Source organism: Denticeps clupeoides, chromosome 2 (genome assembly GCF_900700375.1).
Source record: "Denticeps clupeoides chromosome 2, fDenClu1.1, whole genome shotgun sequence".
Lineage (NCBI taxonomy): Eukaryota > Metazoa > Chordata > Actinopteri > Clupeiformes > Denticipitidae > Denticeps > Denticeps clupeoides.
In genome coordinates, this window is record NC_041708.1 from 7,098,598 (window position 1) to 7,219,155 (window position 120,558).

The 120,558-nt window shown below is 41.9% G+C and overlaps 5 protein-coding genes and 5 non-coding genes across 14 annotated transcripts; 4 read left to right on the forward strand and 6 right to left on the reverse strand.

The window, feature by feature from the left end:
- Nucleotides 1-9,266: 9,266 nt before the first annotated feature.
- On the forward strand, nt 9,267-35,488 carry myo15b (myosin XVB). Of its 3 annotated transcripts, XM_028967802.1 has the most exons (52): nt 9,267-9,393; nt 9,557-9,682; nt 10,394-10,471; nt 10,581-10,729; nt 11,179-11,224; nt 11,318-11,442; nt 11,580-11,694; nt 11,793-11,968; nt 12,265-12,355; nt 14,047-14,058; nt 15,474-15,545; nt 15,652-15,709; nt 15,831-15,955; nt 16,871-16,966; nt 17,198-17,433; nt 17,929-18,098; nt 18,940-19,012; nt 19,184-19,351; nt 19,475-19,554; nt 19,684-19,754; nt 19,851-19,938; nt 20,359-20,400; nt 20,662-20,766; nt 20,873-20,970; nt 21,078-21,314; nt 21,488-21,569; nt 21,654-21,758; nt 22,517-22,685; nt 22,960-23,050; nt 23,133-23,322; nt 24,211-24,326; nt 25,754-25,813; nt 26,409-26,484; nt 26,585-26,703; nt 26,879-26,997; nt 27,118-27,259; nt 28,529-28,640; nt 29,012-29,411; nt 29,546-29,609; nt 29,847-29,919; nt 29,998-30,074; nt 30,192-30,268; nt 30,420-30,550; nt 30,800-30,894; nt 31,283-31,360; nt 31,455-31,551; nt 31,744-31,886; nt 32,130-32,254; nt 33,673-33,806; nt 34,054-34,187; nt 34,519-34,656; nt 35,152-35,488. In XM_028967802.1, the coding sequence occupies exons 4-52, from the start codon at nt 10,581-10,583 to the stop codon at nt 35,236-35,238; spliced, it is 5,667 nt and encodes a 1,888-aa protein (XP_028823635.1). In that variant the 5' UTR covers nt 9,267-9,393; nt 9,557-9,682; nt 10,394-10,471; the 3' UTR covers nt 35,239-35,488. The 3 variants fall into 3 exon arrangements, with proteins under 3 accessions (XP_028823635.1, XP_028823638.1, XP_028823636.1); XM_028967805.1 differs by lacking the exons at nt 9,267-9,393; nt 9,557-9,682; nt 10,394-10,471; ... (3 more) ...; nt 11,580-11,694; nt 11,793-11,968 and having other exon boundaries at nt 12,335-12,355; nt 13,985-14,058; XM_028967803.1 differs by lacking the exons at nt 9,267-9,393; nt 9,557-9,682; nt 10,394-10,471; ... (5 more) ...; nt 12,265-12,355; nt 14,047-14,058 and adding an exon at nt 14,969-14,991.
- Nucleotides 35,489-36,416: 928 nt separating this feature from the next.
- On the forward strand, nt 36,417-59,861 carry tmem94 (transmembrane protein 94). 3 transcript variants are annotated; one of them, XM_028969806.1, is made up of 32 exons: nt 36,429-36,536; nt 38,020-38,232; nt 44,028-44,144; nt 44,556-44,683; nt 45,208-45,344; nt 45,799-46,007; nt 46,378-46,529; nt 46,608-46,710; nt 46,803-46,889; nt 46,988-47,104; nt 47,759-47,815; nt 48,859-48,963; nt 49,258-49,431; nt 49,987-50,181; nt 50,274-50,589; nt 50,761-50,934; nt 51,018-51,120; nt 51,323-51,531; nt 51,972-52,153; nt 53,880-54,012; nt 54,138-54,253; nt 54,641-54,740; nt 54,833-54,941; nt 55,122-55,311; nt 55,389-55,466; nt 55,570-55,655; nt 56,111-56,192; nt 56,460-56,623; nt 56,723-56,826; nt 56,912-57,005; nt 57,084-57,254; nt 57,961-58,033. In XM_028969806.1, the coding sequence occupies exons 2-32, from the start codon at nt 38,209-38,211 to the stop codon at nt 58,031-58,033; spliced, it is 4,089 nt and encodes a 1,362-aa protein (XP_028825639.1). In that variant the 5' UTR covers nt 36,429-36,536; nt 38,020-38,208. The 3 variants fall into 3 exon arrangements, with proteins under 3 accessions (XP_028825640.1, XP_028825639.1, XP_028825638.1); XM_028969807.1 differs by lacking the exon at nt 47,759-47,815 and having other exon boundaries at nt 36,417-36,538; XM_028969805.1 differs by lacking the exon at nt 36,429-36,536 and having other exon boundaries at nt 38,209-38,232; nt 57,961-59,861.
- Nucleotides 59,862-61,274: 1,413 nt separating this feature from the next.
- On the reverse strand, nt 61,275-79,684 carry LOC114784671 (integrin alpha-M-like). Its single transcript, XM_028970233.1, has 30 exons — nt 79,543-79,684; nt 78,286-78,391; nt 77,748-77,851; nt 77,576-77,643; nt 77,374-77,488; nt 77,117-77,241; nt 71,694-71,836; nt 71,449-71,599; nt 71,215-71,359; nt 71,043-71,122; nt 70,546-70,669; nt 68,407-68,546; nt 68,180-68,320; nt 67,732-67,944; nt 67,504-67,637; nt 66,888-67,030; nt 66,355-66,503; nt 66,134-66,265; nt 65,876-65,949; nt 65,643-65,784; nt 64,961-65,059; nt 64,666-64,745; nt 64,464-64,550; nt 64,284-64,362; nt 63,902-64,000; nt 63,727-63,807; nt 63,060-63,170; nt 61,865-61,966; nt 61,664-61,774; nt 61,275-61,531 (listed from the first exon to the last, which is right to left on the reverse strand). Exons 1-30 carry the CDS (start codon nt 79,580-79,582, stop codon nt 61,445-61,447), a joined length of 3,405 nt encoding a protein of 1,134 aa, XP_028826066.1. The 5' UTR covers nt 79,583-79,684; the 3' UTR covers nt 61,275-61,444.
- Nucleotides 79,685-80,869: 1,185 nt separating this feature from the next.
- Nucleotides 80,870-84,537, forward strand: LOC114784484 (fructose-bisphosphate aldolase A). Its single transcript, XM_028969923.1, has 7 exons — nt 80,870-81,021; nt 82,050-82,168; nt 82,515-82,781; nt 82,873-83,033; nt 83,167-83,425; nt 83,522-83,721; nt 84,122-84,537. The coding sequence occupies exons 2-7, from the start codon at nt 82,057-82,059 to the stop codon at nt 84,215-84,217; spliced, it is 1,095 nt and encodes a 364-aa protein (XP_028825756.1). The 5' UTR covers nt 80,870-81,021; nt 82,050-82,056; the 3' UTR covers nt 84,218-84,537.
- Nucleotides 84,538-89,995: 5,458 nt separating this feature from the next.
- LOC114784998 (U5 spliceosomal RNA) lies at nt 89,996-90,111 on the reverse strand. The gene has a single exon (XR_003748984.1). It is a non-coding gene; the product is annotated as a U5 spliceosomal RNA (small nuclear RNA).
- A 1,981-nt stretch (nt 90,112-92,092) lies between these two features.
- On the reverse strand, nt 92,093-92,208 carry LOC114784999 (U5 spliceosomal RNA). The gene has a single exon (XR_003748985.1). It is a non-coding gene; the product is annotated as a U5 spliceosomal RNA (small nuclear RNA).
- Nucleotides 92,209-94,466: 2,258 nt separating this feature from the next.
- Nucleotides 94,467-94,582, forward strand: LOC114785001 (U5 spliceosomal RNA). Its single transcript, XR_003748986.1, has one exon. It is a non-coding gene; the product is annotated as a U5 spliceosomal RNA (small nuclear RNA).
- Nucleotides 94,583-95,850: 1,268 nt separating this feature from the next.
- Nucleotides 95,851-102,637, reverse strand: mfsd13a (major facilitator superfamily domain containing 13A). Its single transcript, XM_028970524.1, has 9 exons — nt 102,470-102,637; nt 100,610-100,863; nt 99,703-99,782; nt 99,162-99,611; nt 98,339-98,459; nt 97,903-97,999; nt 97,615-97,786; nt 97,135-97,328; nt 95,851-97,055 (listed from the first exon to the last, which is right to left on the reverse strand). The coding sequence occupies exons 2-9, from the start codon at nt 100,772-100,774 to the stop codon at nt 96,808-96,810; spliced, it is 1,527 nt and encodes a 508-aa protein (XP_028826357.1). The 5' UTR covers nt 100,775-100,863; nt 102,470-102,637; the 3' UTR covers nt 95,851-96,807.
- An 8,610-nt stretch (nt 102,638-111,247) lies between these two features.
- trnak-uuu (transfer RNA lysine (anticodon UUU)) lies at nt 111,248-111,320 on the reverse strand. Its single transcript has one exon. It is a non-coding gene; the product is annotated as a tRNA-Lys (tRNA).
- A 2,144-nt stretch (nt 111,321-113,464) lies between these two features.
- On the reverse strand, nt 113,465-113,537 carry trnak-uuu (transfer RNA lysine (anticodon UUU)). The gene has a single exon. It is a non-coding gene; the product is annotated as a tRNA-Lys (tRNA).
- Between the last annotated feature and the right edge of the window lie 7,021 nt (nt 113,538-120,558).

Below are 120,558 nucleotides of genomic sequence, written 5' to 3' on the forward strand. Positions count from 1 at the left end.
TGTGATTATCCGTGTGTACAAAGCCTTTCATGCAGCAGTGGTATGACAAAAGACTTGACTTGCAAGGTCAAGGTCTTCGCCATTGATGATTAGACTCAACATCATGTAATCTTAAAATTTAAATCATCTTGAAATATATAGTGCAGTTAAGGAAGTGCAGTGTCAGCCCACTGTTTTTTTTTTTGTATATAGTGCAGAAAAAAGTATTCAACACCAAGAATTTAACCAGCAAGAATTCTGACCCTCACAGACCTGTTACTTCTTCGAGAAGTTCTTCACTCATTACCTTTTTGAACTGGTTATCTGTATAAAAAAACTGCCCACACCTTCAAACTGTCAGACTCCACCATGGCCAAAACCAGAGAGCTGTCTTAAGGACACCAGGGACAAGATTGTACACCTGCACAAGACTGGGATGAGCCAATCTACAATAGGCAAGCAGCTGGATGAGAAGAGATCAACTTCTTGAGCAATTATTAGAAAATAGAATAAAGGACAATATCCCTCAGTCTGTGGGACGCAAATGGTCTCGAGAGCGAACTGGGACCACATTAACAAAGGTTACACAACTGTTGTCATGGATTAAAATCCTGAAGCCAGCACCTGTCCCACGTTTTTGCCCCACCGTGTATATACACATACACCAGTCAAACATTTTGGACACACCTACTTCATTTATGGGTCTTACATTTTTTACATTACATAACAAAACTGAAGACACAGGACTATGAAATAGAACACAAAAAAGCTTTTACTGTGATTGCAGCGTTTCACACAACAGGGACAGTTTTCCAACAGCCCTGAAGGTTTATGATGAACGCTTTCTTCTTATTCACTCATGTTAATCAGCATCTCATGAACTCTCTCCTTCAGGAGAGTTTTTCAGTAAATCCCAAATTGTCCAACAGTTTTGTAATCTTGCATTTTCATTATTATTACTGTGTACATTACTAAATTATTAAGGTAGATGCTTATGTGTCCTTTGTTTGAGCACAATTTGGACTAAGGTGGCATTGCATGCCATGAACACTCAGCCAAGAATCCGATCATAGATTATTAAAACCTTCTATGTTCCCTAATTACCTGACTACACCCTCATTAGTGTTGTGCACTTTCAAAAATCAAATGGCAAGTTCAGTTTGGCTTTTCAAAATTTTGTTTAAAATAACGTTCATTCACCGACCTGATGTGGTCTATCAGCAGTTACAAAATGCAAACCCAGCCTGTCTGGTGTTGCCGAATCATGATGAGTATAAAAATTGTGGACACTGATTGAATTTCTTCCAGTGAGTATCTGTCTTTTTCTCAAGTGTCAGCAGCCATTGTGCAACTCTCAGCACCGGCTCTCGCCTTTTGTAGCTCCTGCTCAGCAGCTGCTGCTATGAATGGCTGCATAATGGTATGGGCTGCCGAACAAAGATGAATTATTTAAAAGCAGCCCTGAGCGGTTGTGTCCAGTGCTGTGGTGTGTGTTCGGGTGACTGCAAGGACGCTTGTGTCCACTTGTGAGCTCAATCATTAGAGTTTCCACAGACAGGTCACACAGAAGCTTCAACTGGACTCCCAGGATGACTGAGACACACCTGAGACGATAGGTAAGCAATACGGCACTGATACGATCTCAATTTAACAACCTTTTGGTTGTGTACAATGAGGAAAGCATGTGTGGATATTTTGAGAAAATGTTGCATACCAAATCTCATTTGTAGAAAAGCTTTCTCTTTTGTTTCAGTTTGTGGAACGATTTTATTTTAATTATCAGGTCACCAGCTTCGGCTGATATCTGACCCAACTACTATTATCCACAGGGTCATGAACTAAATACCTGAAACTTTGTCCAGATGGTGAGTGATTGAGTGCATCAAGTGCTCCTTTTCCTCCATCAGAAAGGACTGCACAAAAGCTCCTGCTGTAATGCTGTGTACCGCAATCCTGCATCATGAACCCCAGAAATGGCATGAGAACACAATTTATCTCATACAGAAATCTTGAAAAGTACACTGACGTTAAATAAATGAGCATGACGGTAAATCATACATTTACAAGTACAGTTACATTAATATAAACGTTTTAATGTCACCCCCCCAGGTCTTACTTACACATTCTGTTTAAATTCACGAGCCATGTCACCGGCAAAATCTGCAAGCAAAACCAAATCCAGCAGTGCACAACAGAAGACAGAGAGACACAAGTCCAAAGAAACACAGCAGGAGAAGAAAGCAACCAAGGCAGACTCCAAACCGTCCAAGAACGCACAAGAAATTAACAACGCAAAGGGACCGGCGAAGAGTGCTAAAACTGAAACCGTATCTGCGGTTAAGAATGCTAAAGAGTTACAAGAGACCAAAGAGAACAATGATAAAGGGAATGGCAAAAAAGGGAAAAAAGAGCCGCAAAATGTGAAAGCAGAACCCCCAAAACAAGCAAAGAAACAGCACAATGGGAAAGCACTTAATGTTAAAGATGGAAGGAATGGAAAGGGAGACATAGCTAAGGCTGCTAAATCCAAGTCTGACATAAAAACGCACCAAGGCAAGGCAGGACGGGCCACCAATTCTCCTTCAAAGACTGCTAATAAGAAAGGTGTCAGGGTGGAGGAGACTGAAGATGAGGTGTCTGAGAGTGAGGGAAAGAGCTCGGAGGGTGATGAAGAGACCTCTGAAGATGATGAAGGGGAGGAGTCAGAACATGTGGAAGAGACAGATGATACTGAGGATGGTAAAGTGAGCAGTGAAGAGGAGGACACACACACAGACAGTGAAGCAGAGGAGAAGAATGAAGAAAAGGTAACGGAAGGGGCAGACAACACAAATGAGTCCTTGAAGGATCTTAAAACTAAAGAGGAACCCATTGAGGAAACTGTTACCAGTGATGAGGAACTAGACGAAGACCATGGGATAAAAACAGAGCCTAAAACATGTGAAGAACCTATGGATGTTTCTGAGAAAAAAAAGCTCAACATGATGACACACCTGCCTGGGCAGAATGTTGGATTCAAATCCAAAATCCTGCAGAAGAAAGAGCCTGTTTCAGATGAGAAACCAAAAGAAAGCTCCTCAGGTTCCAAGCCATTCCACATGAAGGGAACTTCATCGAAGACCCAGATTCTGCAATTAGCTAACAAAACAAAAATGGTGACCAAGAAAGGAGCAGAGGAACAGAAGGCTGATGTGAATGTCTCTACACCCAAAGGACCCAGAAGCCTGTTCAAGAGGCAGTCCCGTATGAAAGACAAAAATAAGGACAGTAGGGTCAATCCGGATGTTAATAAGGAGTCACCCAAGGAACAGGAAAAGGGAGAGGCCTCTAAGGCCAAAGATGTTACTCTCCAGTCAGGAAATCTTAAAATGACACTTGGGAAGATGAAAGTAGCTTCTCTGCAAGCAAAAAACAATCAATCTTCTGAGGAGCAGACAACAGCCATAGAAGAAACTGAACCAGATGAAGGTGTTTCCGCAACATCCACTGACAGACTGATTACACAACGCAGGAGAATGAATACCTTACGTCGTATGTCTGGCTGGATCCAAAAGAAGATGCCAAGGGGTAGTAATATCAGAGTTAAGCTTAAAGCAGTTACCCAAGCCATTGGGATTACAAGGTGGCTTCCAGTGCGTATTTCGAAGCACAAGACATCCTCAAGTTCAGCCAGAAGCCTCCTTAGACACAAAATGGCCATACGTGCAGCCAGTAAAAAATCTCGGCCATCTATATCAGTGGAGAAGCTCTCCAAGAAGAACAGTCTGAACCTGGAGCACCAAATCGACACCCATGGAGATATCTGCCAGTCAAATCAAGTTGATGAAAGCCAGAATGAACAAGAAGAAAAAGCCAATGCTGGAGATGCCAAATATGCAATAGTCTTCCCAAGGATGAATAAAATTGGCAAGGCCAAAGGGTCTTCTCCCACCTCAACCAATACAGAAGCCAGTTCAGCCTCCACAGAGCCTAAACCACCTAAACCAGGTGCCCGTCTAGTGCTTCCAGTCAAACCTGACTTGAGCCTCCTGAAGTCCATTAAAAGTAATACCCCTGAGCCCAAGCCTGTCTTAAATGGCAGCAAAGATTGTCCTAAAGGGGAGCAGGTCAAAGATTCCAAAGTGGAAGAGAGGAAAATGGACAAAGAGGAAGCTAGTGTTTTACAAGCAGCAAGGGACAAGCTAGGCTCATCGCCAATGCAACTGATGAAATCAAATATGTCCAAAAGTTTGCTAGATGGAATAAACACCGGGTCAAGTAAGCAAAGGGATCCAAGAGAAAGAGCCATTGTTTCCTCTGGACAAGAGGTGACCAGAGATACGTCATCTGTTAATGAAGAGGAGGCCGACCAAGAGGTTGCTCAGCTCATGGGAGATGGTCTGATTCCCTTGCCTTTGGAGGTCCACTGGGCTCAGAATGATGCTATGTCTGGTGATCCCCAAGACTGGCTAAGAACAGAGAACCTGCTGCCACACCAGACTATTGAGAAGCTGACCAAATGGACTGTGTATCAGGATGGCAATCAGGCTCACAAAATCCCTGCCCACAATGACAGAGGACCATGGGAGTCAGAGGATCCTACTCAACACATGCTAGAGAGTAGACTCAACAGAACTCAGGTATGAATGCTCTGGCTTATTTACAACATCTCTTAAGTATGAAAATAAGTTGGTATTTCAAATTATATGTCTTTATCTATAGTTTCTTGACATTTATCTCAAGCAAGTATGACATCCAATTGGTCTTAAATTATTTGTACGTCGTCCATAGATCAGAGTCCATATCTCCATATGAACACTGACTTGCTGCGTTTTCGGTGGTGTGGAGAGGAAAAATGGTATGAGCCACCACAGCTCTCAAGCTGACAGCTCTCAAGCTCTTCGAACTCTGCTCTTACTGTCCCAGGTGCTCATGCCAGGCAGCAATCAGACTGTGGAGGTGGATGAAGTGGAGGACTTGTCCAATTTGGAGTGAGTGCTCATCCTGTGCCTTAGCCTGTGTCTACTGTGGAGTTGTGCATCTAACAGGACCTCTCTCTTTATAGGGAGGTGTGTGAAAGTTCTGTGTTGCTGAATCTTAAAAAGAGGTTTCATCGAGACTCCATCTACGTAATTTGTGCATCGTATCACCCTTTTTTAATTTCAGTTCTTAAAATAATTTCTTTTGAGTGTAAGCTACATTTGTCCTGTGTGTGTAGACTTATATTGGAAACATGCTTCTATTGGTCAACCCATTTAAACCCATCAACGTCTACACAGAGGAACTAAGGCAGCAGTACCAGGCCAAAGAACAGCATCGTAACCCACCGTGAGTCACTGAATGAGTGCGTTCAAAGAAATAAGGTACCTGTTGCCACGTTAGGTATCTGTTGCAATTTCACACAACTTGTCTCTGTTGTCTGTAGCCACATCTATGCCATTGCAGATGCTGCCTTTAGCCAGTCTCAAAACTCAGCCCAGGAACAATGCATAGTCATAAGGTATTTTATTTAGACAATATTATGGAAGAAGTGGAATCAGAGCTTGGATGTACTGAATGTGGATATGCTGTAATTGTCTTATTCTCCCTCTACAGCGGCCAGAGTGGATCTGGGAAGACAGAAGCTGCCAAGGTTATTGTTCACTATCTCAGCACAATGTACCAGGGCAGAAATGATAACCTTCGACAGGTAAGCAGGAATCTGCACTTCCAAATGTGTCAAAGTGAATTAGCACCTCTGCTTTTGTTACTTTATATTTATACTAGTGAGCTATATATTCCATGAGTGAAGAGCAGGAAAAACATCACATTTACAGTTAAAAAGTGGTTTTAGTGGGTCCTTCAGCATTATATCCCACGATTCAGCTAGCTGACTGAGCTGGCCATTGCATTGCAAATACGGAACTCACAATAAGTTAGGGATATTGTGAGAGACTTAGTGGACTAAGTCATTAAGTCATTCCAAGTTCATCATTCAAACAGCCATAAACACACAATGCCACTTAACAGACGAGCAGCGTCACCTTGCCATGGCTCGCTTTCGGGTTGGTGGCAGGCAGTCAGATGTTGCTTGTGAACTTGGTGTGTCTCAAAGTGTCATCAGCAGACTACTGGCAGAGTTCATGACAGATCCAGGAGTGGAGCCCCATGAGTGACAGACCACTCGTCAGCATTGCTGGAGAAGAATAGGTGTGCGATACGCTGAGGTCAACATGGTCCCCAGGATTTGCTTTGGTGGAGGAGGTGCAACAGTCTGGGCAGGCAGCACCAGTCAATGAAAAACAGATTTGGCTATTGTACATGGCTCAATCATGTACAATTCTTACCTCAGAGACATCATAGAATCCATCATCATCCCCCAATTCCGCCAGCACACCCCCAACTTTCTGTTCATAGATGATAATGCTCCACCACATCGTGGCAGAATTGTCACAACTCAACTTCAGGAAGTTGGAGTGCCTCATATGGTACGGCCATCAATGTCCTCTGACCTGAACCCCATGGAGCACATTTGGGACCAGTTGAAGCAGAGAATGAATGTTCGTACCCCAACCCCACGTGACGGGGCACAACTCTGTGTAGCACTTGAGGAAGAGTGGAACGCATTGCCTCAGAACAACATCATGAGGCCTAGACGTCGCTGTCAAGCTGTCATTGAAGCAAATGGTGGAAAAACCCTGCTACTGACATTGTCAAATTATCCCTGTTTTTCTCTTGGGGTAATCAATATTAAACTAATGAAAATGGTGTTTCTTCTCATACATTATTAGTAATATCAAAGGGAACTTTTAATTATTTCATTAAAATTCAGAGCAAATAGGAAAAGTGCTCATGTAAATAACAATAACCCTAACTTTACATCTAGTGTAAAATGTTAAATGGAGACTCTTTTTTTCTTGATCCTTTTTAATTTGTAAGCCAATGGATGTCTTGCCCATTTTGGAAAGCTTTGGCAACGCTAAGACTATCCTCAACAATAATTCCAGTCGCTTTGGCAAGTACCTGCACATCCACATTTGCCAGTGAGTTTGTTCTCTTATCATTGTGTAGTACAAGTGACAATGGATTTTTCCTCAGAACCTACTGCAATACCCTCAAAATATTCTTTGATGTCGTGGTCTTTCACTCTTTTTTCAGTGGTGTTGTGGTCGGGACTTCACTGTCAAAGTATCTTCTTGAAAAATCACGCATCGTTTTCCAGGTAAGCTGCTTTCTGAGTTTTTTTTTAAAGATTCAAAAATAACATGCTGATTAAACTTTTTATTTTTGCTGTTCCCTCAGGCCCCTCAAGAGAGGAACTACCATGTTTTCTACGAGTTGTTAGCAGGGTTGAATGAGTGGGACAAGCAAGAACTTTACCTACAGGGAGCAGAGACCTATTATTACTTAAACCAGGTCACTTTTGCTTCAACTAGAAGACTTTTTAAATCATTAAATTATAATGAAGTATTCCAAAATTGTGACTTTAGATTTTTGGTTACCAGGGTGAAATTAGACCCCATATATCTCTGTGCACTTGGTTAGGGCGGTTCTTGTGAGCTCAAGGGGAAACAAGACCAGCAGGACTTCCTGCTTCTGGTTTATTGCTTGGAGACCATTGGCCTTCATCCAGAGGAGCTGGTGATTGTATGGGCCATCCTGTCATCCATCCTGCAGCTGGGAAACATTTGTTTCAGTTCATTTGAGGTGTTTCAATATCATAATTTGCATTGTCACCGGAATCATTAGAGGCTTCGCACAAGCTCTTTGATGTCTTGGTCCTTCATTACTCTTTATTTGTTCAGTAAGCAGCGGATTAATGTGGGTGCATCTGGGTGTGTGTGTCTTTGTGTGTGACCGGGTGTAGAGTGAGTCTTTTGAGGTCGCTCAGATCTACAGCGAGGCGGAGGCCAGACGAGTGGGAACGCTGCTGCAGATTTCGTCAGAGGCCCTGCAGACGGTCATCACACACCGAGTTACAGTGAGCAACACCCAGGAATAAATATAGTACACGCATCAAGGCGCAGTCAACAGAAAACCTATTAAAAGGGCGCTATCCCGTCCTTGTTGCTTTACACCTACATTTTCTTTGGTTTCGCCAGGAGACCATCTATGACAGAATCTACAGCCCGCTGTCTGTAGAGAGTGCCATTGAATCCAGGTATTATTGTCTGTGTGCAGAATCATGCCTGTGTTTAGCATCTTCATGTCAGTTTGGACCTCTTGATCCACAGAGATGCGATTGCCAAGGCTCTCTACTCAGTGCTCTTTGATTGGCTGCTGGAGCGCATTAACGAATGGCTCATCCCCACGGAGGTAGACAGCAGTGTGGGCATTGTGGACATCTATGGGTTTGAGGTGAATTTGCACCGTGTAGTCAGACGTGTCTGTTCTTTTTTTTTTTTAAGCATCGCATTCAAGGGTACTGTCTGTTCAGTGTAATAACGCAGTAATAAAGTACTGGACTAATCTACTACTGTTTCTTGCATCGATAATGCACACATTATTCACCAGGACATGCTTCATACAGTACAAGCCTGCGTTATTTTGTAGAAACCGTGCGCAGTGCACAGTGCACAGTGTTTCATTTTAAACCCAAGCTCCCAGGCCCTGAAGCAGTGGCTCGCCGCGCTCGCGAATTAAACGGGCTCCCGTGTTGCAGGACCTGGGGGTGAACAGCTTCGAGCAGTTGTGCATTAACTTCGCCAACGAGCAGCTGCAGCACTTTGTCAACAAGGCCGTGGTCTCCCAGGAGCAGGTCAGTGCGGAACCCTTCCCGTCTGAGCCGAACCAAATATCCTCCCAGTATCCAGCGCCCCTCAGTGGGAACGGGGATTCGGTTCCGTTGCTGGGTAACTGTTGCGTTCAACAGTTTTATGAAGTGCTTTTTGGTGGACTGAAACTAAAATAAAATTATGGCTTAAATTATTTACAGTTTGCTATTTATGCACTGTCAGGAACGTGTGGGAACAAAAGGACGCAAGTGCTTGACTCACAGTTGCTGTGTTTGACCAAAAATATCCAGAAATATGACATTTGACCTTTGGCTGGATAACTTATCCACTAGTTAAATATCAAGCTGTAAATAGTTTCTTTACCTGAACATTTCTTAGCTAGCCAAACTCTAAAACGATTTAGTAGTAGAATCTTTCAATTGTTGGAAACTAATTCGGGAGAATTTAAATTCATTGTTCGGCAATTCTCAACATTCCATTCAGTACGTGTTACCCTGTTTCCTGTCCTGTAGACCTTCATCCCTGTTTCCTTCCTAAGACTGTTTCCTGTGCAATGTTGTCCCCCCGTGTGGTTGATTGTTCCTCCCAGGAGGAGTATAGCGCTGAGCAGATTCAGTGGTATCCGGTTCCACTGCAGGACTTCCACTCCTGCCTGGAGCTCATCACAGGTCGTCCCCACGGCATCCTCCGCATCCTGGATGACCAGACCAGCCTTCCCCAGGTAGCCGTCACTCCCCATTACACTCCCCATTACCCATTTTAATGATCAGATTAAGAATTGTTTTCCATCTGTAATTGAACAAGAAATTAAAGTGACTTTCTCTAAAATATTAAAATTATGACATTCATCCGTACTTGACCTGAGTTTTATTCCCATGCTTCAGGCTACAGATCACACTTTTCTACAGAAATGTCATTATCACCATGGCAACAGTCCTTACTACGCCAAACCCAAAATTCCACTGCCGGTTTTCACAATATACCACTATGCCGGGCCTGTAACCTACCAGGTCTGTATGCACCTGTGCATTTCTGGTCTTTTAAAAGTACTTCATTATTAATGTTTTCAGATGCTGGTTTTTTATCTCAATTTCACCTTTCAGCACAGGGGTACAAGATTGTCTGAAGAGAGACAGATTTGATTTTTGTGACACTCATCTACGGAAATCATTAAATAGCTGGTTATATGCTAGTTAAAGAAATATAGTATAAAAAAAGGATAACATAAAATGACATTCCCTTACACCACCGATTGTGCAAGTTGTCCGTCTTAGGTCTGTAATTTTCATCATAGGTACACTTCAACTGTGAGAAACAAAACGTAATAAAATCCAGGAAATCACATTGTATGATTTTATTTGTAGAATTTATTTGTATAATGGTGCAGAGAATAAGTATTTGGTCAACAGCAAAAGTTCTCCTCAATACTTCTCACCATACATCTCCCCGTTCATCCTTTCCTTAATACGGTCTCCTGTCCCCTTAAACATAATGTTTCCACCCCCATGCTTCACATTGAGTATGGTGATCTTGGGAACTCAGAATTCCTCCCCCCTCCAAACACGAGGAGAAAAACAGTCAAAACTGGCACATCATCAAAAGCTTATAATATAGCTCATCACATAGCTATTACTTACTGTCTTAAATTGAGTTAAAAATGCCATGTGTCCAAGCTCTGAATGTAATTCATTTTGTAAATAAGGCTTATTTTTAATGAATAGGTCCATAATTTCCTGAATAAGAACCATGACCAGTTTCGCCCAGAAGTGCTGGAGCTGTTTGTTAGAAGTCGACAGCAGGTAACCCATTGGTCTTCACCTTCAATAAATACTTACATTTACTTGATGGTGTGAGTTCTAGTCAGGTTTAAGTCTGGTGAAATCTGACCTTTTATTCCATGGTGTTGAGATGGTGTCCAGCCTCTTCCGGAAGGTTCAGGACCGCTGCCTGCAGCAGAAGGAGCTGGGCTGGCGCGGTAAGGGCTTCAGGCACCAGGTGTCGACCGCGGCCTCGCACTTCCAGCAGTCTCTGAACGAGCTTGTCACACGGTTAGAGAGGTGAGGCAGAGTTCACCTAAGCACCTAAATCCCTATTCCATGCAAAATTATGACATTAATAATAACATAAAATAATATGTGATAATAACATAATATGTGAATAATAATAATAACATAAAATTGTGTTAATAATTATATATTATCGTATATATATTTTGTAGAAGCCGGTGTGTCTAAATGCCCGAAAGCTTTGTAAAACTCGTAATAAGAGCAATACAATCAAAAAAATTCTGTAGTATATAGAAAAACACACAGAATGATTCTGTCTACAGACAGAACCATTTGTAATGGAATAAAAATTAAACTTTAATTAAATTTTTTTTTTTAATTATCTGTAATACAGTACATGTGACTTCTAAACCACATGTACAGTATTTATCAGATGTCAATATGTCATCTTATAAATCAAAAAATATATATGTCACATTTAATTTGAATTTTTTTTACAGGTGTAAAACCACATTTGTTCGATGTTTTAAACCAAACTATTTGAAGGTGAGCCAATTTAATTTAGGCCAGTGTCTAAAGGTTTTGACAATTCTCTCAATATCATGAATTAATATAATATTTATATTTACTGTGTCTCAGCTGCCAGGATTATTTGACATAGACTACATGTCAACACAGCTACGGCATGCTGGGATACTGGAGACCATTCACATCAGGAAGGAAGGCTTTCCGATACGAATGACCTTCAAGTACTTCATGGAGAGGTCTGAGCACATCAATCGCTTTTCAGCTCAATTAACGAGGCAAATCTACACTGTCATGTAATCTAATAATGACAGATTTCTGCAATTTTTTAAATAAATGAGTGTACAAATGTCACAGAAATAAACATCTCTGTCAGGTATGGAGTCTTGATGGCGCAGAGGCCGGCCCACATCCCAGATAAAGAGCAGGTTGTTGCCCTTTTAAGCAGCATCGGCGCAGAGGAGGGCCAGTACCAATTAGGAATCACCAAGGTAACATCAGACACATGAATACTTCACTGCACAAATGTGCATATGTGTGTGTGCATGCGTTACCGGATATTACCTGACCAACCTGAACATTTATGTAGGTGTTCATGAAGGAGTTTTTGTACCAGCTGGTGGAGGACAAATGGAGCAGCACACAGACGTGGGCCGCCATCACCATACAGAGGAACATCCGCGGCTTCATCTGTAGACGCAACTTCCGCTTCTTCAAGCAGAAGGCCATCGTCATCCAGTCCCACATCCGAGGGCACCAGGCCAGGTAACATGCGGCTAACTTGCAGACTCCACATGACTGTAAGGAACCACGTGGGAGAATTTAACATCCCCATTAAATAATCAATAAATTTGAGATATTTAGGCGTCATATGTTTACATGTTTAGCTTTACAAAACACTGAAACCCATGTCTGAAACGTTTGTTGTTTCTATAATGTCTATAATTATTCAAATTCTTATGAAACTAAATGCATTTCATATTAATTCCAATCAGAGTCTCAACAATTATAGGAAGGATACATTCCTTCCCTGGTTTGTGTATTCCCTCTTGTGGTGACAGGAAGTACTTCAAAAGACTGAAGCAGTCCTTCACTCAGTTCTGGGCCGTCATGATGATCACCAGGGACACCATCAAGAGACGACAGTGGAGGGTACGAGTCCGACAACTGAACACACAATGAATTCACACATGCTTACATTACAATTAATCACAACTAACATTTGAATCTATGAAATTTGTTTTTTCATATATTAGTTCCAGCAATTAACCCTTTAATTTTGACAGATAGATAGCATTTTTATATATATATATATATATAATATATATAACATTATATATATAACATTTTTACCAAAATGAACTTCCTGGTGTAATGTGTGTGTTGCGGCCTCATTCTTCACACACCATTGTATGTGATGGTATGTAGCCAGGACATTTGTTCTTTTTTTTTTTCAATCGTACACACAGAACCACAAAAACAAACAGCTCCTTTCCCACCCCATGCCAACATGGAGTTCATTCAGAACAGCTTTTACCCCTCAGGGTTTTGTATTCAGCCTATCGCCTGGCAACCACTGTGGTTTTATAGCCAGACTAAAGATAAAGGTGGAAAATATTCTTTTTACAATCCACCACTTGTTACTCAATGCATTCTTACAGCGTTGCTGTCGACGAGTAAAACTACATCACTAACATATAGTATCTGCTCACTCAGATTTACAACAGGTACACGCCTCTTTAAAAATAGAACCAATGAATCAGTTTATTGCAGTTTTACTGTATTTTTGTACAACAGAACATACTAAAAGACTTAAACATTCAATTCAGAATTACTGAATGCACACATACAAAACTACTTATATATATGTGGCAACATCTAACGTAGACCGACTATTTCAATCTATACCATTTTACATTTACATTTATGACTCTTATCCAGAGTGACTTACAGTCCCCCTGGAGACACTCAGGTTAAAGTGTCTTGCTCAGGACACAATGGTAGTTTTCGGGTTTGAACCTGTGACTTTGTTATCCTCTGGTTCATAGGCAGGAGCGTCATCCACTGGGCCACCACCCTATCAAATAATTCTCTGAGCAATACAGTGTGATTTCCTTTTTCCTCCACCTTGTATGCTTAACAATAATTTGACTGAAGAAATAAAAATTGTATACAGTATTATGTTTACCCTATGTATTACCATATAGAAACTACAGTATGTTAAAATATATTATCTTATATATACTTGAAATTAACTGTAACAAATATCTAGTGATCATAGTGGGAAACATAATCGAGACTACATAACTATTTAAATGAACCTAACAGTTCAAACCCCACATGTTCAAACCCCAATGTTTCCCTGAACAAGACACTTTAACCCTGCGCTTGGGGACTGTCCCAGTCCCAGACTGTGTATCATACATTATTAGTATATATTATATAAGAGTACAAAAATCTAAGACATATGAACATATGTTAAATTATTTTCATTTCAAGTGTAAAGGTTAATGCACTGTTTATCCCCTTTGCCACATAGCTTTACACATATAATTTTACAAAACATTTAATGCAAATGAAATCTGTAGGTAAGTGGCCAGTGTACAAATGAGTCAGTTGGCCTTCAGGTGTGTGTGTGTGTGTGTGTGTGTGTGTGTGAGCCTCACCTTTCGTTATTACCTGTTCTTTCACACTCCCTCGCCCCCACCCCTCTCTCTCTCGCTCTCTCTCTCTCTCTCTCTGTGTCACTGTCTTGGACTTTAACCTCACACCTTGAATCAGGCTCAACATCATCATCTCTCTTTTCTTTGCAACACATATGGATTCATGCTGGACTGTCACAGCGTCTACAGCAGGTAAGTCCCCGAGTACTCCAGGCCTCACTGCTTTCATATACCATAGGTACCGTGTAATAATACTCTGTTCTTTATCTGAATATTCAACTGCAAATATGACGTCTGAAAGGCTGAATGATGATTTTAGCCATCATTTTCATTCTGTTCGCTGTGAAATTAATTTGTGGATTGGCAGATGAAGTGCTCGGCTGAATTGTGTGAATAATATGGATTAAAGTCCCAATTTAAAACAATTTAAAACATTTGTTTGATTAAATTAAATAGAATTCTAAGAGTGGCTGTAGATAACGTTATGCTTTGTCATCATTAATTTCATAAGGCTCAATTTTTGTTTTAGTAAACACTTGTATTATTCAGTAGGATCAGGTTTACGATAAAAAAGAAACGTTTGATGAAGCTGTATTTACTGCTGCAACTTATTGCATGCAAGTGGCCAGTTTAGATACGTTTCTGGTTTGAGCTCTCCTTTTCCCAGTACAGTTTTATGGAGCGTGTACTTTGCCCCAGGCTGTCATCACTGACAAGCAAATGGACTGAATCATGCAATAAATAATGCAATCAAAGCAAATTATAGTAAAAAAAAAATTTTTTGGTGGCAATACTTTTTGGATTTTGATTGATACTTTTTGTTAATAACAATTTTGATTCAGCAGCATCTTGCTAGGGTCATTTGTCACACACACATTATCATTATATGTCACCTCATGCTCACATTAACAGCACACCCATCAAATAGCAGGGGGGAAAATGTCACATATTGCAGTGGTCAAGTCAGATGACAAGATCTGGGATTGGTTTGTGGATTCTCTGGTCACGTGACCACACAGTGCAGGGCGGGGCCATGTGATGCCAGGTGTTCCTCAGGTATAAATTCCGTGCCAGGACTAAGAATAGGACTGTTTACCATACGTTCCTGGAGAGGTAGCCGATCAGGTAGGAGAATTTTCCCAGGCTTTCCCAGCACTTTATTTTTGAGTCTTTTGTGGTATTATGGGTTGGGTCCAAATTTATGAGCATTGTTCACTACATTCTTCTGTTCTATTTTGTCTGGATGCTTTTAAAGAGAATTTCAATGACAATATTCCAGTCATAGCTGCCTTATTGTTAATCTTGAATGCAGTATAAGGTTTATTATCCTTTGAATTTCCTTGTTTGATTTACCGCAATTTATAGCAAGGAGAATATATTTAATGTAAAATGTGATCTAAAATTTGTCAAAATAACTATTCAAAATATATGAAAAGTAATTTTTTGTTTGTTTTTTTGTTTTTGTTTTGATTGTGGCATAAACTGAAGTATCAGTCAAAAAAACTACATTTATACAGTCAGAACTTGGTTGGTTGAGGAAGTAATTTCTTAAATTATTTTATATTTATATTAAAATATTGAAATATGGATTTGTGTGTGTGTTCCAGCACGAACAACGTGAGAAATCCAGGTCAAAGAGCATTAAGCACAAAACACAGCAGGAATCTACAGGCGGGATGGTAAGCGGTGTTCTGTTCTCACATGACCTCGGTTCAGGCACAAGATTTCACACAGACCCCGTTAATAAGAATCTCGTTTTCTAACGTGCATAATTCTCGCCGTCAGGATGTGGGCCTGCTGGAGATCCCGGCGGAGCTGTCTGCCCGGCTGCGCAGCTCGGTCGGTGAGTGGGAGCCTCCAAGAAACACACGTCCTCGAGACGAGCCGTGTGGACATGTTGCACTTGGGAAAATACTGAAGTCAAATCGAAATTAGACATTTGTGTTTCTCCCGGCTTCTGTCAGGCCGGACGCAGGGTACAAGGGTGACAGAGGTGGCGCCGCCGCAGGTCAAGGCAGAGCACAGACTCGCACTCCCTGCTGATATCAACAGTTTCCCCTTTTCACAATACGCCAACACCACGTTAAAGGTATGAAACCTAAAGAATGACTGAGAGAAGGATAAGAACAAATGCTTAAGTCAAGTTTCCAGTATCTTTATTTGACTTTTTATATGCCAACCTTTCACTTTCACTTCATAACTTTTTTAACAAAAACACCTGTAATCATTACTGCAGTTTCAATTGGTGCTCTATTATTAGGTTATTTTTCAAAGTCCATTGTTACACATCATTCAGACATCATGACCAATTTCAGACATACAGTACAGGCCAAAAGTTTGGACACACCTTCTCATTCAACGTGTTTTCTTTATTTTCATGACCATTTACGTTGGTAGATTCTCACTGATGGCATCAAAACTATGAATGAACACATATTTTATATTCTAGTTTCTTCAAAATAGCCGCAATTTGCTCTGATTACTGCTTTGCACACTCTTGGCATTCTCTCGATGAGCTTCAAGAGGTCGTCATATGAAATGGTTTTCCAACAGTCTTGAAGGAGTTCCCAGAGGTATTTAGCACTTGTTGGCCCCTTTGCCTTCACTCTGCAGTCCAGCTCACCCCAAACCATCTCGATTGGGTTCAAGTCCGGTCACTGTGGAGGTCAGGTCATTCATTCATAGTTTTGATGCCTTCAGTGAGAATCTACCAACGTAAATGATCATGAAAATAAAGAAAACACAGTGAATGAGAAGGTGTGTCCAATTTTTTGGCCTGTACTGTATAACACAATACCATTCATTTACCCATCTTTGCATATTAAGTATGACAAGACGATAGATAGTAAAACAAAAAAGAAAACAGGCCGCAGGCGGCAACATTTGTTCATGCTGCGTGCCGTCATCAATTGGATTAACATGAGATCCAGTTAGTTTTCAGAGCTCGAACTTCTAAAGGTCTACTAGAGATGAATGTACTTTTTTGTCTCTGATGCATGTTTAGGATGGTTGGGGGCAGGACCAGTCACGTTCTCTGCAGAGGCCTCTCACCCCACTGGACTCTGAAGATGCACGTGCAGCTCTGGACATTTACAAGCTGGTCTGTGTCTTACCTGATTCCCTCATCCTTTTTGCTTGGACGGTCTTGAAGTAAACTGTCGAGTAAACACATGCAAATTCAAAGAAATCTTTACTGATGTGATTCATCAGGCTCCTCCTATTTTAAACTGTTGATAAAAACAGAGTATATTGCCATGTTCAGCCAGTTTGAAAAAGTATTTTGTCCATCGTAAAATATTCAGAAAACCTCTTGGTTCAACTTAATCATCAGATTTTGCGGTTTGCTGGTGACCCAAAGCCTGTGGGCTGGCAGGAGCAACTTCTGGGGAACTACATCATGGAGAAGGGTCAGACGCGGGTCCTCCTGAGAGATGAGATCCTCTCCCAGTTGGTCTTCCTCACGTGGGGCCGGACAGGGGAGGACGCAGCGCTCAGGGCCTGGCTGCTCTTGGCCAGTTGCCTCAGCCTATTCACCCCGTCCCCAGCGCTGGAGAAACCACTGCTGAAGTAGGGTCAGGTCCTCATGGTCTCAGAATGACTTATTGCCAAATATCAAGACTAATTTTAATTGAATGCTGCACAGTTTTGTCTCAATAAAAACACTGAAAAAATTAATAGAAAAAAATTGTCTTTGATGTCACAAATCTCACTAAAGATGGAAAGGTTTGAGAACCAATAATGGAAGTCTCTAAATGAGAACTTTATTGTTTGTGAAATTGCCCTTTATTAACTTAACATGTGACCTTTAATAATAAATGATTGAAGAACACACACACACACTTTTAGTCACATGGTCTGTTAATTGACCTTCCACACAAGTAAAACATTAATCAATCTTAGAATAAAGTGGGGAAGTTAATTAACGGCAAGGAAATATTTAGATACTACCGCAGAGCAGAACCAAAATAGTGATATAACACACACACTCATGCACAAAGCCCAGGGGTAACAGCTGATTTAAGTTGCAGTGTATGATGAATGAAGCGCTGCCTCCCTGTCCAGGTATGTGTCGGACCAGGGCCCGGGTGAGTACCGCTCGCTCTGTCAGCACAAGCTCCTCACCGCCCTCCAGCAGCCCTCCCCCGCCTGTCGACAGCACCCTCCCACCCAGCTGGAATGGACCGCCAACCAGCGCAGAGGCAAGATGGTGGTGGACGTCAACACCTTCAATGGTAACATGCAAGGATGCAACAATTGGACCTTAGCACTGTAAATTAAATAGACTATAGTGTATATTAAATATATACTTACCATCACATCAATATATACAGTACAGGCCAAAAGTTTGGACACACCTTCTCATTCAGTGTGTTTTCTTTATTTTCATGACCATTTACGTTGGTAGATTCTCACTGAAGGCATCAAAACTATGAATGAACACATGTGAAGTTACGTACTTAACAAAAAAAGGTGAAATAACTGAAAACATGTTTTATATTCTAGTTTCTTTGCTCTGATTACTGCTTTGCACACTCTTGGCATTCTCTCGATGAGCTTCAAGAGGTCGTCACCTGAAATGGTTTTCCAACAGTCTTGAAGGAGTTCCCAGAGGTGTTCAGCACTTGTTGGTCCCTTTGCCTTCACTCTGCGGTCCAGCTCACCCCAAACCATCTCGATTGGGTTCTGGTCCGGTGACTGTGGAGGCCAGGTCTCCACTTTTTGTTAAGTACATAACTCCACATGTGTTCATTCATAGTTTTGATGCCTTCAATGAGAATCTACCAATGTAAATGGTCATGAAAATAAAGAAAACACATTGAATGAGGAGGTGTGTCCAAACTTTTGGCCTGTACTGTATACGCATAGCCAGTAAATAAGTTGAAGTTCTGACTCCACAAGAAGAAAATACAAATGGTGAGGGGTGCAATTTATATGCCCAGTGAAGATAAAAATATGGACAGGACAGGAGTTATGATCTTATATTAAGGTAGAAAGAAATGAACGAATGTAGGATTGATTGATGTTGTGGTGGATTAGGAATGGACCTTAACCTTTCCCACCCTCTTCCTATAGAAGAAACGTTGACAGCTGAAGTAGAGTCGTGGACCACAGGAGAGCAGCTGGCCACCTGGCTACTCCAGTTCAGGTAGACTTCATTGGATGTTCCCATTAAGGAACCCAAATTCAGGTTCTGGTTCTGAAAAAGGTGTTAATGCAGGCTATTTCGTCCATTTTCTCCCCATAGTGTAACTGTGCCTTGTTTGCCGAACCTCATTTTTGAGAGTTTTAAAGAAACATCCATGACTGTTGTTATCAGGGGTGTGCCAGAGATTGCCAGGGGCTGGTCTGTGTCCCTCTTGTCTGGAGACGGCTGGACGGACCTCACCGGCTGTGACTACGTGATGGACCTGCTCGCTGGGGTGGAGGCAGACTATCTCTTGAGCCAAAACCCTCCTCATCCTAACTACCTTTTCAAGGATGATGGGTAGGGTCCAAAACATCCAACACGATCCAGCTGTGGTGGCTTCAAATCACAACCAAACGCAAGCTGAGCTAATATAAATGTCTTTTTGAACATCTGTTTGTTTGTTTTTCTGCCGTTTCTCAGAATGATCACAACAGACCTGGATGATGAGATTCCTCCTGCTCCTGCCATGCAAGCACCGGGTCTGCCCACGAGGCGACAAGGTACCTGGGAGATAGCATTTACACAATATCGTATTATGGATGGAATTTATAACAAATAGGCACATTTTTGCCTATTCGTGGGTGATTTTGTGGAAGCTATAGATTTAACATGCTGTTATCTTCTAAAAGGCTCCAGGAATCAGCACATAGATGCATTTGTAGATGATCTGTTTGACCCCGTCCTGGACAACGGTGTGTCGGTCAGTATTCACGTCAGCTGCCAGCAGTGTTATAGTCACCGCCTTTTAGTACATCAGTGAACTCGAAGCGTTACAGTGATATGTCGCCTGTTGCAGGATGTGGAGAGAATGGCCGCGCTGAACCGCAGAATGAGAGGTGCAGGGGGCATCGGCCCCATGCAGCCCGGAATGTTCCCTGGAGCAGGTAAACAACAAATCCATCCAAAACAACGTGGCTTGCAACTGTAGTGGCAAAATAAAGCCAACAAATCTCAATTGCTTTAAGAATACAAATTTTGGGATTCTAGACTTCTGCAAAAGTGTATTTAGAGGGATGAGAACCCATTATAGCACATTTAATGTACAGTTCTAGTTCAAAGTGTTTTACAAATAAGAAAAAATCTTACTTTGAAGAAGTTCATCAATAAATGTGTATAAAAGTGCATATTTAAATGTATTTTAATTTCATTTCAAAGGTATCATCAAAGTAGTGAGGAATAAAATTATATAAACAAAGTATAAATAATGAATTGGCTATTTAGGTGGCAGAGATAGTAGAAAATAATATTTATTTTGTCTTATTTAAACTTGCATCAGATCTTATCTGTGTGTCGCTGTTATTCAGGTGTTCCAAATGTTCCCATGTCAATGCCAGGGTATTCAATGGGTGAGTGGGATTAAATATGTATGTAAATATTTGTATTAATTCATTGATATAATTTAATTTACACTCAAACTATATCTCTGTAGATTCATTGTGAATGAGATTAGAATACAATGTTATAATTATAATCTATAATAATCTATATAATCTATGTTCTTACTAAATAGAATATTGCTGATGTTCTATGAGGAACCATTAAGAGTTTGTTTTTTATTAGAATTCATATATGCAGGTCACTGTTGCCACTCTCTTTGTGTTTCTCAGGAATGCCCATGACTCCAGCTATGCCATCCTATGCTGCCAGTCCAAACATGATGCCAAACATGATGCAAGCTGCCGCCCCTATGCCTATGATGCCAACCATGCCATGTAAGTTGCTTTTACTAGGTTCAGGTTCAAGAGTTTGATTTCAAATATCAATATGTACCTGTTTTACAATCTCCTGATCTGCCAATGATCTTTTCCTGATTGGTAGCCATGATGATGCCCACTGCTATGCCTCAGATGACCTCTGACCCCCAGCAGATGGCAGCAACACAGCAAGCACTGATCAATCAGCAAGCATTGCTGATGGTGAGGAATCTATCGGACTCTTGCCCTCCCATTTGGATCCTTTTGTTCGAACCCTGGCTGACACTGATATCTACAAATGCTCTACAAATTTTGCCGCATGTGTTCAGGCCCAGCAGATGACGCTGCAGGCGATGACTCTGTCACAGCAGCAGACGCAGCAACAGCAGCAGCAGCAGCTGCAGCAACGGAGACGATCAGAAAGACAGCAGAGCCCTGAGCGCTCAGTGCCTGTCAGCCGACCCAAATCCAGCACTCCTCCCAACATCGCGCCTCAGACACTGCCTCAACCTAAACCTCAGCCTAAACCTCAACCCGAACCTCCAGCACCACACAGCCTTCCGGAGGTAGCTGCTATGGATTGATTGGTTTGACAGTTGGGCAAATTGGAAAGACGAGTGGCCAAAATACAAATGCCATTTATACTTAATATCCAGCAAATGTTTCAGGGGGTCACACAGACCTGTACTTAGAACATTCATTAAATTGTGTGAACTGTGTGTGTCTTTATGCATGACAGCCACACAAGAGTGAGAATGTTTCCAGCCCAGACCATGAACCTGACTCCTTCAGAGAGAAGAGAGACTTCTTCCAGAAGATTGGTGAGCGGAGATCCCTCGGACGCTTGTGCACTCTTGAGTGGTTTTAAAAGCTTTCATGTCTGTTGCGTCCTTGTGTTTTGTCAGTGTGTCAGCCAAAGCAGCCAAGCACTCCACGTTATGCGAAACCAGTGAGCTTCATCCCACCAACATCGCCCAAACCTAGAACTCCGTCACCTGAGAGAAAAGAAGGTGATCTGCAGCTTTATTTTCTCTTTTCTCTTTTCTAGTCCCTCTTCTTAATCTTCTAAACTGATACCCTCCCAACATTCCGCATCCATGTTTTACTGCTTTGTTGAGAATGATACCCACATTCATACCCATGTTCATTAATAACCGACTTGATTGCAGAGTATGGATATGGAGTAGTATCCGGCCACAAAAGTTACTTTGTCTGTGAAAGACATTTTGTCAACACAGAGAGTCATTTTGTCAACAGAATGCATGTGGCCAATGGCAAAAAGTCATTTTATTAGCAGAAAGCATTTTGTCAAGGACAGAAAGTGATTTTGTGCACTCAATACATTTCTAGCAATGACCAAAGTGTGCATTGGGAGTTTTTCATGCATTGCATAAACAAAACCACCTTTCGACCATTTTTTTTTAGAAGATGTTGTTCACATAACGCACTTTTTGTTGTTGATTTAAATGCATTTCGTGGAAATGTGAAGGGGTTCATCTTTCTGTGGACAAAAACCATGAAAATTGTAAGCTGATTTGTTTTTTCATGCACAGAAATAAGAACTTGACACAGAAATAAAAACTTGTACCCTATAGGCTTCAGGCTGTAATTGGACACAGTTGTCCTGTATGGTAGATGTTTCTAATAATGTGTTCTAGTGGTTTCATTAAGATGACTGGTGAATGTATGAACTGCAACATTTTGGTCAACTTTGTTTTGCAAGCTTGTTCCAAAAGAAACACAGTTCTGGAGCCCTCTTCTCTTATAGAACCAGCTAAACCAGTGGAACCAGTAAAACCAGTGAAACCAACCCCAGATCCTCCAAAAGAGCCTCGTCCAGCCTCCCCAAAGCGGGAGCCCAGCAGCAACATCCGCGAGATCATCAAGCAATACCAGAGCCGAACTCTACCTGAACCACAGGCCTTTGAACCAATCAGGTGGGTTCATGAAAGCACCAGTAAGTGAAAGCACTTACCATTTCACACTGTGACAATAAAACAAGGTATCAGTATTAGTTGGATCAAAACAAACTAGGTTCGATATGCAATGTCAGTAAACACACACAAAGCCATGGACAACCAATCTTAAAACAGTGTCTTGCCCAGGAACACAATGGTAGTAAGTGGGGATTGAAATCTGGTTCATAGATGATTGTGTTACCAACTATGCTGCTGCTACCCATAACATATCATGGTTTATCTTGCATATCAGAGTTCCTGCTAAGTCCTTTGTTAAAAAGAATGACCCCAAAGAGGAGGCACTTGCCATTCTCCGAGTCAAGGTACCAGCTCCACCCCAAAAAGTAAGTATATGCATATGAGATAAATGTGTATTAATTAGATTTTTAATGGGTATCATAAATGCATTTGTTGGTGTTGCCATAGAAACAGTGGGAGTCTCCGCCAGCCAATCCACCACCACCCCCCAAATCCTCAGGGCCTCGGTCCATCTCCAACAACATGAAGCAGAAACAGCGCTCACTGGCCGACTTGTTTGGCTCCCAGCACTCCTTGGCCCCTCCACCCCAACCTGCCAGCATTCCCGACCCACCCCCTGTATCAGCACCAACTTTCTGTGAGTCAACTGGATTTTTAAGACTGACCATTTGGAGCTGGATTTTTTAAGTCTTGTAGCCAGTTTGGTCTGGATCTTTGGTCTGTGGCAGGAAACATGTGCCATTAAAAAAAAGTGAAACACTGAGTAATTCCTAAATAAAAGTACAATTTTAGTACTTTTATTTAGCTTATAATGCTGTGAACAAGTGGTATTACGAGCAAAAAATAAATAAGGTCAGGAGAAGACAGACCTTGCAGTCAGTGTTGCCAGATTGGATGATTCTGAATTTGAAGTGAAAGAGATTGTGTTTGTCATTGTGATACATTGCACAGCCCTCTGTGACACAATGAAATGTGTCCTCTGTATTTAACCCATCACCCTTAATGAGCAGTGGGCAGCCATGAAAGGCGCCCATGAAAGCAGTATGTGGGGATGATGCCTTGATCAAGGGGACCTCAGTGGCACCTTGGCGGTTCAGGATTTGAATCCCTTTGGTTACGAGTCCACCTCCTTAGTCGCTAGGCCACAACTGACCAGTGTGTGATGTTTAACAAACAATTTCTTGTTCAGAACAGATACTGAGGAAAACAATGCTTATGTAAAGCAGGTTTGTCTGTGTGTTTTGTGTGATGATTGGATGATCTGAAGCTGAAATCAAATATCTGGCAACACTGTTTGTGCTACACTTGCCCATTTGACATATTGACAAGAATATCATTAAAGTTCATATTTTGGCTGACAGAAATAATAACATAGGAACAGAAAGGGTAGTTTGTTATTTCTGAAAAACCTGAAGACCCTCTGGTGTTGGATAAAAATAATGTGAATGTGAACAAAATGAATCATCTGCCACTAAAAAGCCAGTTGGAAAGTGGGTAGTGAATCCTAGCTGACCTCTGCCCTCAGATCAGCCCCGCAGGTTGCAGAACGAAAACAACACTCGCTCTGACCTGCACCGCTTCTCTGCCAGCGTCTATTTCACCTACACCAACATGTCGGCCAAGATCTACTTGAGGAAGGAGGTGAGCAAAACATTTACCAGGGTAATGGCAATATTATAGGATATGATAATATACCTTCTGCATGCCAATTTATTTTTTATTGATTTTTTGTTGAAATTTTTATTTAATTACTTTTTACTGTGTTATATAGTCAACATTATAGTGTACCGTATAAGCATTGTATATTTTTCATTTATTTGTCTATCTTCGAATTGATGTTTTCAATTAAAAGATTACAGATAGAACTTCTGTAAGCAGATTGATTGATTGATTGATTGATTGATTGATTGATTGATTGATTGATGAAACTCTTTACTGCTGTTGCAACAAACCATGTCAAAAGTACAAGTACTACTTAACTTGGCCATTGACCTGACCATACATACACACAAAACAGTACGTGGGGGGGTTGACAGTTCATGAAGAAAAATATATACTCCAATGGGGAGCTCAACAGCATCAGCACATGGACGCTACACAACATTTAAAGTAAAAGTCAATAGCCACACGGGGAGGGGAAAGAGGGCGGTGGATGTAATCCCATGTAAACAAGGATCAGTCCTGGTGCGCACCCAGACCCACCAGTTCACACCGGGGGGTACGAGACGTGGGGTGGGGGCTGAGTGCATATCGGTGCGTGTGTGTAAATGTGTGTGATTAAGTGTCCTTGGGTTGGAGAAGGAAGAGAGTCAGTGAGAGAGTCAAGCTGCTCCGGCCCTGACGGGAGATGTGGATTCCACAGCACGTGCTGATTAGGGGAGCCGAATGCAGATGGGAAGAGTTGTTTGGGTTTTTTTCTGTTTTTTTCTTAAACGTTCGCAGCTGTTCAATAGTCTCTAGTCTGCTCCGTCCAAATTTCTGTGCAAAGCCGCTAGCTTCTCTACGATGTTGTCCAGTTTCCGATCAATAAGCCCAGTGATGGTATCCAATTTGCGATCAATCTGTGCGCTCACGGCTCTGGCCATACCATCAATCAGTACGGAAAGCCTGGTGGGGTTTTTGACGGCTGTCGCCATTGCCTTCAACTTCCGATACACCAGGGCGATGCCTAATCCAATCAGCAAAAGTCCTGTGATCACGGTTCCGAATATGTAGATGTCTTCAATGTCCTCCAGGGAAAGAGCAGACAGGCACACGATCCTCCAACTCATGTACCTGGCAGCAAACGTCCCAGCAGGACACTCAGGATCTCCCGCTCCTGGATTACTCCTCGAGAAGATTGTGTCACTAGCATTGAGAGACCAGCTGAGCTTCCATGAGCCCCTCAAAGACAGTAGACAGGACAGGAGAAGCGAGCAGGGAAGATAAGGTAGGGAGAGCAAGAGCGAGAGCGACGCGTTCGCCTCCGTTGAGAGTCAGAGCAGTAAAGATTAGATTAAATAAAGTTGATTAGCAATTATTTGTGCAAGCATTTGTTGTTGAAATGTGTCTTCATGTTGTCTGCTCAGGTCTTCTATCCCAGAGAGAAGTTCAACCACCCATACATTCTGAACCTTTTGTGTGAGCAGGTACGTAACTGACTGCTAACTGGTGCCATGTTTGTTATTGTCATCAGACGACTTATTGCATGGTTAATAACTAAGTTAATAACTGACCATGAGATTGTGTGGTTAAGATCAGCCATTAGAATAAGAATTGTACACAAAGGATTTCTGAGAATTTATGATTTTATGGTTTCAATGCTATTTGTAAGCAGAGGCGCATGAAAATTTGTCTGTAATGATATTCACATCTATAGTAGTATTTGCTTTATTAAATGCACAAAAACAAGTCCAGCAAAAATAGAAGTAAGTGTTACAAACTTGCTTAAAGGAGAAGACATCAATGGCTCCACAGATCAGAGTGCAACCTGTCCGAGCTCAGTGTGAGGTTCATGCTGGTTTTTCATGAGTCCCTTAGCTGACACATACAGCTGTACATGAGATTCGGAAATTCAGGGTAACTAGTTGGCACTAGCGAAAAACTACAACAGAGTCTGAGTCCTAGTGAAACAGAAATGTTGCAAGTCGCTCTGGATAAAGGTGTCTGCCAAATGCCATAAATAAAAATGGAAATGGAAAATTGATTAAAACAAATGCTAACTGTCCATAACCCTGATCTAAGATCATGAGGGACACATTTTCTGATGCCTGTGTAAGGATCACACGCGAGGAACGGCGCAAGATGAAGGACTTGCTCGGTGAGGGAACTATATCAAAATGACCCTTTAACCTCATAACCCGGCACCTCACAGGCCAGCCGTCAGATGACTTGTTTGTTTTCTGCACTGAATTTTGCAGCCAGCTTCCATGTGGGCACCAGCATCAGCTCCATACAGGACAACAGCATGAAGAAGAGGGTAGTCATGGCTGCTAGAGACAACTGGGAGAACTACTTTATGCGCCTTTTTCCGGTTAAGGTGATACACTCCCTCCCTGAATACAAAATGTAGATTTTTTTTTTCTGTAAGTAAAAGCTTCTTTTGATTTGTAGTCATCCCGTGTCTGCAGTACCTTCCCAAGCATCCTGTATCTCCTGTGCAGAAGTCTTATATACGCGTTCTTCGTGTTTTGTGTTTGTGTGTGTGTGTTCAGAGTGGCAGTCTAGGGGACACACAGGTTCTGGGCGTGTCCCATCGAGGCATCAAACTGCTACGCATTGCACAGGCCTCTGGCATCAACCCCAAACACCTCAAACAGCTCTGCAGCTACAGGTGGGAGTCCTAATTTCTGTGTGTGTGTTGCGTTTAGTATTTAAACTTACATAGGATGTCTGAACATAAATGCGCATGCATAGTAATAGAAATAGCTGCTGATATTCTGTTTGTGTGAAGTTTTGCTGAGGTACTGTCAGTGGAGCAGAAAGGGGCGGGCTCGGTGGTCTTCACCCTCAAGAACGAGACCCTGGAGTTACGCTCCTCTCACGCCCCCCAGATCACGGCGATGGTCCAGCTCTTCCTTCGGGAGCTTGTCCAGGTACTGCTGCACATGACGTGCAGGATATTGAAGAAAAAAACACACACATAAGTCAATTATAATAGTCAAAAGTTTTAATGCGCAGCCCACGAAACAGCACAGAAATGGTACTGGGCTTTATTCTTATATATTTCTCATATTTAGTGATATCTTATGTCATCAACTTATGTCATTCAAGCAAAGTAATGAGATCTGACACCTGGACCGTAAATGTAGTGGCAAATCAATGTGTTTGTGTGCTTAAATTTAACACTTCCTGACCCATGCTGCTTGTGTAGCCAAATCGTATCTGTGTGCTCAGTCTTAATGTATGTATATATTAAATATTTAAAAAATTTTATTCACACTTGCTTTAAAAGGCTTACATTTACTCTTAAGATACGTGCAAGCCAATTGCAAGGATAGAAAATAAAAGTAATTTTGTGTTCTCACTCTTGTCTCAACTGTGTTTGCTCATATGTTCTAATGTATAAGTAAAGTGGTGCTCAAAAAAAAAATATATAAGCCTGCATTCAGTATTTATTCCAACAAACAAATATCTTATCTATATATTACTGTGTGTATTTGTGTGTGTGTGTGTGTGCATATATATATATATATATATTTATGTATGTATGTGTATGTGTGTGTGTGTGTGTGTACATTCAGTATTTATACAAACACACAAATATCTTATCCATACATTTGTGCTCCTGCACGCAAAAATGAATTCTGACCCCACATGTGGACTCATTGGAGCAGTGGTGGCCTAAAGGAAGTGGCCCCATAATCAGAATGTTGCTGGTTCGAATCCCGATACGCCAAGGTGCCACTGAGATGCCACTGAGCAAAGCACCGTCCACACACACTGCTCCCCGGGCACCTGTCATGGCTGCCCACTGCTCACTAAGGGTGATGGGTTAAAAGCAGAGAAGCAATTTCTTTCGGGATTAATAAAGTCTTAAAAAAAGGGCGGTTACTTATAAATTCTTTTTAATTGCAACTGCTCATTGATTGTTTTGAACTTGTTCAGTTGTTATTTTCTTTTAACAGTATCCACGGTGCAGAAGGTAACAAACCCATACAATACGCTGCACAGGCTGCAACCATAATGGCCATTGCTGCAAAAGCACAAGCATATGTGTTCATACGCTCAATAACGACTCTATGCATGCTTATCTGTGACGTGATTCATAGTGCTGCTTGAGCTACAGTGCGCCACGCCCCACATTTCCATTCAAATTTAAACCCAAAAAAACTCCAGTCACAACCCCTCTCACCACCCCTTAGGGCTCCGAATACGTGGTGGCGCTGAAGAGCTACGCCACAGACGACAAGAGCCTGCTGAGTTTCCGTAAGGGAGATGTCATCAAGCTGCTCAACATGGATGGGATCAAAGAAGGTCAGAGTCTGAGTTTTTTCCTCTCAGATATAATAGATAACTAGATAAAGGTTTAAAAAATTGGAGTTACACCCTCTTTGGAATCTTTTAGCATGCACTTTATTGATGGAATATTTTCTTGTCATTGTCCTTGATTTAGACACTTAAGCTATTTAAGTAAGTGAATGTACAGCATCTTGGACAGAATTTTTGGTAAAACTGCAAACTAAATTTCAAATGACATTGACATGAAACTGAACATCTTTGAGCTATAATAACCCAGTCTGAAATGTAAAAAAGCAACGTTGGTTCATGATGTTTATGTGTATGTTTAATGCATTTGGGTGCATTTTAGGTTCCTCATTGACTGAATGACCTGCTGTCTCTTTCAGGCTGGCTTTTTGGCTCCGTTGGTGGCAGGTCTGGTTTATTCCCATCTGACGCCACCCAGCCTTCAGCACCGCCCGACTACCACTTCACTCATATTAACCGTGACAATAGCAGGAAGAGCATGAGGTCCCTCAGACCCCCACCTCTTCTGATCCATGCTCCGGTCCAGAGGTCCCCAGTTCTCAGTGGGATCCCACCTGTCCAGAGGCAAGTTCCACCACCCGCTGTGCCCAATGGAAGCCCAGCGGGGATGAACAATGTTCAGATGCTACAATTTGGAAAATTTGAGGCCCCAGCAAAAGCAGCATCAAAACAGGGGTCCGTTCATGGGTCTGACTCAGACGTCCAGCAGTACCTGATGATCGACTTTGCCAGGAAGTACTTTAGAGATGGAGGTGCAAGGTAAGAACCACAGTGCTGTTTCTCCAATTCATGAATAATAAATAAATGTCCAGATAATTATATTAAACATTGCGTGTAGTGTTAAAGTATTAATATTCCTTCTTTTTTCTTTCTCTCCATGCTATTTATCGCAGTTTGAATGGCAGAGTGACATCTGGAGACAGCCGAAGGTTTGCCGAGATGGTGCAGCACACCACGGTACTTTGCACAGCATTATGCGTATATGCTGTGTGTGTGTTTTTTCATTGTAATTGGTCAGTTATAGTTCAAGAACACTAGGTTAATTCACTGGATTTCAGTGGAACCAAATTTATTTTATATCAATGACTATCCAGAGGCAAGCCAAAGTTTTATCCACTTTTGTCAAGTGTTCGACATAATAAACCATATTTGATTATTCACCTGAGCTGCAGTCTGATTCTTTTTGGTCCTCAGCAACCCATCCGTGAGTCCCTTATCCTGTACAGCGACAGTGAGCTGAATGAGCTGTCTGTATCGTGCTTCATGAGTGAGTCCACTGACACAGACACACACACATTGGCAAAAATGACTAAAAACATGTATTAAATGCATTTTTTCTTTGAAGATATAATGCAGTTTATGGGTGATCAACCCTTAAAGAAGCACCAGTCAGAAGGAGACTGCGCCAGTTTTATTCTGCAGGTGAGACCGGTTACCTATGAGCGATAATATGTTGATAATATGTTATTTCGCAATGAATGTTTTTGTATATGATATTGTGGGTTTTGCTGCTAACTTCTCGGCGCGTCTGCGTTGCAGCTCGGAAAGGAAAAGGAATTCCTGAGAGATGAGATCTACGTTCAGGTCATCAAACAAATAACCCAAAACCCACAGCAGTAAGTGCTTTTGTTCCAGACTCCATGCCACTGTAATGCCCAGTGGACAACTATCACTCGGCTGGTTTTACAAAGATGGAATGTTATTTGGAATTGGACAGAGGCGTCAAACATATGACTGTTCTGTTTTTTCTTTTGCTCGACTGCCCAGAAAGGGCTGCATGCTCGGCTGGCGTCTGCTGGCTCTGTTGACCGGATTCTTCTCGTGCTCCAACACCCTCAGACCCTACGTCATCCACTATCTGCAGGACTGCATTCAGGACCCTCAGCATGCATTCCAAGGTCCAATACTCTCTAAAAAAGCTCTTTTTAGAGATTAATTAAAGTTTAAAGCAAAAATAGCTCAAAAGTTATGATTAAAAATAAAGATGTGTCCGATTTTGTCATTTGTTATTCACCAAATAATGCCTTCAACTTGTCGTAAAGCATCTTCATACTAGAACATGGACATTAAAATGCTTCATAGCATAGCAACATGAATCTGTTTTCCAAGCTGGAAGTTTGACAGTAACCCAGAATGTGTGTGTGCAGAGGTGTCATACATCTGTGAGAAGAACCTGAGGTGTTCCCTCACCTTCGGCGGCCGCAGACACATCCCCTCTCATGCAGAGATGGAAGCCATACTGGTGGGTTTGATGCGATGCTCTTCCGTGAACTTTGGATGGAATTAGCTCATTTTGAGGGTAAAATCATTTTGAGTAATTTTAAGTATGATTTAATGGCCATAAATTCTTTGGATGTGACCTGTACTGAACACAGTAATTGACAACCACCATGCAGGCAACCATTGTCCCTGCATTTATTGCAAATGTCCTGAAGGATCATGATGTCACACAAGAGTGCAGAACACATGTGTTGTCATATTTTATCACAAATTGAGAAACTGTAGATAAACTTTTGGTATCACGTGGAAACCCTTTCTGAACTTACTGTAAATCAGCCACATTTATGCCAGCTATCTTGAAGATCTTCTTTCAAATTGTAGAATTCAAGTGTGCAGTTGTTTTTATGCAGGCTGGGAAGGGTTCCAGGCTTCTGCCCATCGTGTTGCCAGGAGGGGAGGAGTTTTCCTGCAAGATTCGCAGCTTCAGTGTGAGTGTGCATGGCAGACAGCAGATGTCCGACGTGTGTTTTTTTTTCCCCCACGTAGTTCAGAATAACAGGATTCTTCTCAATGTGTGTTCAGCTCGCCGTAGAGCTGGTGACAGACCTGTGTGCAGAGATGGGAATTGTCGACCCTGCTGAAACCAAGGAGTTTTCCATCAAAGCCACAAGAGCCCAAAGTAAAGAAGTGTATTAAGTGTATTACAGATTATTGTGCAGGAGCATGCTGGCTTATTGGAACAGACTATTGTCTCACATTTCACTAAAAAAAAAAAAACACCTTAAAGTGCACTTTCTACACATATGTATGAAATTGAGATTTTTTTAATGCAATCAAATATAATGACTTTGTGTATGTGTTTCAACTGCAGTTGTACGACCCATCCATCCTTACGAGTACATATTTGACTTCCTGCTGGACGACGGCTCCATCGTCCTCACCGTCCAAAGAGTGGTGTGGAATTATCCGCTGCACTTCGACAACAAACTGTACATCGAGGTCCACTTTCATCAGGTGCTGCAGTCACAGCAGTCAAAAGTCAATATTGAGTTCTAGAAAAAAACGTGTGATATCTGCTCACCACTGATATTTGGTCAAATTCTTTTCATGTATTTATTTACCTTATAATTTTTTTTTCATGAACACCACCATGCAGGATTTATCTGTATTTGAGCAAATGCAGACATTGTTGAATTTGTGAAACCAGGCTATCTAAAATAAATGTTTGATAGAGACGCCCCCGTCTCTCTGACTCAGGTTCTGGCTGACTACCTGGATGGGAAGCTCATCCTGCCAGGAAAGACTTCCAGCGTTGTCCAGGAGATGGCAGAGCTGGCTGCGCTTCAGCACCTCGCTCAGGGCCACACCCATAAGCTGTCAATGTGAGACACTCCTTCCTCCTCTATATGGCCCAGTGTAGATGCAGAATGCACATGAACTTCAGGTCAAAAGAGTCACTAAGTAACGCATGGGAGGTTATGTAGTAACCAAAAAACGTATAACATTTACACTCAGGGGTGGTCAGAGCCCATTTGGTGCCCTGGGCGAACACCCCCTCTTTTACACCCTATTTAACTGTTGTAAATTAAATTAAAAAATTTAATTTAACCAAATAAACATATATGTTTATCTATAGATATATCTTCCATCAGTGTTAATTTTGCACTCCAATATCAAAGCCCATCGTCCAACCAGAGGATCACCCCGATGTAAATTAATATACGCTTATAGTGCACATATTCGGTTTGTATTTTAATTTCTGTGATTTCGCAGAACCCAGGAAAAGTTAATTGTGACATAATGAGCTTGGATTGACAATATTATGGATGAAATGTGTTTTATTTGGAAGCAGCACGCCCCCTCCCCTTTAGACAGGTGTGCAGCCCAGCAGCAGCGGCAGTAAGCAGTTACACGGGGCACACGTCCCACATACATGGGTGTGATATATAATTTAGAGTACACAAAGATGCTGAAGTTAGCTCATTATTCACAGCTCCTTATTCGAATTGTCTGTTCCACCTTAAATACTGCAGACTGCAATAATGTTTATTTTTACATTGAAATGTCCATATTCCTCATAAATCTATATGCGCATGAAAAATGTTTTGGACCATTAACAAGTGAGTTTTCAGTAGCCCAGAGCTTATAAACTGTATTTTTTTTTTTCGGAAAAGAATGCCCTTCATCAATCCAATGCAGAGTTCCCATGTGAAATTTTCAGTGAAAACAGTGCTGGGCCAGACAGGTAACACTTGATACCATTTCTAATAGTTCAGGGTGTTGAGTGGGCACAGAGATCGTCACCATATACAGATTTAGAACGTTCTTTATTTCTGAAACAGATTTCCTGGTTACAAGCCTTGCTGAACTAAACCCCCTACAGGCACAATACGAGTACTAAAGCCTACTGAGCAGCATTTAAGGTCGATTAAGGAGCTACTTCAACGTCGTGTTTTACTTGAGCTGGTTATCAGATGCCACTCCAGTCACTCAGACATTCTCCTGCCGCTCCCCAAAGCAGCAGGGCCACCTCCGAAAATGAGGGTGCCCTAACTTCCTGCAAACGGGGAATAGAAAAACGATCGGTGGCCATGTAATCATGATGACACTCAGGGTTAAGGGTTGAGCTTGTTTTCTTCTGGTACATAGGAGAGTGTCTTATCCACTACCACCCCTTTCCGGGTCATAGGGTGAAAAAAGAATTGTAATATCCTCCAGTAACACTCTAGGTTGACTCTTTTTCATTTTCCAAATATATAATCCTGTAAAGGGTTAAGGGCTGTGGTGTGGATATGTGTAGGTCTGAGCTGAAAGAGTACCTGCCCAGCATGGATGGGGGCAGTGCCCACCATCAACAGCTGCTCTCTGCTTGCCACAGCCAACTGTCGTCCTTGGGCTCCCTGACCGCCGTTGATGCCAAGGCCCGCTTCCTAAGTGAGTGGCGCTTTCGCTGCACATCTGCTGTCCAATTTTATTCGTATTGTATCGCGAAAGATATCATTTAATACAGTGTTGCAATATCGACTGTGCCGTCAGTAGATTGTGTTTTGTGACCCATCGTTTAGTTTGTCTAACTTCATGCATGTATTCAGTACATTTTTCATTTGGCAGATTCTGTTATCATACAGGCGCTGTCAGAATGATTTACAGTATATACATTGTATTTCCATTTATTCAACAGAATACCTGAGTTCCCTGCCTCTTTTCGGCTCCAGTATCTTCCTGGCCCAGAAGGTCATTCATAGCAGCTGTCCCTCTCCCTGTATGGTTGCTGTGAGGGTGGAGTGCATCACATTCCATCATCCCAAAACTCAGGTAATGCTCTGTGGTTCATGACCATGGTTAGTGTTTGTTAGATGACTTTTTTTTACATACAAAACCATCACCCTGTGTAACCTTGTACATCATGCAAATACTAAAATAGGGCCCCCTAGCCTCCTTCTCTGACATCAAAGCTGCTTTGGGACCAGTTGTGAGAATGTGAGGCAGGTGGTGTAATGAATAGGATATTTGTTCAATTGGGGTAAAAAGAAATTGGCTCAAACTAATAAGTTGATAAAAGAAGGGTTGAAAATGTCATTCACCATGAGATTGCTTCAGATGTTTGTCTTTCCCCTTGATCATATTGCCTGAATGATCTGTTCAGGAGCCAGTGATGACGATCCCCCTGATAGACATTCAGTCTCTCCGCTCGTCCCAGCAGAAAAAGGACAAGACGCCCACAGTGGACATTACCTACACAAGAGGCTCCCAAACAAAAAACGTTTCTGTTCACCTTAAGCAGGTATGAAGAGTGGTTCTCCACACAATGGGGAATATACATTTAACCTCCTGTTACCCAAGCTTTTGTGTGGAGTGTATTTTTTATTTTCCTCAGCTGTTTGGGATTAGTGGGACTTCATAAACTGTATTTTGTAGTTTTCTCAAAACAGTATGTCCTTATATAAGGACAATGAGACTTTACAGTTTACAGTAAAACACAATAAAATCATAGTTGTGTAACAATACTCTGACCACTAGAGGGCAAAGCATACCTGACCCTGAATGAGGACAATGGGTTTAAACCCTAACCCAGAATTAAATATTATGGAAAAGGGAAGCCATAATGTAATATTCCCATTTGAGGATAATTTTAAATTTTTTATTTGCATACTCATACCTGAGCATGAGTATGCAAATATTGCTATTGCATTTAGGTCATGCCTATTCCTTTGTGAGTCTTGCTGTCTTGCATTTTGCTCCTAAACAAACGTGTGCTTCTTTGTGTGATGTGTCCCAGGCAAAGGAGCTGTGCCACATCATTGCCGTAATTATGGAGGAGCACGTGCGTCCGCCAGTAAACAGCTCAGTGTCCAGACACCCATGAACAGCCAACGGAGGCACTTCTGCAGATGGATGATGACACTGACATACACAGTTTAACAGTGCAATGTGTATGCTGTGTGTGCGATGTTTGAGACAATTTTCTGCAATGAATTAAGGAAATGCACAGGTCCCACGCTGTCAACAGACTCCTGATAATCTGCTCAGACCATGATGGATTTGTCAGCCGTGAACAGATGCTACAGTAGCTGCTAATTGTCTCTTTATGTGACAGAGCAGGCTAGTTTGTTGCCATGCACATTTAAGTAAATGTCCTTGTAAAAGTTGTAGTTTTTTGAAAATTATTAATTATTACAGATCAGATGTGTTTGAAATCTGCATATTTAACGGTTACTGAAGCTGCAAAATTGTTATGTGAACAAGATATAGGATTCAAAATGTGTGAAATGTGTATTGAGGATACTGTCGATAAAAAAAATATTTTTTATGAATAAATTAAAAACAATAATATTGGATTTTGTTAAAAAGTGTGATGAACAGTACAGTGACAGCAAGCAGTATACTATGATCAATTATGCATTATATAAAACATTGTCTTAATGTTGTATTAAATGTAATGAGTGACAATTTCCAGTGTTGATTACTGATTTTTTTGTGTGAAAGTCTAGTGTGAAATTTTAAATCTCAAAAAAATAAGTAGTTTATAAAAATGAACAGTCACAGCATTATAGCAAATTCAATTACAGCATTATAAAACACCTTGTGGCATTCACAAACACCATATATTGCTTTGTGTGTGTGTGTGTGTGTGTGTGTATGTGTGTATATATATACAGTACAGGCCAAATTTTTGGACACAAAAATTTATTTTCATGACAATTTACATTGGTAGATTCTCACTGAAGCTATCAAAACTATAAATGAACACATGCTACGTACTTAACAAAAAGTGGAGACTTTTTTTGCAGAAGCAAAAAATATATATCTTTACTTGAAACTGTAATTAATTTATGAATTAATTTATTGAAATAAATGCGTTCGTTTTTTAGCCGTAGCAAATTCTGCTTGTTTTGCCTTGAGGCGTTCCATAAGAACCGTAGAAATAAGTTACAAGAATAGGCTTCCTTGTTTAGTCCTCGCCATCTTGGACTGACCAGGTTGCGCGTTCCCTGCCCACCACGGCGCCAGTTCATTTTGTCCCATTCCAGTACTCTGTTTCTACGCGCTTCCTCAGCATTTCTAACATGGCCGCCGGTCGCGCCTAAACTGTGACAGCGGCAGGTTTCGTAGCGCTGCGCTGAGCACGCCGTTTACAGAAGAAGACGACAGCCTGCGCGAACTGTGTGAGTAAGCGTGGTTTCGGGCGACCCCCGTACGGAGGCGTCCCTCGAACTGAACTCGCTCCGTGTCTCGGAGAACAGGGTTAAACGCCAGCTAGCGTGTTTGCTAGCTGGTGGCCGTGTACCTCGGCTCAAGAGCAGCTGGGGTCCCGGTGTTTTTGACAGGTCTTTTCGCCTTTACATACATCACTTATTTCGCAAGATATTACAATTCTGGAGTGTTTTGGGCATTTGTGTGGAGTATTTTGCCGACCGTATAGCTGTCATGTTGTTTTTTTATGTGTACGTTTACGATTTTGTACAGTACGTTCAGTAGGGACGCTTTACATTTTATTACCGAACAATTAATGCACATACGATGTTAAATTTAATCTCTGGCGTAAGCAGTTTAAATCTACTTTCAAGTCGATTTAAAAAATCATTCCAAGTTTTACAAAAGTAAAGACTACGTTGTCTGGATTTTATTTCAATAATTCAATCTTTTCCAATTAGATTTAGCGAAAATACATTTTCTCAAAATAAATGCTATGATTTGTAGATTTCTTTTTGAATGAATAATGATACTGAAACCTATTTAAAATGAGGGACAGCTGAAACAGTGTCATTAGGGAAAAAAATTATAATTGATTAGAGATGAAGGTCTTCCCTTTTAAAGTTACTGATTTGATTGAAAAGTGAAGTGTTAGTTGCTAAAGGAAAAGGCTTTATCTGCGATGCTGGCCGGATGCTGACAGCAGAGCTCTGTCTCTGCCAGACCCGTGCCACGGGTGACCTCTGGCTGCTGCCATCGGGGCTTTGGTGACACTACGCTGGCACCGCGTCCACAGAGCAAGTCACCAATAGAGTGATCTGTGTTTCAAGTTCAGTTATGCCGAGACAGAAGACCACTGTCACAGGTTCCATCCCCACTTACAACTATTGTGTCCCTGAGCAAGACAGTTAACCCTGAGTGTCTCCAGGGGGACTGTCACTGCTGATTGTACGTCGCTCTGGAAAAGGGCGTCTGACAAATGGCAGGAATGTTTTCTTCTTTTTGTTCGCGGGCAGTGGTGGACTAGTGCCTAAGGAAGCGGACTCATAATCAAAGGGTTGCGGGTTCAAATCCTGAGCCGTCAAGTGTGCCACTGAGGCTCCCTTGATGAAGGTACCATCCCCACACACTGCTCCCCGGTCGCCTGTCATGGCTACCCACTGCTCACCAAGGGTGATGAGTTAAAAGCAGAGGACTCATTTCGTCGTGTCACCGTGTGCTGTGCTGCGCTGCAGTGGTTCACAATGACGACCACTTTTCTTTAAAATGTAACAAAATCCGCTTAATGAACGTCAAATTGATCAACTAGTTATGTATATTTCATAGTGGCAGACTTGTGTTAAAATCAGCAGCCACAGATCAGCCACTCCTGCGTGTTTTACACAGTTCTGTTTGATGCGAGATTTAACATCTAAATGCCTGCACCTTCTGTTTTCCTGTGACATCCAATCAGGTGAATGCCTCTGGGACGACTGCATTCCTCTGGGCTCGGAGACTGTTTTCCGTCTTCCTCTCAGACTGGCAGAGGATACGGTAGTAGCGCCACGGGGCTCGGCGCTGGTGGATCACGACAAGACGGGCGTCACCCCTCTCAACCGCTGCCGTGGCACCCAGCAGAGCATGCTGGGAGACAGCGGCTGCCATGGATCCTCAGGATAAGAAACAGGTGAGGGGAGGTGGTGATTTGCTTTGCAAATTTATTTCGCCAGGCTTATTTATTTGTTTATTGTTTGCTTTACACCGATTAACCTGTACATCCCAAAAATAGTTATTATTAATAATTGTTTTTTTTTTTTTTTTATAATTTTATTCAGGACTATCTAATGTGTATATAATTCATTAAACACAGTCAGGTCCATAAATATTGGGGCACATTCTGGCTCAAAGGCACATGTCTTAGAACACCGGAATTTCAAAGATAGGATGCGCTGAGGGCAGTGGTGGCCTAGCGGTTAAGGAAGCGGCCCTGTAATCAGAAGGTTGCCGGTTCGAATCGCGATCCACCAAGGTGCCACTGAGGTGCACTGTCCCCACACACTGCTCCCCAGGTGCCTGTCATGGCTGCCCACTGCTCACTGAAGGTGATGGGTTAAATGCAGAGGACAAATTTCACTGTGTGCACCATGTGCTGTGCTGCTGTGTATCACATGTGACAATCACTTCACTTTAAAGTGGTGAAGGCAGTGACAGTTTGGTTTGTGTATACTGCCGTAGTGCATTCCTGTCCTGCGCTACGTATGCGCATGTTGCTGCACGCCTTCCCTTCTAACACTATTTTTTTTTCTCTCTTTGGGTCTGTGCACCGCCTGTTATAAATATGCAGTTGGAAAATATTAAGCCCCTGGCTATCTTTTTTTGGACTTTGAACAGCACTTCCTCAACAATCTGACTTATCACTCCTGTAATATGTGCATGGTTTGTCCTTGCACTTTGACCTCTGCTCTAGTTTACTATGGAGACACCCTCTCCACTCAAACCAAGGCCGCAGAGCTAAATAAAAAAATATTTTAATAAAGAGGATATGGTCTTTGGGGCTTTTAAGCATGTGAAGCATGTGCTGTCAGATGACAGTATTAAGTATTATAACTGCTAATGGGAGAGGCTGTCCATCAGTAAATCATTGTTGTAAGACTTTGTGTTTACCGGGAAGGTTGCATCATCTTTCTTGACTCTTTCTTGCTATATGTGGCCATCATGGATGTGCAGGAACTGCTGGGTTTTACTGCTGGGTACTCTGTGTTTTTTGAGGCCTTCCACTGTGGGTTTTTTTTTTTTTTTTTTTAAACTTCCTCCCATTGTCCAAAGATGAAGTGAACGGCATTCCCACTTTGTGTCTGTAGACCTGGATTTCTGGTTTAAGAGAAACTTACGAGAGAAACTTTTACGTGTTATTGGTATTATCATTATATCAATACATACACCACCCTGCCTGGCTGAGTTGCTGGTTTCATACATACCTTCACACTCACTGCGTTCTTCTGAACGGAAATTGCAGGTAGTGGCAAAAATCAGACAGGAAAACTAGGGGCGTAGAAACCTTTAGCACCAACAATTCAAACTTTTAAAATCTAGACTTAAAGCTTTTTCCATTGATTTTAACTGTTTGTGAGAAACTTTTGCATTTTCATGTATTTTAATTGCACTGTCACAAGGTTTAATTACATTGGTATGACATTGCGTTGTCTTTTAATTGTGCTTTATGAATAAATTTTGATTTGATTCAATATCAGCAATATTCCAAAATTTTAATTGATTTTCTGAAGAGACCCAAGTAATGATGGATTGACATCCATTATTGGCATGTCGTATATCTAATGACCAGTTTATGATGTAATAAAGTGGATTTGTGCGAATGAGCCTGTAACCAAATAGTCTATGTATTGTTGGGTGGGAAGAGCAGGGGGCAGATGTGTGGGGGTTAGTGAGGTGAACTCTCGCCCTCCCCCTCCTACTATCCCAAAGAGAAAGTGCTGCGCTGGGAAAACGATTGAATGATTCTGTCGCAGTTGGCGACGCCTCTCTGGCGTTCACTGCACTATCAGTTAACTCTCTCTTCATCACTCTATTCCTTCTGTCGTTCTCTCTGTGGGGGGGTGCGTTACCAGTCCAGGTACAACTTGTCCCGCCCCAGACCACACACAACCGGCCGCCGTGTGTTCTGTTACAGCTGAGGGAACGGCCGTCTGGCACAGCGGCGGCAGCGGGTAGAGACAGACGGGGGGCTGAGTAAGCAGTGTGGGGCGTGGGGACAGGCGGGCCGACCGTCTGCTGAAACAGCAGTGGCATCAGTCACACAGATTCACCCCTTTCTCTGACCCTCATCTGTGGCGGCAGCACCTGCACTCTGACAGCGCTTCTCTGAGGGACGGTCATGATCCTGAAAGGGGACGGGGCATTTTGTAAGAAGTTTGTAAGTCAGATGGGCTGACGGAGGTGGGATGGTGATGAGAGAGGGGGATTTTGTTGATGCGCGGAACGAAAATATGTGTGTGAGCATGGAATCAGTTTTCAGAATTGCTCCATTCCTGCATCAGCACATCATTCTTGCCACTTTAGTTGCTGCTGTCTTCTCAGGCCTAATGGCGTATTAGGTTAAGATTTGGCTGGTATTGTTCTATTGATCTTCTTGCACAGAGCTGTAGTGCATTGAGGGTATTCATTTACAGCATTTGATGTTGGTATTCCTGCTACTTCCATTAGAGGGAGACCCAGTACCACAGTTCGAGGACCAAGGTCAACAGCGTAGATGACAAAAATAATCAGCAATATAACAGACTAAGAAACAAGCTCTTAAGATGCCGTGAAAGTGTCAGTTATAATGGGTCTAAAAAAAATTTATTCCACCTTAACTGTGCAAAATAATTCTGGATTAACCTTATCAGCCCTGGGCCCCTTTTTGAATGGACATACCCAAAATTGTAAAAAAAATTGAGTGTAGGAATCAGCATATGTCAACTGGGTCAGAAAAAATTAAGATGGAAACCTGAAGAAGTGCACAGAAGTTCTACAGTGATATGTAGAGGTGTGAACCTTCACTGGTCTCCCGATTCAACTCGATTCTCGGTATTGATGCATCACGATGCATGCCATAATTTTTCTACGTGGTTACATGATGTTTTCAAATGGTCTCTTACACCTGTGTGGATGCTTTGATGTGCTACAATGAGTAGAAAAATGTTTGTGGTGTTCTCTTTCAAGATGGTAAGGTAAAGAATTGACATTATTGTTCTTTTCTGACTTTATTGTTCTACTGTAATACAAATCAACAGTGAATAAGTAAATGGCAGTTTTTCCATCAACTCAGTCACATAGAAATTGGACGTTTTCTTTTGATAAAGGTTACAGGCAATCACTTTGAAAGATAAAAATACAAAGATTCTGTTGAGTTGCCTCTATTGTCAAGATTAAATAACATTTGTAATTGTAAACAGTTTGATGAAACTATAGACCTTTATTTATAGAACAATCATTTATTTTAATGTGAAATACCTTTCTTTTAACATAACTTTATAATTAATTCAGGTATTGGTAAACAGTTGCATGTCAACTTTTATTCAAATATAAACAGTGAACAGCAATACTGAGAGTAATAAAAATTCAATTCTGACATCTCAAGAATACTGTTCAAAACAGTATTCTTTACAGAATACAATTCTTTTTTTTTTTATTCAACTGAATTAAACTAAACGTCCCATTTCACACAACCTTGATGGGACTATTTACACTGTGTACAGATTGAGAACTGCACACGGGTGAAAACTGTACACTGTGGACGCTTTGATTTGCTACCATAAGCAGCAAAACGCACTGTGTTCAGTCCGCACTCCCCTGATGCCACAAACGCCAGAAGACCACCTGGTTCAGACGTCCGTGGCGTCAGGTGTGCGCAAACTGAATTTTTGTTCTGCTCGTTGTAGAAAGTGGGGGTCAGCGGGGCTCAGCGCGGAAAAAAGGTATGTATGTTTTTCTCCTGGTAAGACTATAATATGGTGTTGTAGATCTCTGGTCACTCAAAGAAAGATCAGCTTTTCCTCCATACCCGCTTTGTGTGTGTGTTTCTAAGTGATAGAAAGAAAACTCGGACGCTTGGATTCTATTTGTCGCACAAAAATCCGTCGTGGCCGCTGAGTGCCGCGCCGTGCAGCGTACCTCAGGCCACCACAGTCACTACTGGCACTACTTTTTTTTATTACACCACCAGAGAATCACCAAGCAACGTCATTATGAAGTAGTCAATTATGTTCTGCACTGTATCGATGCAATATTGTCCACATCTGTATCGCGTTGCATCGATTATATGATTTAATTTGGCCATATCAGAAGCAGTATTCTTCAATTAACCCAAAGTACTAAATCTAAATAATAAACTTGCACCAAACACATTGCTGTAAAAGAGAACAGAGAAACAGCGACGTCTAACGCGTGTTCTGAACTGTTGTGCGTTTTGCCTGTGATTCTGTACAATACGCTCAGGCATGTCTCACGACCGCATTGATCGATTCAAATGCTTAGTTGCTCGCCTAAATCGCCGAAGCCTATAGCATTGACGGGACATTCGCGGAAATCCCATCAACACCATTCACCAGCCACAAGGCCAGTAAAGTTTTTACCCTATTCGGGGGGGCTCTTGGCGTACCATATGCGGTTTCGGACCTGGTTTTTGCTGTTTTTTTTTTTGTTGTTGATGTTGGTTTATGTGCATGCCGTTGGAATTGGTAGGTTTGATTTCTGTGTGCCTTTAGTCGCGATTCTCCACGTTAAGACGATATGCGATGTGTAGTTTAGTTAATATTGTGTGCACTGTGCTGCCCTGAGGCTGGAGGCCTTAGCTTTGAAGAGGTTAACAAAAACACTTAGGATAAAGCTCTTGTAGTGTGGATACTATGATATTCAGTATATGCAACAAAGGCTTGTTAACTCTGACAGCATTGCTAACTCTTTATTGCTTGGTTTTTAACACGTTAAGTTATGATTCAGACAAAACACTTCAGACAAAAGTAGTGTTTCATTATGAAAATGCCACAGAGAAGGCTAGATTTATAAAAAAAAAAAAAAAAGTAATTACACATTTACAGTATATTCCTGCAGGAGTGTGATGATGATTATGATGATAGAGGAGAATTTAGTATGAGTTTTGTGGTCCACTACAGGGGTTGTTTTATATCTGCGAGGTAGAATAGTCTTTATTTATAGCCTGTGGGATGAGAGCCCTGTCTCTAGAGAGGGGGAAATGGAGCCTGAGGCAGTCAAACCTTCCACACAAACACACACACACACAAACACACACACACGCTAGAACTATTGGTTCCTCAGGTTCCTTTTCCACCTCGTAGCAGGAGTCGCTGTAATGATGGCCAATTATGTGTTCTTATGGGATTATGCTGCATTTCCACTGGAGGGAAGTGAATCTGACAAGGGGAAAAAAAATCAATCCCCTTTCACTGTAGCAGAGTTCCAAATCCGAAAGAACCTTCATTTTCTTAAATCAAGTTGTAGAACCACGTAAAAGCTACGTGGTTAACGTTTTATATATATATATATTTTATATATATATATTTGCAGTGCTTGCTCTAGTTATTGTTCAATTCATTGGTGAGTCTTCTACTTTAAGATAAATAGCTGAGAGACATGTCATTTGTTACAGTTTGAGCCCAGGGACCAGCTTGTCTACTGTACATTTACATTTACATTTATGGCATTTATCAGACGCCCTTATCCAGAGCGACTTACAATCAGTAGTTACAGGGGACAAGTCCCCCTGGGGCAATTTAGGGTTACGTGTCTTGCTCAGGGACACAATGGTAGTAAGCGGGATTTGAACCTGGGTCTTCTGGTTCACAGACGAGTGTGTTACTACCACCCTCATACTACCATCCATACATGGATCAGAAGACTGGGGAAGATCCTCTCGTTGCAAACATCTTATTTGTACATTTTCTCTATTTGTTTGTTTTCCTGTAGGAGGATGTGGCTCCGCTGGGTTTGTCTACAACCCAGGCCCTGGGGACACTGAGGGACCAGCTGTCCAGCCTGCTGGAGCAGCACCAGAAGAGCAGCCGGAGGAGGACCGCACTTCAGGTGCCCAAAAATACCTGTGGACCTTTCTATTGGACCTTTCAGTCATGGTGACTGTGTCCTTATAGACAGTACTGACAGTACTTGAACAAAATATTGAATTGCCATCATGTGCTTGGCAACAGGTGACCAATGAAAATGCAGGACATTATCTCAGCATGTGGAATGCCTGGTCACCCTACATAAATATAACATTAGCTATGAATTATCATGTCTGAGCTTGAAAAACTGTATAATAACTATGATTTTTTTTTTAAAAGATAAAGATGCAATTGAGTTTGAGTGGGATGCTGTTTAGCTTCAGAAGACTTTTGGTTGAACCCTTTCTCACGGCTGAAGTCTTTTTTTATAGTGACCCTTTTAGCGTGTCACTGTTTGCTTAAACTTTCTCTGCATACTTTATCATCTTGACAGGAACTGTGGACCCATCGCTTCCTTCACCATGACAACCGCCACTCCTGTTTTCATTGGCCCGGCGCTGCCCTCACGCTGGTCGTGGTTTTGGGGTTGCTGTGTTGTCATGGCAGCCAGCCACAGGGAAGGTGAGAGGGTGCTGCTGACCCGATTCGCTCCTTGTTTCCCACTCAATGTGGACAAATCCTAATTTGATTAGCTCTCATCAGTCATCCAGGTAAAATCTTGTCGGGGTTGCATAGCAACTCAGTGTAGTATGTCCTCGTATGTATGCCCCTCCCACTTTTTCCCCCTGTGCATGTGACATTTCATCAGTTTGGTTCTCATATCTGCTTTGCATGGAGGCTCGTGCCGATATCTGCTGTCTATTTGCTTTATCACATGTTCTGTGAGAATTGTTCTTCCGAGAACACTTTTATTACTATGGTAAAGTAGTACAACACCACAAAATACTAATTTTAATACCAAGCCTTATTTGTTTGGGTTTATTCCTAAAGTTGTAATTGATCACTAGGAATAAATCAACATGTATTGGTACATTATTTCCCTTTTTTAAAGAAATATTGTGTAAATAATGCTTATATAAAGTTATGTGCAGCAATCCATTTACAGGAAGTATTCCCTTCTGTCCATTTCCTTGGCCTTTTCTCAGTAATGGGATAGAACTGGTGAATGCCGGGGCGCTCTTCATCCTCCTGCTGTTCAACTTGCTCCTCATCAGCCGGCAGCAGTGTCTGAAGAGGAGCGAGATGGTGCGGAGGCTCAAGAGTATCGTTGGACAGTTGAACGGTAAGAGAAAGGGAGGAGGGAAGAACATTTAGAATTACCAAGATGGAGATCTCTGCTGCGTTTAGGCACTAAGCTTAAAGTCAAGGGCAAGCTTCAGGCTTGACAACAGATTATCTGTTAAGTAAAAGTGGGCAAAACTACATAAAATGACCTAACAGCTACACTTTGACATACAGTACAGGCCAAAAGATTGGGCACACCTTCTTATCCAATGTGTTTTCTTTATTTTCATGACCATTTACATTGGTAGATTCTCACTGAAGGCATCAGAACTGACACTCAGGGTGATGGGATAAATGCAGAGGACAAATTTCACTGTGTGCACCGCATGCTGTGCTGCTGTGTATCACGTGTGACAATCACATGACAGTCACAAAAAGACATACCCCCATGGTTGGGCTGTGGATGTAGGCCGGTAGGATCAATATTTCTTTCTTTGTTCTCGTTCCTGCAGGTTATTTAGACAGATGTGCTGGACAACCAGTCAGGTGGGCCTCAGCGCTCTACCCAGACCTTCACACGCCCGCCTCGCCCTCCTGGTCTCTTCATTGGACGTACAGAGATGAGCAGTTAGTCAACCTGCCCGTCAGTCTGCTGGTGGAAGGTGACATCATTGCTTTGAGGCCGGGTCAGGAGGCATTCGCGTCTCTGAGAGGCATCAAGGTGATTTACACCATACCCTACCTCCCTAATCCTAACAATAGGATGATTATTATCTAAATACATTCTAATTAATCCAAATGTCCTCCAGTTACATAATTTCAGCATCAATTTATTAATGATAGTGTTCAGGATGAGGTTACAGACATTTTCATTTAAATTCACCCTGATTATTAGTGTGTTAAAATGTGATAGATGTGTTTTTCAGATAGATATAGAGAAATAGATGGACATATGACTAAAATAATAATTTTTCTCAATTGTTAAATTAGAACAAAATAAAATTGTGCTTTAAACTCAGTTCTTCCTGATTAATTGAGTTTTTATTTTTCTGTTAATTGAATAGTATTGCCTCTTTCACTCTATTCTTCAGGATGATGAACACATTGTTCTAGAGCCAGGAGACCTCTTCCCCCCTTTCTCCCCACCTCCGTCCCCGAGAGGAAATGAGAAGAGAGGCGCCCACAGCCCCCAGCAGCACAGACTCTTTAGGGTCGTCCGGACCCCGGTTCTCGACAGCGTCCGGTAAAATATATTCACCAGCAACCACCTCCTTATGCATTTTGAAAGTACATCATATAAAACTGTACCTTTGTCTAAAAGGCTCAGTTTGGACCAGGCCCACTCTCGGCCAATCACAGCGCTGGACAACGAGCGCTTCACGGTGCAGTGTATCATGGCCAAATTTGTGTGTCCTGCTGTGTTGGTATGGAACCACTCCTGTTTTTCACCAAACTGGTAGCGCTGATAGCACCCCTGGCAGAGTAACGGGAATCATCATCACCTCTTGCTCTTTAGGTGGCTTTCTTCACTGTAAACACAATACGCTACTTCTGCAACACCCCCAACCTGACGCCTGGGCGCTTCCACTTCTTCCAGCTGCAGGTACCAGTGATGTTCCTGTAAAGGAATAATTGAGTCGGAAAACATGGTCTTTATTCTTCATGTTTCTGGTATTTGGTTACTTGTGTGTGTGTTTGTAGGTGATGGGGGTTCTGCCCATCCTGCCACTTCTTTTCCCTGTCATGTGGGTGCTGGTGAATGCTTATGGGGAGGCCAGAGTGCTGGCAGAGTCCAGCCGAACTTCACCAACTGGCCTGGTGAGAGAAGTTCTTTCACACACTCCCTCACATGCGTTCACATTTACACATAGAAATGCTCTCGAAATCATTCACTCACATGATTTCATAAATGTTAATCATATGCTCTTTTAAAAATTCCACACTAACAGTAGTTACAGGGACAGTCCCCCTGGAGACACTTACGGTAAAGTGTCAGGGCTCAGGAACACAATCATAGTAGGTGGGGTTTCAACCTGGGCCAATTGTTTTACCCACTACCTCACTCACCGTCATAAAAGCGCTACTGAGAAGCTACTAACACGGGGATTGCATTCTCATTTTTTTCCCCCAGTTATTGCAACTAATGGAAAATAATTGACTCTCGGTTTACAGGAGGATGTTTGGAGCAGGAAATAAGATTCATTTGCATCAAAAACAGAAGAGCATGTTAAGTTTCCATGTTAATCACAAACGTAAATGTTTGACAGCATTTATTTAATTTAATGTATTTCAATTATTATTTCTTATGCTGTGTGCAATTTTAACCTTGTGAACCCCTGGCCCCTTTTTGTCAAATTTACAACCTTGACTTCTGGCAAGAAAACGATGATGAATCCCGGTAGAAAAGCAGGGTGAGAGTAAGGGCTAGATCTGTATTTTCCCCCCTTTAACTAGCCTCTTCTCTTGCTCTAGCTTGCTAAGTTCTCTGAGGACACGTTAAGCAGCTACACGGAAGTGCTGTCCTCGCAGGTATAATCTCTGACTTCCTTCTCTCCCCCACTCACCGTCTCCCACTTCCACGTGTGCCGCCATTTCCCACACTGTCCTGGACCCCACGCTCCTGGTTCACAAGCACGTTCCTGTCGCATTCTGGTTTTGGGCCATAGATATGCTCTTGTTTTTTTAATTGTATATTAGTGTTGAACAGCATCTCCGCGCTTTTGTTGTCCGTTATGAAGTCCTGTTCTTCGCACCCTTGTCTTAGAGCCCTTGCCTGAACCAGCACGACTTGCCTTGTTCTGCATGGTAGAGATGGAGTAGTGGCTCTCTCTACAGGCAACTTGTGTCATTACTTACCGTTATGGGACCCTGGAGCAGCATTATTCTGTGAAGTTTTTTTTTTTTATTTTTTATACAAAATGCATGGATCACTTTTAGACCCCTTGTGTTTGGGGAACCTGATAATTCCACTAGAGGGTGCTGCCATGACTGTACATTTTTTGGGCTATTTTTCCAGGCTCTTGAGCTGCAGAGAGGAAGTCCAAAAATTCTTAATTAATATCATTTGTATAAAAAATATTTATGTGGCTATGTGACATTTAAAGATGTCAATTTCTTTCTGTCTGCAGCTGAAAGGAAATTGGGGTTCAAATGTGAGTCTTTAACTCCTTAACATCTCGTGAATCCAGATGCCAGAGGGAATCAAAGAATGGGTGTCCTGGAGTTGTTAAGGGGTTAAACTACAGCAGACTCCACCTGCCTGTGCATTTACATTCTCGAGTGCATTCAACTCAACTCTATTGCACGCCTGGCGCCATAGCGAGAAACGCCTGCTGTGCTCGTGTCTTAACTTTCCTCGCTTTGCTTTCCAGATGTGGCACCTGCCTGTCCCTCTGTTTAACTGAATGTCCGTTTGTCTGCTTGTCTGCTTTGGGTCTTCAGAGTGAGAGAGATCAGTTTCAGGTGTTCTCTCAACACTAGAGATAAAGGTGATACTTCAGGTCTGGTGTCAAGATGGATGGTGTGTGATTATTGATGACCTTTCTTGCGTGCGCGTGTGTGTGTTTGTGCAGGAGATGCTGCGCTGCGTGTGGAGGCACTTTGTTGGGGTGCTGAAGGGAGAGTCTCAGACGCTATGCTACACCTCCAGTCTCCTCCATTCTTTGGGCTCAGTGACGGTTGGTGTCCACTCTTCTGTTTTTACGTAGAAAAATGGGTGTTTTTTTTGTTTGTTTTTTGCAGGGGTAGAGCTGAGTTGTTTTTCCACAATATAATTTTTTTCTAGTCTATTTACTTACAAAAGTTTATTATAAAACATTATAAAACCTTCATACTTCACGTGAATTGAGTAGTAATTCCCTGTCACTCGCATCATAACATACAGATTGATGGGTAAGGCCCGCTCTGGCTGATAAGCTCCATGTTGTTTGGTGCATGTTGGTTAGCAATGTCGATTTGGCGTTTCTTGGCAGGTGTTGTGCTGCGTTGATAAGCAGGGGATCCTGTCCTGGCCCAACCCGAGCCCAGAGACGGTGCTGTTCTTCAGTGGCCGCGTGGAACCTCCGCACGACAGCCAGGACGACTTGAGAGACGACCTGTCGGCCAGCTCTTTGGGCCGTATGGAGGGAGAGGAGGAACGAGACGAGGTGAGGCGAGATGACAGGCAACGTCTTGCTGGGTCTAGCGCAGAGGTTCTCAGAATTTACCCAGTGAGTGCCACCAGTGTGGCCTGCATTACACTTTGTTGGTCCATGTAACTACACATATTTAGTTTGCCAGTTAATGGTGCTAGTTTCGTTACTAAGAATAAATTATTTATCATTGATTGTTATCCACTGTCACAATTGTCCTTGACTGAAACACCCATCAAATCGCAGTAACAACTACTGTACTGCATTCAAACACTCACAACAGAGGCGGATTTCGACTGTATTGCAAATATACGATGCTGAGGATATACGTTTTATTCAAGAAAGACAAGCCCTCCTTTATATTGAATTTTGGTGTTTTCTTTGGTGTCTTATTCTATTCATATTTTTAAAGGAGGTGTAATGTCTTGCATACCACATTTTCAGATTTTCTGGTGTGTTCAGCTTTATCAACAAAATAATTATGTTTGAAGGTAAATGCCCTTATTAGCTTTAGTAATATAATCATAATTCTAATAGTAAAATAAAACGGACACACGGTTTGCCTTTTAGGCTCTGGAGGGCGAGGCTCTGCTCTGTATACCTATTCAGGAGTCGCCAGCCCCCCGTGCCACTTTCGAGCAGGAACCCAGCGATATGGTCCGCTCAGTCCGCAGAGCTGCCACTTCCACCCGGACCAAGCACTTGTCCGGCTCCAACGTCAGCTTCAGCCACGACACTGAGGGTGGGGAGGACGACCCCTCACAGGTACACTGTCCAAAAAGTACACTGTTTTTGTCCAAAGGTCATTACTTTAATTTTATATTAATTTATTCTAACCTTGTATTGAAATCTCACAGCCTTGTGCTGAAGGTATGGATGGTTGTTGCGAGGCCGAGGACTTTGTGTGCGACTACCACCTGGAAATGCTGAGCCTGTCCCAGGACCAACAAAATCCAATCAGCATCCAGTTTGACGACTCGGGCTGGCAGGGTCACTTGCCCTCTCTGAAGCCCCTAGGGCTCAACATCCTGCTGAACCTGTGCAACGCTGCCATCACCCAGCAGCTCTGCCGCTTCTCCGACCACCTGTCCAACCTGGCGCTGCAGGAGAGCCACGGTACAGTGTTGCCTGTACACGTGCCCTGGGGACTGTGTGAACTCTCTCGCCTTATCGGTGAGTGAGATAATAATCCATTTTACTATGGTTAATGCTGTCACGGGTCACAGTGTTCCGTCGCTGTGCACAAAAGGCCTTAACAGACTGAACAGACTTTCTCTGCTGTTGAAGAAGGTTAACCACTCTTACTTGTGTTTTTTTGATCTTGAAATGGCCATTATTCACTAGGTTTCACCCCCGGGGCAAGGGAACTGTTTAAGCAGGAGAACCACCTGGCCCTCTACCAGCTTCCCTCCGGAGAGAAATGCAAGGAGCCGGGCCCCCGCCGCCACAACCACTTCACCAAGCGCCATCCACCCATCAGCCACCTGATCAGCCTGTTCGTGCGAGACAGCACCACCAGTATGCAACAGAACAACAAAATGTACTGTTAACCATATACAGGACAAGCTAACCCATCTCTTACCTCGATCTACCACTTCTAGACAATGTGCAGATGCTCTCACATGGGTCTGCTGACGTCATACTGGAGTCCTGCACAGACTTCTGGGATGGCGCTGACATCTACCCCCTCTCTGGCTCTGATAGGTATCTAAGTTCAGCCTGTACCAACTTATTTTTTCAGTAAATAAATATTTGTCTACCAGATTAAAATGCATATAAACTCCCTTCACTGTCCATCTCCATCTTCATAAATAGATTGCCTTTGAATATGATCAATTTTGCGTCAGTGTCAGGTGGATGTAGGAACTATGGAAGGAAATGCAAAAGCCCTGTTTGTTTGTCACAGGAAGAAGGTGCTGGACTTCTACCAGCGGGCGTGTCTGTCAGGGTACTGCTCCGCCTTTGCCTACAAACCCATGCAGGTGGCCCTGTCCCCACAGTTGAATGGAAAGTGTGTGGAGCTGGCACCAGGCCCCACACTCTTCGCTGGGGTGGAGCTTCCTGGAACCACACCCATCAAGCATGGCAGTCGGCGCAACAGCTGGAGCTCAGATGGTGAGTGGAGGATGGGACGTGTCCTCCTGGAGGATCTGGAAAAGTCATTTTAATTTATTGTCTTTTTTTTTTTTTTTGTTTCATATTTCTATTTAAGTGCAGACCGTAGGGTCCAGATGAGTTTTTAAATGGATGTATATGAGTATTCTCACTAATTAACCCTTCCTTCTCCTACCTATTCTGAATTTAAATAAGGAGCAAGCTACGGATTCCATTCCAATTTCATTTTGTATCATCAATTCTGTCAAAAGCTGAAGATATTGATTAGCATTCTCAGATCAGAATCTAATAATGCATACCAGGATTTTTTGACTGCCCAGCTGTGTGGCTGAATTAGGATTCTGGTCTTAATGTTTAGTTTTTGATATCGGAATGTTACTGAAAAAACCTGGAAGAATAAATTTGTATTGATCCATGTCTGTCTTTCCTTTCTCTGCCAGAGGGTATATGTGAGGGTTTGGAGCGTGAGGACTGTGTTCAGGCTCTGAGTGGTCAGATCTTCATGGGAATGGTGTCCTCGCAGTTTCAGGCTCGCCTGGATACAGTGAGGCTGATAGACGCGCTTGTCAACGCCTGCATCCGCTTTGTCTACTTTTCCATGGAGGACGAGCTTCGCAGCAAAGTAATCATTCTCAGCTTGATCAGTTCCTGCATTTTTCATGCTACGATTAATTACAATTAATCACATCGTTGCACTCAACATTCAGTAATAAATAAGTATACAAGTTCTTTCTTTATTATCTTCTTCTAAATTGTCATTATAGCAATGAGACATTGTACAATTAAATTTAGACACTATTTGTCCCGTGTAGAAAAATTAAATAAAAACTAAAATAAAAAGGGAAATTGTCCATAACATCAGAACAGTGTTTTTTTCACTCATACATACAGTACAGGCCAAAGGTTTGGACACACCTTCTCATTCAATGTGTTGTCTTTATTTTCCTGACCATTTACATTGGTAGATTCTCACTGAAGGCATCAAAACTATGAATGAACACATGTGAAGTTATGTACTTAACAAAAAGTGGAGACCTGGCCTCCACAGTCACCGGACCTGAACCCAATCGAGATGATTTGGGGTGAGCTGGACCGCAGAATGAAGGCAAATGGGCCAACAAGTACTAAACACCTCTGGGAACTCCTTCAAGACTGTTGGAAAACCATTTCAGGTGACGACCTCTTGAAGCTCATCGACAGAATGCCAAAAGTGTGCAAAGCAGTAATCAGAGCAAAGGGCAGCTATTTTGAATAGTTTTCAGTGATTTTACCTTTTTTTGTTAAGTACATAACTCCACATGTGTTCATTCATAGTTTTGATGCCTTCAGTGAGAATCTACCAACGTAAATGGTCATGAAAATAAAGAAAACACATTGAATGAGAAGGTGTGTCCAAACTTTTGGTCCTATACCTTTATGTCATATTGCACTTGTTCCTTAACCAGTGTTAATGTAGATAGTTCCTGTCCGCTATATGAAAAATAAGTGGTAATACTACCACACACATGCACACTAAACAGGGTTCTCTCAGTCATTAAAAGCCTGGAAAGGTCAGGGACACTTTGTATATCAAGGGAAAGTCATTCAAATATTACACATCAATGTATAGTGAAGTTCATAGTCCACGTAAGAATGCACAAGAACGTTTAAAAGTAGCGCAGGTCTATAGTATCTTTGGTGGCTTTACACAGTGAACCTAGTTACATGGAAAATATTGTCATGAAAATTTGCCTTACAGTAATTGAAAAGTCATGGAAATTCTTTTGTAAAAATGTGTAAGAGCCCTGACTAAATTAGGGTGATCAGATTAGAGCTTTAGTGCAAATGTATTTTTTCCATTTATCTGTTTTTTTTTTTTTTTTTTTTTTTTTCCCGTCCGCCACCTGTCTTCTGTTCTGGTTCATGTGAGACACGTAATGGCATCCCAAGCCAGTACTGATCAACACACCACCCATCCTGTGACCCAATGTTTGTGTATTAATAGAACAATACAAAAACTATGATAAAGCACATTAAAATGATTGTTTGTGTTTATTTAGATAGTGTTAACACAATAACAACATATTGTTATTGTAACACTAGTAGTAGTAACAATATATCATTAGACCTGAGTGGTTACAGCAGTGATGCAGACTGTTGAGATTTGTGGGGAAAATTAACACTAGATGTAGATCTGCATTGGGGACAGAATAAGACACTTCAGTGCCACTCCTGGTGAATTTTAACTAATGTAAGAACAAGATTAAATGCTTTCCAGAAATAAAAATAGACCAGTTGGTGACTTTGTCAGCATGTGAGTCTGAGATGATTAAGTGCCCCCTAACCTGATCATATGTGCTCATGTGCAGGTGTTTGCAGAGAAGATGGGCCTGGAGACAGGCTGGAACTGCCACATCTCCCTGACGCCCAATGGAGATGGCCAGTGCGATGGCGCCCCCTCCAGCCCTAGTCAGGCAGGCTCACTGCATGATCTGATGCAAGGTGCTCCACACACAAGCCTACACTGCACTGTTTACACAGTCTTTACAATTTAGCGGTTTATGATCTGTTTGAATGCTAATATCCATTGTTTGGGTGTGTTTCTGTTTACGGATTCTCTCCCACAGACTCCCGTGATGAGGCAGAGGGTCCTTTGCTTCTGGAGGACGAAGGTCACTCCGATCTCACTAGCTTCCAGCCAACCGACAGCGATGTGCCAAGCTTCCTGGAGGACTGCAATAGAGTAAGAAGCCGATCTGCCAACAGACATAAATCACCAAACATTTATATCAGTCATTATTAAGGTCCTTGTTTTATTAGTACAAAGTACATACATTCCCAATTACTGTCAAATAAAATATAGGAATTCAGTACTATGCAGTCAGAGCTGGGCAATATGCCCTAAAAGTAGTCATGTTATAAGTTTTTGATATCCTTTTTAGGAATTTAAATGCATGAGCATGCAAATGGAAAAAAAAACATGATATAATAGTTAATCACTCCTTAGAATGGCAGCTAAGGAGTGTTGATTGGTTCTTTGATAATACTTTTTGAGCTAAAAAAAAAAAGATTATTTATTTGATTATTTTTTAATGTTTAATTCCTGCTATTCTTTCTCTTCCCCTCACAGGCCAAACTCCCTCGAGGTATTCACCAGGTGCGGCCCCATCTGAAGAACATCGACAACGTGCCCCTGCTGGTTCCTCTGTTCACCGACTGCACCCCTGAGAGTGAGTCACGTCCTGTCACTTCTACAGTCACCCTTTGGACACAGGATCTCTCATTTGAGCTTTGTGTTTGTGTGTATGTGTGTGTGTTGCAGCCATGTGTGAGATGATGAAGATCATGCAGGAGAACAGAGAGGTGACCTGCTGTCTGGGCAGTTCAGCCAACTTTCGCAACAGCTGCCTGTTTCTGCAGAGTGATCTCAGGTGGGGTAGGATACAGGGAATACCCACTCACTCACTATCCATAACCGCAGGGTCGTCCGTGTCAGAGCCCAATATTAGGGCGGGGTTCAAAGCCGATTGGCGGCCTTTTCAAATTTCTTTCAGAAAAACGTGTGGGTGTAGTGGTGTGTACCATATTTCATTTGTCTGTGTGTCCTGCAGCATCGCACTGGACCCTCTTTACCCCTCCCGCTGCTCATGGGAGACATTTGGCTATGCCACCGGGTGCACAGTCAGCGAGAATGGTGACGAGCTCTCTCCACTGGGCCTCGCCGGCCGCCTCAACAGCCTTGGCTGTTCTGTTAACTTCCACCAGGGGGAGAGTGTGAGCATGGTCAAGCTCATAGAGCAGGTAGGTCATATGCCTAACAGGAAACCATGCAGTGGCCGCATTTAATCCAGTATAGTAAAGCCATGGTTCATCTCCAGGCCAGGCACATGACCTATGGCATAAGGAAGTGCTTCCTGTTTCTCCTCCAGTGTCAGCTAACCCTGGTCATCATCCAGGTCTGTAGTTTTCAGTTCCACGGGCAGCCCATTGATCAGTGTTGGCATGTTAGCTTGCTTTTGCGTCTGTGCGTCTGTCTAACGCTGATGTTTGTTGTTGTAGTTCTTGGCATGTCTCGCCCAGCTCCCGCCTCCCATGAACATCACAGACATTCTGTGGCTCTCCTGCTTCTGCTACCCTCTGCTCAGGTGAGACACATGCCTGCCATCCATTTCCCCAGATCACCTCTGGCAACATTCAGATCTTAAATGCTTAAGATTTGGTTGTACATATCAGTGTCCCACCTGAAAAAAATGCAGGTTTTCTGGGTAATGGCGTAGCACATTATAACCATTCACATCATTATATAAATATGGGTGGGAGGTAGTTAATTAGACACTCTCCTATGAACCAGAAGACCACAAAGTCCCAGGTTCAAACCCCACTTAGTACCACTGTGTTCCTGAGCCAGACACTTAACCCTGATTGTTAGTCGCTCTAAATATGGGCCATAAATGTTAATGAAGCTTATCATGATCTTAATACCTTTCTTATTCTGCCTCTATAACTGCCTGTCATCTGTTTTGGTGCATTTGAATAGTCTCACCTTTTTGAGTTCATATGAGTTTGATTCATGAAATGAGCTGCTTGTATTTTCGTACAGTGTGTCCTTCCTTGGTAAACCACCTGACAGTTCAGTCATGACTGTCGCTACAGGCAAGAACTTGGACGCCATCCCCAAAAAAGTATGTTTTTATGCCTCTGAAATAAAATGGAAGGATGAGTTTTTGAGTTAAACTTCCATAACGATCATTACATAATGGTGAAAATGTGTGTGTGTGTGTGTGTGTGTGTGTGTGTGTGTGTGTGTGTGTGTGTGTGTGTGTGTGTCTGTGTCTGTGTCTGTGTGTGTGTGTGTGTGTGTGTGTGTGTGTGTGTGTGTGTGTGTGTGTGTCTGTGTGTGTGTGTCTGTGTGTGTGTGTGTGTGTGTGTGTGTGTGTGTATGTGATCAGACCCAGCAGTACTTCATGGGCTGTTTCCTGCTGAAGTTCAGTCTGACCGTCTGTGTCTATCTGCTGGGCTTCGGGTTCTCCCTGCAGGAGGTCTGCTTCAGGGCTGCTAACCTCACCAGAGCAGATAACCTCACCCTCACCTGCACACACATCCTCACCTCTAGGTGCCGACCATGAACAATAATGACAGTTAATCACAAAACTGCTTTCTGATCTGGCTGGTTGTTGATTATTGTAAAATGTACACTCCCCTTTCTCTCCAGTGATGACTCCGCCTCATCCGATGCTCCCCGCTGGTTTAATGAATTCTCCAACGGCCTGCTGCTCATGCAGAAGGTCATGTCTTGCTTCCTGGCCCTGCACACAGGTACCACAGCTACAAAGACACAACATTATTGACTTTTAATTTATTGCAAAATTTATGGTTTTGTTTTCTTAAATCTCTTCTTCAGTGGTCATTTCTCTCAGCTACGTCCATCGCTCACAGCCTTTGTGGAGGAGGAACCCCTTCTCCAACACTTGGTGGTGCCTCACAGTGCCTGTGGTGTAAGTCGTTTTCATTAAAGTTGTCATGAGTCCACTGTGGTCCTGGTTAATCTGGTTACTGTCTGACCCTCTGCTCAGGTTGCTGGGCCAGGTGGTTCAGGCCACGGTGGACTACCAGCTGTGGCGGGACCGGGGCGTACAGGAAAGCTTCACTCTGTCCCAGGTGCCCCTGTTGGTTTGGTTATTGGTGTCTCTGTCCACACTGCTGGTGGTGCTGGTCAACGAGTTTGTTAAACTGCATGAGATCAGGTAAACACACATTTCATGGCCACTTTCAGTCAGTCATAAGCCACAGTAGCCATGTATGGATACAGTAATATTGGTTTCAGTTAACATTTATTATCTGGTGTCTGACAAAGCATAATTAAACAGTAATGCTATTATTGCATTATTGATGAAATATCATTACTGTTATGATATGGTTAGGTCTGGAATATACAAAACTGCATCGTGAATGAACTGTCTGCACTTGGAGGCAAACCACTGAAATCAGATCCATAAAAAAAAGAATAGCATTTTTCAACAATTTATTTTTACAGTCACAACATATGTGAAAAACCGTATGTGCAGAATTTGACATCCTGTCATAACAGTAGAAACTCATATTTTACTCATATGTAAACAGACGTGCATGTCAGAGGCATTAAAGTAATGCAGGATAGGAATAGTACACATCAGCAAGTATATTCCACGCCTTATAGTTACTCAGTTTCATATAATGAAACACCACTAGATCAAGGCCTATTTTAAAAATAAAAACTATTATTGCTATCTGTAAATCAAAGTTCAAATTAATGCTGTTTTTAATATCTGTGCCATAAAGACATGGATAAAATAATGTTTTGCAATAATTTAAATATGTATGTTGTGTTGTTTTTTTTTATTATTTTGGTTTAAATCCTCAGTATACAGAGCTTTTATATTTTAAAACAGCACTTGTGTTTCTCTTTTTCAGAGTGCGGGTGCGCTGCCAGAAGAGGCAGAAGCTGCAGTTCGAGACAAAACTCGGCATGAACTCGCCCTTCTGAAGTGTGGGGAAAAAATACACTCACTTTCATACTCCCAGTGATCACTGGAAATGTCAGTAGTGCAGGCCTGTGAACCGAGAGCATTTGGTAGAGAGGGAACTACTACACAAAAGGGCTTTTTGTGGATCTGCTGGTTCACTTCGTTCCGCAGTTTTGTGCTGAAATTTCTATTTTCTTCTTCAGCAGATGCCAAACTGTTGACTGCTCAGCCAAGAATGTTTTTCTCAGTCCCTCAGAAGCTTAAGTATTCGCTCGTGTACATTATCACCAAAACACTTCCTCAGTTCCTTCCATTTTTTCGAAATCCCATTATAATTGGCCCACAGCAGGTTATATTGACAGGGCCCGAATGTCGAAACTATGTTCCTATAAACTGTTATTACTGTTATTATCACAGCCCATCAGTCAGTGTTGAATTAACAACCTGGCAGATTTAGACACAAAAAGGCCTGGATATTGATATAAGGTTCAGAAATTGTACTTAGTGCAAAGAAAACCCAAATTGTACTTTATAATGAATATAAATCATCACCGTTATGAAGTAATTATGAACGAAAATACACATCACTGCATTTAGGGAATGTATTAAGCAAATCACTTTTCAAAATGTACTGTGTTGTTGTTTTTTTTGTTTTTGCGAATATCGTTGCTGGAGTCATTTCTTCTGTAGTCACCGTTTCTGCTTTTCATTTGTGGCTGTTCGGTGACGCTGAGCCGCCTCAGTGGAGAAGCGAATTCCTTTGCCTTCAGGCTATTTGTCTCTTTTTGGCGCTTTTTTTTTTTTTGGTCTAGTATGAAATCCAGAATTTAGCATGCGGTACTCAGCATGTTCAGAGTGCTACTATGAGGAAGATATGTGTTTAATCCTACCTCTAGCTAATTTCCCAGAGTCTATTCTGAACTGCTTTTGAAGAAAAAAAAATCCTACTACATTTTTGCAGACATTCTTTAATATTCTGTACAAACAAATCAAGTCTGTCAGCATTCATTTTCCCTTACAGAACCAGGACACTGTCCTCCTCTTGTTCACTTGAAAGAATACAATAATTATTTATTGCCTACTCTGTGGGCCAAATCGGTTTACCTTTTTCCTGTGAGCAGACAGTGTGCCTCCTGATAATTTTTTTCCTATTATGCTGCTTCCCCTTTTGGGTTAAATAAACTTTATTTATATATTTTATGATTGCACCTCCCCCTCTATGGATCACTGTTTACCTGGTATCTACATATCTGGTACATACCATTGTGGACTGGTTTTAAAATGAACATTTCCTAGCATCTGGCAAGAACTTTCTTTTTAATGGAGAAAAATGGTTGACACCAATTATATCAGAACTGTACTTTTAAAGGAGCTCCAAGCGGCCCTGCAAGAAATGAATGAATACCATGTTTCGTTAAAGAAAACATGATCCACTGGACGGGAAAGTTTGTGTGTGTGTCCTACAGGACGTATCTTTACACATTACAGTCAGTCTGCTAGGAACTGCGTATGTTCCATCATGATACAGCAATTTTAAATCAGGTTAAAAAATAAATTACTTAAGATTTTTTTTTTTTTTTTTGTTCAAAATGTTCAAACTGCAAATTTGGCACTTCCCCCATGGTTTAAATGCCTGGTGCCTGTCAACATGGATGACATGCGCTGCTATTTCCACACATGCACTGATGTTCATCTGCAGCTGTTGACATGTAACAATCAACCTATTGTGAATGTTAGAAAAAAATTAACTGTATATTTTGTATCTTTTTTAAGAACATTTTTCTGTAAATTTTAATGTTTTTTTTATTACCTGTGATAGTTGTGTTAATAAACATTACATTTTTTAAACATTGCACTTACTTTCTTTTATGCCTTGAGCATGTTCTCTCAATGCATTTACAACTTTTTGAAAAGTTGGAACGTTCTTTATGTTAATAAAATGAACACTAAAAGGCTTTCGAATCAAATGAGCCAATATTTTATTCACAACAGAGGTATAGATAGCAAATGTTCAAATTGTATCGACTACCTGAGATCACTTCAAATTTGATTCCTAGTACAGGTCCCAGAAAGGGATATTCATCTGGCTGCTTTATGCAAAGTTCAAAAACCCAGAATTATATGAGAAGTGGATCTTTAGACCTAATTTGATCTTCTCTCAACTGGAGTTGCAATGGTTTGAATACGATTATAGTCAGAGAAATAATCCAGATTTCACTATCTGGATTATTTTACATGATTTTGTTCACAACTGTATTAACATGGCACAATCATATTATATAAAGGTTTTAAACTTAAGAAGATATTTTTTCCATCTTTTCTGTCCATTAGAAAATGTAAATGTGTAAATACAGTCCCTGACAAAAGTCTTGTCGCTTGTGTACAAATTGACCTTAACATTTTCTTTTACAAGAAATGACTCATTTTATTCCCAAAAGCTTTTGTAATAATGTTTCAGTGCAAAATGAAACTGTCAAAAAGTGTTCTAATATTCAAAGCTCGGTAAGGCCCATTGAGTGAATTTTTGCAAAATCATAAGTGTTGTCGCCTTGTCATATGAGCTTCACTTGTGACTAATAATGGATCAATTAGGTCTCAGGTGTGTATAAAAAAGTACCCCAGTACACTAGACCTTCACATCAACTGCAACTAGACCTCTGCAAACATGCCTACGATTCACCCAGTGACTAATTTTCAAGAGACCTGATCCCCTGCTGATGTGGCAGACACTTTCAATGTGTCTCAGCGTCAAGTACAGAGACTGGAGACGTTTTTGACAAGCCCAGGTCAGGCAGACGCCGCAAGACAACTGCTCGAGAGGACCGTTTGTTGGCTCAAAAATCCAAGGCCAGCCCAATCTGTCACGATTAAATTATAAATCTTTTTTTACTTAACAAAAAGTGGAGACCTGGTCTCCACAGTCACCGGACCTGAACCCAATCGAGATGGTTTTGGGGTGAGCTGGACCGCAGAGTGAAGGCAAAGGGGTCAACAAGTACTAAAAACCTCTGGGAACTCCTTCAAGACTGTTGGAGATCCATTTCAGGTGACGACCTCTTGAAGCTCATCGAGAAAATGACAAGAGTTTGCAAAGCAGTAATCAGTAATGTAAATGGTAATGAAAATAAAGAAAACACATTGAATGAGAAGGTGTGTCCAAACTTTGGCCTGTACTGTGTGTGTGTGAGTGTACACACACACACACACACTCTACACCCATGGACCGTGGCATGGTATTTATTATATACTACTACCACCACATTTTCATACAAGTGTTTATTTTTGATGTAATTAAATATTCATCAAAAGCAAAATTTGCTTCACAGATTCCCATTGTTACATGACAACAAGGATATTTGGATATAATGGAAAATGTATTATTGACAAAAATAAGTTCACTGTTGAATGTTATGTTTATAATAATTTGCCTTTCACGATAAAGCTTCTTCTCCCTCAGTGGCCGTCTCCTGGCCTGCACTTTCCAGCATCTGTTTGTACTGGCTTTTGAAAAATCCAGTCTGAAAAACAAAAAAGCAGGGAAAACATATCTTGATGTGCCTGTGTGGAGTCAAGCTGCAAATGTATAACCTCACAGTGCCACGGAACACAAAAGGTAAAGTGTGCACTTATCAGCTTATTTGCATTGTTACCTTGTAGAGAACGGCAGTGATCAATGCTAACAGGAGAAGCCCCCCCACAACTCCACCAATGATCTGCTTCATGTAGGACGGCTCATCATAAACCTCAACAATTGTCATTACCTGCAGAGAATGCACCACAATAAACTCATGATGAATGAATTCAATTTGATGAGCCGTTTAATGGTGAACGTAGAAAAGACAAATGGTTACCCTAGTGACTGGTATGTCTGAAGATGTGAAAATGTATGTTTTTTTGTCATATTTCAATGTTGCCTCGCTAACCAATTCAAACTTAGCAGATTTAAGGCCAGTCTGGGGAAGAGAGATAAGGAGTTAGTTTTGAAGACATTTAATCAAACAAGAATTTGTAGATGTAGATCTTTCAAAAATGTTTTGCATTGCAAACACTTACAAATATACACTGCTCAAAAAAAATAAAGGGAACACATAACTCAATGAAACTCCAAGTTCATTGAGAAACTCCACTTAGGAAGCAACAATAGACAACAAGTGGAAATTGGCACAGACCACTTCTAAGTTCCTATGCCTTCTGGCTGATGTTTTGGTCACTTTAGAATGCTGGCGGTGGATTTGGAGCACATTTGGCATTTGCAAGAGAATACCAAGATTAGCAAATTCAAACCCTGTACAAAGGTTCACACTGAGCACATGTGACAGACATGACAGAGACCGGAGATGCCGAGTAGAACGTTCTGCTGCCTGCAACATCCTCCAGCATGACCGGTTTGTCAGCGGGTCAGTAATGATGTGGATGGCCCTCCAAGTGCTCACCAGAGGCAGCCTGGCTGAGATGAGACCCCTTGTGAGACCATATGCTGGTGTGGTTGGCCCTGGGTTCCTCCTAATGCAAGACAATGCTAGACCTCATGTGGCTGGAGTGTGTCAGCAGTTCCTGCAACACTAAGGCATTGATGCTGTGGACCAAACCAGAATCCAATTGAGCCCATCTGGGATATCATGACTCGCTCCATCCACCAACACCACAGTGCTCCACAGACTGTCCAGGAGTTGGCAGATGCTTTAGTCCAGGTCTGGGAGGAGAGCACTCAGGAGACATATCCACCAGGCGATGTAGGGAGATCATACAGGCACATGGAGGCCACATGCTACTGAGCCTCATTTTGACATTACATCAAAGTTGGATAAGCCTGTGGTGTGTGACTCCAAATCCAGATTGGCATGGGTTAATAAATTTGATTTCCATAGATATTTTTTGTGTTTTTGTTGTAAGCGCATTGAAATATTTGTATGAAATACTTTGTTCTTTATATAGTTAAATCATTCAGATCTAGAATGTCTTGTTTTTGTTTTCGCTTTATTTTTTGAGCAGTGTACATCTTTTAGCCACAGAAGTTCAAACTTGACTGAAACTGCATGACAGTACCTGCTCAATCCACCCAAAGCTGATATTCCCAGAGATGTTATAAAACATGGACCTTTCCTTCATCAGGTACGAATCACAATGGAAAACTCTACAAAGAGCGATAGAGCAGTCCTGAAAAAGAACACACGATGACCGCAATTAACACATCAGCTGAACTTGTACTCTGTCCCACTGAAGCATGGACTCTACAGGACAAGAATGTGTCCTGGAGGCATATGGCACACTTATGTTTGCAGTAGAGCCTTCTCCTGTTCATTAAGTATGGTCTGCAGGGATCAGACAGCTGCTCAATTGGACTGAGATACGGTGGATCGGAAGGTCAAGTCAATGCTCCTGAAAAAATTCCTGAACTATTTTTGCAGCGTCGAGGGCCCTTTATCTTACTGAAAGTGGCCCCTACAATCAGGCCATGATTGTTAGCTAGGTGGTACTTGACAAGGTATCATGAACGAATGCAGGACCCAAGGTTTCCCAACAGAACATTAATCAGAGCACTACTCTGGCCCTGGCCTGCCTTCACGTGCAGATAAATGACTCAAGGACAACATTTCAAGAACTGACTTGACTTAATTTGACTTATAAAGTGCCTTTATAAAGAGATGATCTTACTGCATTACTAACTTCATTAATGTTGCCATTGATGGATGATTAGAAGATTACCACTCACCACTACAATATGGTCCTTCAGTTTTTCCTTAAAATCAGTGATGTTTGGCTGTACATCATTCTTAACCCTGCATCCGGGAACCTGAAAAATAGATGAACAAAAGCAAAAGAAGGCAGGAGGATACAAGGAGGACGTCTTCCCCCTTATCAGAACTGATTATTTCAGAAATTCTCACCTCAAATGGTTTTGGGTCAGCCCAAATGTCTTTGGCACCAAGTTTGACTGGTACATGGAGAACAACAGTGGCATTTAGTCCCCTGATATAATTCACCACCTGCAAAGGAGATGTAGTTTAACATGCATTTGAAATATATGAAGACCATGCTTATGTTATCCACACACTGAAGGTTATAGATTGACTAAACTGGATTAACCAAATAATTTTTAAAAGCCCCAGGAATGGAAGCTGACTGCTTTTGAGCTGCAGATGAACTATAGAATGAGATCCTCAAAGCAGGGGAATCAGAAGCCTAAGGGAAATACAGCAAAGGAGGCAGCAGAAATAAAGGAACAGATTTAAATGTCCATCACGCTAATAAGATTTATTAGAAATTTACCTGAAAAACCTGCCTCACTGGCTTTACCACATCCCCCTCTTTAGCAGTGAAATTGACATAGTTGGTAGTCTCCTCAAATCTTCATAAAAAAAAAGGGTTTTTAATCATATTATGATTATTTTATGACTGTATGCAAGAAATGTTAAAGGATTCCTCAGCCAATGGCAATAAAAGACAAACCTCTTGATCAAAATGTAAATGCCATATTTGACACCGATAGTTTTGGTCTGAGAAGCCTCAGTATCTGGTGAATGCTGGTCATTTCCACTGAAACAAAAAAGATACTCAGGTCAGTGCGGGCAGTCAGTTCAGTACGTCTTACTTTATAGTACCGAAAAGTCAGGACTGTGACAAACCCATTCAAGTGGAGATGCATAAATACCTTAAAACATTTGCAGTGAAGTTCAAAGTTTTGGTGAATTGACTGCTGCCCTCGATGCCATAATGGATCATAAATATAGCCTTTTTTAAAAAAAGAGATAGAATTAGAATGCTGGGGGCACTATTTTCAAGTGGTGCTAAGTGCAGCACTATGTGCTTAGCGTGGGGCTTGTTTGCTAGTGCAAAACAAGAAAGGAACATGATCTTCGATGTGACACACGGATGGGTGGATTTAAATAATCAAGACTGAGGAAGGTAGCGTGCATGAGAGCCGTGACGAATGTAGCTGTAGTGACCTTTGTGTTGGCCTTTAAAATGGGTCTGTAAATGTTGCAGGTCGTCAGTCCAGGGCTGACTTCATCCTCACTGTCTAAGGAGCCGCACTCCACTCGACCCTGTTCCACACACCGTCCAAACAGAACAAGATTGCAATAAACAATTACAGGACTTGTTAGAATCTATCGACTTATCAACAAAACAGTATTTAAATATTAAGTATTTTAATTTTAATGTATTTCACATTCATACGCTACCAGTTATTGGTTTTACACATGCCCCACCCATTTATGAATCTATCTTCTTTTTCACAATTTTTATATCAAATTTTTTTATAGGTCCTATGCTGCATCTCATCAACCTGCTTATGATGAGGACCAAATGGAGCAAGTCAAAGCATTCAGCACCAGCATTCGGTTGGCTGCATGTTGGGATGGTGTCAAATAAGCGCTGCATGAAAGCGCTGCGTTTGATTCTAATTGCCCTACCAATTGCAACAAAAATGCCATTCAGAGGGCGTTCACTTCAGACGTCTGTGTGGACAAGGCATAATACTCTCCATATTCTTTATAGTTAAAGTGTGTCAAACTTTTGATTGATAGTGTATTTATTCTAATGGCGCACTGTAAACAGCATTAAACGAATTATTTGGCTGCCAGCAGTTGGTTAAGTTGTTTCAGTTGCTGATGTCTGGCGTTTTACCTGGTTCATGGTGAAAGCCCTGTAAGAGAGGCCTGGTGGGTAGCTTAGCTTGACATGGGTGTTGTAAGAGTTTTCACCACGGTTCTCAACCATCACCGTCAATCTCATCTCCTGAGCTATGCCAACCTCTACAACTGTAGACCTGAGAATGGATCAAGGATGGGTTCAAAAAGCAAACACAGGCCAGCGTTCAACAACAAAAAAAAATGCTCCATTCAATTATTTGCCTTTACCCAGAGAAATTGAAGTCAACTTTCAAGTTGTCAACACAAACTTTGTCTTGACCACAATCAAACTCAAAATCCAACTGGAAAACAAGCATTAAATGGTAAATGTATAGATTAGATTAGCATTAATTAAAACCCCATGGGACCAAATAAATACAGAACTCAACCTTCAGTCTAGGGATTCTTTTAAGGTTGTTTTATACAGTATGTTTAGTTGACATTCAGGCTAATAACTAGGAAGCCCAGCCACAGTTCGTTACGTACAAGGTGGTTTGTGTTTGGATTGGAGTTGTTAGACATTATCGGTCTCAGGCTCCCAGGTCCTGGAAGAGGGTTCCCCTCAAACTTGAATTTCACATTATTTATCAAAGGGTTTAAGGCATCTTCAGGAGAACACTGAAAAAAAACACGATGGTCATAAAAATACAGCAAGCAGTTTCACAGTTTCCATTACAGAACGTCTGAGAGAGGTACATGGCATTTACCTCTACAAAGATGTCATGATTCTGACAGTTCTCTTTGAGCTTCAAGTCAATCACAGCCACTTTCATGCGATTTTTAGCTGTGAAAAAGGCACGGTAGGTCTGCCGAGAGGAGTCCAGTGTCATATTGTAGGTGAGTTTTGCTTGCAGATCTACATAATTGGCATAGTTGTGAATAAAATAAAAACCAATAATGGTTATAAAATAACCCTAATGTTACAGTAATTAACACCATACAAATGACATCATTATGACTAATTATTAATGGATTAATCACACCAGGTTCTTTGCCTTCTTTGTTGGGAAAACGTCCACATTCTTTCTGAAGGTAATAAAAGGATACTCAACGGATGGTTTCATTAACATTAATAAATGGTGGTTCATTAATTCAGAATGGTGGCCCAACCTGACTGTGTCTCTATGTGTGAATAAAATTTTAACAATCAGAACTGAGCATTCATCCACAGCATGGTGTAATTCTGTATAAAACTGTGAACAGAGCAGATGAACAAGGTGTCATTGATGACTGGGGGAACCTTGTGTGTCTCGCGTTTCTCTCTTCATCAAGAAGCACACTTTCATGCTGATGCGCTGAGGCTGTGTGCAATCAGAGATGGTGGACGGGATTTTAGATGGTGTAAACGATGATGTGGTGGTTATGGAAACCACAGGTCTGGACCTGGGAACACCACAGAAAGATCAGAAAAGCAGTGTGTTATTATTTTGTTAGAATAATAATCCAAGTTATAAAAGGTTTAGTCTTTTCATCTAAGATTTACATTTTATATTTGTGGCATTTAGCAGATATTCTTTTTTGTTTTCCAGAGCAACTTACAATCAGTAGTTACAGGGAGTTAAGAGTCTTGCTTAGGGACACTTGTGGTCTTCTGATTCATAGTCGAGTGTGTTACCCACCCGGTCACCTTCTGACCTTTTGTCTAAGACCTTTTGTCTTATCTCTTAGCTTAAAACTCCATTTTATATTTATGAAACGGGTGAAATTTCACTATTTGGGACATTGCTAGTTGTATTTCAGCAGGACCATATCTCTCTCAAAAATATTATTTCTTCAATGATTTCTTAAGTGAAACTTAGGTTTAGGTTAAATGTGTAATGATTGTGTATTGTATAGGTAAACAAGAAGTTGCTAACCTGAGAACCAGAACCGCTCCCTTGGACCCAACAGCAATATCCGGTAGCCCATCCCCACTCTGATCCAGAGCGAACGAGCTCAGCGTTAATCCAAAGAACTTCAGTCCTGATTGTACTGAGGAGCCCAAAATCCTCTATTAGGAAAAAAAGATTGTTTTAAATTGTTTGGAATTGGAGAACTTAAATTAAATAAATGGCTTTGTTATTTTTTTTTTTTTATCGTCATACCTGGGAGTAAGTGGGGTTGACTCCGTTTCTCCTTCCATTGAAGATGTAGACGCTACCCTGGTTATTGTCCTCCAGAGGAGCTCCAACAGCCACATCCAAAATCCCATCCCCATTCAGATCTGCCAGGCTGGCCAGAGAAGAGCCGAACCTCCCCCTCTGTCCAGCAGCTCCCATCAGAGTCTCACCAGCATAGGACACAACACTATAAAAGTACTAAAAGACACAATTAGCACAATGTCACAAAACCACAACGGATTCCTGAACTCCAACCAGCCCAAAACAGCTATGTAAAAATAAACCAATTATTTTGTGTCTAGGCAAGCCCATTCATTATTATACAGCTATGCTTGTAATTAATACAAAGATCGTAATGGCGCTGCACACTGCTCAATCATCAACTGTACCAAGGTTGATAACAGTGAAACAAAGGGCTGTGCTGTCTACTTACCTCTCGTGAGAATTTAAAGATGAACACTTTTCCCTCTTGATCCCCCTCTCGGTACATGGGTGCAGATACCAGAATCAAGTCACTGTTGGAGTCACCGTCCAAATCCAGAACACAGACATCGGCGCCGAAGTAGGAACCAATCTGAGGTTTTGAAAGATTGGAGAAAATGAATGGAATAAGCATATAAAACAGTATTCTCAGACGGAAACCTCTTGAACACAAAATACCTGTTTAGTGTTCTGCTGCAGAGTCTGTTTGGCCTTCCCATCATTGGAGAACACTCTCACCAGGCCCCAGTGTTTATATCTTGGAGCTCCTACAATGACGTATGGTTTCCTGTCTATTGTTGCCACAGCCATGGAATAACCTTTAAAAAAAAAGCCATACGGAATATACATACTCACAAACATTGTATACATCATAGGCAGTTGATATTATTAAATTATATTCCGTTATTTTCTTTCAATGTGCTGCTCAATACATTGACCTGATTTTTGTTAACCCCCTTACAAACACACAATGATGTCCATGAGAACCAGAATGTAATAGGCCCCAAAACGTGCTGAGGTAGCGATAGGTGGTATAGTAAAAACTGTGTCAATGCTGCTGTTCTACAAACCAGAATAGCTGGTCATTTTCACTACCACTTATTGCCTTTGCAGTTCGGCTGGTACCAATACTGATAACAATACTTTGCACAAAAAGCATATCCATTTACATTTATGGTATACATCAGGTGCCCCTTATACAGAGCGACTTACAATCAGTAGTTACTGGTACTGTCCCCCTGGAGAGGGCTCTAAACATGGACAGATGCTGCCCATTTATGATTAGGGCACTGTTAAAAGGAACGGTTTGGCAGCAGACAAACGCTGCCTTTGGTTTCGTTTTAGTTCCTTGCAATCGCCACACACCTTCTGGTTGTTTTTCACTGTGTTTTTTTGTTTCCTTTGCCTGGCCCTTGGGCTTTTATTTTTTTTCTTAATAAATGCCCTTCATCTTGAATATGCTTCGCAACTGCACCTTGCTTTCCCGTAAGCCCGGAGTTGTGACAGAATGCAGCCGTCGAAAAACACGCAGGAGACCGTAAACGTAAACAGAGGAGAAACCCAAGCGAGGAAGAGTTTCTCGGATTGGCATATGGGCAGGTATACTGCCCCATGGGAGCTGATCGGAGCCTGGCTAGAAGGTGTAAGCAGGGTGGACAACACGCGAGTTCCCTAACACAAAGTGGCACAAGCTGCAGATGCAGAGCAAAGAGGACATTCGGGTGAGGACCTCTGTGTGCTGGTGCGAAACCTCCCTGTTGATCTGGACCACAAGGATGAGGTCAAGGACGAGCTGGTGGGCGGACGGTACAGGGTTTGCACCTTCACAGCACCGTTCCTGGGCCCACATGTCTTCCTGGTGCACGAGGATGACTAGAGCGAGGAAGACAGTAAGGAGGAGGAGATTTGCGATGCAGTGGAGTGCTGAGCGAAGAGTGAACCCCAATCAGAACCCCGAGGAGGAGGTCCTTGACCCACAGACGCCAGTGCAGGTCAAGGTGGCATAGCCACTAGAGGGCCCTGAGTCCAGCCAGGGGGGGGTAGTTTTTTTGATGGGACGGTTATCAGTGCCTTGGCGGTCCGGGACCGTCTCCCTGCATGATGCAGACAGGAGAGCTGGAGACACCGGCAGAGATGTGCAGGGGCAGGACCTGCACATACTTTGAAGGCCCCTCCCTGTGGTATGGTGAACTGCCTTCCTGGGGATGGCAGGGAGGGACACAGCATGCGTCAACGGGGAAGTGCAGTGTCAGGGGCTGCACATGCCTGGAAGGTTCGATCCTGGCTTTTGTGTGCAGTTACCCTGAGGGCCCGAAGTTGCCGTTGCGCCAGATGACATCCTCCGGTACCAGGTCTCTGCATCGCAGATTTAGCCCTTGGAAGGGGGGGCACTGTCATGGCTAGGTGCAGTCTGCTGCCTGCACCGATCAGCCTGACAACAGGGCTTTAATCATGGACAGATGCAGCCAATTAGGCGTTCATGATTACGGCCCAGTTAAAAAGAACGGTTTGGCTGCAGACAAACTCTGCTGCATTAACGTGGTCCTTAAACTTACTATTTGGTTTTGTTTTTTAGTTCCTGGCAATCGCTACATGCCTTTGGGTTGTTTTTCTGTTTCCTTTGTCTGGACCTCATGCCTTGTTTTATTTTGTTCTTATTAAAAGCCCTTAGTCCTGAATATGCCTCGCTTCTGCACCTTCCCCATGAGCCTGGAGTCGTGACGAGGGTTAAGTGTCTTGCTCAGGGAAACAATGGTAGTAAATGGGGTTTGAATGTGTTTTCAACAATATATAAACAGTTACAGAGGGTTATCTTACCCAGATAACTGTCCGGTTCCATTTCCTCGTCTTTTAAAGAACTCATCTCTCTACCGTCTGCGTAGTACTCGTGGTAGCCTCCTTTCCACCCATAAGCACCAACTGCGCTCATTACAAATTTTTCCTGAGACACATTAAAGAAAGCAACGCAGAAAGCAAGTCATTAATACATTCCATTAGGTTCTAGCTAAAATGTGTTATAGGACAATGGAGGAGCTAGGCTAACAAAAGCTCATCACAGATAGCAAAATATCCAAATACTGATTATTTATTGTCTTTATAGGGGAGTTTGTTTTCTATGTCATGTCATGTTCATACCCTGACTGTGGTGTACAATAATAAAAAAAAATCTACAAACATTCTGACAAGTACAGAACTAGTTAATGGATTGCCATTCAAGTCATTATTTTAATTCAAACATTATGAAAAATGTTGATTTTGGATTAATTAAGGGAGTCCTTATATGCATTTAAAGCCATTCTCCAACGGACACCTACAAGTGGGTTTGATATAAACACAGCACTGAAGCCTTTCTGTGCAAATTCCATATTTGTGGCATCACCACTTGTTTGGGTTCCTGGAGACAATAAATAAATAAATAAATATACATTTTGAAAAATTGCATGCTAATGTAAATGAAATGTCAATCAATGTCGTGCCAATCCCTACCTTCAATGGCTATAATGTTCTTTGTCAGAGTGTTTCTTATGTTCTCCAGGGCTGCAAAGCTGTCCACCCTAAACAAATTCTGGTTTGAAGAGGCGATCTTTGATAGCTCTAATTTTGCACTTTGTTTGGAAAAGGCACTGCCAACCTACAATGCAGCATAATTACAGACAGCACTAACACTCACAACACAATATACATATCATTTACTTTATTAATGTGCTTCAAAAACTTTACCCCTATGGCATATCTAACAATCTTTTTTCTGTCCGCTTGTGCAATAGCGTCAGGTAAGGCATAGCCATCCTGAGATTCTCCATCAGTGATGACTATCAGGATTTTCTTTGCAGTTTCTCTTGCTCCAGCTTCAGGTGTGAACAACTGGTTCCTGGAAAATTAAGAACATAATCCTTGTGCATGCTGATCATTAACCGACATTATGAAATATTGAGGCAATGCTTTTAATTACATCAAGGACTCACACAAGCATATTGATTGCCCCTGCTGTGTTGGTGCCTCCCCCTATCTGGCCGATCTGATTAATTTGATTTTCCCAGTAGTTGCGTTCGAACTGGTTGAATCGGATGTGAATATTGCAGAATCTGGAGTACTGTGCAACAGCAAACTAATATAACAAAACACACACACACACACACTCAACTGGTTCGGTAAATGTATGCTGAATCACATTTAGAAACACAAACCAGAAAAGAAATCAGAATGCAAAACTTGTGAAAGGAATATTATCCCTGGTCCCAAAAGGTGACATACTTACCAATTAAAACCAGTGTAAAATACAATGCAGTACATTTAGTGATACAGCCTATGGAAATGGGCCAGTATGGCTGAATTGGTTGTAATAAAATGAATAGTACCCAGCCCTATGTGTAATCAGAAGGTTGCAGGTTCGAATCCCGATCCGTCAAGGTGCCACTGAGCAAAGGACCGTCCCCACATACTGCTCTCTGGGCGCCTGTCATGACTGCTCACCAAGGGTGATGGGTTAAAAGCAGAGGTCACATTTCATTGAGTCACCGTGTGCTGTGCTGCAGTGTTTCACAATGACAATCACTTCAGTTTCACTTTTCACAATAGCAGTGTAATCATGCAGTGATTTGAAAAAGTGCTTGGCCCCTCTCTGATTTCTTACTTTTTTCCATGTTAGTCACATTTAAATGTTTCAGATTAGTCCAATTTAAATATTAGTGATTGCGCCCTGAACCTAATAATTTCTTGGCCCACCCTAATAAGCAACAACTGCATTCAAGCACTTGCGATTACCTGCACTGTATCTTTTACAGCGCTGTGAAGGAATTTTGACCCACTGATCTTTGCAGAATTATTGTAGTTCAGCAACAATGGAGGGTTTTCAAGCATAAACCACCTTTTTTAAGGTCATGCCACAGCAGTTCAGGACGTTGACTAGGCAACTCCAAACTATTCATTCTGTTACTCTTCAGCCAATCAGAGGTGGACTTGCTGGTGCGCTGTCCTGCTGCAGAAGTTTCGTTTCAACCTGAGGTCACAAACCGACGGCCGGACATTCTCCTTCAGGATTTTGTGGCAGACGGCAGAATTCATGGTTACATTTATCACAGCAACTCTTCTTGGTTCTGAAGCAGCAAATCAACCCCAAACCACCACACTACCACCACCACCATACTTTACTGTTGGTGATGTTCTTTTTCTAAAATGCAGTGTTACTTTTCACACACATTCTTGTCAGTCAGCATTTTCCTAAAAGTCTTGATCATCAAAATGCTTTCTGGCAAAATTGAGCCTTAATGTTTTTTTTTTTTTGTGATTTTCGTTTTCTTATGGTGGAGTCATGAATACTGATCTTAGCTGAGTCACGTGAGGCCTGAAGTTCTTTAGATGTTGTTGTGGGGTCTTTTGTGACCTCTTGGATGGGAAAATGATTGTCATTGTGATACACAGCACAGCACATGGTGGCACACAACAAAATGTGTCCTCTGCATCTTAACCATCATCCTTAGTGTGCAGTGGGCAGCCATGACAAGTGCCCGGGGAGCAGTGTGTGGGGACAGTGCTTTGCTCAGTGGCACCTCACTTGATGGATTGGGATTTGAACCTTAACCTTCTGATTACGGGGCCGCTTCCTTAACCGCTAGGCAACCACTTCCCCATATGTTGAATAGTGTAGCAAAATACTTGAGTTCTGCTGATGGTCACAAAGTAATAAACTGAAAGCTGTAACTTATTGTGGCTTGGTCAGTGTGGAACTTAGTTTTAGTTGTCATGGTGGCAGCCATCATTTAAACTAGCAACCAACTAAGGGACATGTTGGTTGTCTTCACCCTGTAGGTAGTGCGGTACACAATTCGACTCTTTCATGTCAACACTGTTTTCATATGTACCGACATCATGAACATGACTGTACATTTCCACAGTACTACAGGGAGTGCAGAATTATTAGGCAAATTGTATTTTTGAGGAATAATTTTATTATTGAACAACAATCATGTTCTCAATGAACCCAAAAAACTCATTAATATCAAAGCTGAATGTTTTTTGTAGTAGTTTTTAGTTTGTTTTTATTTTTAGCTATTTTAGGGGGATATCTGTGTGTGCAGGTGACTATTACTGTGCATAATTATTAGGCAACTTAACAAAAAACAAATATATACCCATTTCAATTATTTATTTTTACCAGTGAAACCAATATAACATCTCCACATTCACAAATATACATTTCTGACATTCCAAAACAAAAACAAATCAGTGACCAATATAGCCAGCTTTCTTTGCAAGGACACTCAAAAGCCTGCCATCCATGGATTCTGTCAGTGTTTTGATCTGTTCACCATCAACATTGCGTGCAGCAGCAACCACAGCCTCCCAGACACTGTTCAGAGAGGTGTACAGTTTTCCCTCCTTGGAAATCTCACATTTGATGATGGACCACAGGTTCTCAATTGGGTTCAGATCAGGTGAACAAGGAGGCCATGTCATTAGTTTTTCTTCTTTTATACCCTTTCTTGCCAGCCACGCTGTGGAGTACTTGGACGCGTGTGATGGAGCATTGTCCTGCATGAAAATCATGTTTTTCTTGAAGGATGCAGACTTCTTCCTGTACCACTGCTTGAAGAAGGTGTCTTCCAGAAACTGGCAGTAGGACTGGGAGTTGAGCTTGACTCCATCCTCAACCCGAAAAGGCCCCACAAGCTCATCTTTGATGATACCAGCCCAAACCAGTACTCCACCTCCACCTTGCTGGCATCTGAGTCGGACTGGAGCTCTCTTCCCTTTACCAATCCAGCCACGGGCCCATCCATCTGGCCCATCAAGACTCACTCTCATTTCATCAGTCCATAAAACCTTAGAAAAATCAGTCTTGAGATATTTCTTGGCACAGTCTTGACGTTTCAGCTTGTGTGTCTTGTTCAGTGGTGGTCGTCTTTCAGCCTTTCTACCCTTGGCCATGTCTCTGAGTATTGCACACCTTGTGCTTTTGGGCATTCCAGTGATGTTGCAGCTCTGAAATATGGCCAAACTGGTGGCAAGTGGCATCTTGGCTGCTGCACGCTTGACTTTTCTCAGTGCATGGGCAGTTATTTTGCGCCTTGGTTTTTCCACATGCTTCTTGCGACCCTGTTGACTATTTTGAATGAAACGCTTGATTGTTCGATGATCACGCTTCAGAAGCTTTGCAATTTTAAGAGTGCTGCATCCCTCTGCAAGATATCTCACTCTTTTTGACTTTTCTGAGCCTGTCAAGTTGACCCATTTTGCCAAAGGAAAGGAAGTTGCCTAATAATTATGCACACCTGATATAGGGTGTTGATGTCATTAGACCACACCCCTTCTCATTACAGAGATGCACATCACCTAATATGCTTAATTGGTAGTAGGCTTTCGAGCCTATACAGCTTGGAGTAAGACAACATGCATGAAGAGGATGATGTGGACAAAATTCTCATTTGCCTAATAATTCTGCACTCCCTGTATAGTGGTAGCAGCCCAGTGGGTTACACACTTGCCTATGATCCAGATGATCAAACCTCACTTACTACTATTATGTCCCTGAGCAAGACACTTAATCCCTGTAACTAATGATCGTAAGTCACTCTGTATAAGGGCGTCTGATAAATATTGAAAATGTAAAAACCAATATTGTATTACTGTAATTTGTTTTATTTTGGTATTGGTCAGTCACTAATCCTGTTAAACCCTGACAAGACAGAAGCGCTTGTAATCGGGCCTCAAGCAGCCAGGCATAAACTGGCTGACTACACAATAACCCTGGATAGCCTTTCTATCTCAGCGAGTATTGAAGTGAAGGATCTAGGAGTCATCATTGATGCAGGTCTCACATTCAGTTCGCACGTAGATAATGTCACTAGAATAGCATTCTTTCACCTTAGAAATATTGCGAAAATAAGAAATATCATTTCAATGCATGATGCAGAAAAGTTGGTCCATGCATTTATTACATCAAGGTTAGATTACTGCAATGCATTATTGTCTGGATGCTCTAGTAGGTGCATGAGTAAACTCCAGCTAGTACAGAATGCTGCAGCCAGAGTTCTAACCAGAACCAGGAAATTTGACCACATCACCCAAGTCTTACAATCACTGCACTGGTTACCCATCAAATTTAGGATTGACTACAAAATCCTACTTTTAACCTATAAAGCTCTAAATGGTCTCGCCCCACAGTACCTGAGTGAACTTTTGGTTCCTTACGAACCGCCACGCCCCCTTCGATCAATGGGTGCGGGGTCACTACTGGTACCAAAGGTGCAGAAGGTCACAGCTGGGAGCAGATCCTTCTCCTATAGAGCTCCGCAGTTGTGGAACAGCTTGCCTGTCAGTGTCCGGGATTCAGACACAGTCTCAGTGTTTAAATCCAATCTCAAAACCTATCTGTTTTCTCTGGCTTTTTGCTAAAGTCCTAGACCCTCATTTCACTTGATTTTGACGCAGTGTCAATTATAAAGTCCAGTTTATCATAGAGTCTCCCTGTTAGACACAGACAAAGTTAAATTCACCAGTTAGGCTGTCCTAGTTAGGGTACCGGGCCACTGTAGCACCAATATACCACATATTTCAGTATCGGTCGTACAGTGCAACCGTCTGCCGCTGCTTTTGTTTGCTTTTCTCCGAGACACGGAATCAAGCACCCAGACTACTGGCAGACCCCAGTGATCAGACCAGCAAATAAATCCTGGTTCCTGACAACTGCTTTACAAGGACAAAACATGAAACAAACCAGAGGGTCACCACAGCCACCACCACCATTACAACTACAGCTCCAGGGATCTTCAAATGGACCAGTAACATCATTACGGACACGTAATCTAGACCATGACACTGAATACATCCTGGACTTCTCCAACCCTACAACCGTAGGACTTATTATTATATCATATCCAACCCTGCACTGACACTGTTTGCAGGCTCACTCTACCCTGGAAGGGGGTCCCTCTCTGTATCACTCCTTCCCAAGGTTTCTTCCTTTCTTTTTTTCTCTCTCCTAGAGTTTTTTTGTGTGGAGTTTTTCCTTGTGTGCAGAAGGGTCAAGTGTGGGGGGGTGTCAACTGTAGGGCCTGTCAAAGCCCATTGAGACATACTGTATGTGATTTTGGGCTATATAAGAAATAAATGTTGTTGTTGTTGTAATCCATCAGCTGCAACTGGTGCAAGACGCAGCAGCTCATCTTGGCAAATGCTAGAGTGACCCCATATCCCCAATTATGGCCTCACTTCATCGGTTACCAGTGAAGTTTAGGATAAAGTTTAACATGTTGTTGATTTGTTTTTAAAGCTCAGCGCCTCAGTACCTCCGTGACCTTCTTCACATTTACAGTCCAGCAAGACAACTTCGATCATCTGTGCTCTGTAAATAAGCTGACTTTGACAAACTTTTTCAGATTGCACTTACCCTGATGTCTTGCTTCAAGAGATTTCTGATCAGGTTTTTCACAAAGTTTTTCATATCTATAAATTCATAGCCATGTATACTGCCAGAACCGTCCAATAAAAAGGCGATATCTGTGCCTGGGCAATCTGTGAAGTAAATTGAGGAAGACAGAAATTTCATGCCCTTTTCTGTCATCTGTACAAATCAGAATTTGTGCAGAGAAAAAATCTCAAAAGCGAATGGCAATTGGCTAAAAATAAAGATGTTTTCATCTTCACCTTCAAGAAAGGGTGGAACAGGATTGCTGGTGACAAGGTTCTGATTGACGCTGAAGCACATCCCGCCGTAAAGAGTGATGTCATCACAGTCTTTGGTGATTGTCGGACCACAAACCTGTCGGAGGGTCAGAGGAGAAAACAGAAGGACGACGAGACTGTAGGAGTGTGTCAGAGAGTGAGAGAGGATAGAACTCCAACTTACCACCATCTTTGACGTCTGATCTTTACTCATTGAGAGTCCAAGGGACATGTTGATTGCTGAACTGGGCACTTTTTAAAAAGAACATGGTTGATGAAATCCACTGCAACAGGTCCAGAAACCAATGTATCCATGCAAGAATATGTTAGACAGAAAAGGGCTTCTACACAAATACCTGGTATCGGCAGTGAGGTGCAAGACCCGGACATGACCTGACACTCAAAAACTCGTCCCCTTTTATCAGACGCATATTGCTCCAATGGTGCACTTACGAATAAGCTGAAAATAACATGGAGATTGCAGACCATTATATAGAAAATGCTGTAGCACTACCAGTCATTATGTCACACAGTAAATTTGGAATATTTAGTCTATAGTCTGAAATGTAGTGAGGATTAAGAGTGACATTATAAGGGTCTTTAGATTAGGTATATTTAGAAATGTCATTTTTTGGATGTGCTAACAGTAGTTTGGTGCATTAAAAAGACATCAAACGGGTGAAAACGTCTGGACAAATCAATCCAGACACTTTTGATGTTGTCAGTGACTAGCTGGAAATGTGGGCTATTTCAGCTGAAAAAATTCATTTAATCATACAAGCTGCAGGAGTGCAAAAACACAATTTGTCAAGCGGTAAGTGTAACTTAGTCTGTCTTCATCTTTTGGTCTTTCTTTTTGTTTTGTTTTTTAAATATGAATACTTTTAGTTTCACCTTGTTGAATCCTTCTGTATCACTCTGTAGCCAAACCATGAGGCTGTGTTCTTTATGCTCTTCCAGCCCACAGGGTCAAGGTTGAAGGCATCCGCTGCGTGAGATGCTGAAAGATATGTTTGTGATTACAATTTATTATTTTTTTAAAAACACGTAGGGCTATTTCAGCAATTCTTAACTATATTTAGCATCCAACAGACATAAACTCTGCTTGGTCGGTTTAGATTGTGTGTGGATATTCAAGTAAAGTAAGAAAACTTATTTCCTGGTTTACATTTATATACAGACGTTGGAAGACGAACCGTTTTTTTCTCCTCCAGACAGAAGGAAGTTCTGCTATTCTTCCTAAATAGACACGGCCGCCTCCACTGGGATGCCAGGGTGAGAAATCTGTCTTGCAATAATATGACTAATGTTGCTTTTGTACACAGTCTCATAATTAACGATGGGGCGGTTTTCTTCTAGACAGGTGCTATAATAACAGCCCACAAAGTGGAGTTCACTCCGCTAATAAAATTATTTAAACAAACACATGATACACGTGAAAAATAACTTGTCTCAATAACCAAGCGATAGCATCAACTTCAGATACTACAGCCCCATTTACAGTGTTTTTTCATGTATTCTTTTCATGTAACCTTCATAACATGGTCCAAAATAAGGCATGCAATTAACAAAAAGGCTACATTACAGTAGCCATACGACTTAGATACATTTACCATTTATTCGTCACAAATATATTAAAAGAACTTTATAGTGGTTTATGTTTTATAAAAGAAATCACATTCCCCAGAGAGATGCATGGTTTGGTGAAGATTTCTTTCCTTTCCTCATTTTCTTTCTCTTCCTTTTTTTGGCTCATTGTTAAAAGCTCAAAATGTATTGCATTCAATTCAAAGCTGAACTTGCCCTTGACATGCATTTAATCATTGTTTTTTTAATACCCTAACTCCAAAAATAAGCTCTTGTATAATATTTCTGCAGGTAATGTCAGTTTTTATAATATGCTGCTTTATAGCCCAATGCCTTCATCAGGTTCCCCTATGAAACTGCTAAAGGTATTTTCCACAAGTGTATTAGATATTTTTTCATTTAACTTCATAAAACCACTCACTCTTAGCTAATTTCAAAATGTCTCAGAGAGCACTGTGCCTTATAAGTACCCAGTTCAAAAATGCTTAAAATTTGTATGATTAAAATAAAATACAATTACAATAGAAATATATTAATTATAATACATTTATTAGTGCTGCTTACCAGAAAACCAGTAGAACAGGACTAGAGATATCCAACCCATTATTTACGTCCAAATAAAAAGGAATGAAAGAGAATTTCACATCCATTTGATTGCATTGTGCACTGTTTAGGTGTAGAAAGAAGGAAAGGGGTGGAGCTTGAGCCCACATAAAAAAAAGAACAGTATCACATACTCTGGGTGTTTGAGAACTTCACCACAGTTTTTCAGAACAATGAGCAGTGAGACTGCCCGTAAGACACCCCCCCCCCCCAACTCCTCCACCACCACACACACACACACACACAGAAAACAGAACTGAGCCATAATTTCACCATGGGTTCTACAGGCTCGTGTACAGTCCTGCATAAGTCTCGGTCTGAGTTAATAAATGTGTTTTTTGTAAAACACGGAGGCTAAGAAAGCATGAATAATAGTTTATGACACTTATTCAATCTGCACATTTGGTTTGGTAGTGGGCATGGTCTAAATCATAGGGTTTATATTGTCTAAAACTGAAGAAGCTGGGTGTTGTCAGTCACCCAGTCACTGATGTGGGCTGCTTCTCTTTTAAATGTAAAGTTCTTCATAAATAATGACAAAAAATTGGGGGGTAACTAGTAAGTTAGATCAACCCTTCAAAAAGAGACAACTAGCAATAAGATTCTTTTCACCACAAACTCTGAAGATGTACTGGTTTGTGACGTTTGTGCAATATGTGTATTACAGGGCCACAAAACTGAGCCCAAAATGCTTAAAGCTATTATTAATTGTTGTCACAGGCACCTTTTTAATGTATTTACACTGTGTGGTGAGATGAAGATCCATTTTCACCCTCTCTCACAATATAATCGATGTGAAACCCACTGACACCCCAGTAAATGTCAAAGCTGAGACGTGCACGCACTAAAAGAGCAAGCTCCACCCCCCCTAACCCAAAATGATCCCTTTTCTATATAACCTTCTCCTGCGAGGTAAAGGCTAAGAAAGGTTACAGAAAGGTCAAGGTTCGGCACACCAAGTTAGAGTGACCATATTGGATTTCGGAGAGCAGGGCTGGCATATTGTCACATGGCTGTCCTGTGTGTCTGCATTTACCATGGTAGAAGCAGTTCAGAGACTGTTAACAACTGTAAAAAAAAGTGTCGCTCACTTCCCTTCAATTAAAAATACCTCAGGTGCCGGGTTTATTTACGTCAGTTTCTTTCAGTTTCCTGGATCTGTGTGATTTTAGCACATCTATATGCCTGTGAACGTGCAGAGAATGGGTGATGGTGGCATTTTGCAGGGGTGGGTGCGGGGAATGGGGGGGAATGTTACCGCCCTTCTCCAGTTGCAGGAGGGGGATAATTTTAGCACAACAGCTAAAATGTGAGGGGTCACAATGCAGGATAAATACGGTGGTCTGCGGGGCTGTGGGGCGTCGGAGGCTCTGCCCGGATCTTCTCTTCTCTCCCTCATTCTCGGTCTCCATTCATCTAGCTCTCCTCTCATACAGCAAGGTAACAAAACATCAATTCATTTGACTTGTATATTAAAGTCACCTTTTTTTTTTTTACTTATTGACTTAAAATGTATATATCTTGGTCAAATTAACACTGCATTTACTTTAGGAGCATTTACAACACATTTACAAAACATGGTGCATGGTGCTTTGCAAAATGCTTTGAAGAAAGTTGCCTGCACCCAAGCAGAAACTGGGCACCTGGAACGTTGTGTCAGCACCTCTTCCTTCCTCGCTCGCTAAGAAAATTAGTTTCTCTGTGACACGTTTGAACCGCCATTTAACAGCAGCAGTTTTATTTGACGCGGCCACTCTTGGAGGCCTCAGGTTATCGAGCAACATTTTTTATATTATACACAGCAATTTGTATGCAATATGCTATATATATATGTGTGTCTGTGTGTGTGTGTGTGTGTGTGTGTGTGTGTGTGCATGCTTTATTGGTGCTGAGCAATCCTGACAGCAAATTTGCAACATAAGCTATAGGGTGGAAAAAATGACCTGCATTACACTGGCCTGTTGAGACGACGGGCACTCAGATGTGTTTTATATTTAGCGTGACCTATTGATAGAGTGAATGAAGGAGGTGACAAAGCAGCACAGATGGAGGACCGCAAAGTGCTAGCATTAAAAAGTTCAGAGGACAGGAAAAGGTCGCGGGCATGCCGCTCATTCTTTTGGGTACGAGTAGAGATTAGGCAGCGGGGGGCGGGGGGGACTAGTGAGAAAAAGAGACAGAGGGAGGGGATCACGTGGAAGACGTGATTAAAATGACACACAGAGCGATGACGATTTAAATTCTCTAAACCTGACGAGGAAAGCTCAGATCAGTGTATTCATGGCAGTTCCTTAATTAAAGAACTTCCCGTTGAAGAACAAATGAATCATTTGATACGTCCACTTGTTTCGCAACACCCTTGAAGACTTCCTCTGTCTTGCTTAGCCCGAGGCATGCACGAACACCAGCAGAACATCACTTGGTGCCACAACGGTCTCTCCAATTGCATTGCCTTTGTGTTTCTTTAGAGCAAAGATGCCTCACGCCTATCCCTTCCTCACACCTGAGCAGAAAAAGGAGCTGAGCGACATCGCTCAGAAAATCGTCGCCCCCGGCAAGGGCATTCTTGCTGCTGACGAGTCCACAGGTGACAGTGCCCAGGCCAAACCCCATACCAAATACCGCAATACCACACCCACACCCATACGAAAACTCTCAGAACCGCATTTGAAAGAAATGAATGTGGGATTTTTCCTGTTTCCAAATGCTGAACACACACACACACACACACACGATTCCTTTTTTTAGTTTAAGCATGTGAGAGCTGAAAACAAGAAGTGGTCTGGATGAAAAAAACGATTCATTATTCAAGACGGAAAGATTTTGAAATCCACGTTTCTTGCAGGATAATGTCCTGCAAGAATCTCAGGCTGCTGCAATAGTGGAATAATAATTATTTTTTTGTGTGCGCTTCTTTTTTTGGGTTAATACAGGAAGTGTTGCTAAACGATTTCAGAGCATCAACACAGAGAACACAGAAGAGAACAGGAGGCTGTACCGCCAGCTGCTTTTCACCGCCGATGACCGTATTAACCCCTGCGTCGGTGGAGTCATCTTCTTCCACGAGACCCTCTACCAGAAGACAGATGATGGCAAACTGTTCCCTCAGGTCATCAAGGACAGAGGGATGGTTGTGGGCATCAAAGTGGACAAAGGTGTAGTTCCACTGGCTGGTACAAATGGAGAAACCACCACTCAAGGTACCACTCCTCAAGTTTCATGACCATGTAGAGGTTCTTGTTAGAACCATTTTTAATTTGTTTCATTTCCTCTTTTGGGGTTCCTCCTCAGGTCTTGATGGCTTGTACGAGCGCTGTGCCCAGTATAAGAAGGATGGAGCTGACTTTGCCAAGTGGCGTTGTGTACTGAAGATCACTCCCACCACCCCTTCACGTCTTGCCATCATTGAGAATGCCAACGTTCTGGCTCGCTATGCTAGCATCTGCCAGATGGTGAGAGATGGCGGACACGTTGACATAGAGCATTTCAATGCATGTTCAACCCATTGGTAGTTGATTAAATGGCGTTCATCATTATTAATTTGTGGAATGGTGGAGTCTTAACCCTCCTCATATTTGCTCTCAGCATGGCATTGTGCCCATTGTGGAACCCGAGATCCTCCCTGATGGAGACCACGACCTGAAGAGATGCCAGTACGTTACAGAGAAGGTCCTGGCAGCCGTGTACAAGGCCTTGTCTGACCACCACGTCTACCTGGAGGGCACCCTGCTCAAACCCAACATGGTGACTGCCGGGCACTCTTGCTCACACAAGTACACTGCCCAGGAGATTGCTATGGCAACCGTCACTGCTCTGCGTCGCACTGTTCCTCCTGCAGTGCCAGGTACGCGTTCAGAACCATATTAAGACACGCCTAGATACACATGCCAACCTTCTGGATCCTCACCATCCACACTCTTCTTCTCTTCTCCGACCACAGGCATCACTTTCCTCTCAGGAGGCCAGAGTGAGGAGGAAGCCTCTGTGAACCTGAACGCCATGAATCAGTGCCCACTCCACCGGCCCTGGGCCCTCACCTTCTCCTATGGCCGTGCCCTGCAAGCATCTGCACTCAAAACCTGGGCAGGCAAGAAGGAGAATGGCAAGGCCTGTCAGGAGGAGTTCATCAAGAGGGCTCTTGTAAGTGATCCAACAAAAACATTTCTTCATGTTATTTAATTTAAGTGGGATTTATACATTTAAATGTTGTCACTCTAGTTGGTGGTAAGTAGCATTTGCATGGAATCTGGCTTAATTAACTTTAACAAGGTAAGGCAAGAAAGTAATAAATGTTGAGCATGACTTGGCTTGTGCTCATAGGAGGGCAATCTGGAAGGTTCAGCCTGAAGAGTCCAAAAGAACTCCAACTCACAATTAAATAGCTAGATTGCATAGGAGAATACACAAGTCAAAATTATCACTGAACAGATGAAAACACCATGGCCCATTACGGCCAATGCTGACCAAAGAGATTTACCCAAAACACTGAACATTGTTTTTTTCGATTAACCTCTCTGTTTTGTGTGCCTTTGTCTCACAGGCCAACAACCAGGCCTCCATTGGCAAATATGCTTCCAAGGGAGAGGGTGGTGCAGCAGCAGGAGAGTCTCTGTTCGTGGCCAACCATGCCTATTAGACCCTCACACCCTGTCCTTAGGTCAACAAAAAAAAAAGAGAGAGAAATGTTTCTTATGTAGTCTGATGAGCACCCAGCACCCTCCCCTGAGCTTCACGATGACCTCAGGAGAGAGAGAGAAACAGACACACAACTTTTGGAGAAGAAAAATACTTTTAACACCTTTACAATGAAGCTCCTTCAAAGATCTGCCTCCATTCCCGATTCCATTTTTCCCACACCTAGTTTCTATTACTGTATATGTTGACAGATGTTTTTTTTGTCTGTAACAGGAATGATTACTATTTTACATGGAATAAAGTCTGTACCTTCCAGTGTTGCTGAAGATTTAGAATATCCTTAATCCATTCGTTTTACAAGCATATATATTATTATATCTCTTTATACAATCAGATCACACAATTTACACACGTCACACATTTTGCGTTCATTAGGAAGGAAATGGACCCGTAATCAGAAGGTTGCTGTTTCGAAACCACCAAGGTGTCACCGAGGCGCCACTGAGCAAAGCACCATCCCCCCACACTGCTCCCCGGCGCCTGTCATGGCTGCCCACTGCTCACCATGGGTGATGGTTAAATGCAGAAGACACATTTCGTTCTGTGCACCATGTGCTGTGATTCACAAAGACAATCACTTCGCTTTATTTGAAAAAAAAATTGACATTTTCTTGCAAGTTGCTAGGTAGTGCTAACCAAAAACCATAAACTTGCTGTGTTCCTTAAAATATTCCTAAGCCAGTTTTGCAGTTTATCAAGGTATGTTATCCTAAGGAAGGGTTCAGCCAGGGAATGGATGTGCTTGGTCAGCAACAACGGTTGAAGCAGGAACGTATCACATTAACCCAGGCCACCCAACTACTGGTTCAGTTCTCTAGTAATCTCAAGACTGGATTACTGCAAGTGCCTTCTAGCTGGTCTACCACTATGTACCATCCGACCTCTACAACTAATACAAAATGCAGCAGCATGACTGATCTTCAACCTTCCCAAAATCTCCCACACCACCCCTCTGCTACGTTCCCTCCACTGGCTCCTGGTTGCTGCACGCATCAAGTTCAAAATACTGATGCTGGCCTACAAAGCCAAACATGGAGTAGCACCATCCTACCTCACAGCCCTTATTACACCCCGCACTGCACCTCGTTTACTCCGAACCTCCAGTACTGCTCGCCTGGTCCCTCCATCTCTGAAGGTAAAAGGAAAACATTCATCTAGACTCTTCTCCGTCTTGGCCCCTCGGTGGTGGAATGAACTTCCCCTCGAGGTCAGAACAACTCAGTCACTGAGCACCTTCAAACGACAGCTCAAGACCTTCCTCTTTAAAGAATATTTAGATTGAATTGTAACTTTCTTGTTGTCGAACTTGTGTACAGAATCTACAACAGAGTGAATAAAAAGATTGTATTCATAGTTGGGGTCCTAGTGAACCTGAATTGATCTCTTCATCGATGGTAACTTGAAAGCACGTTGTAAGTCGCTCTGGATAAGGGCGTCCGCCAAATGCCATAAATGTAAATGTAAATGCATTAACATTCTTGTGAACATAGGATCTCAAGGGTTTCCCAGCAGAACACAAGACGAAGCTTGCCTTCTTCCCAGAGTGCATCCTGTTACCATGTCTACCCAAGTGACACACACAACCATCCACATGATGTAAAAGAAAACGAGATTCCATTGCTCTGTGGACCAGTGTCAACTCTAGAAGCTTTTTATGGTGGACATGGGTCAGTATGACTACCCTGCAGCTCTGCTGTGGTTCGGTAGCTACACAGACCCACAACTAACTGACCAAACACAGTGTGTCCTAGCATCAGAACTAAGACAACATGAGCCAGCCTGCCTTTGAGCGCTTTGGGGTGGTCTTGATCACTGCAGACTGGGAGCATCTAACAGGAGCTCCAGATTTGGAGATACTATGAGCCAGCTGTCTAGCCATCACAATTTAGGCTCTCACTTGTGAGAGCCACTCCAATTCTTCTACTTTCACTTTTCTGCTTCCAACACATCAAATTCAAAGAACAAAATGTTCACTTGCCACTGGATATATCCCACCCACCACCATGTGACATTATAACAAGCTCACTGCCTGTCAGCGGTCATGATGTTATCGATTTACAGTATTTGCCACATCTGTCAATGTTTATTTCTCCGCTCATTTAATAAAATTAAACCAGTTCAGATCTAACGAAACTTTAAGTTAAGCAGGATTTTGTAAACGTGGGTAAAACACTTGCCTATGAACCAGACGGCCACAAAGTCACAAGTTTAAAACCCATGTACTCCCATTGTGTACCTGATTGTCTCCAGCGTTACTGTCCCTGTAACTACTGATTGTAAGTCACTCTGGATAAGGGTGTCTGATAAATGCCATAAATGTTAAATGTAAATGTCAGTTTATGAAGTCAATGGATAGAAAACTGCTTTGCTTACTTGAGAAATGTATTATTACTGTGTGTGACCTCAAGACCAACACATACAACTGAATATTTGTCTAGATCAGTATCACCTCAGATGACTCACTGCCCACACAGAGATGTTGGCCATTGGTTTTTTTTTAAACAACGTGCTGTCCGATTAGATGATTAAATCAGCCAAACTTTGCAAAAAAAAAAGAAGTGGCCTGAGGAAACAACCGCTGTGGACCTAACCCTCCAACAGCATTCTGTTCTGACCGAACCGTTCCTAAGTGAAGGGTTCCATTATAACATTGTTTAACAGTGGCTATAAACTTACACAATTATTCTAACAACATAACACCAATTCTACACTCAAGACTAAAGGTTTTGAGGTTTTCCGTTGTCATTATGGCAATTTGCATGGTGTATGTTCCAGAATGTTATGAAGAGTGATCAGGCGAATTGCAAAGTTCCTCTTTGCCATGAAAATTAACTTAATCCTAAGATTGCACCTAAATCAACCATTTAATGGATCATCAAAAACTTCAATGAGAGTGGTTCAAGTGTTGTGAAGAAGGCTTCAGAAGGCGACCAAGAAAGTCCAGCAAGCGCCAGGACCGTCTCCTAAAGATGATTCAGCTGCAGGATCGGGGTGCCACCAGTGCAGAGCTTCCTCAGGAATAGCAGCAGGTGTGAGTGCATCTGGAAAAATGATTTTGCAATGAATAAAGAACGGTGCCAAAACATTCTCCCACAACAACTCCTCCCAGCCACCCGAAAAAGGTTTGGTGAAGAACAATATCTCTTCCAGCATGATGGCATACCGTGGCCAAAGTCATAACTAAGTGCGCCAGAAAGAGTGGTCCAGCATATGCAAGTTTTGTATGTAGATGTGTAAGGAAAAGTGAAGTGAAAATGAAGTGAAACACTGCAGCACAGCACACGGTGACACAAAAAAATGGGTCCTCTGCTTTTAATCCATCACTCTTGGTGTGCAGTGGGCAGCCATGACAGGCGCCCCGTGAGCAGTGTGTGGAGACGGTGCTTTGCTCAGTGGCACCTTGGCGGACCGGGATTCAAACCGGCAACCTTCTGATTACGGGGCCGCTTCCCTAACCGCTAGGCCACCACTGCCCCAAATTTATATTTTTTTTCTTTGTGATTCTATAAGCTTATGTTGCTTCACGCATAACAATATGTTTTGAAACTTTGTAATGATGTTAAAGAAAACGAGATTCCATTGCTCTGTGGACCAGTGTCAACTCTAGAAGCTTTTTATGGTGGACATGGGTCAGTATGACTACCCTGCAGCTCTGCTGTGGTTCGGTAGCTACACAGACCCACAACTAACTGACCAAACACAGTGTGTCCTGGCATCAGAACTAAGACAACATGAGCCAGCCTGCCTTTGGAGCGCTTTGGGGTGGTCCTGATCACTGCAGACTGGGAGCATCTAACAGGAGCTCCAGATTTGGAGATACTATGAGCCCCAGCTGTCTAGCCATCACAATTTAGTCACTTGTGAGAGTCGCTCCAATTCTTCTACTTTCACTTTTCTGCTCTCAACACATCAAATTCAAAGAACAAAATGTTCACTTGCCACTGGATATATCCCACCCACCACCATGTGACATTATAACAAGCTCACTGCCTGTCAGCGCTCATGATGTTATCGATTTACAGTATTTGCCACATCTGTCAATGTTTATTTCTCCGCTCATTTAATAAAATTAAACCAGTTCAGATCTAACGAAACTCTGCTCGCTTTTACAAATGTACAAGGTTTTCTTGTTTAAAGTTAAGCAGGATTTTTGAAACGTGGTAGTAGCCTAGTGGGTAAAACACTCGCCTATGAACCAGACGGCCACAAAGTCACAAGTTTAAAACCCACGTAGTACCATTGTGTACACTTAACCCTGAGTGTCTCCAGTGTGACTGTCTCTGTAACTCTGGATAAGGGTGTCTGATAAATGCCATAAATGTTAAATGTAAATGTCAGTTTATAAAGTCAATGGATAGAAAATTGCTTTGTTTACTTGTGAAATGTATTATTACTTTAAGTGACTTCCAGAAATAATACATTTACAGCAATTCATTTCATTTACCTCAAGCACAAAAGTTTAAATGTGACGAACACATACAACTGAATATCTTTCTAGATCAGTATCACCTCAGATGACTCGCTGCCCACAGAGAGATGCAAATTCTGGTTGGCCATTGGGGTTTTTTTTAAACAACATGCTGTTTGATTAGATGATTAAATCTAACTTTGCAAAAAAGGAAGTGGCCTGAGGAAACAACCGCTGTGGACCTAACCCTCCAACAGCATCCTGTTCTGACTGAACCCTTCGTAAGTGAAGGGTTCCATTATAACATTGTTTAACAGTGGCTATAAACTTACACAATTATTCTAACAACATAGCACCTATTCTACACTCAAGACTAAAGGTTTTGAGGTTTTCCGTTGTCATTATGGCAATTTGCATGGTGTATGTTCCAGAATGTTATGAAGAGTGATCAGGCGAATTGCAAAGTTCCTCTTTGCCATGAAAATTAAGTTAATCTTAAAATTGCACCTAAATCAACCATTTATTGGATCATCAAAAACTTCAATGAGAGTGGTTCAAGTGTTGTGAAGAAGGCTTCAGAAGGCGACCAAGAAAGTCCAGCAAGCGCCAGGACCGTCCCCTAAAGATGATTCAGCTGCAGGATCGGGGTGCCACCAGTGCAGAGCTTCCTCAGGAATAGCAGCAGGTGTGAGAGCATCTGGAAAAATGATTTTGCAATGAATAAAGAACGGTACCAAAACATTCTCCCACAACAACTCCTCCCAGCCACCCGAAAACGGCTTGGTGAAGAACAATATCTCTTCCAGCATGATGACATATCGTGGCCAAAGTCATAACTAAGTGCACAAAGAAAAAGTTTTGTATGTAGATGTGTAAGGAAAAGTGAAGTGATTGTGAAACACTGCAGCACAGCACACGGTGACACAACGATATGTGTCCTCTGCTTTTAACCATCACCCTTGGTGAGCATCTCAAATTGAGATGTTTTTGTTTTTTTACCTTAAGATGTATTATTCTTTATCATGTTACTGGCCATGTAATTAATAAGCATTTGATGTAAAGTAAATTAGTCATTCATTTCACTTATAATTTTATAAATTCATTTAAGCCCCCAAAAGTCTGAAGAGCTACTTGGGAACCATAAGGAAGTCTCTCAAAAAGCCACAATTCCCATCAATGACAGAAAATGTAATCAATTTGTTCAGCCTGTTTGATAAGAGAGATGATGATACGTGAGAATCAGGCGTTCTGTGTTGTTCATAACAGGAACGCTTGTGAACGTAGAATTCTTATTTTATTACCAGTTAATGGAGCCCCGCTACTAAGCAGGGCAACAAAAAATTAGTTTGAACTCATAGTGATCCTCTCCACGGAAATCTTTAGTAAAAGGCGAAAGATTTATACGAGATGAAGAGAACCATGAGTGTACTGAGTGAACGTGGGTTCGTGTCACCACGTCACCAAGAGAACCGGCGGTCACCAGGACGGTCGGTCCAGGTCACCACACACTGAACATTACTTTTGTACATTTACAGCATTTATCAGACGCCCTTACCCATAGCGAATTAAAATCAGTAGTTACAGGGACTGTCCCCCTCTGAAACAACTTAGGGTTAAGTGTCTTGCTCAGGGACACAATGGTAGTAAGTGGGATTTGAACCTGGGTCGTCTGGTTCATCGGCGAGTGTGTTCCCCACTAGGCTAAAACCACCCTACGTGTTATATCGGCTTGTATAAAATCCGCCGAGTAGCGTCCAGTTGTGGTAAAAATAAAGGCTTCAAATAACCAAATGGAAAGAAAAAAAAGAAATAAGCGCAAGGCATGATGGGATACGGACAACTGCCGCTTTTCGTGGATTAAACGCAAAGACTGCAGGCGGCGACGTAAACAACTTATATATATAAATATAACTGTTAAATATAGACCTCGATCAATCACCTGACGCACAATTACTTTGAGAATTCGTTCCGATAAAAAAAACAACAACAGCGCAGTTGGAAAAACGCACTCAGGGGGGCGCCGTTGGCGGACGCGCGACTAAATCTGCAACAGTATGAGATCTTAAGCGCTTTTTTTAAAAAAAAAAACATGAAGTAGCGAAATTCTGCGGCACTAATGATGCGTGCTGTTATCTGGACACCCGCCCACGGGACCACAGCTCTGGACTATGTGGTCTAGCCGGCTATTGGCAAGGCTCACTGCACGGTCCTCATTATAATATTAGCAGTACATTCGCCACTTTTTCCACACATTCAAATAGTTTCTTGTGCACATCGCACATTACATTTTGTATACATTTGTATGTAGACGCCTGAGTGTGTGTGCGAGCTTTTTATGGAGACGTGTGAGGAAAAATGGTGTATGTTCGAATTTTAAATGTAGACGAGTGAGTAAAAGTGGTGTATGTTCCAATATTGTATGTAGATGCATGAGGGAAAATGGCGAATGTGCGAGCTTTGTATGTAGACGAGTGAGGAAAAGTGGTGTGTGTTCAAATTTTGTATGTAGATGTATGAGGAAAAATAGTGCATGTGCGACCTTTATAATATTAGCAGTGCATTCGCCACTTTTTCCTCACACACATAATACTGTCGCGCACACATTCAAATAGTTTCTTGTTTTTTTCATTACATTTTTGTATACTTTGTATGTAGACGTCTGAGAAAAAGTGGTGTATGTGCGAGCTTTTTATGGAGACGAGTGAGGAAAAGTGGTGTATGTTCGAATTTTAAATGTAGACGAGTGAGGAAAAGTGGTGCATGTTTGAGCTTTGTATATAGACACCTGAGAAAAAGTAGTGTATGTTCGAATTTTGTATTTAGTCGGGTGAGGAAAAGTGGTGTATGTTCGAATTTGTATGTAGACAGGTGAGGGAAATTGGTGTATGTGCAAGCTTTGTATGTAGACGTGTGAGGAAAAGTGATGTATGTTCGAATCTTGTATATAGATGCGTGAGGGGAAATGGTGTTAGTTCAAATTTTGTATGTAGACACTTGAGGAAAAGTGGTGTATGTTCAAATTTTGTATGTAGACGAGTGAGGAAAAGTGGTGTATGTGCGATTTTTGTATGTAAATGCATGAGGAAAAATGGTGTATGTTCTAATTTTGTATGTAGATGCGTGAGGGAAAATGGTGTATGTAAAAGCTTTGTATGTAGACGTGAGTGTATGTAGACATTTTTTTTAAAGTTGTGTATGTTCGAGCTCTGTATGTGGACGGGTGAGGAAAAGTGGTGCAAATTGTGCACCCAAAATATCTGAAGAGCCGGCTCTATAAAAAGCCTATCATGCACAGATAAGCTCCAGGTTTTAACGTGGATATGAGCTGGGGTCATAGTTAGAATGCTATTGGGTTGTATAAGTGATAGTATATTTTAAGTGATCTGTTGCTTTTATACAAGTTTATAGAGCCCCGCTATGAAGCAGGGCGACAAAAAATTAGTTTGAACTCATAGTGATCCTCCCCACGGAAATCTTTAGTAAAAGGCGAAAGATTTATACGAGATGAAGAGAACCATGAGTGTACTGAGTAATTGTGGGTTCGTGGCACCAAGTCACCAAGAGAACCGGGGGTCACCAGGACGGTCGGTCCAGGTTACCACACGCTGAACATTTACATGTCATATCGGCTTGAATAAAATCCGCCACGTGAAGCCACGCAGTGTACAAGTGTGCTGAAAATAAAGGCTTCGGTACCGAACCAAATCGCAAGATAAAGAAATAAGCGCAAAGCATGATGGGATACGGACAACTGCCGCGATCCGGTTTGCTTGTCGTGGATTAAACGCAACGACTGCACGCGGCGACGTAAACAATTGATATATATAATACATAGGGATGCACCGACACCGGTATCTGGTATCGGCCTCGATACCACATTTTCTAAAGTACTCGTACTCGTTAAAAGTCCCCCGAGACCGGGGACCTATACCACGGTCTAAAAAATGTCTACGTTTGAGCGGCGTGTAAGGGGTTAATCACAGGCGCCGAGTGCCCGCCCCCTGACCCCGCCCCCAGCTCAGCGGGGAGAAGGCGAGGCGAGACATGTCAGCCGTGTGGAACTATTTCAAAACGAATGAAGACGACAAACCAAAGGCGGACTGCAAATTGTGCTCAGCGAAATTGTCCAGAGGAGGCTCAAAAGGTAGCGCATTTAACACAAGTAATTTAATCTAGCACCTAACATCCCAACACGACAACGAGTACAAAGAGTTTACCCACGCTTATAAAAACCAACACAACCCACGCTGCAGCAATCTCAGCAAAATGTCAAGAGACAACCCACGTGCTGTGAAAACAACCCCGGGAATGATCGAGTACATTGCATTGAGTGACCTGCCACTCTCGGAGGTAGAAAATGTGGGATCCCTGCGTGTTCTGGAGCCCAGATATGATGTCCCAAGCCGCCGCTACATGAGTTGCCTAAACTACACGACTCCGTGAAAAAAACACATCCACAGCCTACTGCAAGCCTCCTCTGCAGTGTTAGCCCCGTGTCGCTAATTAGCCTAAACTCCCAGTGGATAGATGAGAGTTACATTACATTTTTTAAATTTGGTATAATTATTTATTCTGTAATATGTTGCATACAACACGCTTTTCATTTTAAATAAATGTTCTTAATTCCAAACTAGTCCCTTGTTTGTTTTTTTCATGTTAAATTATATGACTAAAGCTGTTACCTGTAAATGTAAATCATGTTTTTATTAAGTACTCGGTTTCGGCGAGTGTTGAAATCCAAGTACTCGTACTCGTTTTCCAATAAAGTGGTATCGGTGCACCCCTAATAATAAATATAACTGTTAAATGTAGACTTCGATCACCTGACGCACAATTACTTTGAGAATTCTGCTCCGTAAAAAAAAAAAACAGTGCAGTTGAAAAAATTTACTCAAGGGGGCGCTGTTGGCTGACGCGCGACTAACTCTGCTACAGTATGAGATCTTAACCACTTTAAAGAAAATTTCATAAAGTAGCGAAATTCTGCGGAACTAATGATGCGTGCTGATATCTGGACACCCGCCCACGGGACCACAGCTCTGGACATCCAGACAGAACAGCGACAGAAATGAACGTTATAAGGAATAAAGATGTGGTGGTGGGGGAGAGATGACCTCTGGGTCTATTCAAAACGATGAACTTTAAGAAATATTAACACTTGTACCTGTCTTGTCCAACACGGTATTCACTGAAATTTTCACCAGGGAACTGTGCAATGGATTATGACGAAAGGCAGGTAAACTAAGGCTTCATAAACACTCACTTGTTCAGGGTAAAATAGGATGAATAGCTTGACTCGGTGATTCCTCTCATACTGTGGAGATTTTGTCGCGCGTCCGCCAACGGCGCCCCCTTGAGTGCGTTTTTCCAACTGCACAGTTGCTGTTTTTTTTACGGAACGACGCGGTGCTGCGAGCAGAATTCTCAAAGTAATTGTGCGTCAGATGAACAAGGTCTACATTTAACAGTTATATTTATTATATATATAAGTTGTTTACGTCGCCGCGTGCAGTCGTTGCGTTTAATCCACGACAAGCAGAACGGATCGCGGCAGTTGTCCGTATCCCATCATGCCTTGCGCTTATTTCTTTTTTTTCTTTCCATTTGGTTCTTTGAAGCCTTTATTTTCACCATACTTGGACGCTACGTGGCTTTACGTGCCAGATTTTTATACAAGCCGATATGACACGTACATGTTCAGCGTGTCGTAACCTGGACCGACCGTCCTGGTGACCGCCGGTTCTCTTGGTGACGTGGTGCCACGAACCCACGTTCACGCAGTACACTCATGGTTCTCTTCATCTCGTATAAATCTTTCGCCTTTTACTAAAGATTTCCGTGGGGAGGATCACTATGAGTTCAAACTAATTTTTTGTCGCCCTGCTTCATAGCGGGGCTCTATAACTTGGTAAAAAAAAACTTTCAGGCAGTAATGCTAACAATTTTTATTTAAGTTTGTGAGATATTTCTACACGTTGCAGATTAAGCGTGAGCCTAAATCAGATCTACGTTAAGAAGTTGGAACCTGTCAATAAACGCTGAAGCTCACACTACTATCCGTGGTAGTTACCCTGCCGCCTACCTTACGAACTGATCAAGGGCAGGAATGAGATAAAATCAACCTGGAGGATAAATTTGTGGTCGCAAGCTAAATTCCCTCAGATTGACTAAGGTCTGTGGATGCCGAACGAAACGTCCTGCCGTAAAGAAAGAAACCCAATTCACCTGGATGACTGAGACATACTTTGCCGTCTGTTTCGAACAAATAGTCCAGATCATATTTCATTATCTCAGGACGCCTAACATATTCTCACATTTCATCATCTCTCTCTCTTCAAACAGGCCAAATCATTTTAACAAATTGTCTGTAATTGATGGGAATTCCGGATTTTTGTAGAGAGCCGACCCTTACAGCTCGGTGCACTTAAAAGAGCCGGCTCTTTCGGCTCCCAAGTGGCTCCATGTTAAATTCCATTTTAATCTGTTGAATATGTATGAGCATGAGAAAGTGCAAAGTGGTACCTTTTCTCTTGCCAGTTGGTGGCGCTAAACCATGGTGTCAAAATTCATATATGGATATGATTATGGTTTTGCAATTTAGCATGGTGAACTTAAAATTTGGAGTGAATCGGACAAAGAATCTAGAATCAATTTCTGTTGTATGAGAAAATGAAACAATCCAGATGATCTCACTTCCTGTTGGGCAGGGCTAATGAGTGTGAGTGTATCATAAGTTATCTTAATGAGATACACATGCCTTTTCATTTTGGTGGCAATACCCATAGTCAGAAGGTTGTCGGTTTGAATCCCGAACCGCCAAGGTGCCACTGAGCAAAGCACCGTCCCGTGGGAGTGCTTCTGATTGGCTGATATTCCGAATGTGCAGCTACAACAATAATCCAATCTATTTCAGTGTATTTAACGTGAACTGTTTTGGTGCTTCCATACAAAAACAAATAAGAATACATTTTGAAAGCTCAACAGACTTTTAAGTGTATACCAGGATTTAAAAAAAAATACCTAAACATGAGTGGGTGGGTTCAAATGCAGTGTTTCATTTATCTGCTCATGTGTCAAGAAGGTGTGTGTGTGTGTGTGTGTGTGTGTGTGTGTGTGTGTGTGTGTGTGTAATGAATTGGTCTGTTAACTGCAATAACCATACAAACTTTTTAAATAATAGCAACACATTTTATTCTGTGGTATGTCGACTTGAAAGAGGATTGTGGTGTCAAATGCAAAAGTACATTCTTACAAAACACACAGGCACAGACACACACACACACATTTGAGGAACAAAGGTGCTTCGGCGATACACAGTGTCAGACTGTCCGGTGGGTAAATTCACATCAGGCATTAAGAACACTGTTGAGTAAAACTTTCTTTCCTGAGTCTCTTCTGAACAACCAAGGATAAATTCAGTCAATGCAAAACAAAGTGAAAAGGTCCAATTTAAATTACAGCACAATAAATACGGTGCAAATAATTCATGATCAAAACACAAAAAATGAAAATTGCAACCTGCTCCCCTGAAACCTATTTGAAATAATGAATGTTTTCCTTCTAAAATTAATTCAACAAATATTTTCTGCACATCAAAATCGGTTGGGAGTTTTGCACTAGAAAAATAACACACCAAATCTGCATTTAGACTGATGCAACGTTGCCACAACTAAGCAACCATTTACAATAGAGATCAAAACAATATATGATGTTCTTCAGGAGAGAAAATTTAACATCGACATCTGGAATGTAGTCGAACATTCAGAACACACATGCTCTTAAGACTAACCGTATAAAAATAAAAAAATAAAGACACACAAACACTGTGTCTTTATGAAGTAAAAAATATAGGACCGGACCACAAGCCTGGGTTTTGGCAGATTAGGAACTTGGGGGCGGAGCTGAAGTTCTTCTTCCACTGGCCGTGATTTGTCCAAGACTGGCTCCGGTAAATATTTGGTCGCTAGTTCCAGACATTTATAAGTTAAAACACATCAAAGCAGTTTCGCAATGTGTAAATATAGGACAAAAAAATTAAGGCAAGTCTCTGTGAGTTGAGCCGGAATGCAACGGCGCCATGGCTACGTGGCCCTTGGCCGGTTCTGTCCGAGGCAGTGGTGGGCTCAGATGGTCTTGACATCGACGAGGGGTCCAGGGTGTGCGCCCTGGCGCTGGGCCTTGATGCCCTGTAGCCTGCGGCCGTGCAGTGTGAAGCGGGACCACGCCAGCAGCTGCAAAAAGGCACAGGTAATTGGCACAAACACCAGCAGGTAGAAGCAGCCCTGGCGCAGGGAAAGAGAGAGGGCGGAGCCTGACACGCCCACCGCGGTCACGGAGTCCTTCACGGGGTCCCGCTCAAAGATGTCATAACCTGGGAGACAAAGAGCACATTTATTCGCCAAACTTGCTATTCATTGTTGCTATTCATAAGTGCGCAGAGACGTTATTACCTGTGTAAACACATAGCAGCCAGGTGCCAATCAGAGGGGCAAAGGTCTGTCCAGGCTTGGTCACCAGGGCAACCATCCCAAAGAGCAATGCTGAGGCCGCCTGCTGTCGTCTGTTGAGAACAAAGTCTTCGTCCACCAGGTCACTGATGACCAGGTTCAGTAACTTACACGTCCCCTCGGTGAACACCCGATTACTGTGAAACACACACACACACACACATCGCTATAATCCAGACGATAGTATACATGGTATTATAGACACTGTTCAAAAGTGGGGCGAACAAACATGGAAAAAACATTCCTGTTCAGGTTTTATGCAATCACCACCTCATAATGACCTGAAAGGTGAAACATTTAAGAATAAACCTTTGAACTGGGCACTTCCAAGCAGTCTTATGTGAGAAAAGCTTTGTCTTGCATGAACTGAGCACATTGTGTGTGTGTGTGTGTGTGTGTGTGTGTGTGTGTGGGGGCTCTTACCTGGCGATGAAGATACAAAGCAGGTAGATGTGGTTTGGGCCAGCCAGCATCATGGCCATGCTGAGGACCAGCTTCAGGACGAAGAGCCAGCGAACCACCTGGTACACGCCCAGCCGCCGGCACAGAGTCACAAAATACATGTTGTTCACATGAGGGGCGATGTAGGAAATGCCTAGATGACAGAAAACATGACGTCATTATATATTTTCAGCTCATATAGCATGACACAAGTTGCCTTTGTATTCCACAGATTAGACAGTCTCTGAGAGTGACCGGCACTACTCTTACCCAGCAGGAAGGAGCCGGTGGAGGCAGAGATCTGGTCAGACAGGAGATGCTCCAGGAACAGAGGGAAGAAGTTACTGTTGAAATGGCAGTGAAATACCTGCATGCGAAAAACAGAATTAAAGAAGGCGTTTTAATGTCACGTGTATATAGGCAAGGATGTCACGATATGTAGATGTACATGAGTCACAATACGATTATATAACAATATGCTATGATACTGTAGTGATATTGTAGAGTTCACTGAAAATGTAAAAAAGGAGCTGAAATATAATATTCATATACAAATATAAATATAATATTTTATCTTCTATGGCCCTGCTATATAACCATACTAATCACTTCAAAGAGGTAGAAGGAAAATTAAATAGTAATGATTTTAGTGGAGGTATAAGCCTAGTTTCAGGCGTGTGAATGCTTGACACTATGACACTTTTACCTGGACAAGGTTCATAGATGCAAACCAAATAAAGTTGCTGTGGCGAGACAGCTGCTTCAGATACTCCCCGAGAGTGACCGCTTTCTCTGCTGGAACCAGGGGGGCCTGGCCAACACACAGCCTGCAGTAGAAATAGAGCACATCACCGAAAAACTCCAAAGCAGTGGGCAGCCATGACGGGCGCACAGAGAGCAGTGTGTTGGGACGGAACTTTGCTCAGTAGCACCTTGGCGGTACAGGATTCTAATTGGCAACCTTTCCGATCACGGGCCTGTTACAGTCCCCTAGTAGCCTGTAATTTAAACCTAACATGCCTAATCTCAGAATGAAATAGGGGAGTTAAGTCCACAGCCACCATTATCAAACCTATCCTTGTTTGGTGAGATGATTATTAAATCCACCATATCAGCAGATCACACCGAAGTACCAAATAATTTATCCCCCCCAAAACTGTGCATATGTTTGCTAGCTACACTGAAGCTACACTGTGGATAGACTATTGGATCTCTAATAAAGTGGCCAGTACCTCTATAAATGGCCAATTAAGTGTTCCTGGAGGAACAGAATTAAGATGCACTGACCGACAAAGAGCAGGACACACAGGAGTTGCCTACCTGAGTGTGGGAACTGTCCATAATTTATGCTGACCCCGATGGATAGCAACCAATGGAATCACACCAGCTCAGATTTCAGCACACAAAATGAATCCATTAAACGTGTCTACTAATCAATGGCTCCCTTCTCTGCTTTCAAGTTTTTTTTAAATGGTAGACAAAACAACTTGCAGACACACAATAGAAACAGATTACAAATCAGGACTTACTCCTTAAGCGCTTCGCTCTCATCCTGTCTCTGGCGAACTTCGCTCTGGAAACGTAACCGCAGCAGTCGCAGCACCACCCCGAAGCCAATCACGGACAGGCCGGCCAGCATCACGCAGAAGAGCCTGAAGGAGAAGAAGTCTTCTTTGTCCCAGAAGAAGTAGGACAGGAAGACTGAGAGCGACCCCAGTGCGCTGAACAGGGAGCTGTGGAAGTTGAGCTGCGTCCGGTCGTGGGCCGACACGGCCAAGTCCGCCAAAAGGGCGTTGTGGTTGAGGTCGACGACGGTGAGGAAGCCGTCATAAAGGCACAGACACACGAGGAACTGGAGACCCGGACGAGCCCACGACACCCAGAAAGCCAGGAAAGACACAGCAAAGAGGGGGGCATACTTGGAAAGAGCCTTCAGCCGTTTTAGCACCACCTCTGGGGTCGAGATCTGGGGTCCCACCCTACCAATCAATCAATCAATCAATAAATAATTATTATACATTAAATAAATACATTATTAAAACTTCCAAGTGAATAGTAAAAATTACTCACTGAGGAGAACTGAGGAAAGATCGGTCGCTCAGCCAGCCAAACAGAGGGTCATTCAGGCTGTTCCAGATTAGAAAAACAGTCTGCAACAACACAGTGACATTTCAGAAATGGCCAACGTCTCCCCTCCACACTCCCTTGCAAGATGCAAGTGACAAGAGATGGGGGGGGGGGGGGGGGGGCTTTTTACAGGCCTTTACTTCGAAGGGACGGATGAAATAAAATGCCCTGCTGCACAAACCTTGAGTTCCGTTTTTAAATGGCAGCATGTTCACAAAACAATTGGTCATAAATCAACTTTAACTAAAATGCTCTAGAAGATGTTTTTTTTTTTTTTTTGGTTGCAATTATTGTAAAGATTGTAATAAAACGAGATTTTTGATGGAGTTACAGTGTGCACCAATCACCTTAATTTAAGGTGGTATTCTTTAAACGTTAAAAACATTATCCAACGACATGCATTGTACGCAGCCAATAAACAAACCAGCAATTTCAAATGGGAAGAGCCTGGCTGAGCAATGGGGAACTTCAAAGTGAAGTGAATCTTTTTTGTCATCGTGATACATAGCACAGCACACATCTACCACAGAAAATGTGAATCGGAAAGTAGATGCGGTTTTGGTGTTCACTAGTAAAATTTAGAAAAATGGTTATGGTGCTTATTTAGCAAAGTTAGCAGGACAACAGCAACATGCAAAAAGTCTTGACTGTAACATCAACGTGTGAAGCCTTCACTGAAACCAATGAGCAGCAACGCTGAATAATGTTTAAAAAATGCTATGACAGTCAAATAAATAGATTGCCAAAGTGAAACTATCATGAGCAAGACACTCTTTCCTACGATGCACCAGGAAGACTGCGGAGCCGAAGTTTGAATAAATGCAAAATCATGTTTGCGGCCAGCACTCACCTCACCCACCCAGAACGACAACTTGTCAATTTTGTAGATCGACACGAACGTCTCCACATAATACAGCAAGAAGACGTTGTGCAGGACGGACACGAAGAGAGACAGGGAGCCATAGAGCAGTGCAGTGGAGACCCCCTGAGCCCAGCACCACGTCCTCGCCACCATCCTTCCGTCACTGTCGCTCTCTGGGCCGCCGGCGGCAGAACGCTGCTCATCCCAGTGGTCGGCGGACCTCCTCAGCCTCCCAGCCAGTCCTACAGAGACACACGGGCCAGAAACGGCGGTGAAGACGAGGCAGGATTACAGTTTCCAGTGGCGCAGAACTACTAAAAAAAAAAAAAAAAAAGCTTCAGACAGACGGTTACGTCCATTAAGGCCTGTTTACAGCTAAGTCTGTTTTAACTGTGGAAACTGTGACGCACAGCATTGAGTGGATTTTTTTTAAATCGACAGTAGAAATACAATTAAAACCCAAATGTATCTTATAATCGATGCATCGCAACGCAGACGATCGACGCAGCGCAGAACATAATTGATTAGATCGTAACGTAGTGGCTTGGTGATTTTCTAGCAGCCTCTCCTTAAAAAGTGGTGCCGGTAGTGACGACCCTGTAGGTGTTTCGGGCTAGTGTTCAGCCTGCCCCTTCAAAACACGCACACGAAGCGGGAACGGAGGAAAAGCGGATCTCATCAGTCTCAAGGTGTCCAGAGATCTATGACATTATCTCCTTGCTCTGAGCCCAAAATTACCAACTTTAGAGAAAAATAATGACTTTTTTACAAATTACTTTTACTGGTGTAACACACGGTGGTGTATAGAGCCCACCTTCCTACCCGACTTATCTTGTACAGCTGGACACGCCCCAACAGCCTCAGAAAGGTGATGATCGGACCAGATCACTCACCTTTTCCCACGAAAAAGAGAGATTTAGTTCAGACTGTTTCACACCTCTCGCCACATGCCAAACTTATCTTTAGCAGAAAACCTGTGAGTCCACATCTTCCCGTGCAAAGATCTTAACTCTCTCGAAATAAACCGGGGTGAGCGTGGACCTGCATGTGGGCTATTAAAGCAAAGCCGATCTGCCCCTGCCGCCAAGTCCTCTTAAGCGTTTATCTAGTCTGACGTCAAGCGAACTTGCGTTTTTTAAGTTTCTCCATCCTGTTCCTGGACGAACTGCCTCGAACCCAAACTGAACTAGTCTCTTCATTTATATAAAAACCTTCCTGCCAGGTGCTCCTCCTCCTGAGCAGGAGTGAGAAACATCACAGATTACTTAATCATCTAAATTACATATCATGTTATACCGCATTAGGCTGCAAATTAAATAAATCCAGCAATTTGGTCAAATGTTTTTTTTAAAGAACGGTTGAGATTTAGCCACCTATTCAAACTGTACACAGTAAAAAAAAAAAAAAACCCATTAAATTATGTATTTTCGATCGTTTCTCCAGAGTTATAAACCATTTAAAAGCCTTCTGAAGGCAGTGGTCGACAAAGCAAATTCATATTCACAAAAATGTAAAATCAACAGATGACCACTTCAGTCATGGCTCCAGTTTAGCCAGCAAGCTAGTGACCAAAAACGCGTTTTAATCCCGCCGACCACTTTTCACTTGTCCACGTAAACCGACATGTTGAGCCAGAATCAGACACCACGCACAAATTAAGTTGAACAACATGAAAATGTGCATTTATTAGCCAGAACGGTTCGCCCGGGTAAGAATGTGATAGTTAGCCGGCTAGCTAGCCAAGCCTATTCGGTGACGTGTAACGAGGTTTAAAAGGCTCTTCACCCGCTAGCTCTACTAGTTTCTGGCAGTCAGAGATTAGGAGCGTGGGCGCGGAAATGTACGTACCATAGCTAGAGATGTACCCGCTCCAAAATGTTGCCCCCAAAAACTCACTAACGACCCCACGGGCTCAAGGCGTGATCCTCCTCCAAGAGGGCGCAGATCTCTTATCTGTTCTTATCGATTCTTACAGAAACTGGGGAGGCGTTCGTGATGTGTCGTTCGTTAACAAACGATTCATTCATTTTGTCATCAAGCGGAATTGATTCTTTCTTAATGAACAGTTGATTTTTTCATTTATTAATGTTCTACGTTTTATTAAATATTACATAAGTGTGTATATGTATAATTAAATTATTATAGTTGTGACAGGACATTTGTCACTTCCAAGCAACTGTTTCCGCTGATCTGATTCTTAACAGTGAACTGATGCACGCGTGAGATTCGGATCACTGAAGAGTCGGAGTGTGGTCGTCACTGACGTCACTGATAGGCGGCGCTTTTATGACTGACCCAGGACCAGTTCTCTCTATACACGGGCTATTATCAGCATTACGAAGCAAACCACCAAACTGATTTCAGTACAGAAAGCACACGCGCTACCAGTTTAGAGGCTAGACTCGGCGTCAACAGGCATCGCCCGTTACTTTAGAAACTGAGTAATGCTGTTCATTCGTTGATACCAATATGTTTAAAAATGAAAGTGATGTTCCACTCTGTACTAAACAGTGTCCCGTATGCTATGGTGAGTAAGAACGTATAAAATTCAAAACAGTGACACAAAAGTTTCATGCATACAAAAATATCTTTTGTAAAGGTTTATACCCCGGCCTTATGCAGCCTTATAATGGTTTCCATCTGCTGCAAACCCAACTATGTATCATTGCAAGCTGCAAGACGGCCAGCCACGCACATGGCCAGCCCCGCCCTCTGTCAGCCCCGCCCACCCGTCTTTATTGGTCAGATGCCTCTCTCAGCTCCTGATTTGTTGACCGTATTCCCCACTTGCTTCCGCGTCTTCGTGAACCATGAAGATTAAAGGTCGCTTTTATATAGGAACTCAGCTGTAAAACTCATAATTGGATGGTGACGAATCTGCATATAGACTGGAAGTTGAGTGGCTAGTGCTCTGGTGCACACGGCACAACCTGCAGCTGAACAAGCTGAAGACTGTAGAGATCTTCAGGAGACTTCAGGAGATGTCCCTCAACCCTGCTCCTCCTCCCCACTGTCTTCTGTGGAGTCCTTCAAGTTCATGGTCCCACTAACTCCCAGGACCTGAAGTGGGAGACCAACATCTCTTCCATCCTCAAGAAGACCCAGGAGAGGATGTACTTCCTTAGGCAACCGAGTCTGTCCACTGCTCCTCCATGACAGTCTGGTACCTGGACCTGTGCCCCTCAAGATGCACTTGTGTCAAAAGTAATTGTACGTAATAAAACAAATTGTGTATCTTAAATGTAATTTGTACGTCTATTTGCCAAGATTTTGTAACAACGCTTCTAATCTGAAACGTCTACGGCAACAGAGTTACGCATACACAGTGTATGTTTTCGGGTACCTACATTTTACACCGCGCTTACCTACTACCTCCCTCGGTTTTTACGTCATCAACGTTTTCAGCATTATATCTTAGATCCTGGCATTCCATTTTTCTGCATTATGTTTAAACCTGGGTGGTAGTAGCCTAGTGGGTAACACACTCACCTGTGAACCAGAAGACCCAGGTTCAAATCCCACTTACTACCATTGTGTCCCTGAGCAAGACACTTAAGTTGCTCCAGGGGGGGACTGTCCCTGTAACTACTGATTGTAAGTCGCTCTGGATAAGGGCATCTGATAAAAGCTCTAAATGTAAATGTAAACCTCTAACATAAATTCAGACATTCTTATGTCAATGTACATGTACAAAAATACAATAAAGTATATAATATGACCCAAACCCAAAGTATAGGCATTATATTTAGTAACATTACAATTATTCTTTAATCTCAAACTAAAAGAAAACATTTTGATCGGTGGGGCTACAATGAAACTTGATTTTTGCCGTGTATTTGAATTCAGACTGTAGGTTTACATTTACATTTACGGCATTTGGCAGACGCCCTTATCCAGAGCGACTTACAACGTGCTTTCAAGTTACCATCGATGAAGAGATCAATTCCGGTTCACTAGGACCCCAACTATGAATACATCTATTTAATTCACTCTGTTGTAGATTCTGTACACAAAGTTTGACAAGAAAATTACAATTTAATCTAAATATTCTTTAAAGAGGAAGGTCTTGAGCTGCCGTTTGAAGGTGCTCAGTGACTGAGCTGTTCTGACCTCGAGGGGAAGTTCATTCCACCACCGAGGGGCCAAGACGGAGAAGAGTCTGGATGAATGTTTTCCTTTTACCTTCAGAGATGGAGGGACCAGGCGAGCAGTACTGGAGGCTCGGAGTAGACGAGGTGCAGTGCGAGGTGTAATGAGGGCTGTGAGGTAGGATGGTGCTGCTCCATGTTTGGCTTTGTAGGCCAGCATCAGTATTTTGAACCTGATGCGTGCAGCTACTGGGAGCCAGTGAAGGGAACGTAGCAGAGGGGTGGTATGGGAGAATTTGGGAAGGTTGAAGATCAGTCGTGCTGCTGCATTTTGTATGAGTTGTAGAGGTCGGATGGTACATAGAGGTAGACCAGCTAGAAGGGAGTTACAGTAGTCCAGTCGTGAGATTACTAAGGACTGAACCAGTAGTTGGGTGGCCTGGGTTGACAGGTAAGGGCGGATTCGTCTGATATTGTAGAGAAGGAATCTACATGAGCGGGAAAGATTGCTGATGTGAGTTGAGAAGGAGAGTTGGTTGTCTATTGTTACGCCAAGGTTGCGGGCTGTTGCAGAAGGAGAGAGCTGCGAGTTGTCTAGGTAAATAGCAAGATCCTGATGTGGTGAAGAATCTGCTGGAATGAATATTAGTTCAGTTTTGGTGGGATTGAGTTGGAGGTGATGGGCTGCCATCCAAGACGAGATGTCTGTTAGACATGCAGAGATTTTGGAAGCAGCATGTAGATCAGAGGGAGGAAAGGAGAAGAGGAGTTGTGTGTCGTCAGCATAGCAGTGGTAGGATAATCCATGTGAGGAAATGACCTCACCAAGTGATCTCGTGTAGAGGGAGAAAAGGAGAGGACCTAGCACCGAGCCTTGAGGGACACCAGTGGAGAGTCTACGTGAGGTAGAGGTGGATCCTTTCCAAGTCACTTGGTAAGATCGCTCATCAAGGTAGGAAGCAAACCACTGCCATGCTGAGCCCCGAATTCCAAGCCTCTTCAGGATTGACAAGAGAGTCTTGTGGTTAACGGTGTCAAATGCAGCAGATAGGTCAAGGAGAATAAGAACTGATGACAGTTTTGCCAATCTGGCTGCATGTAGCTGCTCGGTAACCGCCAAAAGGGCAGTCTCGGTGGAATGAGCTGTTCTGAAGCCAGACTGGTTAGGATCCAGGAGGTTGTTCTGTGATAAATGGAGTGATAGCTGGTTGTAGACACAGCGCTCAAGGATTTTGGATAGAAACGAGAGGAGGGAAACTGGTCTGTAATTGTTAATGTCTGTAGGATCAGCAGTGGGTTTCTTTAGGATTGGAAGAACCCTGGCTGTTTTGAAGGCGGATGGTACGTGGCCAGATGAGATTGAGCCGTTTATGATATAAGAAATGAAAGGGATGAGGTCAGGGGAGATAGTTTGAAACATTGCAGAAGGTATTGGATCTAGTGGACAGGTGGTTGGGTTGCCTGTGGAAATAATCTGAATGATTTCATCAGATGTGATTTTAGAAAATTGATTTAGAGTAGTTGTCGAATTTTCAGAGGGAAGAGTAGGATTAGTGGTGGAGAATGTCTCACAGATTTTTTCAATCTTCCCTGTGAAGAAGTTGGCAAAATCATCAGCTGTTAATGAAGTTGGGGCAGGGGAAGTCGGGGGGTTGAGTAGGGATAAGAAGATGTTGTGGAGTTTTTGAGGGTTGTGGGCAGAGGCTTCTAGTTTTGTTTTGTAGAAAGCAGTTTTAGCAGTAGTGAGGTTAGTAGAAAATTTGCGCAGAAGATTCTGGTAATCCAGTAGGTCTGAGTCAAGTTGAGATTTCTTGACTCAACTGAGTCAAGTTGAGATTACTTGCATAGCTCCAGTACCAGTGGTGGAATGTAACGAAGTATTTGTACTTAGTTACTGTACTTAAGTAAATTTTAATGTATCTGTACTTTTTACTTAAGTAAAAATAATAATGCATACTTTTTATTTCACTCCACTACATTTTACGGCAATTAAAAAGGTTGATCGTTTCCTTTTGTTTCTAACTAATTTCCTTGTGTATATCGTACTCCAGCATTTTTCCCCATTTAGATCTGAGTACCTTAAAATTGTGGTGTGGGGTTAGGAGAAGAAATGCCTAAAGATTTGTGTTTTAGGAATTGTGACAGCTGACTTTTTTTATTTATTTATCTTTTACAATGTGTAGGGGGAGTAGGCCAACGAAAACTAAACCAAATCCAGCCGGAGTCCACAGGTTATTCAGGGAAGTTGCTCTTCAGTGGTTCCGGGGTTGGAAAGAGCATGCAGTCCTCTCAGTCCAGACTCATTACAGCTTTTAGCCATGCCAAAAGCGCGCTGCCAAAAAATGCAACGCTCAGCTTCCAATGCATATGCTGTTAATGCATGTGCCGCTCTGTAAGGAAACTCAGAGTACTGAGGTAAACACGTTGATTCAATTGAAGGTGACAGACTTGAAGTTTCTAGTAGAGTTCAAGGCCTCTCTGCTGCTGATTTAGCATTGGGTTCAGCCTCATGCAAGAATGTTTTAATGTAGGTGTACCATTCTAGAATGTTTTATGGTTAGATATTACATACGTGCATCGAGCAGTTGCTATCAAACAATTAATCAATCTAGGGAAACAACCCAATGTCAGGTTTATGGGAAATTGAGGCCTTGAACTATACCAGTTGCTCACATTGATGATAGAAAATGCCCATCTTTTCCAAGAACTATTTAGTCGCAAAGGTAAGTTTTATGTGAGTTAAATCCAGATTTGGGTTTTTGCAATTCAAGTACATCTCATAATTATTAAATATGCCTTCACAATTTTTATGGTGCCTGATGCGGATTTCCTCATATCCTGCATAGCTCCAGTACCAGTGGTGGAATGTAACGAAGTATTTGTACTTAGTTACTGTACTTAAGTAAATTTTAATGTATCTGTACTTTTTACTTAAGTAAAAATAATAATGCATACTTTTTATTTCACTCCACTACATTTTACGGCAATTATCTGTACTTTCTACTCCACTACATTTCTACAATTTATGCCGTTACTCGCTACATTTTATGAACACAATTTCCTCAAAATCTTGCATGAAAAATAGTTCGCCTATTGCGTTCTGGCGTTGTTTGCCATTTCCGACCAATCAGGCTTTATTATCCAATGATGGTGAAGCGCGTCAGTTCGCAGCACGAGCTGGTAGACGAGACATTCAACATGGACCCAGAGCTGCATCTACTGAGCTCTGAATCACAAAGAAATCCTTGGCCATATTTAAGAAATTTATTTGAGTACAAAGGAGCAAAGAATGAGTCCTTGCGATTTTTTTGCATCCCATGCCTGCCTCAACATAAAGAATTGTTGGCATTTAAAAACTCTCCTTTGAAAAAAAAAAAAATAGAGGTAAGCTATGCTATGGTATGCTACGCTTTTGGGTATGTTATGACATGTTATGATACATTTCGCTAGATAATAGTATGTTGACATACAGAAATAGTATAAAAGTCACACCAGTGTAGCTTCATTATTTTTTTTAACACGGTGGTAGGATAAAACTGGTTTATTAGCTCAGAGAAGATAGCTTAATGTCTTTGCTAGCATAATGTCCAGCTCAGTGTTGTGCCAGTTCACACTGAAAAAGAACTAGTTCACGTTCATAGTTCATTTTTTACAATTTTGAACCATGTTCACAGCTCAAAAAATGAACTAGTTCACGTTCGTTCTTTAGTTTTTGTTTTTTTTTTTTCCTTTCAGTCCGTTTTTTCAACTGCTTCTGCAGAGGCGTCCAGACTCGAAGCACCAGCCATGCTAGCCTGTAACCAGCACACTTTAAAACGTGAGCGGCGTTCAGTCTCGCCAGAGTGAACGTCACTCACGTTCAGGTTCATAATTTGTAAACTGATTCGTTCAGCGTTCACGAAAAATAGGAACGTGTTCAACGAACGCCGTTCATTGAATGCGTTCATGCACAACACTGGTCCAGCTTGGCTGGAAGTGGTGCTTTCCGCCTGTTTCACAATCAGTAGTCATCTCTGACTAGAGATATAATCACAATAGACCAACACTCGTGTATTTCCTGGGTTTCTCACATATTTCAGGACCCCCTCCAATTTGGTTTTGTATTCACTTAAATGCAATATCTCGTAATTATAAGGTTTATATTAGTGGTGGGCCGTTATCGGCGTTAACGTGAGACTCTTATCGGGCTATAAAAAAAATATCGCCGTTAATCTATTCACAAAGTTGGGTTGGGAGCTGGGTCTATACTACACAAGCTATTGTGCCGGAGTTAAATGGTTACACTAGATTTATAAGTATATTTCTTCTTTTAGTTTCTTATTTCCTAAAGACTTTTATTTTGTTTTTGAGACCCGGTTCAGGTCTCTTGGACACATGGCGTGAGCTGTGAGAGGTGTGTGGGGTTTGTGTGCACAAAGTTATTTCTTTCATTTTAATTTATGTACATATTAGGAATATTTTGCATGTGTGTTATTTTGTGAATATTTTTTTTATGTTCTTTTAATACTGTATATTGTAGAGAGAGGTGCAGAAAGACGCGATGTTCTGACACGACCTTGCTTTTTGTACAGGTATGCAGTATTGTAAATTGTGAATGCTTTATGTTAATGTTCAGTTCTCTTGGACACATGGCGTGAGTTGTGAGAGAGAGAGGTGCAGAAAGACGCGATGTGTGACGCAACGTTCTGACGCAACCTTGCTTTTTGTACAGAATACGCTTTGCACAGAAAATCTCTTGGGTGTCAGCTCATCATTTGTGGTTCAAGAAACGAAATCAAAAAGTTACACAACGCAGAAGAAGAACCGCTACACCATGACTTTCACCTTGATATTTTTGCGCGGTTGTATACCTAGCCGAATTGCACTGTAGGGGGCGAGAACAAGTCTTCGAACTGTGAAATTATCACATCAAACGTGACGTAGTAACATGGATGCAGCTATTTAACTGAATAAACAGTTGGTAAACAAAAGTGCATCTTATTGAACATAATTTATTTTCATCACCAATTATCATAGTAGAACAGCTTTCTCAAGCAGTTTGTGATGCATTTTGGAAACAGGAGATGAGCCCCTGGTCTAATGCGCCACCTGGCTTGAGAAACCTGTTCTCAAAGACTTACTTTTAGTCATTATTTGGGTAGCACACATACTCTGAATGCCTTCGGCAGAATTCAAATGAGCCATTTTAATGTAGATTAATGTAGATTAATCTAGATTAATTCCAAGATATACTGTATAATTGCTTGTAATTATTACGAGCAATGACATCAGTACAGGCATAAATCAGTATATGTACTATGCTTTTACAAAATGGCAAACCCCAGAGGTTGAGACAAACAATTGTGTGAGTACTTTTACTAAAAAAAATACTTTAAAGTAAATTTAAAAGTAAGTACTTAGGACTTTTACTTAAGTAAGATTGTTGATGTAGCACTCCTACTTTTACTCGAGTACATATTTTGCAGGTTACTTGTACTTTTACTTAAGTAATAAGTTTCAGTCCTTCCTTTACCACTGTCCATTACTCAGCGACAAGGGCACAATACAGTTAATCAACCACATGCAAGATTTCTTGCAAGAGATTGAATCTGCAGGTTTGTTGAGAAGTCTGTATTATGAATGGACTGTTACCTCTATCTTTTATGGCATTATTAAAAACAAGACCAGCAGTATCAACCCGATGCATAGAGGTCCGAACTCCTCACTGCTTTACTCTATGGCCTCGAGACAAAGCCCCCTTGACCACGCTCTATCCAGTATTTGGCATGGTGGACTTGATAGGTGACATTTTCAAGTTCATTGCCATTCATTGTTGAAGATGTTCCTCGGACAGAAAAGCCATTTTCTGCCATGCATCTGGCAACAGTGTGATGTCTAAGTAAACGAATAGTTTACATAGACTAACACTGTCATCATTGCACCAGACCACCACTGATTACTCCTACAGAAGATCTCCTTGGTTTCTCTTGATCATACAGGTGTTCCGCACTTCAGACTGTTCTTACTTAAAAGAAATGCAGAATAATATACCCGAATTTTAAAAACAAAGAGAAAGAAAGCAAGTGGCTGTATTGTTCCAGGGTTCCACCTTGAGAGGAAGAAAAAATAAAAGTTCTCCCTGGATGTTCCCTAAACCAGAATATTCCAATATTCATGAGGCTTGATGAGATGAACTGGAGGTGTCGGACAGTTTATTATTTAAAACACTTGCATATATATGTGTTTTTTTATTTTGTTTATGTTTAAGATCTTTCCTTTATTCAAAAAGGTGTCGTCAAGAACCTCTCAAGAAAACTATAACACAAAACATAATTTTTATAACACATATAAGGCAATTGCCTGTATCATTCCAGGATTCCACCTTGAGGGGGAACTTACGTACACTGTGGAACGTTCTCAAAGAGGTGATCATGTGATAAACAGCAGTGTTCTTAAATTTAATCTCAAGCGCAAGATCTAAGAAAGGAATCCAGCGTAGTGTTGAAAGTAAAAGTGATTGTCGTTGTGATACAACAACTCGCCATTGTATCCAACAACTCGCCGGAACAGGGACTTGAACCCTGAGCCCTCAGATTAAAAGTCTAATGCTCTACTGACTGAGCTATCCAGGCTCTTTGTTGTTTCTCCCATAGAGAAAATATTGCAGAATATTCTCATTATTGTTGAATAATGATTGTAGAAACATTTTAGTCACGTGAACCCTCATTGATGAGAACTCATTTGTTTATGGTGTTTACTATGGTTTGTGAAAAAAATTACTTTGTGGAAGCTGCTGGATCCACAAAACTATTTTTAGCAAACCACAGTAAACATTATAATGAATAGAGATTCACAGTGTTATAGTCGGGTTGTTCAACATTCATCCAGCAAGAAATTGTCCAACCCAAAAAATAACAGTTCAGTAGTGGAAGAAAAAAAAAAACATAGGAGACTTGAAAAAAGTGAACTGGAAAGAGGAGGAAGAGAGTAAAATTATTAAAAAAATATTTCCCTATATATATAATTGAGGGTTTTTTGTTTGACGTAAAGAACTTCAATGAGGGAGATGATGAAAGGAATGCAAGAAAGCTATAACACAAGAAGGGTTGTGTAATTGCTTTCTTTAAGGTATATACGTTTCATTCTACATTTACAGAACTTTATCAATCTAAGGGAAGTTGGATAGTGACCACAAATTAATATTCCAGAATGGTTTTACCTCACTCCTGCCTCCTGTGTAGTATCTGTTTGATTTCTCCAATAAACAGTTCAAAGCACTCTGCACTGGACTGAACAGCATAAACTACAAAGCTCTTCTTTTCTTTAGGTTTCCAGTCTTTGGGATGGTCAAGCATCTCTATCAGTGTGTTAGTGGGTTTGAAGTGGACGGGTATTGTATGTGGTGTTTTCCAAAAATCCTTTTCAGTCTTTCAGACCCACCAGTTATATATGGAATTACCAGGTTCTTCTGATGGCCTTGGGACTCAGATCCCTTTTTGCCTTCTTGCCAAGATGCTTTGTTAAAGGCCCACTCAACAGAAGTGCAGGCCTCAGACACAATTTATCGAGCTGCCCTTCCATCCATCCCGCGGATGATCAGGCACGATTCACACGTTCACCTGGTTGGCCAAACTTAACGGGCCTAATGGGGCAGGGGCAGGGGAAGCTGTAAGGAATGAGGGCTGTTACGCCTGGCTATATCATTCAAGGATTCCACCTTCAGGAGGAACTTAAGGACACTGGTGTACGTTCTGAAAGAGGTGAGTGTCGTGGAAGTTATTTCCATGACCGAGCGTCTGAGGAGTCACAATGAGAAAAGGTTAATTTAATTTAGTCAGGCTTTATTTACATGCATGCGTGCATGGGAAGATTCGCTATCTGGATCCCCAAAGGTCTGAACAGAGTGACGTGTATATACTCAGTGAAGCACTGATGTTTATCTTTGTGCTTGTTGGTACCAGCATAGAGCAGGATCTCACACATTCCTCAGGAATAAAGCTGTCACAGACAAGAATTTACGACTCTGTTTTACAGGCTTAGGATGAGAAACACATAAAAGAAACACTTTTCTTTTACATTAAAGCCCTTTGCTTTCAACTTACCCTCACAGTGAGCATGTGATAAACAGAGGTGTTCTTAAATTTTACACGTTCCTGGTAAAAAAAGGAATCCAGCGTAGTGAGGGGTCTCCCCCAAGAGGAAATTTTGCAGAATTATATAATCCAAACAGTATCATTATTAAAAACATTAGCCTACAGGTTTTTTGTTTGTGGTTAAGATCTTTCCTTTATTCAAGAAGGTGTCGACGAGAACCATAGCACAAAAAAATATTTTTATTGCTTGTATCATTCCAGAATTCAACATTGAGGAGCAACTTACGTACACTCTGGAACGTTCTCAAAAAGGTGATCATGTGATAAATAGCAGTGTTCTTAAATTTAATCTCAAGTGCAAGATCTTGGAAAAGAAAGGTATCCTGCGTAGTGTTGAAAGAGAAAGTGACGAGACTGTCATTGCTATACACTGCAACACAGCACACGGTACACACAATAAAATGTGTCCTCTTCTTTTAACCCATCACCCTTAGAGAACAGTGTGCAGCCATGACAGGCGCACAGGGAGCAGTGTTTGGTGACAGTGATTTGCTCAGTGGCACCTCAGTGGCCCCTTGGCAGACCAGCAACCTTCATATTATGGGGCCACTTCCTTAACCGCTTGGCCACCACTGCCCCCATTGCTAACAATTCTCCCTGTAATCAGGGATTTTCCAACAACTCGCCTGAACAGGTACTTGAACCCTGGACCCTCAGATTAAAAGTCTGATGCTCTACCGACTGAGCTATCAACGCTCTTGTTGTTTCTCCCATCTAGAAAATATAGCAGAATATTTTCATTATTGTGGAATATAGATTGTAGAAACGTTGAACTCTCATCGATGAGAACTCATTTGTTTATGCCGTTTGCTATGGTTTGTGAAAAAATGACTTTGTGGAAGCTGCTGGATCCACAAAACAAATTTTGTCAAACCACAGTAAACATTATAATGAATAGAGATTCACAGTGTTATAGTCGAGTTGTTCAACATTCACCCAGCAAGAAAATGTCCAACCCAAAAAATAACAGTTCAGTAGTGGAAGAAAAAAAAATCATAGGTGACTTGAAAAAAGTGAACTGGAAAGATGAGGGAGAAAGTAAAACTATTAAAAAATATTTCCCTATATATAATTGAGGGTTTTTTGTTTGACGTAAAGAACTTTCCTTTATTCAATGAGGGAGATGAGCAGAGGCATGCAAGAAAGCTATAACACAAGAAGGGTTGTGTAATTGCTTTCTTTAAGGTATATACGTTTCATTCTGCATTTACAGAACTTTATCAATCTAAGGGAAGTTGGATAGTGACCACAAATTAATATTCCAGAATGGTTTTACCTCACTCCTGCCTCCTGTGTAGTATCTGTTTGATTTCCCCGATAAACAGTTCAAAGCACTCTGCACTGGACTGAACAGCATAAACTACAAAGCTCTTCTTTTCTTTAGGTTTCCAGTCTTACAGCATCTCTATCAATGTGTTAGTGGGTTTGAAGTGGACAGGTACTGTATGTGGCGTTTTCACCAGCCATATATGGAATATCATCCAAACAGTATCATTATTAAAACATTTTCCTACAGGTTTTTTTGTTTGTGGTTAAGATCTTTACTTTATTCAAGAAGGTGTCGACGAGAACCATAACATAAAAAATATTTTTTATTGCTCATAGAAGGTAGTTGCCTGTATTATTCCAGGATTCAACATTGAGGAGCAACTTACGTACACTGTGGAACGTTCTCAAAGAGGTGATCATGTGATAAACAGCGGTGTTCTTAAATTTAATCTCAAGTGCAAGATCTTGGAAAAGACAGGAATCCAGCGTAGTGGCGAAAGTGAAAGTGACGAGATTGTCATTGTGATACACACTAACACAAGTTGTGCTGTGTTAGAGTGTATCTTGTGTTAAAGGTTTGCTAAAAATTGCTCTGTGGAAGCTGCAGAATCCATCCAGCAAGATGTTGCCCAACCACATCCAGTTCAGAACTTGAAGCAACAAATATTTTGAAGGCTTGAAGAGGTGAACATTTCTAAAAAACATTTGCCTATATATATTTTTGTTTGTGGTAAAGATCATTCCTTTATTCATGAAGGTGTCAACGAGCTTTTTAAAAAAGCTATAACACAATTGTTTTTTATAATACATAGATACATATCATTCCAGGATTCCACCTTGAGGAGAAACTTAAGCACACTGGTGAACGTTCTCAAAGAGATGAGCATGTGAAAACAGATATGTTGTTAAATGTAAGCTCAAAATCATGCACAAGTTCCTGGAGAAGAAAGTAATCCAGCATAGTGTGGGTTCTCCTTTAGAGGAAATTATGCAGAATGATCTCATTTATGTGATTGTAGAAACATTTGAGTCACGTGAGGCGTACATCAATGCAAACTCATTTGTTTATGGTGTTTACTGTGGTTTGCGAAAAATTGCTTTGTGTAAGCTGCTGAATCCAAAAAGCATATTTTAGCAAACCACAGTAAATACCATAAGGAAATGAGTTCACATTGATGTTAACTTTTGGACTGGGGTCATCCATTAAGCAAGATAATGTCCAACCCCAACATAATAGTTCAGTACTGGAGAAAACAAATATATAGGAGACTTGAAGGGGTGAACTGGAAAGATGAGGTAGACAGTAAAATTAGAAAAACATTTTTTTTGTTTGTTTGGATTTGGGAAACATCTTCAACAGAGCAATTTTCAGTAAACCACAGTAAACACTAATGTTTTAAAAAGATTGTTAGATTATATATAATAAGTAGGTACAGGCATCTGGTCAAATGTCCTCTCAGCACAGTTCATGCCAGTGTTTGTGAAGGGTGAGGTTTAATTCATTTCATTTCATGCATATGTGTTTTCAAGTTAAAAAAACATACATGATCTTGGATATTTATTTATTTTAACTCTTCTTTTTTAAATGTAGAAGTTGTAGAAGTTGTGGGTCTACAGAAAGCACTGTCAATCATCCAAAAACCGAGTCAGACAGTGATTTAACGTGAAAACAGGATAGAGCTCACTACTGATATTATGTCCTGTGGCTGACATTGTACGTTATGGTTTTCTATGTCGTTGTAATCTTAGATTGATTAATTGTTTTATAGTAACTGCTCAATGCACATAAAACATTGTTTTAATGTAGGTGTACCATTCCACATGCTTGCATGAGGCTGAACCCAATGCTAAATCAGATGCAGAGAGGCCTTGAACTCTACCAGTTGCTCACAATGATGAGAGAAAATGGCCATCTTTTACAGGACCTATTTAGTTGTAAAAATGTGTTTTTTTAAGTTAAATCCAGATTTGGGTTTTTGCAATTCGTTTACATCTCATAATTATTAAATATACCTTCACAATTTTTAAGGTGCCTGATGCGAATTTCCTCATAGCTCCAGTACTCAGTGACAAAGGGCACAACACGGCAACATGTAGAAATACAGTTATTCAACACATGCAAGATTTCTTGCAAGATTTCTTTGAATCTGCAGGTTTGTTGAGAAGTCTGTATTATGAAAGGACTGTTATCTTGACATTTTGTGGCATTATTAAAAACAAGACCAGCAGTATCAACACGATGCATAAAGGCCCGAACTCTTGACCGCTGTACTCTATGGCCTTGAGACAAAGCGCCCTTCACCACGCTCTATCCAGCATTTGGCATAGTGAACTTGTCAAATTCATTGTCATTCATTGTTGAAGATGTTCCTCGGACAGAAAAGCCATTTTCTGCCATGCATCTGGCAACAGTGCTCTCGATACAGAATAGATTCGCGATTCTTGAAACAGGTAATGACTGGCCAAGCAGATCTTCAACTTCTCCAGGTGCTATGATATATCGAGGTCTTCCTGAAAGTCCTTGAACTACATTGTGTAGTGATTGTGATTGAAGCTAAACGGCAATGCAGGCTAAATAGCTAGCATAATTCTAACCGTGTTTCGATCTGTACTAACATTCCTCATGAAAAAGGTAAGACAAAGGAATAAACAGTAATAGCATTGTATAATGTTAGGTCCTTCAGATATTGTTCCTGTTCCTCCAAACGTTGCTGCAAACATTCTTTTGTGATACTGGTATCATAAGTCGATTTTGCTGCAACTGAATACACCTCGCAGGAGCGCTCAAGAAGCCTTGTTCACCTACTGTTTGTGTAAAAAAGAAGATGCAATAAAAATGTGTTTTAAGCCAAAAAATGTATAATTGTCAATACAATATTGCTGAAAAATAATCGTGATTTTCATTTTGGCCATAATTGTACATCCCTACGTCCTCACGTGTGATATTAGCTGATTAAAGGAAAGTTCTTCATGAACATTGTGAGTTTCTGTGTCTCACCTTGGTTTCTCTTGATCATACAGGTGTTCCGCCCTTCAGACTGTATTCTTACACAGAGAACATGCAGCATGAAGGGAAATGCAGAATAATATGACCAATTTTTAAAACAAATAGAGAAAGAAACCAATTGGTTGTATTGTTCCAGGGTTCCACCATGAGAGGAAGAATTAAGCAAAAAATCCAGCATAGTGTGGGTTCTCCCTGGAGGAAAGCATTCAGAATGATATCGTGAAGGTGACTGGTCGAAACGTTTGAATCACATGAGCCGTACATCAATGTGAAGACATTGATTTATGGTGTTTACTGTGGTGTGCTAAAAAATTCTCTGGAATATACTGGATCCACCAGCAAGATGTGCCCCAAACCCAACTGAAAAACTATTCAGGAGGCTTGAAGAGGTGAACTGGAAATATGTGTCAGAGAGTATCCTTATTAAAAACATTTGCCTAAATAAGTGTTTTTTGTTCAATGATTTTTATAGCACACATACAGGCAATTACCTGCATCCTTCCAGAATTATACCTTGAGGAGGAACTTAAGAACAATGGTGAACGTTCTCAAAGAGGTGAGCATGTGAAAACAGCGGTGTTCTTAAATTTAACCCCAAGTGCAAGTTTCTTGGAGAAAAAGGGAATCCAGTGTAGTGTTTCTTCTCCCATAAAGAAAATAATGCAAAATGAATTCATTAATGTGATTGTGGAAAAGTTTTAATCACATGAGCCTTACAAGAATATGAACTCATTTGTTTATGGTGTTTACTGTGGATTGAGAAAAATGCTTTGTGGAAGCTGCTGGATCCACAAAGCAATTTTAGCAAACCACAGTCAACACAATAAAGAAATTAGTTCACATTGATGTGAACTGTTGTGTCCGAACTAATTTTTTTATGACTCATTTCAACACTTTTAGGAGGAACTGGTGAACGTTCTCAAAGAGGTGATTATGTGATAAAGAGAGGTGTTAAATTTCACCTCAAAATCGAGCACAAGTTCCTGTAGAAGAAAGGAGTTCAGTCAAGTGTGTGGTCTTCTTGAGTCTCCACTAGAGGAAAATATGCAGAATTTTCTGAAATTTTACAAATCTTAAATAAACATGAGTCTCACAATGATGTAATGTGTCGGTTTTGGACAACATCTGTCCAGCAAGATAATGTCCAACTTCAAAATAACAATTCAGTATGGAATAAATAATACATATGAGACATGGAAAAAGTGAAATGGAAATCTGATGAATACCTCAAAAATAATGTAAAAACATTTATGTATATATAGTTGAGGTTTTTTGTTTGCCGTAAAGAACTTTCCTTTATTCAACGAGGAGGTGATGATGAGCCATGCATATAAGATATAACACAAGAACTGATTTAAATAGCCCCGACTCCCTCTGCCCCTTCAGCTGTAAGATGTGACGTCTTGGAGACATGACACTCCTGTGCCTTTGTTGTGCATAGAGATTCAACACCTCAGTTTTTGCATGCCTTTGTCAAACTGCATTGCAACATCCCCCGAGCCAAACGTGTGAGGTGCTGGCCGTCGGGACCACCTACCCTCTTTGTCTTCCCATCAAGTTGGACTGGTTTGAATATAGTGCTTTTGTGTGTGGAGAGAAAGAGGTTTTTACACTCTGTTCTCTCACGCTATTTACAAATGGTGATCCTGACGTGATACCTTTGCTCGGATGTGGATCTGTGACCGTAAGTCTTTTTTTATCTGTGCTTTAATTAAAAAAAAGGATCTACATATCCTAAAAAGCCTGGGACCATAGAAACCGAGGCATTTCTAAATCCAGATCCTCGTGAGACTCTTATCGGGCGATAAAAACAAATATCGCCGTTAATCTATTCATAAAGTTGGGTTGGGAGCTGGGTCTATACTACGCAAGCTATTGTGCCGGAGTTAAATGGTTACACTAGATTTATAAGTATATTTCTTCTTGCTTGTGTCTTTTAGTTTCTTATTTCCTAAAGACTTTTATTTTGTTTTTGAGGCCCGGTTTAGGTCACTTGGACACATGGCATGAGCTGTGAGAGGTGCGTGGAGTTTGTGTGCAAAAAGTTATTTCTTTCATTTTAAATTATGTACATATTAGGAATATTTTCCATGTGTGTTATTTTGTGAATATTTTTTAATGTTCTTTTAATACTGTATATTGTAGAGAGAGGTGCAGAAAGACGCGATGTGTGACGCGATGTTCTGACGCGACCTTGCTTTTTGTACAGGAATGCAGTATTGTAAATTGTGAATGCTTAATGTTAATGTTCAGTTCTCTTGGACACATGGCGTGAGTTGTGAGAGGTACAGAAAGACGCGATGTGTGACGCTATGTTATGACGCGACCTTGCTTTTTGTACAGGAATGCAGTATTGTAAATTGTGAATGCTTTATGTTAATGTTCAGTTCTCTTGGACACATTGTTACGTCCTGGTATTTTTGGGTGTGTTTCTGTTCTGTGTTTTGTGTTGTTTGCAGGTGCCTGGTGATTGTAAATTGAGCCCACCTGTACCTGCTGTGGGACAGACTGAATAAAAGGAGCCTCTGTCTCCCTTTTCGGGGCTGCGCTTGCCGTGCCATCCACCCCTCCCGCCTCCCTACCATTTCCCTTTGACATCACTTCCGGTTTCCCATGCGCTTCCCCTAGGAGGCGACGCAACTTGTTGTGTTGGCCTGCTTCGGTGTTTGTTTGTTGTTCTCTGTTTTCCTGTTTTGTTTGCCGTTATTCGTTGTAATTCGTTTCGTATGTATTTCATCTTTATTTATATATTTAGTTGTTAATAAAATACTTGTTAAAATGATCAATTTCGTCTTAGTAGGTTTACTGTCATGGCCAACACTCATCCAGCCCACCAGAGAGCGCCAGACCAACCAGAAAGACCACGACCCGGAAGAAGAAACGGAAGCGTATGAGACTACTCATTCGAGACGCTTGCTAACTTAAACCACGACCTAGATCTATCGACCAATGAATTACGACCTTCGCCTGCCCCCGACTCCGAGAATTGCTTGACCCTTCGATCTACGACGACATCCATGTTCCCCTGCCTTCCTGCCTCCCCAGCCGTCCTCTCGTCCCGCCCACGCTCCTGGACAACCCTGAAACCCCCCATCTTCCTATTCTCCTCTGCCCCGGTAACCCCCACGGATCCCGACTTCCCTTCCCGCCGCACCACGTCCCCATTCCCCGCCAGTCTCTCCCCCACAGACCAAACGCCCCCGATCCTCCTCCCCAGCCCGTAGCATGTCTGCAAATGTGTCACAGAACTCACCGTGTGACATTTACGTTTGTGTCCTTTCTTTTGTTATGGGCCGGAGCCCCTAGACCGGCTCGTAACACACATGGCGTGAGTTGTGAGAGAGAGAGGTGCAGAAAGACGCGATGTGTGACACGATGTTCTGACGCGACCTTGCTTTTTGTACAGAATACACTTTGCACAGAAAATCTGTTGGGTGTCAG

Coding starts and splice junctions, on each gene's coding strand:
- LOC114784671 (XM_028970233.1), bottom strand. CDS start 79,582: ATGGGTTGGATATCTCTAGTCCTGTTCTACTGGTTTTCTG. Junction 64,746..64,960: donor TTTTAAAGGCCAACACAAAG/GTCACTACAGCT, acceptor TTTTTAAAAAAG/GCTATATTTATGATCCATTA. Junction 61,775..61,864: donor CAGACATACCAGTCACTAGG/GTAACCATTTGT, acceptor CATTCTCTGCAG/GTAATGACAATTGTTGAGGT.
- tmem94 (XM_028969806.1), top strand. CDS start 38,209: ATGGATCCTCAGGATAAGAAACAG. Junction 51,121..51,322: donor CCCCTCTCTGGCTCTGATAG/GTATCTAAGTTC, acceptor TGTTTGTCACAG/GAAGAAGGTGCTGGACTTCT. Junction 56,827..56,911: donor CTTCCTGGCCCTGCACACAG/GTACCACAGCTA, acceptor TCTCTTCTTCAG/TGGTCATTTCTCTCAGCTAC.
- mfsd13a (XM_028970524.1), bottom strand. CDS start 100,774: ATGGTGGCGAGGACGTGGTGCTGGGCTCAGGGGGTCTCCACTGCACTG. Junction 99,783..100,609: donor TGTCGTTCTGGGTGGGTGAG/GTGAGTGCTGGC, acceptor GTGTTGTTGCAG/ACTGTTTTTCTAATCTGGAA. Junction 97,329..97,614: donor CTTTGTATCTTCATCGCCAG/GTAAGAGCCCCC, acceptor TGTGTTTCACAG/TAATCGGGTGTTCACCGAGG.
- myo15b (XM_028967802.1), top strand. CDS start 10,581: ATGGTGTCCAGCCTCTTCCGGAAGGTTCAGGACCGCTGCCTGCAGCAG. Junction 15,710..15,830: donor CCGGCTGCGCAGCTCGGTCG/GTGAGTGGGAGC, acceptor GGCTTCTGTCAG/GCCGGACGCAGGGTACAAGG. Junction 19,013..19,183: donor ACCTGGCTACTCCAGTTCAG/GTAGACTTCATT, acceptor TGTTGTTATCAG/GGGTGTGCCAGAGATTGCCA.
- LOC114784484 (XM_028969923.1), top strand. CDS start 82,057: ATGCCTCACGCCTATCCCTTCCTCACACCTGAGCAGAAAAAGGAGCTG. Junction 83,034..83,166: donor ATGCTAGCATCTGCCAGATG/GTGAGAGATGGC, acceptor ATTTGCTCTCAG/CATGGCATTGTGCCCATTGT. Junction 83,722..84,121: donor AGTTCATCAAGAGGGCTCTT/GTAAGTGATCCA, acceptor TTTGTCTCACAG/GCCAACAACCAGGCCTCCAT.